Source organism: Perognathus longimembris, chromosome 20, assembly GCF_023159225.1.
Source record: "Perognathus longimembris pacificus isolate PPM17 chromosome 20, ASM2315922v1, whole genome shotgun sequence".
Lineage (NCBI taxonomy): Eukaryota > Metazoa > Chordata > Mammalia > Rodentia > Heteromyidae > Perognathus > Perognathus longimembris.
This window is the reverse complement of record NC_063180.1, coordinates 23,525,140-23,631,019: the sequence shown is the minus strand read 5'-3', so window position 1 is coordinate 23,631,019 and position 105,880 is coordinate 23,525,140. Positions and strand designations below refer to the sequence as shown.

The 105,880-nt window shown below is 55.0% G+C and overlaps 10 protein-coding genes and 1 non-coding gene across 22 annotated transcripts; 5 read left to right on the top strand and 6 right to left on the bottom strand.

The window, feature by feature from the left end:
- Positions 1-610: 610 nt before the first annotated feature.
- Vrk3 (VRK serine/threonine kinase 3) lies at positions 611-16,460 on the top strand. 3 transcript variants are annotated; one of them, XM_048329360.1, is made up of 16 exons: positions 611-673; positions 1,307-1,391; positions 3,938-4,000; positions 4,595-4,734; positions 5,939-6,088; positions 6,883-7,077; positions 7,531-7,601; positions 8,643-8,709; positions 9,350-9,434; positions 10,307-10,412; positions 10,672-10,764; positions 12,692-12,824; positions 12,905-13,025; positions 14,756-14,814; positions 15,792-15,951; positions 16,185-16,460. In XM_048329360.1, the coding sequence occupies exons 4-15, from the start codon at positions 4,596-4,598 to the stop codon at positions 15,938-15,940; spliced, it is 1,368 nt and encodes a 455-aa protein (XP_048185317.1). In that variant the 5' UTR covers positions 611-673; positions 1,307-1,391; positions 3,938-4,000; position 4,595; the 3' UTR covers positions 15,941-15,951; positions 16,185-16,460. The 3 variants fall into 3 exon arrangements, with proteins under 3 accessions (XP_048185317.1, XP_048185316.1, XP_048185319.1); XM_048329359.1 differs by having other exon boundaries at positions 631-816; XM_048329362.1 differs by lacking the exon at positions 3,938-4,000 and having other exon boundaries at positions 631-816.
- Positions 16,461-18,372: 1,912 nt separating this feature from the next.
- On the bottom strand, positions 18,373-23,546 carry LOC125338516 (sialic acid-binding Ig-like lectin 11). Its single transcript, XM_048329357.1, has 10 exons — positions 23,079-23,546; positions 22,648-22,911; positions 22,163-22,210; positions 21,023-21,280; positions 20,796-20,843; positions 20,449-20,706; positions 19,931-20,027; positions 19,572-19,653; positions 18,515-18,725; positions 18,373-18,413 (listed from the first exon to the last, which is right to left on the bottom strand). The coding sequence occupies exons 1-9, from the start codon at positions 23,536-23,538 to the stop codon at positions 18,540-18,542; spliced, it is 1,701 nt and encodes a 566-aa protein (XP_048185314.1). The 5' UTR covers positions 23,539-23,546; the 3' UTR covers positions 18,373-18,413; positions 18,515-18,539.
- Positions 23,547-26,219: 2,673 nt separating this feature from the next.
- Atf5 (activating transcription factor 5) lies at positions 26,220-30,246 on the bottom strand. The gene is made up of 3 exons (XM_048369227.1): positions 30,106-30,246; positions 28,367-28,657; positions 26,220-27,493 (listed from the first exon to the last, which is right to left on the bottom strand). The coding sequence occupies exons 2-3, from the start codon at positions 28,542-28,544 to the stop codon at positions 26,835-26,837; spliced, it is 837 nt and encodes a 278-aa protein (XP_048225184.1). The 5' UTR covers positions 28,545-28,657; positions 30,106-30,246; the 3' UTR covers positions 26,220-26,834.
- On the top strand, positions 30,062-49,050 carry Nup62 (nucleoporin 62). Of its 3 annotated transcripts, none has more exons than XM_048369225.1 (2): positions 30,062-30,196; positions 46,628-49,050. In XM_048369225.1, the coding sequence occupies exon 2, from the start codon at positions 46,693-46,695 to the stop codon at positions 48,250-48,252; it is 1,560 nt and encodes a 519-aa protein (XP_048225182.1). In that variant the 5' UTR covers positions 30,062-30,196; positions 46,628-46,692; the 3' UTR covers positions 48,253-49,050. The 3 variants fall into 3 exon arrangements, with proteins under 3 accessions (XP_048225182.1, XP_048225181.1, XP_048225183.1); XM_048369224.1 differs by having other exon boundaries at positions 30,094-30,186; XM_048369226.1 differs by having other exon boundaries at positions 30,106-30,170; positions 46,627-49,050.
- Positions 49,051-50,042: 992 nt separating this feature from the next.
- Positions 50,043-50,144, bottom strand: LOC125339168. The gene has a single exon (XR_007208456.1). It is a non-coding gene; the product is annotated as a U6 spliceosomal RNA (small nuclear RNA).
- A 4,108-nt stretch (positions 50,145-54,252) lies between these two features.
- Il4i1 (interleukin 4 induced 1) lies at positions 54,253-59,251 on the top strand. Its single transcript, XM_048368960.1, has 8 exons — positions 54,253-54,258; positions 54,577-54,591; positions 54,682-54,920; positions 55,454-55,566; positions 56,025-56,226; positions 57,585-57,653; positions 57,852-57,988; positions 58,144-59,251. The coding sequence occupies exons 2-8, from the start codon at positions 54,579-54,581 to the stop codon at positions 59,249-59,251; spliced, it is 1,881 nt and encodes a 626-aa protein (XP_048224917.1). The 5' UTR covers positions 54,253-54,258; positions 54,577-54,578.
- A 209-nt stretch (positions 59,252-59,460) lies between these two features.
- On the bottom strand, positions 59,461-68,063 carry Tbc1d17 (TBC1 domain family member 17). Its single transcript, XM_048329486.1, has 17 exons — positions 67,959-68,063; positions 67,500-67,598; positions 67,266-67,340; positions 65,677-65,800; positions 64,731-64,938; positions 64,126-64,237; positions 63,877-64,038; positions 63,524-63,652; positions 63,335-63,438; positions 62,743-62,837; positions 62,285-62,401; positions 62,105-62,205; positions 61,577-61,676; positions 60,656-60,753; positions 60,424-60,540; positions 60,172-60,258; positions 59,461-60,076 (listed from the first exon to the last, which is right to left on the bottom strand). The coding sequence occupies exons 1-17, from the start codon at positions 67,977-67,979 to the stop codon at positions 59,879-59,881; spliced, it is 1,947 nt and encodes a 648-aa protein (XP_048185443.1). The 5' UTR covers positions 67,980-68,063; the 3' UTR covers positions 59,461-59,878.
- Positions 68,064-68,334: 271 nt separating this feature from the next.
- Positions 68,335-75,368, top strand: Akt1s1 (AKT1 substrate 1). Of its 5 annotated transcripts, none has more exons than XM_048329495.1 (5): positions 68,335-68,423; positions 72,256-72,641; positions 73,449-73,526; positions 73,623-73,792; positions 74,433-75,368. In XM_048329495.1, exons 2-5 carry the CDS (start codon positions 72,263-72,265, stop codon positions 74,574-74,576), a joined length of 771 nt encoding a protein of 256 aa, XP_048185452.1. In that variant the 5' UTR covers positions 68,335-68,423; positions 72,256-72,262; the 3' UTR covers positions 74,577-75,368. The 5 variants fall into 5 exon arrangements, with proteins under 5 accessions (XP_048185452.1, XP_048185451.1, XP_048185449.1 ...); XM_048329494.1 differs by lacking the exon at positions 68,335-68,423 and adding an exon at positions 68,430-68,625; XM_048329492.1 differs by lacking the exon at positions 68,335-68,423 and adding an exon at positions 68,658-69,053.
- A 1,108-nt stretch (positions 75,369-76,476) lies between these two features.
- LOC125338592 (polynucleotide kinase 3'-phosphatase) lies at positions 76,477-81,654 on the top strand. 3 transcript variants are annotated; one of them, XM_048329487.1, is made up of 16 exons: positions 76,477-76,565; positions 76,787-76,950; positions 77,396-77,442; positions 77,695-78,009; positions 78,821-78,900; positions 79,198-79,255; positions 79,334-79,441; positions 79,605-79,676; positions 80,123-80,171; positions 80,246-80,484; positions 80,595-80,691; positions 80,784-80,845; positions 80,955-81,064; positions 81,145-81,232; positions 81,346-81,407; positions 81,494-81,654. In XM_048329487.1, exons 2-16 carry the CDS (start codon positions 76,800-76,802, stop codon positions 81,609-81,611), a joined length of 1,656 nt encoding a protein of 551 aa, XP_048185444.1. In that variant the 5' UTR covers positions 76,477-76,565; positions 76,787-76,799; the 3' UTR covers positions 81,612-81,654. The 3 variants fall into 3 exon arrangements, 2 of the variants coding, with proteins under 2 accessions (XP_048185444.1, XP_048185445.1); XM_048329488.1 differs by lacking the exon at positions 76,477-76,565 and having other exon boundaries at positions 76,574-76,950; positions 80,246-80,316; positions 80,392-80,484; XR_007208341.1 differs by lacking the exons at positions 76,477-76,565; positions 81,346-81,407; positions 81,494-81,654 and having other exon boundaries at positions 76,572-76,950; positions 80,595-80,663.
- A 528-nt stretch (positions 81,655-82,182) lies between these two features.
- Ptov1 (PTOV1 extended AT-hook containing adaptor protein) lies at positions 82,183-88,059 on the bottom strand. Its single transcript, XM_048329490.1, has 13 exons — positions 87,784-88,059; positions 85,089-85,226; positions 84,926-85,008; positions 84,783-84,840; positions 84,588-84,695; positions 83,970-84,125; positions 83,664-83,753; positions 83,497-83,570; positions 83,368-83,425; positions 83,170-83,274; positions 82,673-82,870; positions 82,522-82,586; positions 82,183-82,309 (listed from the first exon to the last, which is right to left on the bottom strand). The coding sequence occupies exons 1-12, from the start codon at positions 87,952-87,954 to the stop codon at positions 82,575-82,577; spliced, it is 1,251 nt and encodes a 416-aa protein (XP_048185447.1). The 5' UTR covers positions 87,955-88,059; the 3' UTR covers positions 82,183-82,309; positions 82,522-82,574.
- A 2,560-nt stretch (positions 88,060-90,619) lies between these two features.
- Med25 (mediator complex subunit 25) lies at positions 90,620-103,812 on the bottom strand. 2 transcript variants are annotated; one of them, XM_048329482.1, is made up of 18 exons: positions 103,622-103,794; positions 103,485-103,530; positions 102,777-102,901; positions 98,585-98,683; positions 98,169-98,289; positions 97,762-97,924; positions 97,444-97,574; positions 97,111-97,198; positions 96,838-97,031; positions 96,389-96,517; positions 95,905-95,990; positions 95,769-95,826; positions 95,554-95,658; positions 94,642-94,830; positions 94,289-94,360; positions 93,960-94,178; positions 93,606-93,786; positions 90,620-92,119 (listed from the first exon to the last, which is right to left on the bottom strand). In XM_048329482.1, the coding sequence occupies exons 1-18, from the start codon at positions 103,753-103,755 to the stop codon at positions 91,875-91,877; spliced, it is 2,385 nt and encodes a 794-aa protein (XP_048185439.1). In that variant the 5' UTR covers positions 103,756-103,794; the 3' UTR covers positions 90,620-91,874. The 2 variants fall into 2 exon arrangements, with proteins under 2 accessions (XP_048185439.1, XP_048185440.1); XM_048329483.1 differs by lacking the exon at positions 90,620-92,119 and adding an exon at positions 93,155-93,287 and having other exon boundaries at positions 103,622-103,812.
- Between the last annotated feature and the right edge of the window lie 2,068 nt (positions 103,813-105,880).

The following is a 105,880-nucleotide window of genomic DNA, read 5'->3' as shown; positions in this document are numbered from 1 at the left end:
TCCGCCACAGCCTCCGCGAAGCTAAATCGACGCCTTCGCACCTCCACGGGCATGGGCCATGCAAGTCCTCCTCCGAACTACACTACCCAGGGTCCTTCACGCCAAGCACCAAGACTACATTTCCCCGAGGACTGTGCGCCATCCATCGCTTCCCTTCCAATCTCCGCCCTGCTGATCACTCTGAGAAATAGGAGTAGGTGATAGTAAAGTGGTCTGGTTTTTACCCTGTAAAATGACTTTACCTCTTCCAGCCCTTCCCAAAGCTTTTTCCTTGGCTACAGCTGTCAGCTAAAGGATTTCCATGGAAATAAGTGGAGGAAGAGCATTTCTGCGACTGGCAGTTAAGGGGGTGGGGGGGTGTAAGAAATAACATAACCTCTGATTGGTGGAGAGATCTCTGTACTTCATTTCTATTGGCTTTAAGTTGGTACATGCGCAATAGAATTATTAAAAACCTCTCTGTTGAGTGTGAGCGATGAGGAAATAATCCCTCCGCCCTCCCCAGCCTGCTGAGTTAGCTCCTGCCGCAAGGTCGTCTGGGAAATGAAGTTCCCAGGTGAGCCCACCGGGACGCTAGAGGTCAGCTGCACCTGCGCGCCTTCTTCCGGCTTTTGGCGGAGGATGCGCGCGCAGCGCCTCCCGCCCTAGCGGAAGTTTCCGCGGGGCTACTGAGGTGAGTCCTGCGTCTTGATCCCTGGGGCCTAATTAGGTCGCCGAAACCAAGTACCCATCTTTCTCCGCAGGCACGGGGCGGGGAGAGGAGCGGGACGGAGCAGGTGGAAGGACCCGAACCCCTTCTCAGCTACTGGAGGGAGGGTAGAGCGAGGCGGAGCAGCCGGAAGAACCCGAACCCCTCACCACAGTTCGGCCTCGGCTCCCGAGACATCAGCCGGGCCCTCGGTGGGAGGCGGTGCTCCGCGTGCGGGGCACAGGGACAGGACGAACTGAGTTCGCCTTTTTGGTGGGCGTGGCCTGTCGTGGGGGCGTGGCCAGAGAGGCGGGCGGAGATTACTTGTGTCTTCCACGCTGCCCTACGTCGTTTGCGAGCGTTTGCGAGCCCGCTGTCACCTAGGCGACTGTCAGTCCTGAGCTTGAGGCGGGAGCAAATCTCCTTTCGCTGTGCACAGTAGTTGACACCTAGCGGATATCAGGGAGTGTTCTGTTGAAAACATAAACGAGTAATGAAAGACTGGCCTGGGGATCGGAACCTTGGTTTAAGTCCTGAACTGGCAGCGCGACTTTCTGCCTTCAGCTCTCAGAAACCCCTTTCTTCGTCCATACTGATTGGATGTTTTCTGTATATAAGGCTTTGGTGGCTCACGCCTGGAATCCTATCTATTCTGGAGGCAGAGATCAGGAGGAACGTGGTTCAAGACCCGCCTGGGAGAAAGGTTAGCGAAATCCCATTGCAACCAAAAGGCTGAGCGCAGTGTCTCCCAAGAATCCCAATAGGTACAGGAGGCGGTGCAGGAATATCCAGGTTGGAGACTGGTCCCAGGCAATCAGTCAATCAATCAATAAGTGGAGGAAAAAGTAGGGGATGTAACTCAAGGGTTAGAAGCACCTGCTTATCAAATGCAAGCTTCCCTTTTTGTTGTTGCTGCTTTAGTTGTTTTTCAGTTAGGTTTTCGCCTAAGGCAGCCTCAGACCTTATGTAAGGTCACCCAAATGACTGGGGGACATGGCTACCTGCCACCATAGCCACTTTATTTGATTGAGGCCCAGGTTGGCTTTTAAACCTCAATCCTCCTGATCACCTCTCAAATATGTGTAGGTTTACAGTTGAGAACCCAGAACCACTGCACCAGCCGTTATTCTGGAGTTTGAAACACACCCATCCCCAGCTGCTTAGTATAAAGAAATGTGGAGGCTGGGAATGTGGCTTAGCAGTAGAGTGTTTGCCTAGCATGCATGAAGCCCTGGGCTCAGTTCCTCAGAACCACATAAACAGAAAAAGCCAGAGGGGTGCTGTGGCTTGAGGGGTAGAGTGCCAACCTTGAGCAAAAGAAGCCAGGGACAGTGCTCAGGCCCCAGTACCAAGCTCCAGGACTGGCCAAAAAAAAAAAAAAAAAAGAAATGTGAACCCATGTTAGATGTCATTCAATGTTAAAGATGAAGGAAGGAGGACGAGTCCATTGGGTGTAGGGGCTGTACTTTTTATGGGGTAGTCAGGGAAGAACTGTTGAGGTGAGACCTGAAGAATGAAAAGCAAAGCCATAGTGGTTAGAGTGGTTAGAGGGAACCTCAGGTGCAAATGTCCTGGGTTATGAGTTAACTCCTAACTACATGGCTAGAAATGAATGGAGTGGTATCATTAAGATAGTTAATGTAGGGCTGGGGATATAGCCTAGTGGCAAGAGTGCCTGCCTCAGATACACGAGGCCCTAGGTTCGATTCCCCAGCACCACATATACAGAAAACAGCCAGAAGCGGCGCTGTGGCTCAAGTGGCAGAGTGCTAGCCTTGAGCGGGAAGAAGCCAGGGACAGTGCTCAGGCCCTGAGTCCAAGGCCCAGGACTGGCCAAAAAAAAAAAAAAAAAAAAAAAGATAGTTAATGTAGCCAGGCATCAGTGGCTCATGCCTCTAGGAGGCTGAGATCTGAGGATTCTGGTTTGAAGCCAGCCCAGACAGGGAAGTCTGTGAGACTCATCTCCAGTTAACCACCAGAAAAATGGAAGTGATGCTGTGGCTCAAAGTGGCATATCACTAGCCTTGAGCAAAAACACTCAGGGACAGAATCCAGGCTCTGAGTTCAAGCCTCATGACCAACAACAACAAAAAGATGTTTCTTCAGGGGCTGGGAATATGGCCTAGTGGTAGAGTGCTCGTCTTGTATGCATGAAGCCCTGGGTTTGATTCCTCAGCATCACATATACAGAAAAAAGCCAGAAGTCGGGCTGGGAATATGGCCTAATGGCAAGAGAGCTTGCCTCGTATACATGAAGCCCTGGGTTCAATTCCCCAGTACTACATATATGGAAAACAGCCAGAAGTGGCGCTGTGGCTCAAGTGGCAGAGTGCTAGCTTTGAGCAAAAGGAAGCCAGGGACAGTGCTCAGGCCCCAGGACTGGCAAAAAAAGACCATATATATGTATACATATATATATATGTTGAATATATATGGATATATATATGGATATTCCCCCCCCCCAGTGGACCTGATCAGTTAGTTTGCTAGCCTTCAAAACCCAAGATGTAAATGTGATTAGCCTCAGTTTACAAATAGAGAAAAGGTACAGAGGATATAAAATTCCTGTGGGCTGAGAATATTACACAGAAGCAGAGTGCTTGCTTGGCATGTGTGAGGACCTGGGTTTGATCCCCAGACCTGTGAGAAAAACAATTATCCAATAATAATAATTGTCCAGCATCACCCAAGTACATGGCAAAAAACAGATTTAAACCTCAGCAGATTAAATTCCAACCACTATACTGGTGGTTTGAAGCTAGCCTAGGCTAAAAAAAAAAAAGTGACATCCTCTCTCCACCAGTATAAAGCTGGTATGCCAGGTGCTGCTTTCTCACACCTATAATTGTAGCTTCTTGGGAGGCTGGGATGTAAGGGTCATGGTTTAACATCACCCAGTGCAGGAAAGTCTATGAGATTCTTATCTCCAATTAAGTACCCAAGATACCCAAAAGTGGAACTGTGGCTCTAGTGATAGAGCACTAACCCTGAACGCAAAAGCTCAAGGATAGCTCTCAGTACCTGAGTTCAAGCCCTGGCACTGGTTTGTTTGTTTTTTAAGTAATTATTGTTATATGGGAGGAATGCAAAGAGAGATGGATGGAGGAAGAGGAGGAAAGGAGGAGGGAAGGAGAGGATGAGAAAAAGGAAGGATAGCCTTCTTGTCCAGTGTTCAGTAAACACTAACCCTTTCAACTCTGACCTGTGAAGTGAGCCTGCGTCAGTACCTGCTCCTTTGTTCCCTTCCAGGCCATCATCAGGATGGAGTTTCTACTTCATTGAGTGAAAAGACCAGACTGTGGGTCCATAAAGGTACTATCCCCTGGGGCCCATGACCCCTGAGGCCTGCTCATACCCACAGCCCACTCCTGCTGCTGCCACCTCTCTGATTGAACATTGCAGTTCAGGGCAAACCCACTCAAGAATAAGTAGTTTAAGAAACTCCATCTCAACCATGGCTGGATCTAGTCACACATGCTTATCAACTCAGTGACACAGGGAAGCACAATTAAGAGGGTCACAAGGGGTAAAATAAGACCCTACCTCAAAAATAACCAATGGAAGCCAGGTACTGATGGCTCAGGCCTATAGTCCTAGCTGCTCAGGAGGCTGAGATCTGATGGTAATGGTTCAAAGTTAGCCTGGGCAGCCAAGTCGAAGAGATTCTTTTCTCCAATTAATCACCCGAAAGTCAGAAGTGGAGCTGTGCCTCAAGTGACAGAGCACCAGCCTAGAGCACAAAAGCTTAGGAACAGTGCTCAGGCTCTGAGTTCCAGTCTGCAGATAAGATGAAGGTGGGCTTACTGGCTTGGGTCACAGCATGTCATTGTGGGGAACTGGGATGACAGTTCAGTGGCAGGCATGGTGGTGTCAGGTTCCAGTCCCACTCTCCTCTCTGTTTTGTAGCATGATCTCCTTCTGTCCAGACTGTGGCAAAAGTGTTGAAGCAGCATTCAAGTTCTGCCCATACTGTGGGAGCCCTTTGCCTACAGAGGAATATGAAGGGTCAGCGAGCTGTGTCAGCCCACTCCAGTCATCCTTCCAAGGTGAGAATACAGAGGCTTCTATCTGGGCATGCTGGGGCATGCCTGTATATCTTAGGATTCAGCTTGTGGAGGTTGGAGGAAGGATCACAAGTTCAAGGCTAGCTTGGAAAGAAGAGAAGGGGAGGGGAGGGGAGCAGAGGAAGAAAAGAAAGAAGCAAGTTGAGAGCATATTCCTGTAGCATGGGGAGATGCTAGAGCGTGGTGCAAAGCAGACAGATGCCTACCCAGACTATAGTGCAACCTGGGGCTCAGGCCCAGCTGCTCTGTCTGCACACATGGTCCCTCAGCTTCTTACCATCAGGGCTGGGAATCTTTGTTATCTATGCCTGTCGGAAGTATATGACCCTCAAAATCACTTGGCACAGGCTGACTTAAATACAAATGCTTCTGCAAGGCCCACCTACCTGGTTGATCATCTTGTAGGACCCATGAATAACTCTCACACGTATGCCAAGGTCCCTTGACAGAGAAAAGGTCCCTACTCCTTGGCTTGCTGACCCCTGCTGTATATGGACAAGGCATGCCCTCCTGTCTCTTGTCTTATTCTTCCCCTGAACTCGATCCAAACACAGCCAAGGAGATATGTCACCCCTAAGGAGATATGTCACATGTGCATCTTTAAATACGTATATGTGTGCATGCATGTAAATACACACACACACACACTCATTGCAATCAGAAATTCAACGTATGGTTTAAATGGCAGGCTAGATCTAGCTGAAGTGAAAGTTAGTGAATTAGAAGACAATTGAAGCAGTTACCTAGAAGAGGGCACAGAGTTATGAATGGTGGCATTAGGCCCCACAGATGAGAGAATAAATAGAAAAAGGGAATGGTTATTGACACCAATGAAATAAGAAGCAGGAAGCTTGGGGCTCGGAATATGGCCTAGAGGTAAAGTGCACGCTTTGTATACGTGAAGCCCTGGGTTCGATTCCTCAGCACCACATATATAGAAAAAGCTAGAAGTGGCGCTGTGGCTCAAATGGTAGAATGCTAGCCTTGAACAAAAAGAAGCCAGGGACAGTACTCAGGCCTCAGAGCAGAGTTCAAGCCCCAAGACTGGAAGAAAAAAAAAAAAAAAAGATGCAGGAAGCTTGAGAGTCCAAGGGGGAAGAACGTGGCTGAACATGAGTATAGGCTTTCAATTTGCTGAAGCCTAACGGTCCTTCATAACTCCGGTCCATGTCTGTTCTGCCTTTAGGCTCAAGGAAAGAGTTAAACTCCAGTTCTGAAACCTCTCCCAAGAAAGTGAAGTGGTCACATGCTGTCCCCTGTGGCAAACCAACCCTCCTCTCCGATGGTCACAGTTCTGAGTGTGAAGATACCTTGAGTCCCCCTGGGAAACCCAAAGGTAAGAATTAGAAGTCCTCTGACTCTAGATGGATCATCTGACAATGTGTGAGACAAAGCTTCTGTTACCTGGGCCACCCTGCCAGGACCCTCAGATGCCTCCAGTCCCCCTCCTGTCCATCTCCACTACAGCCCCCACTGCTCCTATTATGCACTGCTCTCAGCTGGCTCCCAGATGGCTTGGCCCAGTTCCTGTTGGCCATTGTGTGCCTTGGGGTGAGGGGAGATAATGGGCAGGAGGTGGGTGATATGTCTATTTAGCACATTTCGGGGCCCTCTTTATACTCAGATCAGGGTCAAGTCCTGTTTACATTTACTGTGGAGCCAATATCTGTAATGTCCTTTTCCTTATGGCAAAAAAACTTGTACTCATCCAACAAGACCCAGCTTTAATGTACCCTCCTCCAGGCAGCCTCCCCTGACTTCGTCATTCACCGCTTGTTTCTGGCTCTCGTATCTGTCTGACTGTACATGTTTAGATCGCGCCCTCTCCTCCCACCAGGGGGTCCTGTGGGGAGGCTCCAGGTGATACTGGCCCACTGACTCATCACACAAACATCCTGACCTTTAAGGAAACATTTTTCTGAATGAATGAAAGAATGAGCAAGCAACATGTAATTATTTTGTTCACTGTACAACTTTTCTCTCCAAATATTCCCTGTATTTGCATTTTATTTGTTTGATGGTACTAGGTTTGAATCTCAGATCTCACATCTGCTAGGCAAGTGCTCTACTGCTGAGCCACATCCCAACCCCTAATGCTGCCTTTTCTGTATGGTTTCTGTCTTCCTGCAGCGGGCCGGAGTAGACCCTCAACCCCCAGAAGCAGCCCAAAGTCCCCTAGGCAGAGCCCTCAGACACTGAAGCGGAGCCGAGTGACCACCTCGCTCGAGGCTTTGCCTACAGGGACAGAGCTGACAGACAAGAGTGGGCAGCGCTGGAAGCTGGAGGCCTTCCAGAGCAGGGACGACCAGGGCATTCTCTATGAAGGTACCCAGGCACAGGGCGCTCACCATGGGAGAACGGGGGTGGAACCCTGCACCTCACCGTGGAGATAGGAAGAACACAAGCTGCAGGCTAGCTTGGGCAAAGTTAGTGAAACCCAGTCTCAATAAAACAAAATCAAACATGTGGCTTCAGTAATAGAGCAATTGCCTAGTTTATACAAGGTCCTGGATTCCATTTCCTGTACAAAAAGGAAAAAAAAAAAAGGCAGAAGTGGGTGTTGAACACCAAGAATGCACTTGCCTCATGGAAACCCAGGGGGCTGCTGCTGACTGTTGGGAAGCTTGGGAGCAATGACCCTGACTTTCCCCAGTTAGGACCTTGCTGCTGGGAAGTTTGGAAGCCACAGCCCTGACTTTCCCCCCACCCCCACCCCAGTTAGGACTTTGGCCTTCCCCTGGGTTATGACCTTCTTCCCTCACATCTGTTCCTCCACAGCTGAGCCTGCCTCTGCATTTGCCAGCCAGTCAAGGACCAGGCCTGGGAAACATCGTTTCTCCCTCAAACTGGTGAGTTGGTCCCTGGGCAGTGGGTGGGCAGATCAGCAGGGAAGGACCATTGAGCTCTAAGCACCTCTGCAAGCTGGGAGAGCCTGGCCTGAAACCAGGGTGCCTCTGGCCTGTCGGGAGCAGTGGAGCCCTGGGCAGGACATAGACACAGATAGCTGGGCCAGTCCTTACCAGCAGGGAGCTCCCGAGGGGGGCTGAGGGGGCAGGACAAGTAGCAGGTGTAAGGGTGAATGATGCAAGAGCTAACATCAACATCCTAGCCTTTTTTTTTTTTTTTTTTTTTTGCCAGTCCTGGGGCTTGAACTCGGGGCCTGGGCACTGTCCAGGGCTTCTTTTGCTCAGGGCTAGCACTCTACCACTTGAGCCACAGCACTACTTCCAGCTTTTTCTGTGTATGTGGTACTGAGGAACCCAGGTCTTCATGCATGCTAGGCAAGCACTCTACCACTAAGCCACCTGCCCAGTCTGACATCCTGTCCTTTTAAGGGAATGACCTGAACATTGCTCACATTTCTTGTGTCCATATCTTCCTTGGCTAGAACCTGGATATGTGATTTTTGCATTTTTGCAGAGGAACCTGGGAAATGTAGTTTTAGCTGTAAGCTACTTGTCTAGGGAAATCTTGTGGAACCTATCATAAGAAAATGGGAATGTGGCTTAGCGGTAAAGTGCTTGCCTAGCATGCACAAAGCCCTGGGTTTGATTCCTCTGTATCACATAAACAGAAAAAGCCAGAAGTAGTGCTGTGGCTCAAGAGGTAGAGTGCTAGCCTTGAGCAAAAAGAAGCCAGAGACAGTGCTCAGGCACTGAGTCCAAGCCCCAGGACTGGCAAAAAAAAAAAGAAAATGAGAATGAATGTGAGTACTTGGAATGAGCTCACAGCCTTTGAGACAGGCTCATGTGCAACACTCTGGGCAGTTTAGGCCTCATAGTGAGACACGAAGAACCTGCTCATCCCTGGTACTCCTCTGGGGTAACGGTGGTGACATGAGCCCTTTGTCTGAGAGTTCAGTGTGACATCTACCCTCTGATCCCTACCAGGATGCTAAGGATGGACGCCTGTTCAATGAGCAGAACTTCTTCCAGAGGGCAGCCAAGTCTCTGCAAGGTACTCCACAGGAAAGGGCAGCAGACAGAGTTAGGGCCACTAACTTGCTCACAGCTTCTAGCTCCCCCTCCCACCCCGTTGTATAGATGACCCAGCTTTGCAGCTCTTCCATCCCCACAGCCTTTACTCCTGTCACCCTTGGGCCTCAGAGGACAAATGACTTGGCTCATACCATACTATGGCTTGAACTCAGGGCCTGGGCGTTGTTCCTAAGCTTTTATGCTCAAGGCTGATGCTCTACCATTTGAGTCACAGTTCCATTTCCAGCTTTTTAGTAGTTAATTGGAAATAAGAGTCTTATAGACTTTTCTGCCTAGGCTGGCTTCAAACCTTGATCCTCAGATCTCAGCCTCCTGAGTATCCAGAGCAAATAGCTCTGGGCTCCGTTGTTCTAACCCTTCCATTTGCTCCAGATTTACATGTGCTTTCTCAGAAGTCATCTGTACATGTGGGTTACAAGCCTTCCTGAGTCACTTGGGTGCACCCTTTCCCCACCCACAAAGATTGTGTCTCCAACAAGGAGACCCAGGGTCATCTAAGTTCTGTCACTTTTCACTTCTGTTCTGTCGGTGTGAGGTTTCTGGGCCTGAGGTGGGGGCAGGGTGGGGGTAAGGTGTGACCCTGAGCCCGCCTCCCCCAGTGAGCAAATGGAAGAAGCTGAACTCAACCCCACTGCTCGCCATCCCCACCTGCATCGGTTTTGGTGTTCACCAGGACAAATACAGGTGAGCCATCCACCCCCCCCCCTCCAATCCCACCATTGCCAGTTCCTTCTGCCTGGGCTTGGCTGTTCTCAACCCTTCTTTCCCCCAGGTACAGGGGACTTGCAGTGCCCTGGCCACTGTCTTCCCTTGGGGCCTGCATTCCTCCCTCCCCCACTTGAGTCCTGGGATGCTCATGGAGGCCCAGTTCTAGGGTTCCATGTGAGGTCTGACTGCCCACCTAGCCCAGGCAGGGAAGTTCATGAGACTCACGTCTCCAGTTAACCACGTAAAAGCCACAAGTGGAACTGTGGCTCAAAGGAGAGTGCTAACCTTGAGCAAAAAAGCTAAGGTATAGCACCCAGTCCTTTAGTTCAAGCTTCCGGTGATGACACTAATGTGCTTGTACACACACACACACACACACACACACACACACACACACACACACACACACACCATTTATCCATCCATCCATGTGCTGCTGTTCCAGGAAACTGAGGTGCCCGAAGAGAGAATGTTCAGAGCAAAATGGAGGCAGTGATGGATGCCATGTTTTTGTCCTGCTTTTGGTTCCCTTTGGTCATTTGCAGACCCAAGCAGGGAGCCAGAACTTTCAGCAGAAGCAGCTTCTTTTTTTTTTTTTTTTTTTTTTTTTTTTTGGCCAGTCCTGGGCCTTGGACTCAGGGCCTAAGCACTGTCCCTGGCTTCTTCCCGCTCAAGGCTAGCACTCTGCCACTTGAGCCACAGCGCCGCTTCTGGCCGTTTTCTGTATATGTGGTGCTGGGGAATCGAACCTAGGGCCTCGGGTATACCGAGGCAGGCACTCTTGCCACTAGGCTATATCCCCAGCCCAAGCAGAAGCAGCTTCTAAGTCCCACTCCCCTGTTGTCCAGGTTCTTGGTGTTCCCCAGCCTTGGGCGGAGTCTCCAATCAGCCCTGGATGACAGCTCAAGGCACGTGGTATCAGAGAAGTGTGTGCTCCAGTTGGCCTGCCGCCTGGTAGGTGCCTGAGGCAGGCAGGCTCAGACCTCCTCCCTCAGGCTGTTGATTCTCTGCACTTCTGGGACAGCGCCCCCTTCCTGCCACCTGGAGGCCCTCACCCTGCCGGCGAGTCTAAGACAGGGGACTCCATGTTGCCATAACAAGGCTCACATGCAGTGCTGAATCCCCAGGCCTAACAGGGAGGGTCTCCCACCAACCTTTGCATTAGAGCCTCTCTGTGGCAGGCAGGCCCAACTGATGTGCTCTCTGCTTCCAGCTGGATGCCCTGGAGTTCCTCCATGAAAACGAGTATGTTCATGGAAATCTGACAGCTGCATGTGTCTTTGTGAATCCAGAGGATCTGAGTCAGGTAAGCATCAGCCAGTCCCTGTGATGCTCGGCCCTCACCTACACTCTTCCGAAGGGCTCTGAGCTCAGGATCTCACCTACCCTCAAACCGCCATTGACTTCACAGTGCTTCTTGCAAACAAAGGATTGCCATCCATTACATATAGAGTTCCTTTGACTAAATAAGAAGAGACAAGAATTTACTAGAAAGATGAGCAAAGGATAAAAAGTAGTGCACAGAAAAAGAAATCCACAAGCCAGGCACTGGTAGCTCTCACCTGTATTCTTAACTACTCAGGAGGCTAAGATATGAGGATCATGGTTCAAAAGCAGCCTGGGCAAGAAAGTTCATATGATTCTCCTTGCCAGTTAACCACTAGAAAACTGGAAGTGGAGCTTTGGTTCAAAGTGGTAGAGCCCTAGCCTTGAGCAGAAAAGCTTAGGGACAGTGCCCAGGCCTTGACCAACAAAAATAAAATAAAAAGAAATCTGTAGGTTAAATAAGAAAGATACTCAATCTCCCTAATAGTCAACTAAACAAACTAAACAATACTGAAATAATGCAAACTAAACAATACTGTTCCTGACCCTTGGGTGGAGAAAGTTAAGAATGAGTTAAAGGTAGAAATAACCTTTTTCCCCTTATGGGGACCCGCCAGTTCCTCTTAGAAGATCCTTACCATAGTTCCATGGGACTTTTCAAGATATGTACACAAGATTTTCTGTAAACATTTCTTGTGACACTAAATGGTAAACAGCACGTGCACACACACCCACACACACTTCTAGGCCTGAGGCATTTCCTCTAGAAGCAGCCTTCCCCTTCTCACCCATGCCAGGTGGTGGTTAAGGCTGGCTCAGGGAAAGGTGGAGGTTGGTTTGGGCCCTTTTCCTTTCATATCTTTCTCTCACTTTAACTGTGAGCATGCAATGGTTCTAAAAGTTTTAGAGGGCTGGGAAGGTGGCTTAGTGGTAGAGTGCTTGCCTACATACATGAAGCCCTGGATTCAATTCCTCCATACCACATGAACAGAAAAATCCAGAAGTGGCATTGTGGCTCAAATGGTAGAGTGCTAGCCAAAGCAAAAGAAGCTCCAGGACATCACCCAGGCCCAGAGTTCAAGCCCCAGGGCTGGCAAAAATAAACAAGTAAATAAAAGTTTTAGAAAACGTCACTGTTAGGACTTTGTATGAAGGCCTCCCTAATGGCTCATGTGTGAAGTTTGCTTCTGGAACCTCGGTGTTCGCAGGGGCTGTGGGAGGAGTGTGGCAGCCTGGGAGCTCATCCACAGGGGAGTCCATCTGTGCCATAAAGCGGTGGGGATTCTTGAAGGTGGTGGAAATTAGGAGCTGGGCCCCAGTGGAGGAAATGGCTCATTGGAGACGGGCCTCTTTTTATAATTTTATTTCTGAACTTCAAAAGGTTGTAGAAGGGCTTACAGTTGAAGGTGTCCATCAAAATGTCCTGTGTTTATTGATCCAAGTCACCCCTTCCATTGTTCTCCCCCATCCTGTCTGTTTTCATTCCCTTTTGTGGTGTTTTGAGGTAGGGCCGGAGGGCCTGACTGGCCTCCAACTCATGATCCTCTGCCTCCTGAATAGCAGAATTACAGGCATGAGCCACCACACCCAGCTTTGAGGCCTGCCACTGAAAGGTATGGCTTGTCCCAGCCTTCTGTGGTCTTTCCACTTCCTGACCACCACGAGGTGAGCAGCCTCCTCTCACACATTCCCACTGCCATAATACCCTGCCTTACCTTGGGCCGCAAGCAGCCGACCCTGGACAAAAAGCACTGAAGCCAAGTTAAATCCTTTCTCCTCTCAGATCGCTCAGGTACTGTCACAGCAATGACAATCAGACACAGCTTCTGTAATTGATGGATTGTTTCATGGTTATTTCATGGCCTCAGAGTCTGTTCTAACCTATCTTTGTGCCCCCATGCCCACAGGTCACCCTGGTGGGCTATGGCTTCTCCTTCCGCTATTGCCCAAGTGGCAGACACGTGGCCTACATAGAAGGCAGCAGGAGGCCACACGAGGGGGACCTGGAGTTCATTAGCCTGGATGTGCACCGGGGCTGTGGTAAGGGTACTAGGGCTGAGCACTGGGCGACACTTCCCATGGAAGGGCAGGCACTGCTGAGACCTGCTCCCCTTCCCCAGGGCCCTCCCGCCGCAGCGACCTCCAGACCCTGGGATATTGTATGCTGAAGTGGCTGTATGGGTCCCTGCCGTGGACAAACTGTCTTCCCAACGCCGAGAACATCATGAAGCAGAAACAGAAGTGAGTGTGGGAGCCTGCAGCACCCAGTACCCTTGAACATGGGGGAGCATACGGGCATGCACAGAGCCAGCCATAGGGGCCTACAGCCTCAGGCATGCGCCCTGGGGTCTGATTTAGGGCCCAGTGCTGTGGAGTGCTGGGTTAGCAGCTTGGCTTCTATGAGCCCTGGTGTTTTCTGTGTGTTGGGGTCTGGGAAATACCCATGTCGCAGGCTAGGGAAGGATTTAGGGTGCTAGGCATGACTTCTTCGTGTAGTCATGGCTTGGGGACCAGGGGATGATTCATTCATTCACAGACTGCAGGGGAGACCCAGCACAGACACACTCCCAGAGTCCAGAATCACTGCTTCACCTGTGCATGAGATATCCTCAAGTCCTGCCCCAGCATGCTTAGAATGTTCAGTGCCAAAGGGCTGCCTGAGGGAAGGGGCGGGCCCACAGTTCAGCCCCAGGAGTGTCATGTGCTTTCAGCACCAAGGACAGCGGGGCGCCGGATGTGCCGGCTGGGGCGCGGCTCAGCACCAAGGACAGTGCACAGGTGTGCTAGAGTCCGTTGCGGCTGCAGTTCAGCACCGAAGACAGGGGTGTGCTGGCCCCTGGGCGACCCTGGCGGTGCAGATTTGGAGGGTAGCAGCTGCCCAGGAGTTGTCCAGGAGACAGCTGACCACCTTCCCCTGCAGAAGTGAAAACTGAAGGGAGACCCAGAGCCCAGGGCTTTCCAGAGGGGGTCCGCGCCTCCACCCTGCCATCGATCAGATAGGTCACAGTGCAGGCAGAAGAACTACAGAGCTCCATCCCAAGCCTCTGCTGCGAAGGCTTTCCAAGGAGAGGAAATGGAGGGGAGGCAATGCCCGCCATCCCTAAAGGCCACAGCTCACCCAGAACTGACCTCAATGCAGTAACCAAAAGGACCACGAGGGGGCGGTGCTGCTGCATGCTCATTTCCTGGCACCCTGACCTGGCCCCTTAACAGGACTCACTGGTGTGTGTGGCCAAGCAAGTGTGTACCCACTGCTTGCACATAGTGGTTGTGGGAGGGACATGCATAAAGCAAAGAGCCTCGCTCCCACAAGCTTTCTGGTGTGCAGGCCCTTGCCAGGTGGGATGTAGTCACTGCACAGAGGGCTGAAGGGAGAAGGAAAATGACCATATGGGAGGAAGCTGGAGCTGGGCCCAGAGCTCGGGGCTGAGCATATGAGGCAAAGCATCGAGGAGCAGGAGGACGGAGCTGGGGACTGCCGGTTCGAAGGCAGGAAAGACTGGGGAAGTGTAGGTCATGGGGAGCAGGGCTGACACGAAATTGCAGGCTGGATTTGAGGAATGGATTTTGAGCTTTTCTAAGTGTTTTAAGGAAGAGAAAAAGAGTAAGCAGGTAGTCCATCTGTTGTTTTGGGTTGGGTTGGTTTTTTGAGATGGTACTGAATAGCCCAGAGTGGCCTGGAACTTGCAGTCCTGCCTCAGCCTTCCACATGCTGGGATTACAGATGTGCACTTCTATGTCTGGCTACTGCTAGGTATGGATTGGCTGGTGAAATGCTATAGTCAAAGGGCCCAGGGACCCCACTCTGCTTTCCCCTGGGAGCCATGATTCCGAGTCCACTGACTCAGTGTTCACGGTACCTTGAGAAGCCTCACAGCTTCAAATAACCAGGATGGCCTGTGGGTGCATCTTGAAAGATTGCTCCTCTCTCTTCTCTAAAACACATTTCACCCGAGATTCTGTCCCTCCAGGTATCGCGACAACCCAGAGTCCCTCATGAGGTTGTGTGGCCACTGCGTCAGGCCCTCAGGTACAGCCTGCAAGGGGAGGGCTCAGGTGGGCCTTGCACAGGATCCGGTGGCTAGCTACATCTCGGGATGGGCTTCTTTTAAAAAAATTCAAGGTCTTGATCTGGACACCAGTAGACTCACACCTATAGTCCTAGCTTCTCAGGAGGCTGGGATCTGAGAATCCAGGTTCAAAGCCAGCCCAGGCCAGAAAGTCTTTGACACTCTTCTCTCCATTTAATCACCAAAAAAGCCAAAAGTAGAGCTGTGGCCCAACTGGTAGAGGACTAACCTTGAACAAAAAAGCTCAGGGATAACACCAGGCCCCTTGAGTTCAAGCCCCACAAGTGCAGCGTGTGCGCACGCGCACACGCATACACATACACACACACACACACAATGAAAAGTTCTCATTTCTTTTCAGCCTTCTCCTCGGCCCTCTACCACACATCAATATTTTGCTTTTGAGACAGGGTCTTGCTAATGCTGCCTGGGCCGGCCTAGAACTGGTGATCTTCCTGAATAGCTGTGATTAAAGGCGTGCACCACTACACCAGAAAATTAGCCCACCTTAATCCATTTTGCTCAGTACCCTGTTTTTCTTACTTGATGTTGACATTGGTCTCCCCTGTTCTGACAGGCCTCAGGCCAACAGCAGCTGCATTTAACAGCTGTGCTATATTGGTTTGGCCAATATAAAATGCCAGCACTTATCTCATGGAATTGTTTGATTGGTCAATCAATTACTCAGTTTGGGGGATGCTTCTTATAATTGTAATGTCCCTTTTTGAAGAGCTTCTGTCTCTGTCAGCTGGAGGCAGAAACAGACACAAACAGACATCATGTTCCTTTTCCTTCGCACAGAGTAAACACTGAGCCAAAGTGCTGTTGGCCACACCGGAGCCTGGGTGGGGGGTGGCCTGCGCCTGCCACTGCCTCTGGGCACAGCTCTGGGCCAGGGCACGTCTCAGTCTCTTCCAATACTGGGGTGTTTTAACAGAGACCCTGAAAGAGTACCTGAGGATGGTGATGGACCTCAAGTATGATGAGAAGCCGCCCTATGCCGTGCTGAGGAACAATCTAGAAGCCCTCCTACAGGACCTGCGGGCATCGCCCTACGACCCCCTTGACCTCCACATGGTGCCTTAGGTGGGATCCAGGTGGGGAGTTTGTGCATCTTCATCCCTCCATCTTCTTCTCACCTTTGCCACCCAGGGCTGCAAAGATGGCTTCCCAGAGGCCGCACAGGTGGTGTGCCGGGCCAGCGCCCCATGCACCACAAAGCATCTGACCCTGTCATGGCTGTGCCCCACTACCTGCTAGTGGCCTGACACGATATAAAGGCTCTCTCTGAATGAATATGACACTAATACCCATTTTTATTGTTTTCCAGAACTTTCAACTAAAGAATGAAGTAATGTGACCTGCTGTTTGATCACAGAGAAGCTTCTAGAAAAATCCCATGAATGTGCATTCCAGGCATTTCTTTAGTCCTGTTTAATATCAGTTCACCCAAGTGAGCCTCCTGGTAATGTGAACCTCCCTCCTGCCTCTCCTGTGGTCTCCAACGGCCAGAGGCTATGCGCGGTGAGGACACCAGCCCCCCACTGGCTCCCATGCCTCCCGAACTACTAAGCTTTAGTAATAAATTCTTTTATTGGAGCTTGAAGAGTGCATGTCTAGAAAAGTTCCTTTTTGGGGAAAAGTTTAGCTTTTTTTCCATTCATCTAGTCTCTCAGTCTTCCATCCATCCATTCCAGCTTTCATTCATTGACTCAAAAGTTTTGCCTAGCACAGTGGTACAAACTTGAGACTGTCTTCAAACAAACACATAAGCTGAGGGCTGGTAGCTCACACACCTGTCATCCTAGCTACTCAAAAGCTGAAATCTGAGGATCTCAGTTCAAAGCCAGCCCAGGCAGGAAAGTCTGTGACACACTTATCTCCAGTGAAGCACCAAAAAAGAAGTAGAGCTGTGGAGCAAGTGGTAGAGTACCCTTGAGCAAAAGCACCACAGGGACAGCACTCAAGCCTTGAGTCCGAGCCCTAGCACTAGTAAGGAAAAAAGAAAGCCAAATGCACTGAGAGCCTGGCTTGAGCTGTGAGTGCCTGCTTACATAGGTGCAAGGCCCTGAGTTCAAACTCCAGCACCAAAAGAACAAGCAAAAATTGCAGTGACATTTTTTTTTCCCAATGGCCCCATTATCAGAAGTGGTTGCTGGGGAGACGTAAGATACCATTGAGGGTCAAGGAGCCACTCAGGCCTCCAAGAGTGGAGTGGAGCCAACTGTGCTAGCACACGAACAATACCTGGCCTACTGTGCTTGTGTTGACTGATTTTTCACCAATGGAGAGGCTACAGGAAAACAGGACTGATGAAGCTGGGTGTGGCCATGGAAACAAGCGGTGTGGGGCACAGATACAACTGAAGAACTTCTAGATGTAAATCTACAAAAAGACAATGACACCAGGTGCTGGTGGCTCACACCTGTGATCCTAGCGACTCAGGAGGCTGAGATCTGAGGGTCAAGATTTGAAGCCAGCCCAGGGAGGAAAGTCTGTGAGGCATTTTTTTTGGGGGGGGATGGGTCAGTCGTAGGGCTTGAACTCAGTGCCTGGCTTCTCAAGGCTAGCACTCTACCACTTTGAGCCACAGCACCACTTCTGGTTTTCTGGTGGTTAATTGGAAATAAGTCTCATGGACTTTCTTTTTTTTTTTTTTTTTTTGGCCAGTCCTGGGGCTTGGACTCAGGGCCTGAGCACTGTCCCGGGCTTCTTTTTGCTCAAGGCTAGCACTCTACCACTTGAGCCACAGCGACACTTCTGGCCATTTTCTGTATATGTGGTGCTTGGGAATCGAACCTAGGGCCTCATGTATACGAGGCAAGCACTCTTGCCACTAGGCCAGATCCCCAGCCCTCATGGACTTTCTTGCTTGGGCTGACTTTGAACTGTGATCTTCAGATCTTAGTCTCCTGAATAGTTGGGATTATAAGCATCAACCACCAGCAACCCTGGTTCCTGAGCTCTTTTTTTTTTTTTTTTTTGCTTTGTTTTGTTTTTGCTCAAGGCTAGTGCTCTATCACTTTGAGCCACACAGCCACTTCTGGTTTTCTGGTGGATAATTGGAGATATGAGTCTCAAGCACTTTCCTGCACAGGCTTTGAACCGTGATCCTCAGACCTCAGCCTCCTGAGTAGCTAAGATTATAGATATGAGACACCTGTGCCCAGCCCTTAAGACTATTGTCTTAACCCCCAGAAAAACAGAAGGCTTTAGTGGGAGTGGGGGGGAAAGCTCAAGATGGAGCCCAGGCCCTGAGTTCAAACCCCACAACTGACAAAAAGAAAAAAAATAAAAAGACAAAATGACCAAGAAACTAGAATTTTGAGAAAAATAAGCAATTTACATGCCTAGATTTTTAACTTTGAGGACCAAATAAGAATTGTATGAAGAGCAAGAGACTGGGGGTTTGTAGGGGGATCCAGGGCCCCCCCCCCAGCCATCAACACATGGGGTGTGTAGGGAGCTGTAGGAGACTGTCATCTGAGAGACTCAGGCCATGACGCATGCGCAGCCCTGCAGGGGCCACAATAATCACCTCCTCTGGGCCTCATGAAACCTGCCAGATAGACAGATGGGTTCCTGGTGTCCAGTGTGCAGAGGGGAGGAGACTGATGGTGATGGGAGCCCACCCTCCCCGGGAGCCCACCCTCCCCTCACCTGGGTGCCTTGCACGCCATGCGCTTTATTTGCGGATCTTGATCTCCGCGTATTCAGTGGCGGTGGCGGAGTCATGGGAGTCCCCGGCTTCTGGAAGCCTCAGCCTAGAGAATCTGAGGGAGGCATAATGGAGCTCTAGCTCTTCCTCCTCCACAGTGGGCCTGGCCACCACAGGGGGTGGGATGGCTGGCCTGGATTCCTTCAGGTGACCCTAGTGGGGGAGTCGGGGTGAGAAAAGGATCAAATCTGGTTATGGGGACTGAGGAGAGAGGCAGGATGATCCATAGCTATTAGATTTTCATCTGTTACTTCCCAAACACTAGTTGGGCATTATTCATTCATTCCAAACCTAGCTGAGATTGAATGCCTGCCTCCTGGTAATTGACTAGGTCTCATAAAATCTTCACAGGAGTCCATGGTGGGGGAGGGGGAGAAACCCAGCTATCAGTGGTCAGAGCAAGACTCAAGTCCTAGTCATTCTGACCCCTGGGAACTATTGCCCTGTGGAATGGCTCCAGCTGGCACCCTGCATCACAGAAGAGGGACAAGAAGAGGGAAAGGGGTTGAGATTCAGAGAGAAATGAAGAGACGGCAGTGGGAGGGGCCCTGCCGGGGCAGCCTGAGCTCTGTCAGTGGACAGGAAACCTGGCCAGGAGAGGCCTCCAGCCACCGGGTTGGGGGCTGAGTCCATGGAGGCCCAGTAGCAAAAGTCTAATTGGGAGCCAAGGGCAGGTGTCCATGCAGACTGAGATCTAAGGATTGAAGTTTGAAGCCAGCCCAAACAGACAAATCTGAGAGACTCTTACATCCAATTAACCAGCAGAAGGCTAAAAGTGGAGGAGGTGTGGCTCAAGTGGTAAAGCATGAGCCTTGAGCAAAAAAGCTAAGGGACAGGGCTCAGGCCTTGAGTTCAAGCTCCAGGCCAGCACACACACACACACACACACACACAAACACATAAACACATGGCCTGTCTAGACATGTCATCACTGAATATGGCCATGGGCATCCTGGGAGATGACCAGCCAGTCCAGATGGACACAAGCTCTTCCCTCACCTTCTGGGAGGGTGTTGGGGTGCAGCAGGCAACCTTCGCAGTGGCGGGTGGGCCGGCAGCTTCTTTCCTGCAGGTCCTCACCCTGAAGAGGAGGCCAGGCCCTTTTGGTCCCCCCTGGGCTCAGAGCCCAAGGTGGGACCACAGGACCTAAAGAGCCCGGGGACTGGGACAGTCCTAGCAGATGACCTCCAGGTGACCAGTGGGGACCCTTCCCAGGAGTTAGAGCCAGGGATGGGCACAGACCTGGGCTCGCCTCCTCTGGCCTGAGCCTAGTGTTCACAAGCTGTGCCCTGGCCAGAGCCTCTAGTGAGGCTGGAGTGGGCTATGTCCACCCCCCCGGACCCCCTCACCTCCCTCACCTGCAGAAGACAATGGTGCCACAGAGGAACAGCAAGGCCACCCCGCTGGCTCCACACACAGCCCCCAGTGCAAACAGCCCCACCGGCGCTGCCTTCCCTGCATGGCAGAAGGTTTAGGGGTGACACCTCCCTCCCCCACCCAAACCCCAGAACCCTCACGGTCCTCCATACAACTCTATTTCCTGTTCTTCCTCCTTCAGCCTGCCACAGACCAGGGACTCTGGTGACCAGGGAATCTGGCCACCTGTTCTGACCACTAGCCCTAGCCTGTGTTCCCCCAAAACTTTCTCTCCCCCATAATTCTAAACTGTGCCCCCAGGCTTCCTAACCTTGCAGCTGAGCCGAGGCTGGAGCTGAGCCCCTCCAGAGGGCCCCGGGGCACTGGAGGAACTGGAAGTGACAGTGACTGAGGTGTTGCCACTGGCCCTCTGTCCCCCAGGAGTGGGGGGGGTCTGGGGGAGGACAGGGCCAGCAGGTGTCCCCTGCTCCCAGGCCCGGGTGTCCCCTCCTCCACTCACAGTGCACAGAGAGGCCCAGGGAGATGTGCAGGGCGCCCAGCGGGTTCTGCGCCCGGCAGGTGAATTCTCCTTCATGTTCCACCTGGACCACGGGCAGCTCCAGGACCCCGGGGTCTGTGGGCCAGCGGGGGCTCAGGGTCTGTGAACCCCGGGCCCAGCTCAGCGTGGCGGGGGGGTTGCTGTGGGTGACACAGACCAGGCGCAGGCTTTGGCCCTGCAGGACCAGGAGGGACGAGCCGTTCCTGTGGATTTCCAGCTCTAGGGGAAGGGAGAGAAATTGATGTGGGGCTCCTTCACCTCCATCCTTAAAGGGCAGGAGAGGCCCGGCTTCCTCTGTCCCCTTCCACCTGTCGTGTTTCCTTGAGCAGCGGTCACTCTCAGCTCCTCCGGAGGGTCTGCAATGGAGACACAACGGCCAGGGGTCCCTGTAGCTGTGCTTCAGACACAAACCTAGGCCCTGGGCTCATGGGGCCCCTGGCATCTCTGGGGCCCTGCCCCCTCCCCTATCCCTTCCCATGTCCCCTCTCCTATCCCCTCTCCTGCCCTTTCCTCTGCTCTCCTCTGGTCCACTCACACTGCACGGAGAGGTCCAGGGCGCGATGCCGAGAGCCGAGCCTGTTTTCGGCATGGCAAGTGTAGCGCCCGGCATCTCCCGCCTTCACCCCAGACAGGTCCAGCCCCAGGCTTCCAGGGCCTGTGACATTTGACCTTGACAGGACTCGGTTCCTCAGGACCCAGGTCAGCGTGGGAGGAGGCCGGCCATCAGCAGTGCAGAGCAGCTGCAGGAACTGGCCTTTCTGGGCGTCCACATACATGGTGTTTCCTTGGGACTCTCGGGAGAGAGAGGGGAGCAAGAGGGAAGGTTCTGCAGTGGCAAAATCCTCTGCCTCAAATTTCCCAGGAGAAGGTTAAAGGTGCAGATGCTCATCCTGCCTGGAGCACAACCAGAATGAACACTTCCACAAGGGCCTGAGATGCGTGGCGGCAGGCAGCCTGGGTGTCTCATACCTGTCATTTCGCATGTGGAGGCAGGAGGATGAGGAGTTTGAGGTCAACCTGAGCTATATTATGAGATCCTGTCTCAAAAGTAAGTGCCAAGTGCCAGTGGCTCATGCCTGTAATCCTAGCTACTCAGAAGGCTGAGTTCTGAGGATCACAGTTCAAAGCCAGGCTGGGCAGGAAAGTCCATGAAACACTTATTTCCAGGGCTGGTAATATGGCCTAGTGGTAGAGTGCTTGCCTCGTATACATGAAGCCCTGGGTTCGATTCCTCAGAACCACATATACAGAAAAAGCTGGAAGTGGCACTATGGCTCAAATAGAGTGCTAATCTTGAGCAAAAAGAAGCCAGGGACAGTGCTCAGGCCCTGAGTCCAAGCCCCAGAACTGGCAAAAAAAACCACACACTTATTTCCAATGAATTGTCAAAAAGCCAGAAATAGAACTGTGGCTCAAGTGCTAGAGCATCAGACTTGAGTAGAAAAGCTTAGTGACAGTGCCTAGGCTCTGAGTTCAAGCCCTGGGACACACACACACACACACACACACACACACACACACACACACACACACTCTACCCATTTCCCATTTTCTCCTATCCAGAAGAGACAGACCCCTCCATGTCCCATCTTGACCCACCCACTCCAGTCACGGACAGTCCACTCATGGCTGGCAGGGACCCATCCCGCCCTCCTAGGAGGGACACCCAGCCTACCTGTGTCACCTGCTCCAGTGACGCTGATGGCCACAATCTGAGGAGCATCTGGCAGAGAGACAGAGTGAGGGCTGGGCCCACAGCTGGCCATCCTCCGCACCGCCACTCAGGAACCAGGAACACAAAACAGGAAGCGGACCAGACCTGACCCACGTTCCCCACCTCAGGCTGGGGGGCTGGGAGGCCCTGTGACCCTCAGGACTCAGGCTGAGCCTCTCTCTCAGGGCTTATCAGTGACAGAAACTTGCCCCCTGTTTTTGATCCCATGGTCAAGGCGGTACCTTCTGTCTGTGCTGCTGTGGGTACAGGTGACTCCTGGAGCCTCATCTAGGTATACATGCCCCTTCTTGAGGGCACCCCTCCCCCATGACCTCACCCCCACCTAATGCCATCTCCAATGGGGGGACCCGATTTGAACATGGGAAAGTAGGGCATCAAAATCCCTCCCCACCATGGCACCCCCACCTTCTCTCCCCTGCACTCACAGGACACACTGAGCTGCACGGTCCTTTCTCTGGACTCCCAAATGCTGGGAAAGATCATCCGACAGGTGAGGTTGGAGCCATGATCCTGGGGCCGGGGGATAATCGTGATATTCTGGGAGGTGTAGGCTTTCAAGGCTATCCCACTCCAGGAGATATTAGGGGCCAGGGCCCCCTCACAGGCCCCAGGCATGGAGCACCTCAGGTGGCTGAGGCGGCCGGCCTCCAGGGGTTCTTTGATGTGGATGTCGGGAATCTGTGTCAGCGCTGGTGAGGACAGAAGGAGAAGCCACATGCACAGGGGACCCCCATGAGCCTCTGACACATCTGAACCCTGAACAGCCCAGGCTCTACAGATCACACTTTTCCCCCTTGTCCCTGGCCCATCTGTCCCCTAACTGTTCCTAACTTCCCTCGTGGGGACAGTCTCTTACCCGTCACATTCACCGTGAGGTCATTTTCATAGATGAATTTTTCTCCTCTCTCCAGGTGAAAATAATAGAGTCCACTGTCATTCAACCGGGGTCCTGAGATTCTCAGGGAACAGTCGTTGGCTGCCGGGTCCCCCACAAGGTGGAAAGCAGTAGTTTGGATTTTCTTTGGTATTCTTCTGCTTGGGTTGTTGGTGGCCACGAGAGCGTTTCGGTCTGTGTTCAAACTGGAATTTCTCCTTCTCCGGTACCAGTAGCCATAGGCGGGCACAGACGGGTCCCAGCCCACCCGGGAGTAGAGGATGGAGCAGGACACCAGTGCACACAGGCCCTCCTGCACTGTCACGGACTCCTGCACCCTCAGCTGCTGCCCTGGAGCTTGGGGCAGGACCCCTCCTCGGGGCACCTGCCTGCCCGCCCAGCCCCCCATTGCCAGCAGGAGCAGCAGGAGCAGCCGCTGCATCTCAGGGACTGGGCTGGGATCTCCGTCAAAGAGGAACTGCAGAAATGCTCTCATCTGCACAGATCTTTTTTTCAACTTCTGCTTTCTCAGATGACGCCTAGGACAGGGGACAGAGAGGAATTTGTCCCAGCCAGAAGTTGCTGTCCTGGTCCCCTGCAGGATGGTCAGTGCTCCCAGGGGGACAGGGGAGCAATGGCCACAGATGAGTGAAAGGGGCTCTGTTAATTCGCTCCATTACTCATTCTTCAAACATCTATTCATTCATTTTTTTTGGGGGGGGGGGTCCTGGGACTGGAACTCTGGGCCTGGCTGCTGTCCCTGAGCTCTTCAGCTCAAGGCTAGCACTCTTCCACTTTGAGCCATAGTGCCACTTCCGGTTTTCTGGTGGTTAAGTGGAATTAAGAGTCCCACAGACTTTCCTGCCTGGGCTAGCTTTGAACCGAGATCCTCAGATCTCAGTCTCCTGAGTAGCTAGGATTACAGGAGGGAGCCACTGGTGCCCAGCTCATTTACCCCTTTGTTGAAACATTCATCCATTAGCTTATTCACTTGTTCATTGATTTACTCATATATTCCTTCATTAGTTCACTCATTGGTTTATTTACTCACTCAAGCAATCTACTCCATGTAGTAGGGTGAGAACCTGACACCCCAACTTCTGCCTCACAGGGGCCACTCTCCTGGGACCCCAACCTTTCACTGCATCCCCATCCACCCTCCTGACAGACATTGGCAGACAAACTGTAGGGTACAATTCCACTGGGCTTGCCAGGGTTTTCTTTTCCTTCCTTTTCTTTTTTGCCAGTCCTGGGGCTTGGACTCAGGGCCTGAGCACTGTCCCTGGCTTCTTTTTGCTCAAGGCTAGCACTCTGCCACTTGAGCCACAGCACCACTTCTGGCCGTTTTCTGTGTATGTGGTGCTGGGGAATCAAACCCAGGGCTTCATGCATGCTAGGCAAACATTCTACTGCTAAGCCACATTCCCAGCCCTGTTTCCTTCCTTTTCTTTGTGTTGCTTTTGTTGTGTTGGGGATTGACCCTGTGCACGCCGTGCAAGTGGTATAGGGCTGAGCTAAACAATAGCCCCATGTTTTTGGTTAGATTTTTTTTTGGGGGGGGGGGGTTGACTCATAGCTTTGTGCTTGCTAGGCAGGCCCTTTATTTTATTTATTTATTTTTTTTTATTTTTTTTTTTTGGCCAGTCCTGGGCCTTGGACTCCGGCCCTGAGCACTGTCCCTGGCTTCTTCCCGCTCAAGGCTAGCACTCCGCCACTTGAGCCACAGCGCCGCTTCTGGCCATTTTCTGTATATGTGGTGCTGGGGAATCGAACCTAGGGCCTCGTGTATCCGAGGCAGGCACTCTTGCCACTAGGCTATATCCCCAGCCCCTAGGCAGGCCCTTTATGATTTCAACCCTGCTCCCCTAGCCCTTTTAGCTTTTAGTTATGTTTTGAATCATCTGTTTATGCCTAGTCAGCCTGGACTTGAGATCCTCCTTCTATGTGTCCTGCACAGCTGGGCTGCCAGGCATGCTGCACTGTCCCCTTCTTTATTTAAAATAAGTAAAGGAGGGGCTAGGAATGTGGCTTAGTGGTGGGAGTGCTTGCCTAGCATGCATGAAGCCCTGGGTTTGTTCAATTCCTCAGTACCACATAGGCAGAAAAAGTCATAAGTGGCACTGTGGCTCAAGTGGTAGAGTGCTAGCCTTCAGCAAAGGAAGTTCAGGCCCTGGGTTCAAGCCCCAGGACTGGCCAAAAAAAAAGTTTTGTCAGGGGCTAGTAGCTCATGCCAATAATCCTAGCCACTTAGGAGACTGAGATCTGAGTATAAAGATTTGAAGCCATCTCAGACAGAAAAACCTAACAAAAAGCCAAAAGTGGAGGTGTGACTCAAGTGGTGCTAGCTGAGTGGGAAAGCTGAGGGTGAACAGGAGGCCTTGAGTTTAAGCCCTAGTACTGGCACTAAATAAGGGTTTTGTCAGTCATGGGGCTTGAACTCAGGACCTGGGCACTGTCCCTGAGCTTTTTCACTTAAAGTTATTGCTCTATCACTTTGAGCCACAGCACCATTTCCAGTGTTCTGGTGATTAATTGGAGATAAGAGTCTCACAGATGTTCCTGCCCAGGCAGGCTTTGAACCTTAATCCTCAGAGCTCAGTCTCCCAAGTAGCTAGGCGTGAGTTGCCAGTGCCCAGCTTGAAGGAGTCTCTTATTAGCATACATCAGTTGTATAATGAAGGGGTTTCATTGGGTCATTTCTACACCTTGTGTGTATATGCATGGGCCAGTCCTAGGGCTTGAACTCAGGGCCTGAGCACTGTCGCTAACCGTTTTTTCCCTTCTCAAGGACAGCCCTCTACCACTTTGAGCCACAGCTCCACTTCTGTTTTTCTTGTGATTCATTGGAGCAAGAGTCTCATGGAGTTTCTAACCCAGGCTGGTTTTGAACCATGATCCTCAGATTCAGCGTCCTTAGTCAGGATTACAGGTATAAGCCATGGCCTCCAGCAGTGCCTGCTACTTTTGTCCTTGAGTCTGACATCATCAATTGCCATTGCTCTAGGACTTGAACTCAGGAGCCCAGTGCCACCATTTCAACAGAGGGCCTGCTTGGCCAGTGCCAGGCCCTGGATTCAAGTCCTGGTGCTGCCAAAACAAAGAAATGAAGACAAGACACACCAATCAGAGGAAATTCTGAACTTTATTTCTCTCCTAGCTCCCCCCTACTCTGGACCAGCACCCTCTTCACTTATATGTAGCCCTTCCCAACACCTTCACAAACACTGATTTTCTCCTGAGCTAAAATGATCCTCATTCCCCAGCCACCAGCTACAGCACCCCACTCTTCCCCACTAGCTGGCATGGCCACTGGCCCTGTGGACTGGCTCCCTCCCTCCTAAAGCTGGCCTGCTTCCAAGCTGTATTCTTTTTTCATGGTAGCTTCCTGCTCTCATTTCCCTTTTAACTTGGCCCTGAGGCCCCTCCACCCCACTTGCAAGAAACCACTCACTTGAAATCTCAGAACCTTAGTGGGAAGGGAACAACAGGAGCCATGTACCATGCATGCCCTGGGGTCATCCCCAGCCCCATAAGAAAAAGCAAGGGAACTGAGGAGCCAGAGCTCATAGCTCCCACCCTGAGGGCCACAGTTCCCTGGGACGTGTGTGTGTGTGTGTGTGTGTGTGCGCGCGCGCGCAGATGTTAAACATCTACAAGGGGGAAAAAAATCTAGAAATGGGTGAGGGGGGATGAGGAGGGTAAAGACAGAGGGGGATGTCATTGGGCCCTCAGCCCTGTCTAGCTGTTCCGGGTCCTCTGGCTGCGGGCCTTGTACACCTCAATGAGCAGATCCTTGACATACTGGATCTCCCGCTCCACCGACTCCGCCCTCTCCCTCAGCTCTCGGTTCCTTGCCTCCAGCCCCTGGCACTCGCCCTCCAGGGCCTCGCCCTCTGCCCGCTTTCTCTGGCGGTACCTGAGAGCCGCTGACTTGTTCTGGTCTCTCTTTTTCTGCTTGCGGTCCCCACGGGCGGTAGCAGGATTGGGGTAAGGGGCTGAGCGACAGGATGGTGGCGGTGGAGGAGGAGGGGCCACCTGGGGACCTGGCAGGGATGGCAAGCCCATGTCCCCTGGCCCGGCCTCACTGCGGCAGTAAATGGCTAGCAGGTCCAGGGTATCCAGGGCAGGGGGCTGGGGGAGGTCAAATGTGGGGAGGGGCAGAGGGAGGGCAGGTGCAGATGGCAGGGGTGGGGGTGGAGAAGGTGGTGGGAGGAGAGGGGCATCCAGGAAGAAGTCTTCCATCTGTTCTAGCTCCTTTTTGAGCAAGGATGCCATGGCTTCCAGATCAGGGGGGGCTGGGGAAGGGGGAGGGAGGGCACTGGAAGGCAGTGGGGCTTCCAGAGGGAGGAGAGCTGTGAAGTCAACTCGTTCAGTCATCCAATCAGAGAAGCCATCACCTGAGGATTGGAGAGGGGACAGAAAGTTCCCTGAGCTCTACCGGGTACTCACAAGTGTCTCCCAATTAGGCTTATTTGCTCAGTCCATTCAGGGAAACAACTAACCAGTCAGTTAAGTGTTTTCTTCCTTTTTCTTTTTTTGGCTGGTCCTGGGGCTGGTACTCAGGGACTAGGTGCTGTCTTTGAGCTTCTTTTGCTCAAGGCTATCACTTTATCATTCAGCTTCACTTCTGGCTTTTTTGGGAGTTTGTTGGAGATAAAAGAGTTTTACAGACTTATTTGCCAGGGCTGGCTTCAACCTGTGATTCTCAGATCTCTCTCTTTTTTTGTTGGTCATGGGGCTTGAACTTAAGACACTTGACACTTGAACTTAAGGGGCACTGTCCCTGAGCTCTTTTGCTCAAGGTTAGGGATCTTCCACTTTGAGCTATAGTGCCACTTCTGTTTTTTTGGTGGTTAATTAGAGATGTGTCCAATGAGTCTCACGGACTTTCCTACCTGAGCTGGCATCAAACTGATACTCAGATCTCAACTTCCCAAGTAGCTAAGATTATAGGCATGAGCCACCAGTGCCGGGCCTCAGATTTCTTGAGTAACTAGGATTACAGGTATGCCATTGGTGCCCCAGCTCAGTTAAGCTTTCTACTTAGAAATCATCTTCTGTCTCCTGAGGTCTCCCCACTACACTGTGAGCTCCAGGGGCCAAGAATCAGGTTACTCTTGTCCCTATCTGTGTTCCCAGCACATAAACTAGTGCCTGGCACATTATTAGACTTAAGTATTTATCAAATGAAGAAGTAAATGCATGAACTCTTTTCCCCTGGCCCTAGCCCCCTCCCCCCTTACCCCACATCCATTCTCCACCTGCCTTACCTGCCAGGGGCTCTCCCCCCCCTGGAAGCCCGCCCTCCAGGGCTCCCCCAAGGACCTCATAGGGAGCCAGGGGGGCAGGGGCCAGGGGGAGTTTCCCATAGTCTACAAGCCAGCCCAGGCCGCTAGCTGGGAGCAGGGCCCTGTCCAGCTCCAGCCCCAGGGTTGCCAGGAGTGACATGGCTGCGGCACAGGCGTTGGACACCGATGGCAATGCAGGATGCACCAACTGGGAGGTGGCTCTGGCGGTTGCTCAGCTGGACGAGAATGGGCACCAGGACAAAAGTGGAGGACCTGTATGAGACAAGAGAGGGTGGGGTCAGAGGCCAGCCTCACTGACCAGCAAGGAACTGGGAAATCCGGCCTTGCCCAGTGAGGGGGTGGAGTGGGGTGGTGAGGTATTCCCATCCTTCCAATCATGGCTTCTCAGAATTCTAAAAGTGTTTTTTCCCCTAAAATTTTAAGCTCCAAATCAGAATTCTCCTTTACTAGAGAACGCTCAAGCCCCCACTTTGTCACTTGACACACAAATTTAACCATTTTCCATGGGGAATTACCCTAAGCCCCAAGGGGGAATTACTGTAAGCCCTTTTCCCCTACTTCTTAATATTCCTCTGGAGTGGGCGGGGGGGGGGGTGGTAATTTCAAAATCCTAGGGGAATTTTCTGCAAGCCTCCTTCCACCCCACTTCCTTTTTAAAAAAAAAAAAATTTTTTTTTTGCCAGTCCTGGGGCTTGGACTCAGGGCCTGAGCACTGTCCCTGGCTTCTTTTTGCTCAAGGCTAGCACTCTGCCACTTGAGCCACAGCCCACCTCTGGCCGTTTTCTAGATATGTGGTGCTGGGGAATCGAACCCAGGGCTTCACGAATGGAGGAATGGAGGAGTCAAGCACTGTTGCCACTAGGCCATATTCCCAGCCCCGCGGCATTCCTTTCCGAGATCTCAATTGAAAGTAGTTCCCTTGGGAACTCCCCCACACTCAGGCTCTCAGTGCCATCCACTCAAATCCTGCTTTTCCCTTTAAACTTTCCGGTGACCAAACTGTCCTCCGGTGTCTCCAAGCCCCGCCCCTCACGGCCTAGCCCCGCCCTCACGCTCCGCAGAGGCCCCGCCTCCTCCCCTCGAGCCTCGGGCTCCCCTAAGCTCTCCGCGGCTACGGTTCACGTAAGCCTCGCCTTCTGCTGTCAATCTAAGATAATTCCCGCCCATACAGGTGGCTGAATGGAATGCAGCAAAACTTTGGTGTGTAAGCCCCAGCTTCGGCCGGTGGGGCCAGGCGGAGAATTCCTTCCCAGCCCCCACCCTTCCGCGCGGCTCTCGCGGAGAGCGCCAAAGCGTATGCTCCAACCGTGGGGCCATTGTGCCCCAGCTGCCACTCTCTGGGGGATTAGTGCGCAACTGCAACCCTACACAGACTTCCCTCCGTACGGAACAGGGCGGGACTAAAATGCAGCAGCTCCCAGGTCACTCGGCCTGGCTAGTGCGCACGCGCAATAGCACGAGGGCGGCCTTAAACAGCCAACACGCCGGGAAAAACTTCCCCTCCCCCCCTCCGTCCCTTAGGCAGAGTACGCATGCTCGGCCGCGTGCTGAGGGCCCATTTCCTCCCTCCTCCTGCGCCTGCGCGACCGTGATTCCCCGCTCGCGTTGCCCCCCCTTCCCCCAAGGCTTAGCGGTGAACGCCGCGAGCTGCGAAAGGGCGGGAAAGGCGGTTGGAGAGGGAGGGGCGAGCGGTTACTTACTCCATGGCTGCCGAAAAGAGAGGCGGCGGCGGTGGCGGCCTCGGCTGAAGAAAGAAGGTGGGAGCGAAGAGCGCAGGCGCGGTGAGCGCGGGTACGGGTCAGGGGGATCGACGGTGTCGCGGCTACAGAGCCATGGCTGGGGGGCGGCGCAGGCGGAGGCGGCGTGGCGGCGGCGTTGGGAGAAGTCGTGGTCTGAAGACGGGGAATGAGGCGGCCCCGGGGACCGGGGATAGATATACTCGGGGCGGCGCGGCTCGCCCGGATCCTTCCGCGCCCCGCCCCGCCTCTCCGCACCCCCACCCCCCCGGGAGGCCTCCCGCACCCTCTGTCGGGGAGCCGAGCCCTTCCTAACGGCCTGGGGTTCGCCCTGCGGCCCACCCCGCCGCCCGACCGCCTGGTCCGCGGGCCCTGGTTCCGGGTCTGGGCCCGGCGCGACCCCGCTGAGGTGACTTGAGAATCCGACCCCATCCTCCCCTTAGGCCCGCACCAGCCTCTCCTCTTCTCCCTCAGCTTCACGAACTTTCTGCCAACCCCTCTTTGGACTTCATCTTCCCCGCCGACCACGCTCCCCGAGAGAGCCCGCGTGGGTTAGATGGGCGTGAGTCATACCCATACCGCGCGGCATTCAAACCAGCGGACTGGCCTTGGGCTGATAACTCGAGGGCTTTGGCCTCGGTAGAAAAATCTACCGTGGTGACAGCCTGTAATCCCAGCACTGGAGGTCTTGGGAATCAAGGGTTAAAGATCAGGTACATAGCAAGTTCCAGTCCAGCTTGGGTTAGACTACAAAATAAAAACCAAACTGGACCTAGACAAGGAAGCACTGATCTTAGAAGTCTTAACTCTTTTTTGCCAGTCCTGGGGCTTGAACTCAGGTCCTGGACACTGTCCCTGAGCTTCTTTTGCTCAAGGTTATAGTGCTCTACTATTTGGGTCACAGCCATTTCTGTTTTTTTTTTTCCTGTTCATGTAGTGCTGAGGAATCAAACCCAGGGTTTCATGCATGCTAGGCAAGCACTCTACTGCTAAGCCACATTCCCAGCCCTCTTAAATCCTTTTTTAAAAAAGTTTTAATTTTATCTTACTTGTTTGGCAGTGCTGGGGATTGAACCTAGCGCCTCACAGGAGCTATTCAAATACTCTAGCACTTGAGTCACACTCCCACTCCTTTTGATTGTATTGGCTTTTTTTTTTTAACCTTTGGCCAATCCTGGGGCTTGAACTCAGGACCTGAGCACTGTCCCTGAGCTTCTTTTGCTCAAAGCGAGCACTCTACCACTTGAGCCACAGTACCACTTCCTGCCTTTTCTGTGTATGTGGTACTGAGGAATGGAACCCAGGGCTTCATGCATACTAGGCAAGCACTGTACCACTAAACCACAGTCCCAGCCCTGTATTGACTTTTTGAGATAGGGTTCTAGGTAGGGTGGCTGGGATTGTTTGTATGTATCACTGCACTCTCTGCATTCAGCTCTCCACCAGCCTGGGTGGTGTGTTTTTTCTTCTCCTGTGGTTATTTACCCCTTCCTTCCCCCACACTACCCCTGTTCCTATCAGGTCATCCCTTGTGGAGTTCAGCCTTTCACCCATGGCAGTTAAGAGACTTGAGTCAAGATCCAGAGAAAGCAGGAGTCCTGTGGTCTTGAGAGTTAAGTGCCTGCTGCTTCAGCCCCCTTCCCTGTCCCATTTAGGAAGTCCTTCTTGGGATCTGACTACCTTCCCATAGAGCACATCCTATCCATTCCACTGAGCATTTGCACTCTATTGTCTTAGCTGATAGGGACTAAATCTAGGCAGTAGACAGAACAAAATTTAAAAGCACAGATCCTGGAGCCAGATTATTTGGGCTCTAAACTGCACTGCACCCCTCTTAGCTGTATGACGCTGGCAGTTTCCCTTCCTTGTCAGAAGTGACATTCATAGTGTGCTTGGTATACAGTAGGTGCTGCTATATCAAAAGGGTTCTTACTAGTATTGACATATGTTCTGACTGTTGCTGATTAGTAAGTGCTCTAAAAGTGCTCTTCCACCTTATCAGGGGAGACATAGGAACCCACTTCTACTTACTAGAGGAGGAGCTGGAGGGACAGCTGGGGTTGGGGCTAGGCCTGCTCGGGGCAGTGAGTGGGCACAGTCCCCCAGAGTCAGCCTCTGAGAAAGGTCCTGGGGGTTGCTTGTTTTGAGATAGGGGTATCACTTTGCTGCCCAAGGTGGTAGTCTCAAGTGATCCTCTTTACTTCAGACTTTGCAAGTAACAGGGACTACAGATAACAATACCTCCTCATTTAGCCCCCTGCCTTTGCTGGGGATGGAGCTCAGGCCTCAAGCATGGTAGGCAAGCATTCTACCTCTGATACATCTTAAGCCTGCATGTATTTTTAGGTATTTTTTACTAGACAGGACTGGAGATAATGGCTTCAGTGCTAAGAGCACTTGCCTCGCAAGCAGAAAGTTTGCGTTCCAAGTTTTAAATGCCAAAATAAATTTTGTAAAAATTTAGGGGCTGGGGATATAGCCTAGTGGCAAGAGTGCCTGCCTCGGATACACGAGGCCCTAGGTTCGATTCCCCAGCACCACATATACAGAAAACGGCCAGAAGCGGCGCTGTGGCTCAAGTGGCAGAGTGCTAGCCTTGAGCGGGAAGAAGCCAGGGACAGTGCTCAGGCCCTGAGTCCAAGCCCCAGGACTGGCAAAAAAAAAAAAAAAATTTAGGTTTACACTAAAGTAGCAAAGAGGGGAATATGGCCTAGTGGCAAGAGTGCTTGCCTCGTATACATGAGGCCCTGGGTTCGATTCCCCAGCACCACATATACAGAAAATGGCCAGAAGTGGCACTGTGGCTCAAGTGGCAGAGTGCTAGCCTTGAGTAAGAAGAAGCCAGGGACAGTGCTCAGGCCCTGAGTCCAAGCCCCAGGACTGGCCAAAAAAAAAAAAAAATAATAATAAATAAATAAATAAATGAATAAAATAAAGTAGCAAAGATAGTGAGGAGTTTCTGTCTGTTCCTCACCCTTGTTTTCCTGTCATTAGTGAACTACTTTGGTGCGTTTGTCTCAACCAAGGAATCTGCTTACTGAATTTCACACTTGCGATTTCACTAGTTATTTCAATGCCCATTCTCTGTCTTAGGAGATATCCAGAACTCCCCACTAGTCAGCTATTGTATCTCCTTAGCTGCCTTGAGGCCTTTTTCCTTCATGACTTTGATAGTCCTGATGAATTCTGGATGGGTGTTCATAGATGTTTTTCTGTTTGGTTTTGTCTCAGGCTTGGGTTACATTTTTTTGTTTGTTTTTTCCTAGTACTGGAGCTCTGGATCTCATGCTTGCTCAGTTTGCTTGCACTCTACCACTTGAGCCATGACTCTGGCTTAGCCTTTTGCTTGTTATTTTTCTGCCTGGCTTTGAATTGTGATCTTCTGGATCTCAGCCTCTTGAATAGCTAGGATTACAGGTATGAGCTACTGGCACCTGTCTCTTGATTTGTTTTGCTTTTTGGTTGGTTGTGGGGCTTGAACCCTGGGTCTGGGACCTGTCCCTGAGCGCTTCAGCTCAAGGCTAGCACTCTACCACTTGAGCCATAGCGCCACTTCTGGTTTTCTGGTGGTTAATTGGAAATAAGAGTCTCATTGACTTTCCTGTGTGTGCTGACTTTGAATGTATTCCTCAGATATCAGCCTCCTGAGTAGCTAGGATTATAGGTGTGAACCATCGGCACCCACTTGTTGCTGTTTGCCAGTCCTGGGGCTTGAACTCAGGGCCTGGGTACTGTCCATGAGTTTCTTTTGCTGAAGGCTAACACTCTACCTCTTGAGTCACAGCTCCACTTCTGGCTTTTTTCTGTTTATATGGTACTGAGGATTGGAACCCAGGGTTTCATGAATGCTATGTAAGCACTCTATCACTAAGCCACATTCCCAGCCCTAAGACTATATAGCCCAGGATGGCCCACTGTACCCCTGCAGCCAGCATGATAGGCTTCTCTTTGGTCTTTGCAAGTTTTGAGGCTTAAACTCAGGGCCTGGGCGCTGTCCCTGAGCCTCTTTGTGCTCAATGCTAGTGCTCTACCACTTGAGCCACAGCAGCACTTCCAGCTTTTTTCTGAGTGGTTTTTTGTTTTTTTTGTTTTTTTTTTTTTTTTTGGCCAGTCCTAGGCCGTGAACTCGGGGCCTGAGCACTGTCCCTGGCTTCGTTTTTGCTCAAGGCTAGCACTCTGCCACTTGAGCCACAGCGCCACTTCTGGCCATTTTCTGTATATGTGGTACTGAGGAATCGAACCCAGGGCCTCATGTATACGAGGCAAGCACTCTTGCCACTAGGCCATATTCCCTGCCCCTGAGTGGTTTTTTGGAGATGAGTCACATGGGGAAAAAAAAGTCACCTGGACTTTTCTGCTCAGGCTGGCTTTAAACCTTAATCCTCAGCTCTCAGCCTCCTGAGTAGCTAGGATTATAGGCATGCGCCACCTGGGCCCAGCTAGTAGGTTTTTCTTGTTCTTTCTTTCTTTTTTGCCCCTCCTGGAGCTTGGACTCAGGGCTTGAGCACTGTCCCTGGCTTCTTTTTGTTCAAGGCTAGCACTCTGCCAATTGAGCCATAGCACCACTTCTAGCTGTTTTCTATATGTGTGGTGCTGGGGAATCGAACCCAGGGCTGCATGTATATGAGGCAAGCACTCTTGCCACTAGGCCATATTCCTAGCCCTAGTAGGTTTTTCTTTTCTTTTTTGCCAGTCCTGGGGCTTGAACTTGGCATGGGTACTCTCTGAGCTTCTTTTTGCTCAAGACTAGCACACTACCACTTGAGCCACAGTACCACTTCTGGCTTTTTCTGTATATGTGGTACAGAGGAATCAAACCCAGGGCTTTGTGCCTGCTAGGCACTCTACCACTAAGCCACAATCCCAGCCCAATAGGGTATTTTTAATAACTGGAATGAATTTGTGTAGGAGAATGCTGTCACTGGTTGCATGTGGCATGTGCTGAATGAGGAGGCATCAGTGGGCTTCTGGCTCCTGGTATCATCTCTTGGGCCCTTTTCTCTCCTTATCTGTTGGGTCTCAGTACTGCTGAATAGATGCTGGTCTGCACAACTTAGTTGCCCTTCCCAGCAGGTTCCAGATATGAGGCATCCATGGCTGCCTGCCACTTAGGTCTTGGCACCCTGAGCCTTAGCCAGTGCCCAGTCCTGATCCAGAATTCAAACGCCTCAGTCTTCCCTCTGCCTCTGGGTTCCAGTTGCACCGCCTCTTCAATCAGATGGGGTGGTGGGGGGGGAGGGCTGCTGGGAACTCTTTTACAGTGCAGTGCGGAGGGACTTGGCTTGGGAGTGAGGTGGTTATTGCAAGCAGGTTGCATCAGCCCTGGTTCTCTGGTGGGGAGGGAAATGAAAGAATTCTTTGGAGACCGCTATTGCTTGGCAACACCTGGGTCGCAGAGCTCTGGATGATAGGTCCCAGCACAGGAAGGAGGTGGGGTATGGAGGGAGCACCAGGAAGGAAGGAGGCCAACCACACTATGCAGGACCTTAAAAGTCTGGGACATACCTAAAAGGGACATCATATCACAGGGGCTTCAGCTTGGCTTGCAGGAGACAAGATTGAGGCCTCTGGTAATGATAAAAAGCACAGAAACTGCATAACAGGAAGGCCACAGACTTCAAGACAGGGTAGGGTACCTTCAAGCCTGGACCTTCAAAGCTAAGTCTGCTCTTACTGATCAGTTGCCAAATTCTGTTGGCTTCTGACCTACTGCTCACCATCCATTCCCCCTCTGCCCTAGAGGACACCCCTCACCTGTTTCCCAATCAAGGCAGAACCTGGCATGATGGAAAATCCTACAGTTTTGCATCAGATTCTGGACCCCGCCTCTCTCCCTCCCCTCACGTAGTCCTGGGGCGGGGGAGCGGGGTATACAGGAAAGGGCCATGGCTTTCTGCAGACTGTTGTCTGTACGTGACTGTTTCCATGAGCACATAGACAAAGGTGAAGGCCTTTCTGGGTCCCAGAACTGTCTGACACCACCACCACCTCCACCTGGCCCCCAGGCATCAGCAGGGGTGGAGGGATTTGTCTCGTGGTCCCCAGCTGCACTGGGAAGATAATTGGGTCACAAGGCTAGGGTGTCAGGTTTGAAGGTAGGTGTCCTGGCAAACAAGAGCAGGAAGGCCAAGGCCAGCTCATCTGGGGAAAGGGCAGTGTGGGGCAGGGGGCTGGGCAGGTCAAGCACAGAATGCCACGTGGCTCAGGGGCTCAGAGTCCTCCAGAGCCCCTCCTCTGTCCTCAGGCCACCTTGTCTGTCTCTCCCCCCCCACCCCCTTGGAAGCACTTAACAGCTGTCTGAGCTGCTCCTGTGTGTCACCTTCCCTACTAGTCTCCTCTTCCATCTGCACAGCCCTGCTTCCCTGGTCTCACTGTCTTTTGTGAAGGCCCTTGCAGTTGCATTTAGGGGCCACCTTCAATCTAGAATAATGTCTGCCTCAGAAGATGTTTAATATACCCACAGATAGATACCATTTCGCCATGTAAAGTAATGTGCACTGGTGCTGCTGGTTAGAGTGGGACAACTCTGGGATGGTTATTTTCCAGCCTGCCACGTTTCTTTCAGATCCTCAGGTAAATTACAGGGCCACCCATGGGTGGTTCTCACATACCCCCAGGGACTGGACACAACCCTGCAAGGACAGGGTGACTGGTGGTGGACAGTAGTGTCCTCAGGCTGTTGTCACTTATCACCATGTGTGCCTTCACCCCAAGTTGTTTTCCTCAGTAGGAAAACGGTCAGCGTGCCAGAGGGAATGGTAGGCCCTCCCAGAAGACACAGGTGCTTCTCCAGGGTAGCCTGTTGGGTTGGGCAGTGGTGCCAGCCTGGCAGTGCAGAGCTGCTGGCTTTACAAGGCAAGTGGAAATCTATTCTGTTTTTTTTGTTTTGTTTTGTTTTTTTTGGCCAGTCCTGGGACCTGGCTTCTTTTTGCTCAAGGCTAACACTCTGCCACTTGAGCCACAGCGCCCCTTCTGGCCATTTTCTGTATATGTGGTGCTGGGGAATTGAACCCAGGGTCTCATGTATACGAGGCAAGCACTCTTGCCACTAGGCCATATCCCCAGCCCAAATCTATTCTTTTCTGAGGTTCAAGTTTTGAAAGTTAGTGAGTAACTCACAAATTTGGAAACACCCCCAATGAAGCATGTATGTCTAGGACTCTGGCTGTGGGACCACAGGACCTTTGCCAAATCTGTGATACTCTCTGACCATGCCATAGAGCATGAGGTCTTCCTGTGCACCCCAAGCTGGTCCTGAACTCATGATTTTCCTGCCTCGGCCTCTCCAAGTGCTAGGATTGCAGGAGTGTGTTTCTAGCCCAGCCTACCAGGAGCACATGGGCATAAGAGAGTAGCTGAACCCAGCTTGCCTTCCTGAGATCCTTAATGCCCCCGCATCAAGTGTGTGGGCACTGCCCTGTGGAGAGTGTTAAAGGCCCATGACTGTGCTAAGCTTCAACGCCGAGATCCAGAGTCCTGGGCAAGTGAGGGAGGGCTGCCTTCTGTCTTCATGCTGGGTAAGCTCCACAGGGTATGGTGCTGAGTTGGATTCACGAGTGCAAAAACTGATTTGGAAGGTCATGGACATGGCCTAGGGTATCCTCAGAGATGAGACATGGTGGATGGTGATAGCAGGAAGTAAAAAAGCACCATGTAAGAGACTCAGGATTAGCTAGAGGATTGGCTGGAAGCCTGGGTCAGAGTCCTGTGTGGCTTTGGGCAAATTATATAAGAGTTCTGGACTTCAGTTTGCTCGTTTGTAAACGGGGGGTATTGGTATTAGATCCCCCTTATGAAATGGCTGGGGAAAATGAGTCAGTTCAGATGAAGCCCTGAAAGCAGAGCCTGGCACGTGAGGTGTGGTTGTGGGGTGATGCTTTGTTCCTCTACCTGTAGCTGGCTGCTCCCACAGAAGCTTTTCTCAAAGAAACCTCCTACATTGACAGCCATCGCCATCACAGCCCAGTGTGGAACCCTTTCCCCTTCCCCCTCAAATCACTGTCTCTTCTGGGAAGCCCTTGTTGACAGAGAAGAGGCCCAGAGGGAGCAACTCTGTGCATCTCCCCACTTTGCTCATCCACCTGCTGCCTGCTTGGGGCCCAGGGCTTTCCCCATACCAGCTGTGCTGCCCATGGAGCTCCCATGACCTGCACAGGCAGCCTGAGCATGTCAGCTCCTTTCTTTCAGCCCATCGTCAACCACCATGACCAGCTCCCCCTGCCCAAAGCCTGGTCCTGCCTTTCCACACATTTCCCTTCCTAGCACAGCACCATTGTTACTTTGCTGGTTAGTTTAATGTCTTTGTCACATTCACTTACCAAAGTGGACATCCAGAGTTATGCAGCAACTGCCAGTCTCAGAATGTTTTCATCCACTCCCGCCCCCCACCCTTGGCCATTGTCTCAGTTCCTGTGCCCAGTCCTTGGCAGCACTCGGTTTCCTGTCTGGTTGCTTGTCTTGGACATTGCACTCCACAGATACATGCATGGTAGGCTATTCTGTGCCTCGCTTCAATCAGCTTTGTGTTTTCATATATGTCAGTGCTTTGCTTCTTTTTTGTTGTTGTTGTTGTTGTTGTTTTTGGCCAGTCCTGGGCCTTGGACTCAGGGCCTGAGCACTGTCCCTGGCTTCTTCCCACTCAAGGCTAGCACTCCGCCACTTGAGCCACAGCGCCACTTCTGGCCGTTTTTCCGTATATGTGGTGCTGGGGAATCGAACCTAGGGCCTCGTGTATCTGAGGCAGGCACTCTTGCCACTAGGCTATCTCCCCAGCCCTGTTGTTGTTGTTTTTGCCAGTTGTGGAGCTTGAACTCAGGGCCTGAGCACTGTCCCTGGCTTCTTCCCGCTCAAGGCTAGCACTCTGCCACTTGAGCCACAGCACCACTTCTGGCTTTTTCTGTTTTATGTGGTGCTGTGGAATCGAACCCGGGGCTTCATGCATACGAGGCCAAGTACTCTACCACTAGGCCATATTCCCAGCCCAGTGCTTTGCTTCTTATCTTATGAAGACTGGATTTGTATGTCATTGTGTGGGTGAGCCACACTGCACTTAGCACTTAATGGGCTTCCACCAATGCACATTTGGATTGTTGGTCTTAGGAACAATGTTGCTGTCCTGTGAACATGCTTATGTTAGTGGATACTTTGGGTACTTGGGTTCTCTTGGGTAGCTCTGTTCATGTGATACTGAGGAATCAAACCCAGGGCTTCATGCATACTAGGCAAGCACTCTATCACTAAGCCACATTCCCAGCCCTCAGTTGTTTTTTGTGTTCATGGTTTGGTTTTTTTTTGCCAGTCCTGGGCCTTGGACTCAGGGCCTGAGCACTGTCCCTGGCTTCTTCCCGCTCAAGGCTAGCACTCTGCCACTTGAGCCACAGTGCCACTTCTGGCCATTTTCTGTATATGTGGTGTGGGGAATTGAACCCAGGGCCTCATGTATACGAGGCAAGCACTCTTGCCACTAGGCCATATCCCCAGCCCCTCATGTTTTTTTTTGTGTGTGTTGTGGCTTTTTGCTGCTTAATTGGAGATAAGAGTCTCATCACCGATTTTTCTGTCCAGGCTTGCCTCAAATCATGATCCTCAAATCTTGCCTGCTAAATAGCTAGGGTTACAGGCATGAGCCACAAGCACCAAGCTTTATATGCATGTGTTTTGTATAAAACCTCTTTTCAGTCTGATAGGCTTTCCTTGATCACATAGAAAATAGGGCAAGGCCTTGAGTTCAGACGGTAGAACAACCTCTCCTCTGCCATTTAGCAGAGGGGACAGTTTTTTCAATACAAGGGGGGAAAGGGGGTGGGGTTTGTTTGTTTGGTTGGTTGGTTGGTTTTTAACAAGTATAGGGATGTTGGGTGCCAGAAGAGTCTTCAGATTGTTTGTCTTTTTCCTGTTAAGAGAGTGGTGTTTTAGAATCCTTGGGAGCCAGACACGGTGGCATATATGCCTTGTAGTCCCAGCTACCGGGAGGCTGAGTGGCAGGAGGATCACCTTGGGGAAAGCTGCTGTTTGTCCCTTCACCTGAGCTCCTGGGTGTGGCTGGGCCTCTGGAGTGCTGAAGTGAAGGTAATTGCTCATTAGTTGTGAGGTGATTTATTGGGGGTTCAGTATGTTTTTCCAGTGAAAGAAGAGGAGGAAGCTGAACACCTAAGTAGGGATCTAGGAGTCACTTAGGTGTCACACTGTGGGAGGAGGGCAGAAGCAGGGTTTGGAACCTCTTTGAAAGTCTTGGTTTCCCCATCCACTTCCTCACAGTGATTTCTTTTTTTTTCTTTTTTGCCAGGCCTGGGCCTTGGACTCAGGCCTGGGCCTGAGCACTGTCCCTGGGTTCTTTTTGCTCAAGGCTAGCCACCTGAGCCACAGTGCCATTTCTGGCCGTTTTCTATATATGTGGTGCTGGGGAATTGAACCCAAGGCCTCCTGTGTACGAGGCAAGCACTCTTGCCACTAGGCCATATTCCCAGCCCCCTCAAAGTGATTTCTAAGATGCAGTAAAAGCCAAACGGTACAGAGCTGTGTGCATTCTGCCTCTCTGTATAGACAATACAAGGTGCATAAGTGCCTATGCACAGGGAGCATTTAGGAACAGCCAGTCTCCTGGGACAAGAACTGGTAGCAAGGGATGGGGGCCATACTGTGCCCTTTGTCCTTTTCAGTGGAGAACCATATGCATATGGTGTCTGCACAGGCAGTAAAGCTTTCTGCCTGCCACTGGGCAGCCTCATGAACCCCTCTCTGAGGAGGCATCGGTACCCCAGCGTGCCTCCTGTCCTTCTGTGTATCCATCTGGGAGGTGGAGGCATTTAGGACCAGAGTCCAGGTGCCAAGGGGGTGAGAGAAGGCCTGTGCTCCTCCCACATGGGGCCCACCGATACTCTCTGCTACAGTTTTACTTGGAAAAACAGCTCTTTGCCTGTGTCTGGTTTCCTATAAATCTGGGGTGAGGTGGGATTCCTCAGGCAGGTAGCTGTGTAAGAACTGAGCAGAACAGCCAATGGCACCCACGGAGGCCCTGACTGCCCCACTCTGGTGGGGCCATACCAGCCTCTTCCAGGAGCACTGGCGCTTCTACCTCACCTGAGGGCTGCCAGATACAGTGATTGTATACCTGTATGCTAGTGCTGGGGCTTGAACTCAAGACCTCAGGCTCTTAATTGGCTTTTTTTTAATCCCATAGCTGGCTCTCTACCACTATGCCATGCCTCCAGTTCGAGAGATAAGAATTTCTCAAACTTTCCTACCTGGTCTGGCTTCAAACTGTGAGTCCCAGATCTCAGCCTCCTGAGTAGCTAGGATTAGAAATATGAGCCCCTTGTGCCCAGTCTGGATTTCCAGTCTGAAAGCCAGCCCTGAGCTGATCTGTTGTTCCCTGAGGTTTTCTTTGGCATGAAGGAGAGGGAAACTGTTTGAAGAGATGCTTAAGGCAGTTTAGGGTTGGGACAAGCTGTGTGTGACAGGGCAGGAGGGTAAGAGAGAAGTGGGGCCCAGGAGAGGAGGGTGTTTGAACCCCATTGCGGGGGGGATCAGATTCCTCTGAGCTCAGCCCACTGGTTTCTCATGTCCGTCTTCCTTCTCTTATCTCTGTGCCCTCACTCTTCAGGTCCCACGGCTCATCTGTAATTTCTTCCTTAGTTGTACAAAGGTGTTTCCTTGTGATATTTCCATATGTGCGTGCAGACCACATATGTGTATCCAGATCAAACTTGCCTCCATCTGTCTTCCGTGCCCTCTTTAAAATATTTTCAGCAGGTTCCATATGTGCAGATAAACTACTATGACCATACTCATCCTGTCACCCTCTCCTCTCCCTTCAACAGTCTGTCCTATTTTTCTGTCACTGGGTTTTCTTTGTGTTGTTTGTCATGTATATGAATTGTACTGAGGAGTTTCAGGCATGTGTATATACATTGATGAGAATAACTCTCTCTTGCTTCTCTGTGGTGCTAGGTATGGAGCATGCACATGCCAGGCACATGTTTCCCAGGGGCCCCCACCTTGTCTTGCCCAGGCTGGCCTTCAGCCTGTGATCTTCCTGCCTTCACCTCTTTTTTTTTTTTTTTGTGCCAGTCCTAGCACTCTACCATTTGAGCCACAGCACCACTTCCGGCTTTTTCTGTGTATGTGGTACCAAGGATTTGAACCCAAGGCTTCATGCATGCTAGGCAAGCACTCTACCACTAGGCCAAACTCCTGGCCTTGTCTTCACCTCTTGATCCTCCTGCCTCTGCCTTCTGAGTAGCTGGGGTTGAAGATATATGCTACCACACCCACCCTCTCCCTGAAATGTTCAATTAGCTAATTCCATGGGATGTGTGTGTGTGTGTGTGTGTGTGTGTGTGTGTGTGTGTGTGTGTGTGTGTGTGTGTGTGTGTGTGTGATGCAGGTAGCTGGCCTTGTCCTTCCTAGACCTACTGACTCTGCACAGTCACAGCACCACCAGGTGGTGGCCGACTGCACACCAGCAGCGGAACTTGGCTTATGAGCAGTTAACCTACCACTTTCTAAACACTGTCCAGAAATGAGATTATCTCATCTTTGCATTCTTGTGCTTTCAGGTGGGGAAACTGAGGCATGGGGTGATCGTAGAATATTTGATCCCAGGGCTTGAAGTGGAGGTGCTGGGCCTCTTGTGCCACACACTGGCCCTTGCTCAGCATTAATGTAGGGGAGAGGGTCACACTGGGGGTGCTGGTTTGGGTAGAGTGAAGTTCAGAGTGCTGTTTCTATGAATTCCAGCCCCTTTCTGATCTGAGTGACACTGAGAATCCTAAGACAGGGGCCATCTATAGTGCTAAGCCAGTCCATAGATGAGTGTTGGCATTGATTCTGTCACAGTTTCAGGCAGAGATAAACCAAGAGTGTCTTACCTGGGTTTAGATTCTATTTAGGATGTGCAGGGTCAGGACAGCCCGATTGCCTGGTTACTTGTTGCTGTGTGCTACCCCAAACCCTTTTGCAACTCAACACTCCTGATGCTTCTACCTCTTCCTTTGCCTGTGGCCCTCCTTCATCCAGAACTTCTCTGTCCCCAGGCTGGCCCTGACTCACCTGTTCTCTTCACCACCTCACTTCTCCCTGTTGACATGGCTTCTGCTTTGGCCCTGTTCACCTGTGGTCTGCTCCTGAGCTCACCCAGCCTTGCTCAGAAGATCTGACCCATTGTGTGTCTTCAGGGGTGCGTGCTAATCACAGGTGCATGGAACGGGGCTGAGGACCTGGGTGGCATCTATGCTGATGGCATATAGCCAGCCAGGCCTCCACCCAGGGCAGCTTCTATGCGCTTTAAATAGTGTGCAAAGAGGTTTTTTAAAGTGCTCTTCTGCATGTTTTTAGCTGCAAGTTACTAATAGCAGAAGCTCTGCAGCTGAGTTGAGTTCATGATGTGTAGGTGTAGTTGTTCCATGACGTAAACAGCCCGGCTCCAGGTGTCTCCACTGTGTTCTGTCACACAAGAGTGTGTGGGGGTGCCAGGTAGGGGCCCTGAGGTTCCGTGGCTTCAGCCGACTGCATTGCTGGGGTAGTGCTGGGGCGAGGGGAGGGCACTCTCAGGAGAACTGGCAGGGAGGAGGACTAGAACCAGACCTCGTGGGACCTCTGCAGGCCAGGCCCTTGACTTCTCAGCTATGGCCTTATTTGTTCTTCACAGAGATAGAGACTGTACTTATAGCCAGGGAAACTGAGGCATGGAGTTCCTCTGGACTGATTTGCCCAGGGACCTACAGAGGCAGAATTGAAACGGTGTCTTCAAGGTGTGAGGAGTGGCTTGTGCCTTGCAAGACGCTTGCTGGCTTTTAAAGGAAAGGGAAGATGGTGAGGGCTTTGTGTGAGCCACCTGGGTGACAGAGTTATGTACCCTGTGAACCATGCAGTGGAGTAGAATAGAGGGTTTGTAGCAGGGGGACCACACAGTCTGGCCCCCTCCTGAGAGCGTGGGCAAAGATGGGAGTGTCACGCAGTGCTGGCCATGCAGTGCCGGCCACATGGTTCTTAAGAATGGGTTAGATGCCCCAAATCTCTACATTAGAATTACCACAAGAACCCAGATTGGGATCAGCATACTGACTGAGTTCACACTAAATTTTAGGCCAACCACATACCACATCCGGTCTTACTTGGAGCTTCCTAGCCTTTGCCCTCCTTTGTGTGTGTGTCTGTGTGTGTCATGGGGTGGGGGTGGGGGTGGGGATGGGGGAGGTCCCTGCTCTGGGGCTTGAATGTGTTCTTGCTTGGCTTTTTAGCTCATGGCTGCTGTTCTACCACTTGACCCACACCTCCTGTTCCAGCTCTTTACTGGTTAATTGTCTGCCCAGACTGGCCTTGAGCTGGGATCCTTAGATCTCAGCTTCCTGATTACCTGATGATGAAGATAGGTGTGAGCCACTGGTGCATGGCTTTTTTTTTTTTTTTTTTTTTTACAAGATCTGACTATATGGCTTAGGCTAACCTCAAATTTAAGATCTTTCTGCCCTCATGTTCCCAGTTCTAGGATTGCAGAGGTGTGCAACCTCTCCTGGTCCCAGCTCCCTTAGTATGAAAATGCTCTAGCCACAGAACGAGAGTGAAGGAGAGGCCAGGTCCCATTGCAGATCTGTCAGGCAGTTTCTGCTTCATGTCTGTATGCTCCTGCTCTGCTCACAAATCACTGTAAATTTAGTGGCCTAAGACAACACAAAACCTCTCAGCTCTTCTAGAAGTTAGAAGTCAAGGTGCCATCAGGGCTCCACCTTCTGCAGGCCCCAGGAAGGATTGCTTCCTTTTCTTTCCAACCTTGTACTTTCCAGTTTCCTTGGCTTGTGGCCCCTTCTCCCATCCTCATCCTTGGATGCATTGCTGATCCCTTACACCAGTCATCACATGGCTTCTGCCTCAGTTGTATCTGCAGTTCCTTCTACCACATAAGGCCATAGATGCTCTGGTGAGGGACTGGGCCATGGACGTTGTTGGGGGTGCTATACTGCTGTGCTGACCCCACTGGAAATGTTAGGGTTGTCCATTCCTGCCAGGGCACAGCTACTGGACAGGGCTGGGTGACACTAACTTCCCTCCAGCCAGCTGTGGTCAAACCTGGCCCTGGGTACCCTTCCTTTGCCACCTTTGAGACAAAACAAAGTTTGACAGCTTAGGAGCCTTACTCAACTCATAACTTTTTTTTTTTTTTGCCAGTCCTGGGGCTTGAACTCAGGGCCTGAGCACTGTCCCTGGCTTTGTTTTTGCTCAAGGCTAGCACACTACTACTTGAACAGTACCACTTCTGACTTTTGTCTTTATATGTGGTGCTGAAGGTTGAACTCAGGGCTTCAAGTATATGAGGCAAGCACTCTACCACTAGGCCATATTCTCAGCCCTTCCGCTCATAACTTTCGCAAATCTCACTTGCATTGTCCAAGCTGGCTGTGTAGCCCAGGATGGTGTCACAGACCTGCTGTTTAGCACCTGGGATGCAGAGGGATGATGAGCGAGAGTTCTAGCCTGGCTCCACAGTAAGACCCTGTGTGGGAGGGGTTGGCCTGACATCTCGTTGTGTGGCCACAGTTGAGTGCTTTGTGCTGTGAGGCCCTCTTTCCCTCTATGAGGCACCTGTGTGGGTGCATCTGTCCTGTCAGGGTGTAGGAAGTGCTGTGCCTTGTGAGGAGGCTGGCTTATGAATGGGACCAGTGGCCGGCAGTGGCGGCAGTCCCACACCAGGCTCAGCTTCTGGCTTACTGCTTGCTAGCGTGTGGCCCTGGGATGCCATCACAGCCCCCTGGGTACTGAAGGAGTCTTGAGCCTTCGCCTTGCCCATCCCAGCACTGTCTTCCCCCTTCCTTGCTAGGTAGCTTCAATTTTCCACCCATACCGTGGTGTGCCTTGGGCTCATCACAGATTACAGAAGGCCACTGGGAAGTGGGCTGAAGTTGAATAGATGTGGGAAGAAGGCCAGGGAAAAGGCCAGGTGCATATTTGTCTTCAGGCTCCATTTCTGCCATATCTTAGCTTATCCTTGAGCCAATTGCTACAGCCAGAGGCATCTAGCACCCTGACTGAGGATCAGGCTTTCCAGGGCCCATCTTGCTGTGTCAGATGCAGCATAGCCATCTGACAGCATGTATCAGGCCTGCTCCCCCCGCCCCCCCCCACACACAAAGCAGGCCCTGGGGGAGCAGGGCCCCGGGCTGGTTTGTGCCCCACTCACTGCCTCCTTCAGGCCTCCCTGGGCTGGTCCAGGCTGTCTCCTGCCTTCCTGGCAGTGGGAAGTTTCCACTGTGCTGACAGTTACATAGCTGGAGCCCACAGCTCCTAGTGTCTGACCCTGGGTGTGGGCATGGGCTTGGGCCTCTAGAACCTTTGCTAATTTGGCAGAGCATAGTTCAGGTTACACTGAAAGAAAGGTGCTGCTGTTCTAATCCAGCCCTGCAATGACCACACCACGTATGTTCCATCATGCTTCTGCGGTGGCCTTCCAAACTGATCATGTCCCTTCCTCTGCTTTAAAAATCTTCCCAAGGTTGCAGACGCTGAAGGATTGGCTTGGGAGCTCCGGAGTAGCTGCTGTCACCAGAGTCTGGAGCCATGAGCGGGTTTAATTTTGGAGGCACTGGGGCCTCTACAAGTGGGTTCACATTTGGCACCGCAAAGACATCAACGACCACGCCCTCCACAGGGTTTTCTTTCTCTGCTTCGGGCACTGGATTGTTTAATTTTGGGACTGCCTCTCAGCCAGCTACAACCACCCCTACCACCAGCCTATTCTCACTCACGACCCAGGCTCCAACCACACAGACCACAGGGTTCACTTTTGGAACAACTCCTGCTTCTGGAGGAAGTGGCTTTTCCTTAGCTCCAAAGCTAAACCTGACCAACACAGCTACCACCCCTGCCCCAGCAAACACAGGTGGCTTTGGGCTTGGCAGCAGCACGCTCACCAATGCCATATCAAGTGCCAGCACCTCCAGCCAGGGAGCTGCATCCTCTAGCTTTGTGTTTGGCTCCACCACCACCACCACCACTACCACCACCACCTCCACGGCCCCAACTACCACGTCTGGAGGGTTTTTGTTCACCAGTGGAGGTGCAGCCCAGCCTGGGGCCTCTGCTTTCAACATTGGCTCCTTGGGTGGTTTGGCCCAACCCACTGCCCTTCCCGGGTTACCCTTCAGTGCCGGCACTCCAGCGAGCACTGGGGCTGGGGCCAGCACCACCCCAGCTTCCACCACCACCACCACCAGCACGGGGCCCACCCTCTTTGCTTCCATAGCTGCTGCTGCCCCCACCTCGTCCACCGCCACAGGGCTCTCCCTCTCGGCCCCAGCAACTACGGCTGGGGCCCCCGGAGCTGGGACGCTGGGCTTCAGCCTAAAGCCCCCCGGAGCAGCTTCTGGCACTTCCACTGGCGCACCCACAGCCACCACCACCACCACCAGTAGCAGCTTTGCCTTGAGTTTAAAACCACTTGTGCCAACGGGGATCCCCAGCAACACAGCAGCTGCTGTGACCATTCCACCAGGCAGCAGCACCACAGCCGGGACTGCTGCCTGCCCCGTGATGACCTACGGGCAGCTGGAGAGCCTCATCAACAAGTGGAGCCTGGAGCTAGAGGACCAGGAGCGCCACTTCCTGCAGCAGGCCACCCAGGTGAACGCCTGGGATCGCACGCTCATTGAGAATGGGGAGAAGATCACCACCCTGCACCGTGAGGTGGAGAAGGTAAAGCTGGACCAGAAGAGGCTGGACCAGGAGCTCGACTTCATCCTGTCACAGCAGAAGGAGCTGGAGGACCTGCTGAGCCCGCTGGAGGAGTTGGTGAAGGAGCAGAGCGGCACCATCTACCTGCAGCATGCTGACGAGGAGCGCGAGAAGACCTACAAGCTGGCGGAGAACATCGATGCACAGCTGAAGCGCATGGCCCAGGACCTCAAGGACATCATCGAGCATCTGAACACGTCAGGCGGCCCCGCTGACACGAGTGACCCACTGCAGCAGATCTGCAAGATCCTCAATGCGCACATGGACTCGCTACAGTGGATCGACCAGAACTCCGCCCTGCTGCAGCGCAAGGTGGATGAGGTGGCCAGGGTCTGTGAGGGGCGCCGCAAGGAGCAGGAACGCAGCTTCCGGATCACCTTTGACTGAAGCTGCATAGGCTGGCTGTCTCATGTTCTAATTCTTACTTTCAGATGATTGTGCTGTTGAGAGAAGTGTTGTGTGCTTTGATTTCTTGTTAGCAAATGGGAGCTGTTTGGAGCCTTCTGGTCCAGGCAGAAACCTAGTGAGTGCTTTTGTGTTTACGCTTGCGTCCTGGCCCCTTCTCTCCTCATCCTTTCCCCCAGCCAAGGGACAGAGAAGTGCTGGTTTACCTTAGGAATATTCCCTGGCACTGCGGTCACCCTGTCCAGTGCACTCATAGGTGCAGGGCAAAAAAGACGCTGTGGCAAGGAAGCTGTCCTCAATAGGAGATGGCAGCTTGGTCTCAGAGTACAGGATGTCTGCTGTGACAACCAGAACCAAGGGCGGCTGTGACCTGGACAGACAGCGGCTAATGGCAGAGGAGCAGCCAGCTAAGGGACCTGCACAAGGGTGGGGGCAGGAAAGGATTGGGGCACAGAGGCCTCCTCTGCTACCTCGTTCATTCTCCAGGAAGCCAGCTGCTGCCCCGCATCTGTGTGTTGTGCTTTCCTATGTCCCAGCCCCGTTCCTGTGATGGAGAAACTGGTGATCAGACCTGCCACGGCAGCAGTCCACAGAATCATCTTCCACAGCAGCCTCCCTTGCCCTGGCCCCGAGCTTCCCAGTGCCAAAGTTGAGTAGTCACTATAAGATCTACGAAGAAGCCAGCTGTGTTCAGGTGTCTATTTTCACTCTGCTTTGCTGCACTACCTGCAATGCCTATGGTTGTATGTTGCTTTCCTAAATAAAGTAAGAATTGTGACCTGAATTGCTGTCAGTCTGCATACATGTTAGACTGGGTATATGGCTCAGGCCAACACCATTGTTCTGGAAGACCAGAAGGAGCCACACAGCAGTGTGGGAGAGGGGGTGACATGACTCCAGCTGTGCCCTCCCTGTGTGGAGGCTTGTCCCAAAGGCATTACCCTAATGGGGACAGGTGGTGTCTGTCACTGGGGCTGGCTGGAGGATTCCTCTGTGCTTCAGAAGGGTGCAGGTCTGTGTAGGAGGGTGACTTCCAGATACTGGCCCCACATTGTGCCTAGGGCCCTCAGGCCATGTGGGCTCACCTGAAGCTTTCACTCCACAGGTGGGGAGGCTGGCCCTTCAGCCTCCCTCCTATTCCACACAGTTTGCAGATTCAGGACCCTGTTTCTACAAGTCTTACAAAGCCAAAACGGTAGGCAGTCATTTCCTTGAGCCATTTTGGCCTCTGGAGGACAGAGTTTTGAAGGTTTGGGTGGGCTTTGTTTTGCCAGTCCTGGGGCTTGGGACTCGGCTTGAGCACTGTCCCTGGCTTCTTTTTGCTCAAGGCTAGCACTCTACCACTTGAGCCAGAGCACCACTTCTGTTGTGTTTTTGTTTTTGTTGTTTGTTTTTTTCTGTTTATGTGGTGGTGAGGAATGGAACCCAGGCTTCATGCATGCTAGGCAAGCACTCTACCTTTGAGCCACATTCCTAGCCCCTTGTTTTGTTTTTTGTAGGTTGTGGGCCTTGAACTCAGGGTCTGGATGCTGTTCTTGAGCTCTTTTTGCTACCTCTTTTAGGCTAGCACTCTACTACTTTGAGCCACAGCACCACTTCTGGTTTTCTGGTAGTTAATTGGAGATTAGAGTTTCACAGGGACTTTCCTGCCCAGGCTGGCTTTAAATTGAAATCCCCAGATCTCAGCCTCTTGAGTAACTAGGATTATAGGTGGGAGCCCCTGGCACCCAGCTTGGTGTTTTTTTGGTGGGGGGGGGTGCATTAACAGGGTATAAAGTATGGAATAGTTCACAAATTTCCATGTCATCCTTGTGCAGGGGCCATGCTAATCTGTATTGTCCAGTTTTTACAATAAGTGCTGCCAAAGTGAGCACAGAACATGATTTTTGAGTAGAGGATGTAAGGGTGTGGGAGAATGAAGAGAAGACGACCCCACCCCCACTGTGGTAATCTTCAGCCCTTGGGCCTCAACCCCTGACTGCCTACTCTGAGGCATTGGTTTGCTGAGACTGCTATCCTGTATTGCAAAAATGAATTGGAGTAAAATACCCACTTGTACAGAGGATCTTGGGCACTCCACTCTGAAGAACACAAGTTCTTCCCATAAATCAGTAGAATCACCATGTATAGTCCCAGAAGGCTACTGGGGCAGTTAGGGAGGGGTCCCCTAGGTTACCACAGAATGGGCAGTCTGCGGGGTGCCACCCTGTGGACGTCCGCTTCCTTATAACTGTAGTTTACCTTTCCAGGAAGAAAACAGGCCGATCGTTGTAAGTTCTTCATTCACTAACATGAAGAAAATGTGACTGAATTTGGACTCAGAGGCTTTTAAAGGTGACTCTCCTTTAGTAAGCGCTTACCAAATTCCCTTTCCACGTTAACGTTAAGCATACCCGTGTACACCTGTAATCCTGACATCCTGGTAATCCTAACATGCAGGAGGTCGAGGTTGCCAAGGTTTCAGTAAACCCCAAGTTTGGGCACTGTAAAAGGCAGTCGGGTAGCTGTAATCCCAGCTACTTGAGAGGCAGATGTCAGAAAGATAGAAGCAAAAAGTTGGCAAGACTCCATCTCAACCCAGATACACAGGGATCATTAAAGCGGAATTGTGGTCCAGATCAGCCTGGGCACAAATGCAGGAGCTAGAGGCATGGCTTAAGTGGTACAGCCCTGTCTAGCAAGTACACGGCCCCAAGTTTGAATCCCAGTACTACAAAAAACAAATCTGCTACCACCAGTTTTTCTTTTTTCTTTCTTTCTTTTTTCTTTTTTTTTTTTTAACTTTCAAGATCCCCAGATGGCCTCATTAGTTAGGATTACAGGCATGGGTCACATGCCATCACCAGGATTCAGGCCTTGCCCACAGCCCACCAGCACTTCACACTGAGTCCCTTCCCCAAGTGTCCTTGGCCCATCTCACCTCCGGACACCATCCAGCTCAGCATGAATACCAGATTTTCCTGCTGGGTGACTTCGACTGGACTTCACTTGGGGGCTTGGCTGGGGTCACAGCTGACCCCCTACACCTAAGGGGATAGTCCCCTCCCCCCAAATCCACAAAACTAGAAGCAACAAGCCCAAGGCTAGCACTCAAATACAATGTGGAATCTCAATTTGAGTCTTGATTTAAAAGAACTTAAAACTTTGGAGACAAAGTGGCACTGTGGCTCAAGTGGTAGAGTGCTAGCCTTGAGCTGAAGAGTTCAGGGACAGCACTCAGGCTGAGCATTCAAGCCCCACTACTGACAAAAAGAAAACTTTGGAGACAATCCAGAAAATGTAAATTTGATGGTATTACTTATTATTGCCATTTTACAATGTGAGGATGATATTGTAGTTTTATTTCTTTAAATGAGTTCTTTTATGGAACAGTGTGGCAAACTATGAGCCTGTGTTCTGTTGTTGTCAATAAAGCTTTATTGGAATATGGCCACACCCTAATTTGCATATTGTGGATGGCTGCCTGGAGACAAACCACAAAACCTGTAAAGCTACTATTTCTGGGAAAGTTTGTAGTAGAAAACTATTAACCTACAAAACAATAGGATGTGGATGAAAGAACGGAGGCTGTGGAGTAACAGGCACACTGGCATCTGTTTCTGTGTGTGTTAGACAGTGTCCATAGTAGCACACTGTGGAGACAGGAAGTCCTGCCTGCTGCACCGCCCCAGTTGCTCTGACCCTACCTCAGGACCTGGCCAGCACCATTCGCCTGGTTCTGCACACACCCAACGATGACTTCTGTCCCTGGCTAAGCGGAAAGGCCATGGGCACTAAACGCGCCCCCCTGAGCCAGCTATGCAGTGAGTGCCCTTCACCTGGGGTCTAGGGTGTTCTGGAAACTGGGGAAGGAGGGCTCTGGGAAGGAGACCCCTGCTTGGGGGTCAGGGCAAAGATCAGGGCCTCAGGTAAGCGTGTGGTGTGCTCCATCCCATCCGGGCCTGGTTCCCCGGCAGCTCTGCCCCCTGACTGGGGGGGCAGTTTCCAGGCATACCCAGTAGGATCTGGGGTGCCTAGGGCTCCCCAGATCTGGCTGCTGTGCACATATCTTAAACCCTAGAACTGTCACCATCTGTATCATCATGGGTCTGGCTTGAATTAACCAAACCTGGCAGGGTCTTTCCACCATTTCTCCCTGGAAGATTTCACTTGTTTCCTAGAAGCTCTTACCAGAGAAGCAGAATTTCCCCAAACAAACTGAAGCAAACAGGCATTTGGTGTGGCTTCCTCACCCCGCCCTTCTCCACCTTTGTCCTACGACTGGCACTTTGGCTCAGGCTTTCCTGGCCCCACCTCACCTAGCCCAGCATGGTCTCCAACATAACTAGGAAGGTGTGGTTCTTAAGCTTGGTGTCGGTGGCTCATGCCTATCCTAGCTACCTATGAGGCTGAGACCTGAGGATTATAGTTCAAAGCCAGATGAGACGTGTCTCCAAAAAGCCAGAAGTGGAGCTATGGCTCAAGTGGTAGAGTGCCAGCTTTGAGCAGAAAAAGCTCAGGGATAGCTCCCAAGTCTTAGTTCAAGACCCAGGATCATATGTGATTGCACATGTGACACACACACAAATTGTTCGCGCTGAATGAAGCCAACAATAAGACAAAAGCAATTCCCAGATGACCCATGGCCTTACCCTAAACCAAAGCACATGGGTGTAGGGAGGAAACCAATGCCCTTTGGGAGGAGGGGAGTTGCTAAGCAGCTTGACTTACTGCTTTCCCAGCTGTCAGGCCATAAGGGCAATTCTTTGCAATTACTCCCAATGTTGGGCCAGCGCCCCCTTCCCCCAGTGTCTGAAAGGCCACTTTGTCCCCCCTTATCACTCACCAGGGGACATCTGGTAGTATCTGAAGATGACTTGGGTGTCTCCATGGGGTAAGGAGGGTGCTATAGTGACAAGTGGGCAGAGACTAGGGGTGTTGACCATCCGTGTCCCCATGATGGCTCTGTAAAACCTACCAGGCTGGGCTGGGCAGAGCGGTGAGCAGCAGGCCCAGGCCACTCCCCCACACCAGGCCCTAGATACCCTATTCCTTTATGGGTCTAGGTCCCCCTGCATGTTGAGGGGGTCCCAGCTTGAAGCTGGGCCTCCAGGTAGGGGCCAGGCTGCCGTTTGCAGATGTGAACCAGCTGTGCTCTGTTTCTGCTGTGGCTCTCCCAGCCTCACCCCTCCCAGCAATCTGCAACCATCAGCATGCTATGGGGGTTTCCAGCTCATTCCCAGCAGCACCCCACCCTTCCCTTCCTCTGCTTCCCTCCTTCCAGACTCCAAGGAGCCCTCCCCCTGCTGCACCCTGGGGGCTGCCCTGGGTGGCCAGGGGCATGGGGCACAGGCTCCTGCAGGCCCAGACTGTTTCTCTGAGGGGTCACCCCACAGCCTAGCCTGCCTTGAGTGCCACAGTAAGTTCTCAAGTCAGAGACAGAAGGCAGGGCAAGTGGCCGCCTGCCAGGGGTGCTCCGGACCCTTCCTCCAGGCCTCCTGCAGCCTCGGACACTGCTCCAGACCCTGCTGCCTGGCTATAATGACCCCTGAGAAACAACAGACACAAGCACTGCTGCCCCACCACTGTGTCTATTTCACAGAAGTGGAGAATGAGTCTCAGTGATGTGGGAAGGAGTGGAGCCAGAGGGACTCGGGAGAAATGGGCCCAGTCCAGGCCCATGCGGTCTGGAGTTCGGGGAGCAGAGACTGCCCAGAGACCTCATGACCAAGGACAGGGCTAGTCCCCTCCCTCATCAGTTACCAAAATATTTATTTCTGACTTCCCAACTGCCCCCAAACTATATGGGGCAAGAGGAAGAAAAGAGACTGTCATTTTCCCCAGACCATTCACCCCCTCCCCCAGCCTCCGCCTCCAGCAAGGCAGTTTCATTTCCCATTTCCCCTGAGCCCAGCTCCCAGGGGAGGAGGAGGTGGGGCTGGCCAATTTAAGGAGGGCAGGTCCCCGTGTGCAGAGGGCACTGGCACCCACGTCTCTGAAGGGCTCAAGGTAGGGCCTTGGGGAGGCCCTGGCAGGGGACAGAGATGAGAACTCAGAGGCCAGGACTGACAGAGAAGGGGGGGGGGGGAGAAATAGATGGGGCAGCAGAGAAAGAAAAAAGGCCCTGAGATTGGCAGAGACAGAAGTAAGGCGCTAAGGGGAGGGCAGACAGGGTGGGGGAGCACTCCGAGGGACTCTGAAGCATCCAGGTAGGGGGGCACGGGAAGAGCCCTATGACAGCCTCTGGGGAGACAGACTGGGAGTCCCTGGTCATAGTGACTGACCCCTGCCTCTCCCCCACCCCAGACACCACCTCCCACCCCAAAGGCATGGCCCAGCTGGGTAAGTAGATGGATGGTTGGGAGCTCTGGGGTGAGGGGCAGAGTCTCCTTGTGTCCAGGGCCTGTGCTGACACTGTCTTCCTCTCCCCAGCCCTGTACCTCTTCACCCTTACCCCCATCCTCCTCAGCCTGGCAGCATCCCTGGACTGGAAGGGGGCCTCCAGCCAGGAGCCCTTTGAGAGATGTATGCATGACCCTGACTACGATCTGCTGCTCAAGGTGGTGACCTTAGGCCTCAACCGGACCTTGAAGCCCCAGAAGGTGATTGTGGTTGGTGCTGGTGTGGCCGGGCTGGTGGCTGCCAAAGTGCTCAGCGATGCTGGACACAAGGTGAGAAGCACTGCTTGTGGTCTGCCTTGAGTCCTTCCTGCTGCAGGATGGGAGTTCTGAGAAGGGGCTGCCTATTCCTGCTAGATAGAGGGGGACAGCAGAGCTGGAGGGAGGTGGAGAGAGGGAGCTAACCTTTCCCTCTGTCTCCCCACCCATCTTGGAGGGAAATTTCACTCAAAGTCTGAGTATCAGCTGGGAGTGAGAATGGGGATTTGGGGGGGGGTGGGGGTGGACAGAAATTCCACCCAAGGGAAGTGCACCCTGAAGTCTCCCTCACTACAATCTGAAAATGACAATGGGCCAGCTTGGGGAAACTCTCCCCACTCCTGTGAGTTGGGAAGTCCCTTTGCAGTCTAGCTGGTGGCCCTCTTGCTGAAGTCTGAAAAGGCTCACTTTCCATTTTTACACCACCCTTATAAAAGGGGTCCTTTAGCCCAGGTTGGTGCTGCTGTGGAGAAGGAGGCAAGCGGGGGCAGGCATGGGGGCGCAGAGAAGAGCTGATGGTCTCTGCTTGCCCTGCACCCCATCCTCAGGTCACAATCCTGGAGGCAGATAACAGGATTGGAGGCCGCATCTTCACCTTCCGGGACCGGAAGACAGGCTGGATTGCGGAACTGGGAGCCATGCGCATGCCCAGCTCCCACAGGTGAGGCCTGAACTGCTACTCCCATGCCCCTCAGTACTCAGACTGCGCTGAAATCCTGAGTCTACCTTGCACATGCTAGGCAAGTGCTCCACCACAGAACTGCTCTCCCAACCCTGTGCAAACACCTGACCTGCAAACCTCCCCCCTCTATCCTCACCATGGTCCCAAACTTGGTCTCCCTAGCACCAGCCCTGCTCCAGCACAAACCAACTCCACTCCATCCCCAATGCCCTCAGAACCCCAAGCCTTGCCCTTTCCTAACCTCCAGCCACCATCCTGAATCATCTCATTCCAGCGAAGCCAATCCAGTTCCTCTTTCTGTCCCCCAACTTGTCCCATAGCCTCAATCTCCGACCCATCCCTGTGGCCCATGTCCAAGCAGCCCTAGGAATGGGGCCCACCCTCTTCTGCCTCAGCTCCAGACCTCCCCCTACCCTCCCTCCCCCTCCCGCCCCTAGGATCCTCCATGAGCTCTGCAAGAGCCTGGGCCTCAACCTGACCAAGTTTACCCAGTATGATGAGAACACATGGACGGAAGTGAACGACATAAAGCTGCGCAACTACGTGGTAGAGAAGATGCCCGAGAAGCTGGGCTACGCCCTGAGCATGGCAGAGAAGGGCCACTCGCCAGAGGACATCTACCAGATGGCTCTCAACAGGGTGGGTGCTGCTGTGTGCATGCCGCTGGCTGTGCATCTGGCTTTAGCTTCCCTGGGGCACTCCTCAAGCCCAAGCTCTACAGGTTTGGGTCTCTTTCCCTTCTTCACACTGCCCTGGTCATCTTGCCTTTTTGTTGTATATGTGTGCGGGTGTGCGGGAGTGCGTACGCGTGCACACTCGCCTGTACTAGGCCTTAAACTTTTGGTACTGCCTCAGCTTTTTCACTCAAGGCTGGCACTTTATCACTTAAACCACAGCACCACTTTTGGCTTTCTGGTGGTAAACTGGAGATAAGAATATCATGGACTTTCACGCCCAGGCTACCTTTGAACCCCAGTCCTCAAGATTCAGGTCCCAGCCTGGAATGCTCTCACTTCTACCCCTCCAGCTTCTTCAGGAAAGTCTCCCTTGTTGTCCAGATGCACCCAGCTATCAGTTCTCTGAAACTCACTGAGCTCACCCATCACTTCTGGCCATGTCCCCACCTGGAGTGCCTTCCCCACCCAGGAGCTCCTGCTTGACCTCGCGGAGCTAGCTCTCATCCCTACTTCCAGAGGGCCTCCCTTGTGGCTTCAAGGAAGAGCTGGCCACAGCTAACTCTGAGAACCCTGTACTTGTCCAACTCTTTCTGGGGACCAGGATGGGTGACCAGGCCAGGTTGGTTCTGCTCCTGACACTGAAATCTGGGAGCTCAGGGAAACAGAACTACATGGTGAGTGAGGGACACATCCTTCTGGCACAAAGGAGAGGGCAGAGACCCAGTGAGGCAGAGAAGCCCTGAGGAGGGGACAAACCTTGAGACAAATGTTGAAGGAAGATTCCCATGTGCCAAGAAAAGCCCTAACAGGAGAGCCACGGGGCAGCTTAGCACTTGACATAGTTTTGTAGAACCCAAGCTGTTGTGAGAAAGGGCGACCCAGGGCCTGCAGGCACGCGGGATAGCTACACCTCTGTGGCTTTTGGTGCTGGAGAGCCTGGGAGAGCTGTGTGTGAGGGAGAGCAGGGCCGCTGGAGCCCCCAGAAGTCATACCCTGAGGGTGTGGGGCACCGCCTCTGCTGTGCCCATGATGGGCTCCAGGACCTATCATGATGGAAAGGCCATCCCTGCCTCTATGGAGATGGAAGGGCAGCACAGAAATAGGGCTGAGCTGTGGAGATGGGGCAGGCTGGGCACAGCTGTGATGATGGGTGTGAGGGAATCACACCCAGGAGTGACACCTGAGCTGAAGAAGAGGCCACAGCATGGGAAAAGCCCCGGGCCTTGAAAAGGGGTAGCAGATAGCTGGCCAAGCAGAAGCAGGCGGGAGAGCCTGCCCCCACCTCGAGGCAGCCCAGCACCATCTGCTGTTCCTTTGCAGGCCGTCAAAGATCTCAGGATTCTGGGCTGCAGAAAGACGATGCAAAAGTATGAACGGCTCACGCTCCTGGTGAGTCTGGCCTCAGCCTTGCTGTCTGAGAAAGGCCAGACAGACACGAGGAACCCAGCCTCCCCCCTCCTCGCACCCCCCCCTCACCGCCCCTGGAGTTGTGCGTAGCCGTGATGACCCGCCGGGGAGGGGCCTTCACTAGAGAGGGCGGAGCTGGCCGGGGAACCCCCAGTGACCAGGGCCACGCCCACCCCTCAGGAATACCTGCTTGGGGAGGGCAACCTGAGCCAGGCGGCCGTGCAGCTTCTGGGAGACGTCATGTCCAAGGACGGCTTCTTCTACCTCAGCTTCGCCGAGGCTTTGAGGTCCCACAGCTGCCTCAGCGACCGGCTCCGGTAAGGGGCCTGACAAGGCTCAGGCGGGTCCCAGACCCGCAACTGGGGTGGGCGGGACCAGCGGGACCAGGCGGATCCCAATAGGATGAGCCACCGGAGTGGGCGGGGCCCCGGGGCGGGACGGAGCCCAGGTCACGCCGTGGTCTGGCCCGCAGGTACAACCGCATCGTGGGCGGCTGGGACCTGCTGCCGCGCGCCCTGCTGAGCTCGCTGTCGGGGCCCGTGCTGCTGAACGCGCCCGTCATGGCAGTGTCTCAGGGGTCGCACGAAGTGCGCGTGCACATCGCGACTTCGCGCCAGTCGCGGAGCCTGAAGGAGCTGACCTCCGACGTGGTGCTGCTGACGACGACCGGGCCGGCGCTGCAGCGCATCTCCTTCTCGCCGCCGCTGTCCCGCAAGCGACAGGAGGCGCTGCGCGCGCTGCACTACGTGCCGGCCACCAAGGTGTTCCTGAGCTTCCGCCGGCCCTTCTGGCACAGCGAGCACATCGAAGGCGGCCACTCGAACACGGACCGCGCGTCCCGCCTGATATTCTACCCGCCGCCGGGGGAGGGCGCGCTGCTGCTGGCCTCGTACACGTGGTCGGACGCCGCCGCGCCGTTCGCGGGCCTGGGCCTGAGCGAGACGCTGCACTTGGTGCTCAAGGACGTGGCGGCGCTGCACGGGCCCGTGGTGTACCGGCTCTGGGACGGCACCGGCGTCGTCAAACGCTGGGGTGAGGACCCGCACAGCCAGGGCGGCTTCGTGATGCAGCCGCCTTTGCTCTGGCCGACGGACACAAACGGGCCGCTCTACGACTGGGCCGTGCCCTATGGCCGCGTCTACTTCGCTGGTGAGCACACGACCTACCCACACGGCTGGGTAGAGACATCCGTCAAGTCGGCGCTGCGCGCCGCCATGAAGATCAACAGCCGGGAGTGGTTTGGGCACACGGTGGCCACGAAGGAGGGGCATGAGTTGTTTGGGCACACGGTGGCCACGAAGGAGGGGCTTGAGTCTGGGCACCCGGAGCCCAACCGGGAGGGCAACGTACCTGGACACTCAGACGTCAACCAGGAGAGCCACGGACTCGAGCACTTACAGGAAATGGGCGACCTGGGGGAGTTCCCCGGGAGTGGAGACCACATGGAGCCCTCGAACCCGGAAGCCGGCCACTCCTCATGCAGAGGATCTAAGGAAGACGATGCCCATCCTGACATCCGTCCTGCCCCCCCGCGCTTCCTGTCCCTCCCCCGCACCACCCACAGGAAGCGCCTACAATGAAGTATTTTCTCTAAAAGCCTCATGGTCCATCCCTCCCTGGCTCAGTTTGCCCCCCACTTCCAACAGCTGTGTCCACCCTGCAGCCCTTCCCAGGAGGGGGGTGGAATGACACTGCGGTCACTCAGCACAGTTCCGAAGGCCCTGACCCGAGGAAGCTGGCATGGGGGACCCTGCCTCAGTAAAACACTAATGGACACAGCAGGCCTGAGTGCAAGCGGGTTAAACACAAGTTTATTTTTTCACATAAGCAGCAGCTGGGAGGCCAGGCTCCAGTGGTGGTTGTGAGACTCAACAGGGCCCTCATGCCACTGTCCGGCACCCCCGAAGCAATCACCAAGAGGCAACAGGGCCCCCCCCAACACAGGTCTTCACACCTCCGGGAGCCACGCCCCACCACGTCACAGGGCCCTCCTCTCGTGCTTCATTGGCCATACTCGGGGCACGTGGTCACACCTGGCTCCACAGTCCCGGTCCCCCTCAGGTGGGAGTCCACGCACACTTCCTTTCCCTCTCCAACACTAGGCCAACGGGCGGCAAAAGTGCCAGTTTACTGAGAGCAGCCAATCAGGAGCCGCCGCCCTCACAGGTCCCGCGGGGGCGGGGCCCAGGCCCGAGCGGCCCAGCCCTCTAGGCATCAGCGCTGTCCTCCTCCTCGGGCAGGATCTCCAGGCTGCTGTCGGGCTGCGGGGCAGCCTCGGAGGGAGCCGGCGGGCCTTGCGGGACCCGCCCAGGCGATAGAGGCAGCGGGGAGGCCGGGGGCGAAGGGCTGTGGGGCTCCGAGGGTGGCACGAGACCCAGGACCTCCTGCACATTGTGGGGCAGCTCCTGAGGGGGGCGGGGGGGGGGGAGAGAAGTCAGAGGCTTTGGGGAAGAGGAGAGGTGAGGAGGGGAAGGGAGGGGAGGGGCGCAGTGGGACTCACTGGGCAGGCAGTGAGCTGCCGGTACAGGGCCTCGGCCCGAGTCAGCACGTCCTCCACGCTCAGCTTCATGGTTAGCTCGTTGATGTGCTGCAGGAGGGGGTGGTCAGCCCTGCCGCTGCCCCTACTGCCAACCCCACAGGTACCCTGCCCTCCCCCAATGTCCCCACAGGTACCCTGCTCACCCCCCAGTCCCGCTTCCCCTACTTTACCCCCACACTGGCTGCCCCACAGGAGGCTGGGGGACCCCCTCACCTTAAGGATCTCATTTGAGCCAAAACCAGACAGCATGAGAGTGTCCCTTTCCATGTCCAGGATGGCACAAGCCACCAGCAGGTGCAGATTGGGACCAGGAAGTCCTGTCCACAGCACCTGAGGTGGGGGTGGAGCAGAAGGAGCTTCTGTCTGGGGTCCCTCTTAGGTCTGCCTCTCCCCCCCCCCAGCTCCTCCCCTTCTTCCTCCAGCCCTTCGATGCAAGCTCACCCACCTCCCATAGCCGCAGGATGTCAGGAAAAGGGAACTCTCTCTTGAACCAGATGAGCAGCCAACGGAAGCAGAAGCAGAGAGAGCCAGAATCCTGGGAGTCTGCAGAGAACAGAGATTTTCTAGGCCACATGAGACAGGGAGTGGCAGCGATTTCCACCCCTGCCCCCATTCCAGGTCAGCAGGTCCAGCCACTGAGAAGTGACCCAGGCTGTCCCAGCCTCCCCAGGGCAGGTAACAAGTATGGTCACACACCAGACCTTTCCCACCCTGCTTGTCACATTCACTCAGGTCTCAGGAGGATCCCAAGACCCTCAGACTTCAGCCTGCCGAGGAGCTAGGATTACAGGTGTGAGCCAGCCCAGCACCCAGCTCAACACTGTGTCTTTGCTGGTTAGTAAATGGAGGAATACACCTCTCCCCCACAGGGGTCCTGAAGCATCCTTGAGGAAATGTCCATACACAAGTTTTCCTTAGTTTTGTTATCGGGGTTTCTAGCACTTTTCACAAGCAAGAGATGAGGAAGGAATTTTCTGGCCAGATTGTGGAGCCTGAGAAGCAGCTTCAGAGCTGGCCCAGGTGAGCCAGAGCTGAGTGAGAAAAGCAGGACACCTCCACGTGGGGGGACCTTATTTCTGAAAAGTACCAGCACAGCCTAGGTCACAGTTGGTACAACTCAGGATGTAGGTGAGTGTGGGCTGGCACGCTGGGTGCCAGGTATGCCAGGGGAACATAATCTCTGCTTGAGGCTCTGCTCGCAGTGCCAGGCTACTCCTACCCATAAGCCTTAGGTTCTGGGTTATATGGGATGTTTCTCTTGTTTTGATCAAGTCCAAGTGTTCCAGACTCCCCTGTCCTCTGAAAGAGAAGTTCTGGCCAGGTCATGTGGTCCCATGCCCACCCATCTGCCACCCTAGAGACATACCGAGGAAGTCGCAAAGTGGCTGGTCCAGTACCCTCAGGAGCAGCAGAAGGTGACTGAGCTGCCGCTTCATGGTCTCCTGGCTCTCCTCAAAGTTCCCCTGCTGTGGGGGAAGCAGGGGACGGTGTGGAGGTCTAGAAGCTGTTTTTTTGTTTTTGTTTTCTGTCAAGGCAGGCTTTGAACTACAATCTTTAGAGATCTCAGCCTCCTGCACAACTAAGATTACAGGTGTGAACACTGACATCTGGCTCTTTTTGATTTTGCTATTTTGCAGTAGGGTCTCAGTGTTTATAACTGGGCAGATGTGGACTTATACTTCCTGGACTAGCTGGGATGAATTGGTGCACACCTCTATGCCCAAATATAGGCTAGGAAGGGAGTCTTAAGAACTTTTTTTCCCAGGTTGACCTCAAACCTAGATCCTCCAATCCCAGGCTCCTGAGAAGTTAGAATTATAGGTATGAGTCATTATCCTCCTCTGGGAGCCCTGACCCTACAGGGCTTGCCACCCAGCCCCTCCCTGAGCCTTACCACAAGCTCCATGAAGCCACAGAAACACCAGAAGGCATCCACCTCGTTCTGAAGGACGTAGAGGATGGGGGATAGGAGGTCACTCATGCCCTGGACATAACCTGGCAGAACAAATGGTCAGGGGACAGCCTGGGCCCTCACTGTCCCAGGGGCTTTGCCCCCACCATGCGGGTGCCTCACCGAGGTCGAAGTGGTACATGCAGTAGGTGAGGAGGATGTCATTGAGCAGGCCAAGCCCTGGGTTCTCGGGGCCCTCATAGAATTTGTTGGTCCTGTCCGTGCGGCTCACGTCTCTCTCTGCAGGGGCCCGGTACAGAAGCAAACACAAGACAGGTGAGCTGACTCATCCTTGCTGGCCGCCCATCCTTCCCGTGGGTGCTTGTCCACCCCCCCCCCCACTCAGAACCCCCAGCTATCCGTAGCTGACTTCATATGGGGAGACCAAGACCCAGATAGGCAAAATCAGGATCTGCAGGTGGGAGCTGACACGACCCCTAGCCCCCTCCCATGTCCTGTCCCTGGCCCATGTGCCAACATTGCCGTCAATGCCATGTCCCTCTCCCTCCCAGATGAGCCCCTCTTCCCTTGCCCTCCCCACTGGACAGGACCCACCTCTCCCTCCCCCATGTGGGACCCACCGATAAGGCTGCGGTAGCCGTGCAAGAGTGAGTTTCTCCGCTCCTGTTCGGGGCTCACTGACTTCCACTGTAACTTCATTCGGAAGTACTCATCCCTGAGGGGTGGGTGGGAGATGACAGACTGTGGAACCCCACCCCACCCCAGGCCCCTTCCCCCAGCCCTCCGCTGCCAACTAAGGTCCCGGCACACTTGCCACCACCCCTCCCTCTTCTGGTAGCCCACCTCAAGGAACACCCTTGGGGAGCTTGGGGGAGGCTGGCACCTCTACAGTAAGAGTAGGGCATGGCTGTACCCACAGGGCCCAGCAAAGGGCTGGACACAGCCAGTATATGACACACACAAGGAATGAGGTGAGAAGGGCCCTACAGGGGACACCAAACACACTGCAAAGCTGTGACTACTAAAGCAGTATATGGCACAGGGATGAAAACAGCATGGAGAAAGAGGTGGGAGGGGTCTGGCTGGTTCACCACTGTGCCTAGCAAGCGTGTGGCAAGCTTGACACCTGGCCTATTCGCTTCTCATGGTGTCCCCTCAGCTCAAGGCCGAGCCTGATGGGACATGAAGGCATGTGGTTGCTTTCCCACTCACGTTTTCTTGCGCACGTGGGCCTTGTGTTCCTCAGCTGAGTCCTCCCAGCTGAAGTAGCCCAAGAGGAACTTCCAGGCCTCTCGCCGCAGGCTGGGGCTCAGTCCCTGGGGGTGAAGTGGGAGAGTTTAGGGGGACCTCTTCCTAGCCTCCCACCAGCCCAGGCCTATCTCCCCATCTCCCCATGCTCACCCCAGAGAAGATCCGGTTCTTCAACTCAGGCACCTGCTGCAGGCGGCCGTCGGGGCTCATGTGGCGGGCCCACTCCTCCTCTGTGACGGGAGGAGCCCGCTCCACAGTGGGTCGGGGCCCCAGCTCCACCTGCAGAGCCCAAGATAGCTGAGTCCCCACCCCGTCCCCATCCAGGTAGCACTGAACCCTCATCCGAACAAAGTCTCAAGGCAGGGAAGGAAGCCCCAGGACTCCTCTGTGCCCGGCTCACCCGCAGGCTTGCTAGCAAGTTACTCCCCAGGAGGAAACTGAGGCCCAGAGGAAGGAAGTCACCTGACAGCCTGAATGCCAGGAAGGTTCCTGCCGATACTTACGCAGGAGATGACCTCGAACCCAGGCTCGGCCTCATCATCAGGAGGCAGAGGGAGGTCAGGAGAGGAGGCCCCCTCCGGGTGTGGCTGGAGGGCTCCCCGGAAGAAGTTGGTCACCCGGGAGAAGCTGCTGAAGGTGGTAGAGTATGGGTCCTGCAGGAAGCGCTGGAGATAAGGAGGAAAGTTGTCACTGCTCCCGTGCAGGCCTCGCCCCGCCCGCACCCTGCCAGGCGCAGTGGCAAGGACACTCACAGACACCACATTTGAACTGTCCTGGTCGAAGAGCTGCAGGTGGTGGAAGGAGTTGGAGAGGGCGGAGGAGTCATGGGGGAAGACAAGGTAGAGGCGGGAGTCCTGCGGGGAGCTGGGAGGTGGGAAGGAGGCACAGGTGACACGGTGGAAAGCCCAGTGTCCCTGGCTGTCCATACCTGCACTTGTTCCAGTGTCCTAGCTACCCTTGAGGATGCCTCATCTCATGTATGTCATTGCATTGCAGGGAGAGGGATCAGAGCAGGAACTCAGTGGGTCCCGCATGATCCAGGGCTATCCAATGGGGCCTTCCATTTCCCTGGCCAGGATAACTGATTCAGGGAGGAGCCAATAAGAGGCAGGGGATTTTGTTGCACAGGGGCAAAAGAGATGTTTTCTATCCACTGAGATTGCTAACTCAGGGCCTCTGGAACTCAGAGAGAAAGGGCAACTCTTGGTCCTGCCTGAAATGAATACTTCTCAGTGACATGAGTCAATTCCTTTGTCTTCCTTGAAGTCAATCTGAACTATGGTGTTTTACCACACAGCCCTGAGGGTAGGGGCTGCAGCTTTGGAGGGACAGAGAGTCTGGCCCTCAAGTGGCTCACCTGGCCAACAGCAGGTAGCGGCTGAGGACACGGAGCAGGGCGCGGGTGCCCCCACGGTGGAAGTGTAGAGCAGGCAGGGAGCCTCCGGCCTGGGTCACCAGGACCAGATAGGCCCAGCTGAGGCCTGGCTTGGAGCGGCGGATGGACTTAAGCTCCCCCAGACTCACTGAGAAGGCCCAGGGGCCCCGGGGAGAGCTGGGCTCTGTACCTGGAGAAAGGTGGGGGGGGGGGGCGGGGGAGAGACAGCACTCTGCTGGGTACACAGCAAAAGAGGCCGGGGGGCAGAGCAAGGCCATGTCCGTCAGACCCGCCATCTCCTGAACCTTGGCCTCGGGGAATTCTGGCCTCCCTCACATTTTCTGGGAGTAAAATGGGCAGGAAGCCTGGTCAGCATGTGCCTGCTCCAGAACCTTCCTAGGTTCCCCACAACCTTCAGTCCAAAGACCATATCCCTCAGTCTGGCAATTCAGCCCACTCAAGTCTGTGGGCCCCTGCCTGTCTAACCTACTCCTCACCCCACAACTGAGCCACAATAGAGGAGCCCAATATATTCCAAATATTCCCCAAATATTCCCCTTTTGTTTCTGGCCTGACAGAGCATCTCTTTGAAATAGGAGAGAAAACTTCCCAATGTCTCTCAGAGCCAAGCTCTGAAATTGCCTCTCCCCAAATAGCCTCACCTCTCCTCTAATGAAGAGGATAACTGGGTACACCCTTGTGTGAACTACCCTCTGGCTAGCTGCATCTGCTTGCCCTCACCAGCCTGGCAACCTTTGGGGTTGGGAACTATGAAGGTGCCCGTGTCAATTCACTTCACTCTCCTAGACTAGGAAAGCCCAGGTAGCCATCTTTACTTTGGGCAGAGAGCCCACATTGGAACCATGAGTACTGAGGGCAGGATATGTCCCATTGCCCAGGTGGTGGCAGTGAGGATTGATCAGCATACCTCTCTTGGGCTCTGAATGGTGGGGCTGTGGCCTCACGGTGCTGATGACGGCCCAATCAGGTTCATAGCCTGGGTCAAAGGTTGGTTCCTCCTCAGAGGTACCAGACTCAGCCCCACTAGAATCCTTGGGGGAAGAAGACAGAAAGAGAGGCTGTGGACTCAGGTTCCAGATCAGAGCCTCAAGGTCAGGCTAGAAGGCAGGAGTAGAGTGCTGGCCTAACTACATGCAGAGTCCAGGGACAGGGCCTCAGCTTGGGGAGGAGAGAGAAAAACACAAAGCCACAGGCAAATGAGCACCAGCAGCAGAATTCTGCTAACAGGTAAAAGGCATAAGAAACCCAAGCACCCACCAAACGAATAAGTGAAAACTGTCAACATGGCACATCCTTTAAATGCGAAAGGGGTTAGAGGTGTGTGTGGTTCAGGTGATAGAATGATACCCAGTGAGAAAAAGCATCAAAAACTAAGTTTGAGTCTTAGGCTCAGAAGAAAATAAAAAAGATGAAAATATTAAAGGTAGCTGGGTGATGGTGGTTCATGCTGTGATCCTAGCTACTCAAGAGGCTGAGATCTGAGCATTGCAGTCTGAAGCCAGCCCCTAGCAGGATAGTCTGAGAGACTCCAATTAACCATTGAAAAGCCAGAAGTAAAGGTGTAGCTCAAGTGATTGAACACCAGCTAAGGGAGAGCACAAGGCCCTGAGTTCAAGCCCCTAATTTTGGCCCAAAAAAAGTGAAAGCAGAATACTATTCAACTTTAAAAAGAAACAAAGTAGAAACACATGCTATACAACAGAAATCTTGAAAATACCATAAAAGATGGTTAGGGAGGCACAAGGAGGATGCCCCAAGTTCAAAATCCCAACTAAAGGCGGCTGACTAGTGGCAAGAGTGCTTGCTCCTATACATGAAGCCCTGGGTTCAATTCCCCAGCACCGCATATACAGAAAACGGCCAGAAGTGGTGCTGTGGCTCAAGTGGCAGAGTGCTAGCCTTGAGCAAAAAGAAGCCAGGGACAGTGCTCAGACCCTGAGTCCAAGGCCCAGGACTGGCCAAAAAAAAAAAAAAAAAAAAAAGGAGGCTGAACAATCTTGCAAATACATTGAGCCATAGTGCACTTACTATATTTCCGTAGTAGCAGTATGGGAACTAATACTAGGTTGAAGGGACTGCTGGGCAGACTCTAGGAAATCTGCAGATGAGAGCTGTGTTGAGAGCTGAGTTAGTGCTAGGGACAGCCCATGAAGGAGGGAAGAAAAGAAGGATTGTGGCAGATGGAGCAAGTGATGAGAGCCTCAGGTGGGCCTGGCCTCTGAAATTGATGGCATACTGCACCAGGAAAATGCCACACTACAAGCAACTGGAGTTGAAGCAGAGTTGCCCCTTCCATCCCGCCAGGACTCCCTCAAGGAATACAGAAGGAGGGGAATCTCCCTCTGCTTTTCCACAGAAGAGGAAACGGGCAAAAAGGACCCAGTTTCCAGCCACACTGCTGTGCCCCACAGCTATGTCTGGAATGGAATGTCTCACTGAATGCCTTCCACCATTAGAGCCAGAAAGGTAAGTAGAAGGGGAAAGCTGGAAGCCCACCTTCTTGGAGAAGAGGATCTGCGTGGAATCTCCAGCCTCATCCACCGGAGCCCAGTGCAGGAGGACGTCATTGTCCTGAGGGAAGTGAGGGGAATTAGGGGGTCTCCCACTCCAAAGTTTCCGCTGTCCACAACCAAACCTCATTCTAGTTCCCACCCCACTCTTCCGAAGATCTCTCCAGGCTGACTTCCATCCCGTCTGGGGCCCGCCCAGCCCAGATCCCTTCGAGCCCACCTTCTCCACGACACGGATGACGCCCGCGATGAGGGAACCCGGGTCCTGGTGTCTCTTGGCGCTGGTGTGTAGGTACACACCTCCCTTCTCAAACACCACCTGCGGGAGGGACCCAGTAACGCCAGGCCAGTGGGAACCAATAGGAACGGCTCGGGGGAGGAACTAATGCAGAGAAGGCGGGGCCAGGGACGCAGTGGGCGGCGTGGGAGGCGTGGCCAAACCCGGAGACCCGCCCAGCGTTGGCGTCAGTGCGCATTCCAAAGGGGCGGGGCTAAGAGATGTTGTCTCCCTCCGGACTGTGGAGGGGAGGGTGACGGCTCGTTCGTTTATAGCGGGACTGTGTTTGTCGAAGCTGTCCCTAGTCATCAGAGTCCCCACACGGCACGAGAGAGAAGCACATTGCCAGACGGGGGTGTTTCGTATAGTCGCAAGCCAGGGAGTGGGGGTCAGAGTACTTACCCTGTAGCCGGATTCTTCCATACCCGCCGCTGAGGCCCCACTGTCCCGGCCAGCTCCTTTTCCGGGTCAACGTGTTGTCACATCCGGAGAGAGCACTCCCCTCAAAGCTAGCCAAGTGGTAACACCCCTACCCTTCTGGAGCCGGAGAGGACGAAACCACCTGTCAGAATGGGGGTGACTAGCAAGACAAGAATTTTAGTCACTTGACTGACGGCGTAGGTGGAGCCTGCCACTGATCAAACTCGCGCCACGAAGTAAACAAGTGGGTGGATCCAAGAGCACCACGCCTCTGGCCTGCTCCCGCTCCCCCCCGGAAACGCCCACTTTCTCCATATTGTGTACTGGCATCGAGGCTTAGCAGGTGCCATTTTGCTCGAGGGCACAGCCCTAGCCAGTCAGCCGCGGCCATGTTAGTGCGGGGCACCGCAGCGAGGCGGTGGGAAAGAGGAACAGATGAGGGGAAGGGTGAGAGGAGCGGTACAACCTCCGAGGCGCTGAGGGACTCAGGATAACTGGACGAAGCCGTCAACGTGCCCAGAGACGAAGCCGTCCCCGATGAGTTCCTGAGTCCCTGCGGAAAGCGGGCTGAGCGCCATTTTGAAGCTGGGCAAACCGAAGCAAGAAATGCTGCCATATTGGATCTTTGCCAGCTTGGTGCTGAAGGGGGGTAGGTTGGGGGGGAGGGAGAGTCCATGTACATTATGGGCAGGTGAAATCCGACTGACCGCCAAGAGGAGGACGGACAGCGTTTCCCTCCGTGTCTATCCAGGAAACTGCCAGTGAAGGATGGATGGTGGTTTCCCTTGGCTTATTGTTGTCTTGTGTGAACATGTGTGGACAGCCATCTTTTTTGGGGGCAAATCGAACCGGTCTAGGCTAGTTTCTGCATCAGGTGATACTTTTCGCCATCTTCCTTATGGGCACTTTGCTTTTTGTTATTATCCACTGATCCTAATGAAGCCTCCGTGTCCGCCATATTTGTTTTGGGCGGCCCCGGAAAGGGGGTGGGGACTGGCTAGCGGAAGTGACGTAGGGCACCGCCATACCTTTTGAGGGCGGTGACGGCGCCCGGCCATCCATGCTGGCTCCGGGCACGTGAGTGGAGGCGGCGTTGTGGACCCGGGTATGGGAAGGCTTTGGCTGTACTGAGGCCGAAAGGCTCTGGGAGAGCGAGCGGCTCACGGGAGGGGTACGGCTGGCATTGATTAGAGGTCAGCTCGCCCAGCGACCCTCGGTTGAGGGCTGGAAGTGTCCCACGGGGACCTTTCGTGTCTGCCTCGAGGCAAGTCCTAGACAGCCTCGTCTTCCAGGGCTCCGATCCACAGAGGTGCTTGGCCCTGGGCGTGGGCAGTGTACACGGCTTTGTGGGGTCGTTCGGCGGGGGGGTGGCGGTGTTCTGGGCGCCCCTCACCCGGCCAAAGGCGGGACTTCCGGTCCTGGCCCCCTGCCTGGGCGGGATTTCCTGTTTTCTTCCTAGAGCAGTAGTTCTTGGCTGGTTCCCGGGCGTGGTGGGGTGCCGAACTCGACACTCACCTCGCCCCAGCATCCATGCCTTCACTCCCAACCTGACGGGGTGCCCCTCTAGCGACCCTCGGCCACTGGGGGACATTCCTCTGTCTCTGCCTCTTAAGAGGCCTGTCACCGGCCGCCCTCCTCCTTGGAGGGTGGACAGCACGTCTCCTGCCCATCTCTCTCCAGGCCTCTGCTCCTAGGAGGCAACAGGATTTCTTCCTGGAGGGAGGGCCAGGAGACTGCCACCATTTGTCTGCTTTCCTATCGGGTTACGGTCCCGAGCCCCCAGCCTTCTCAGAGAGGTCCATGTAAGTCACCCCCTTCCTTTTTGCCTCTGGCTCCTCTCTGAAATGAGGGTACAGTCACAAGCCATTCACTGTGTTTCACCTCAAGATCTAGTGCAGAAAGGACTGGGTCCTGTTGTCCTTTTCCTGGTGTTATTTTAATGGAAGCCTCTGTGTTTAGTAGGGACTGGAAAGTGAGAGCCCAGGCTGGTGTGTCCTTGGATGAGTCACTTCCCTGCCCTGAGCCTCTTTTTCTTCCTTCGATGAAAGGGATGTGTGTTGTGTTTTTTGAGACTGAGCACATGCCAGGGCTGTGAGATTTGGGGGTCACACAGACATGGGCCTGCCGCCCACCCCTCTTTTGCCTTGTTATAGTTGTGTGCCTACTGGCCAGTGTGGCAGGTTATCTACGCCCTACTTTTCCCACCTAGAGGAGAAGATTGTAACTTCTAAGGCAGCCAAGATGTCAGGTGGCATTAAGAACAGGATTTGGAGCCACATGCCTCCTGGTAGCTCACACTTGTAACCCTGGCTAATCAGGAGGCTGAGATTGAGATCAAGGTTTATAGTCAACCCAGGCAGAAAAGCCAATTAACCAGCAAAAACCAGAGCTGGAGATGTGGCTCAAGTAGTAGAGCATTAGCTGTGACTAAAAAGCTAAGAGCCAGAGGCCCTGAGTTCAAGCCCCAATACTGGCACCAAAGACAAGAACAGGCGCTGAGTCTAAGCTGTCCAAGTCTGTAGGGTGATGATTGCAGTACTCATAAGGGAGGGCTCATCTAGGGGCCTTGCCTGGCCACATGCTGGATTAGCCTTCCTCTTGTCTGGTTAGCAGCGTCCATCTTGGTGAGTGAGCTAGGACGTGAGAGGTATGGAGTCCTTGAAAAAGTTAAGTTTTCAGCAAACTGGCTCCCATGACTGACACTGATGAAGGCCTACACAGTGAGCACTGTGGCCCTTGAAGGGCTTGAACTCCTCCACTGCATTCACTACCTCTTCAAGGAGGCTCCCTGCTGTCTGCTAGTCCTGTCTCAACTGCTTTGGTTAATGGGTGAAGAAAGAGGCACAGAGAGAACCAGTAAGTGAGCCAAGGGCATACAGCAGTTTTCAGTCAGAGTTCAAGTTGAAACCCAGCATTCTGCCTCTTGGTTTTCTCACTGTTGTAGTCTGCCTGGGGCAGGCCAATCCAGAGAGGCACAACTCTCTGACAGGGAGGAGTCCACTGACTGATGGAGGAGGCAGGCAGTGGTCAGGCTGTCACTAGCTTGGATGACAGGAACTGGAGTGAAGGGAATTGAGGTATCTGGAGAAGTGTTGCAGGAAGAAAGGAGGCCTTGTGTGGACGCACACCATTCTCCATCATCTCCTACCCCAGTCCACCCAGTTTATGGGGAGCAGACAGGGAATGGATTGTAACACGTCATTCAGATACTGTGGATAGCAGCCTGGAGTGAGGACTAGCCCTCTTTGCAGGGCCAGGTGGGCCAGTGTCAGCCTCAGCACAAGAGGACAGTGGGCTGGAGCCAAGGCACATTGTCTTTTAGCATTATCTACAGCTGTAAGAGGAAACAACTGGGATCCATTGTAGCCAGCTATTCTCTGTAGCCAGCAGGTCTCAAATGTCACATTTTGACATGGAGTCAGTGGTAGGCACATTGCTACCAACAACTTTTCCTCCCACTTATTTGCATAAGCAGCCTTGTTGCTTGGAGCTGCCACAGTCTGAGACCTTCAGAGTCAAGTGGCTAATAGATCCTGTGAGGGACAGGACAGAGCCAAGAAGGGACCTGGCTGGGATCTGGTGACACAGGGTAGATGGCAGCTGATGGGGAAGTAGGAAGTTTGGATTTTGCAAACCGCCAGAATGGCGGTGGAGAGCAAGAGCAATGATGGAGACCGGACTGTGGAACCGGTTTTTGGGGTACCAGAGGACCTGCTGCATACCCTCAGCAACAGATCCTGAGAATAAAAGGCTTCCTGAGAACAGGGCTTTTATTCAACATCAAATAGGAGAATACATGCAAAAAAACAAGGTAGCAGTCTCGTTGAAATTACCAGAATGGGGGAAACAATCCTAGGATTGGAGACTTCCTGAAAAGAGTGGTGGCAGTGGTGGCGGTGGTGGTGGCCGTGGCCGTGGTGGCCGTGGTTGTGAAGAAGGTGAAGGTGAGCAGTAAACACCACCATTTGGTTAGGCTCCTGGGAGGCTCCAAGAGCTGAGGAAGTAAGGAAGCTGGGTAGTTTACACCTAAGGGAGAATCCGTGGCCTTTGTAATGCTAAGGGCAAGAGATCTTTCTCAGGCAGCTGTCAGCCTTCAGAGAATGGCATTCCAGTTGTCTTTGGCAGACCTCCTGGCTTGCACTTACAGGTTCCCACATTTGGAAAAGGCACCACACTCAGCTGGGACAAGCAGGGTGCCATTGGTGCACAGGGGACACTGGCTGTGTGAGGGCGATAGGAGCATCAGGCCTCAGTTGCTCTATCCTGCTCTGGCCTACAGGGCGCGGATGGCGTCGGGGCGGCCCGAGGAGCTGTGGGAGGCTGTGGTGGGGGCTGCTGAGCGCTTCCGAGCCCGGACTGGCACAGAGCTGGTGCTGCTGACTGCTGCACCCCCACCTCCACCCCGCCCAGGGCCTTGCACCTACACTGCCCATGGCCGCGGGGCCCTGGCTGAGGCCGCCCGCCGCTGCCTCCACGACATTGCTCAGGCTCACAAGGCAGCTGCTGCTGCCCGGCCCCCCGGGCCCCCACCAGCCCCACAGCCACCCAGTCCTGTTCCCAGCCCACCCAGGCCCTCGCTGGCCCGAGAGGAGGAGGAGGAAGATGAGGATGAGCCCACAGAGACAGAGACTTCTGGAGAGCGGCTGGGCGGCAGTGACAATGGAGGTGAGAGGGCTCTGGGTGGGGGGGAGGGGGCTTAGTGGCCTTGTCCTGGTCAGCTCTCCAAGCTGGACTCCCCTGGGAGGAACACTGTTGATGCCATTCATGCTGCAGTCCCAAGATCCTCCAAGGAGACTGGCTTAGAATGAGCTGTGTGTCCTTCAGCCACTCAGTTACCCTCTCTGAGCCTGGTATCCATTTCCGAAAGTTATGTTTTTGTTGAGGCTCTTGGGATTCCAACTTTTTCCAGTGAAAATCAGGGCTCAGAGCTAGCAGTCTCGCCTTCCAGAAGAGCCATTGGCCAGGGAACAGCCAGGTGGGTTTTGTTTTGTTTTGTTCAGGGAGGTGGGGGAGGAATTTGGAAGTTGGATGCTTCCCAGAGGCTGCATTGAAATGCTAGGGCTTCGAGGAGTGAGTAGTTCTTCATTTGTTATTACTCATGGCCAGCCTCCTCTCCATGGCTGAGAAAACCCAGAGTGTGAAGGGCACGGACTAGAGGGCAGTATCCCCAGTTCCAATCCTCCTGGTGATGCCACTTTTTTAAGCTGTGAGCCTTCAGACAGGTGACATAACCCACATCCTCCTTGGTCCATCCTCCTCTCAGCCAGGGTTTTGAGTCACACCATCCCAGACATGTTAGAGGTGTCATGGTCATGCTCCGTGTTGGCTCCCAAGGGGCAGCAGGTGGACAGAAATGATTCTGCTGCTGGCGAGGCGGATACTGGGGACAGCAGAGGCCTCCAGAGGCAGTGGCAGGCTGCAGGCGGGGCATGCCATGTGTGCAGCCTGACTTCGGGCCTGCACCATCCACAGGGCTCTTCGTGATGGACGAGGATGCCACCCTCCAGGACCTGCCCCCATTCTGTGAGTCAGACCCTGAGAGCACAGATGGTGAGCATCCTCTGCCCGGGCCTCTCCTTGCACCCCCACCCCCAGGGCCTGGGACCTGAGCAGAGACAGAAGCAGAAGTTGGCCATTGTCTTGCAGATGGAAGCCTAAGTGAAGAGACCCCAGCTGGCTCCACCACCTACTCCGTGCCCCCTGCCTCCGCACTGCCCACCCAGCAGTATGCCAAGTCCTTGCCTGTGTCCGTGCCTGTCTGGGCCTTCAAGGAGAAGAGGGCAGAGGCACGGTCCTCGGATGAGGAGAATGGGCCGGTGAGGGCAACAGGGACTGGGTGGAGGGGGCTGGGTCCAAGCGACTGCCTCCAGGAAGGCCTTGCTAGTGCCGGTATGCACTATCAGCTCCTGGATGGGACTGTGTGGTCTCACCAAAGCCCCCTGGCTCTGTGCCCTGGTTCCTTGTAGGGAGCTGCTCCAGTTATAGAACACTTGGGCCCACAAGGCCTGCCACTTCAGTGGTTAGCAGGGCCTCTAGCTACCAGGCTCTGGCTATTCTTGGCTCAGGACCAGCGGGTTTGGTGGATGTGGGACTAGGCTGCCCGTGTGGTGGTGGCCCTGTGTTGTCCCCGAGCTGTCATTGCATCTGAGCCCTTGCTAGCCCTGTGTTTCCAGGGGAGACTGAGGCCTAGGGAGGTTCACTGCTGGTGGGTGGTGGAGGTTTTATTGCGACTTGATGGCCTCCAGCCTGAATCCTGAGACCAGGCGTGTGCATGGCCTGATGGACGGCTGCCGTGGTGGCACACAGAGTGGGGTCAGCAAAGGACAAAGGGGTTGGGAAGGCTTCCTGGAGGAGGTGGTGTCAGCGTGGGTACAGCAGCTCCTATCCGGAGCAGAGGGAGGGTGGCCCTGGGCCCGGAGTGCAGGTGCTGATCCCGAGCGGTCTTCTTTTCCGCAGCCTTCCTCGCCCGACTTGGACCGCATCGCGGCCAGCATGCGCGCACTGGTGCTGCGGGAGGCCGAGGACACCCAGGTCTTTGGGGACCTGCCGCGGCCACGCCTCAACACCAGCGACTTCCAGAAGCTGAAGCGGAAGTACTGAGGCCCGGGGAGCGAGGTTCCCGGGCAGCGACCGCCCCGCCTCACACTACGCCCCCGCCCCGCCCCCGAGGCCCGCCAATCGCAGTGGGTCCCGGCCCGGCATTGGGTTGGCCCAGCCAATCCCCGATTCCCTTCCGGCTCACCGCCTCCGCGGGAGGGGCGGGACCGCACTGTTTCCTGATTGGTTTGTCGGCCCCTTTTCTGCCCAGCGACAGCGTTTTCCCGCGGTGGGGTTGGCTCACTCCTCGTGGGCGTGGCTAGTGCTGAGGCGCTGTCGTTCTTACGAGCCAAGTTTCAAAACCAAGTCGCACGACCGCGGCTCCCAACCCCGAAAACGCCCGGCTGAGCCCCAGGATTGGCTAGTGGCGTCCACGGCCTGGTGACTGGGCAGCTCTTCCACGCGATTGGCGCGCGGAGGCGTGGCCAAGTATCCCCCCTCCCTCCCCTTGAGCCCGAATCCACTAATTCACACTACTGGGGTTGGGTCATTGTTTTGCCCGTCCTGACAATTGTACCCCTATCTCTCAGGGATGGCCCATCCTGTCCCTGGGTCTCATTGGTCTCGTCCCACAACAGCCTGCCAAACAATCTCGTCCTTGCATTCAGGACAGTACCAGCTCTCTCTCGCTCCCCCTACCCCCACAGGTGCCTTAAAGGGCCCTCGTCCACCCTAGGTGGGGGGCAGGGGCTTCACTCTCCTGCCCTGTCGTGGGGAAGAGAGTGGGGGTGGGATTCGGGAGTTGGGAGGGGCGCTCTAAGATTAAAGTTTTACCTCTGAATAAACGAGTGTCAGGTGTAGAATGTTTAATGTTTTCTAAAGCCAGAGAACACTAATTAATGAGCCACGGGGTTGGGAGAACAGTCCTGTGTTCATAGGTGGGATCCACATCTTCAGGGGGCAGTGTTAGAGCCGGAGCCTTTGAGGACTGAAGCTGACGAATTCCCCAGCAAAGACAGGGAATTCCTACTGGGCCTTGCCTAGGCTGCTGGAGGGTAGACAGCTAGTGGAACTTGGTTAGACATTAGGGCTGGCAGAACTTAAGATGAATATCAAGACATTATGGGTATTTAACAAAGAATATATATATATATATATATATATTTTCCCAGTCCTGGGCCTTGAGCTCAGGGCCTGAGCACTGTTCCTGGCTTCTTTCTGCTCAAGGATAGCACTCTGCCCTTTGAGCCACAGTGCCACTTCTGGCCGCTTTCTATATATGTGGTGCTGAGGAATCGAACCCAGGGCTTCATATATATGAGGCAATCAGTCTTGCACTAGGCAATACTCCCAGCCCCAAGAATATATATTCTTTATCTTCTGTTGGTCACATAATTGTTAGCAACAGAAGACTTTTTCGGCCTTGTTATAGTTTGCTCTGTATAAAGTCCCTCTTTCTCTTCCTCTATAACAGAAATCCAGAGCTATCTGGACTTAGTCTCTTGAACTGAAGTTTCTAAGCCCCCAAATACCCTATTAAACTATTTTTTAAGGAAGAAAATAATTAAGGGCTGGGAGACTGAATCCGCGTCTCCCATTAGAACCCCACTTGAGGAGCGCAAACAATGCAGATGTTACACTGGGCTTTCTCTCATCCACACATTCGTTCTTGAGGTATCGGCGGGAAGTGAGTATCTTCACTGAGAAAACTGCAGGAACGAGGGCAAAGCGGAACGTCGAGCTGTGACCTGCGCGGCCGTGGGGTGGGGGCCAGGGTTTCTCCCACAGACTTCCATCTACTCGGGCAACGAGGACGAGGAGTCGGCCGGTGGGGGCCCCACGCGCCCGCTACGGGCCGGATTCCCCCGGGGCAGGCGAAGCGCCGAGGGGGCGGAGCCGCCCGGGAGCCTCGGAGCGGCGGGGGGACGGTCCAAGGGCCCAGACTCGAGAGGGGCGGGGCCGCGGCACCGCCTCCGTGCGTCACTTCCGTCCACCGAGAAGTGGAGCGGCGTGCTGCCGGCGGAGCCTCTCGGGTCGCTACCGACTTCACGGGTGAGTTCCGGGAAACGTGTGAGCAAGCCGGAGAGATGGGCACCCTCATCTCCGCGCCTCCAGGGTTGGAGAGGTGTTGTTGCCTGGGAGACGGCCGGGACCTGAGTCCCGAGTCCCGGTAGCCGAAAGGGGAAGTTCCCGGTGACCTGGTGAAGGAGGCGGGACTCGCTATTACCACCCGGGCCACTCGTCACCCGCCCTGGGTGCCTTCTCACTCCTAGGCCGGCACCCACGATGGCCGAGGGGGAGGCCCGAGGCCGCCTGTGGCTGGAGAGCCCCCCAGGGGGGGCGCCCCCCATCTTCCTGCCCTCGGATGGGCAAGCTCTGGTGCTAGGCCGCGGACCCCTGACCCAGGTTACAGACCGGAAGTGCTCCCGAAACCAAGGTGGGTGGGGCCTGCCCCGGGGGCAGGAACCGGTACTCGCGAAAGCGGGGCCCCACCGTTATCCCAGAGAAGGGGTGCGTGTCGGCTAGCAAGCTTTCCTGAAGTTGACAGGTGCTCCTAGGAAGCTCGGGAAGTGAAGGGCTGTGCCCGACCAGGAACCAGCCAGGGGAGGGGAGGATGGGGCGAATCCGAGAGAATTATTCTGGGCACGGGAGGTGCAGAGGGTGTCTAGAAGCCTGAAACGGGCCACCGCCCTACTGACCTCGTGGAGAAACGTAAATATCCCTGGTCATAAGTGTCTTTACTTGGGTGACTCTCCCTCACAGAAGCCCCGTCTCCCACTTCCTGGGTGCGGGGAGGGCGGTGGCGGGATGGATGCTGTAGCCCCCTGCTGCTGCTTCTGAGGCCTGGGAGCAAACCCTAACATGGCCCCCTCAACCCCCAGTGGAGCTGCTTGCAGACCTGGAGACTCGGACGGTGGCGGTGAAACAGGTACCCCGGCTTCAGCAAGGGGGCAGCAAGGGCTGGGGGCTGAATACAGGGCGGACTCCCACCATGGTAGAGACCTTTTTAAATTGGACAAAAATGGAGGCTTATAACCTTTCCAACGTCCTGATTGGTTATCTGTACCTAGGCAGTGGGGCTGGAAGCTTTGATTGGTAATTGAGAAAGTTGAGCCTCTTTAGTTGGAAGAGGCTCTTGCAGTAGAGTTATTGTTCCCAGCTATTCCCTTTTTCTCTGCAGCTGGGTGTTAACCCTACAACTGTCGGAACCCAAGAACTGAGGCCAGGGTTGGAGGAATCTCTTGGGCTGGGGGACACACTATATTTGGTCAATGGCCTCCACCCCCTGACCCTGCGCTGGGAAGATACCCACATACCAGGTCTCCAACCAGACACTCCACCTGGAACCCCACCGGTGACCCCTCACAGGGAAGAGGAGGAGAGGGAGGAGGAGGTCAAACAGCAGAAAAAGCGGATGCGGATAACATCCCCAGGCTGGCAGAACCTGGAGAAGCTGCTGGTGTTCACGGCACCTGGAGTGAAGCCCCGAGACAGGGTAAGGGTCACAACGGACCAGAGAGCAGTGGGAACTGTACTGGAAGACCCAGTGGAGAGGCTGAGGATGAACCAGGGGCAGCTGTATATCAGCTGCTGTATATCAGACCCACAGGGACTGGGCTTCAGCAATGACCAGCCTGGTCCAGCATTTCTCTCTCTTTTTTTTTTTTTTTTTTTTTTTTTTTTATCATGGGGCTTGAACTCTGGGGCCTGGGTGTTGTCCCTGAGCTCTTCACTGCAAGGTTAGTGCTCTACTGCTTGAGCTACAACACTACTTCCAGTTTTCTGGTGGTTAATTGGAGATGTCTCAGGAACTTTCCTGCCCCAGTTGCCTTTGAAAGGGGATCCTCAGATCTCAGCCACCTGAATAGCTAGGATTACAGGCGTACTCAGACTGGTCTAGCATTTCTGACATTCAGTCATGGTCTTTTTCTCAACCCTATATGTCACTGCTGAAATGAACTCCTGAAACACAGTGGCCTGATGGCTTGTCAGTGCCCTGTATAAGCCTTGCTCTGGTTTTGACCTTCATAGTTATTCACACACTCAAGCAGATCAGCCTGGGGATGACAGTGGGTGGATGTATTGGTGCGCATCTGCACGAGTGGGGATGGCAACACAGGATTGACAGGAGACAGTGCAGGCCAGGCTCTGCGCTGCATTCCTCCCGTGCCTGGTCCTTGCATGTGACATTCAGGCCTCATGCCTCTGTGTCCTCGCCTCTGAGACAGGTGGGCCTGACTGAGAGGGCAGGAGGTGGCCTGGGTGAGGCCCGGAGAATGTGACTGTCCCATTCTTGGTGTTCCCAGGTGGCTGCCTTTGATCTGGATGGGACCCTTATCTGCACTCGTTCTGGAAAGGTCTTTCCCACTGGCCCCAGTGACTGGAGGTGAGAAGGGACCAGAGAAGGGACAGAGTGATGCCTAGAACCCCTGGCCCCTGCTCACCAACTGCTTCTTTTTTTTTTTGGCCAGTCCTGTGCCTTGGACTCAGGGCCTGAGCACTGTCCCTGGCTTCTTCCTGCTCAAGGCTAGCACTCTGCCACCTGAGCCACAGCGCCCCTTCTGGCCATTTTCCATATATGTGGTGCTGGGGAATCGAACCAAGAGCTTCATGTGTAGGAGGCAAGCACTCTTGCCACTAGGCCATATTCCCAGCCCCACCAACTGCTTCTTGTCCGCTTTAGGGTCTTGTACCCAGAGATTCCTCAGAAGCTCCGGGAGCTGCATGCTGAGGGCTACAAGGTGTGTGCACATGTGCACCCTGCAGGTCAGTGGGGAGCCTTGGTGAGGGGCCTCCCGGTGACACCATCTGCTCCTCAGCTGGTGATCTTCACCAACCAGATGGGCATTGGACGAGGGAAGCTGCCAGCAGAGGACTTCAAGGCCAAGGTGGAGGCTGTCTTAGAGAAGCTGGGGGCTCCCTTCCAGGTATGGCTAGGGGAAGGCTGAGGGAAAGTGGAAAGAAAGAGGCCTTGCCAGGAGGATGGGGACCCAGAAAGAGCCAGCCCCATGTGATACCTGGGAATGGGGTGGAGCACAACCAGTGTGCACTAGAGGAACAAGGATGCCTAGATCTCTGCCACACCCATAGGTGCTGGTGGCCACACACGCAGGGCTGTACCGGAAGCCAGTGACAGGCATGTGGGACCACCTGCAGAAACAGGTGAGCTGCCCCTCCCTCCACCCACCAGACCCCACTCCTTGGGACCTCGCTTCTTTTCCTCTGCCACCCTTGGTCCTTGCCATCTGTGTTTAGCTGTCCCATCCTGGGAGTGGCCAGAGTCCGGTGCTCTTTAGCCATGAAAACCAGAATGGCTGAGGGACATCGGTGCAGGCCACTCATCGTGCTCCAGGACCAGGGTGGCTGTGGCCTGGATGGGGCCGGCGGGGCTAAGGTAGGACTGGGTGTGGGCATAGCACCCCCTAGTGGCCGCTGGGGGCAGAGGCAGGGGAGCTAGGCACCAAGAAGACCCTAGGTCCTGGACCCAGGGCACAGTGGCTGATGGGAAGGGACATGATGTATGGGGTTCTGGTGCAGGGGGCAGTGGAGTATGGGGCCGCTATTCTTCCATGCGGGGTATTGGGGTGCTCAGTGCCCGTCTCTCCCAGGCCAACGAGGATGTGCCCATCTCCATCACCGACAGCGTGTTCATAGGCGGTAAGGCCCGGTCCGCATGGGTGGTTGGTACCCCAAGTCCCAGCTGGGTGGTGGACAGGTGCCCTGTGTTTCAGATGCAGCAGGTCGCCCCGCCAACTGGGCCCCAGGGCGGAAGAAGAAGGACTTCTCCTGTGCAGACCGCCTGGTAAGCCCAGCCCTGCGCCCCTGCTTCCCAGGCCGCCGGCCCTGCCTCACCTCTGCCCACCTCTGCCCTCCCCAGTTTGCCCTCAACCTTGGCTTGCCCTTCTCCACACCAGAGGAGTTCTTCCTCCGGTGGCCTACAGCCCACTTCGAGCTCCCGGCCTTTGACCCAGTGAGTTCGGGGGGCAGGTGGGGCTGGAGTAGTAGGGCACCAACCCTACGTCCCCCTCTGACCCCCATGTCAGACCCTCATGCCTCCTTTGTCTTGTCCAACCCTCCCAGAGGACCGTCCCAGGGTCCGGGCCCCTCTGCCTGCCAGAGTCCGCTGCCCTCCTGAGCTCCAGCCCTGAGGTGGTTGTCGCCGTGGGATTCCCCGGGGGTGAGATGCCCTGACATCACCCTCCAGGGGGCTGGCCGCCCTCGGGGTCGCGCCCTCCCCGGCCCCACACTGACCTAATCATGCCCCTCCAGCTGGGAAGTCCACCTTCCTCCAGGAGCACCTGGTGTCTGCCGGATATGTCCACGTCAACAGGGTGCGACCCTGGGCCGCCTGCCCCCCACGCATGGCGCACTGGGCCATGCTGCCCACCAGTGACCTGTGGTCGTTCCCTCCCCCCTCCGTCCCCCATCCCCCGTCCCCAGGATACATTGGGCTCCTGGCAGCGCTGTGTGAGCGCCTGTGAGGCGGCACTGAAGCAAAAGAAGCAGGTTGTGATTGACAACACAAACCCAGATGCCCTGAGCAGAGCCAGGTACGAAGGGCCTGCGGGAGGCCCGGGTGCCACGGAGGGGCCTGGGCCTGGCGACAGCCCACACCCTGCTGCCCTCACAGGTACATCCAGTGCGCCCGGGACGCCGGCGTACCCTGCCGCTGCTTCCTCTTCCCTGTCACTCTGGACCAGGCCCGCCACAACAACCGGGTGGGTCCAAAGCCCCGCCCATCTGCGGCATAGCCCCACCCGAGTCCTGACCCTTGCCCCAATTCCTCTGGGTCCTGGCCACTCGAGGTAACCCCCACGGGGTCCCTCCACAGTTCCGGGAGATGACCAGCTCTTCGCACGCACCCGTGTCTGACATGGTCATGTTCGGATACAGGTACCTTGCCTGGGCTGGGAGGGGCCTGCTGGGGGGGTGGCCCCCTGCCCCCCCCCCCCCCGCCTCACTGCCCTGTCCACCCTCAGGAAGCAGTTTGAGGCCCCCACGCTGGCTGAAGGCTTCTGTGCCATCCTGGAGATCCCATTTCGGCTGCGGCTGGAGCCGCAGCTTGAGCGACTGTACCGCCAGTTCTCGGAGGGCTGAGCTGTGGCCTGTACCCCAAAATAAATGTCTATTTTTGTTCCAAGCCTGGGTGGCCTTTGCTGGGCGGTGCGCCGCTGCTGTCCTGGGGCTGCACCAGGGAGAATACACGTCCGCCCTCCGCCTTCCAGCGCTCAGGGGGCCCAGGTCTTCAGCACCAGGCGGCTCTGGGCTGGCCAGGCCCCAGGTTCGCCTGCCCGCCCTGGCTGGCTCAGCTCATGGTTCAGAACCAGACCTAAGCCTGCCAGCACCTGCCTTCAGTGATGGCTGGGCACACAGCCTGGGCTCAGGTGACCCGACCTCCTGCCGCAGGGGCCACGGCAGCCCTGGGAGCCCCCAGGAGCAGCTGTCTGGGCCAGGGGAACTGCCCAGGGTGCCAAGAAGGTTCCAGAGGCTAAGGTCACCAGCCGTCATTCTGGGCCTGTGGCAGCTGGCACTCACTACCTGTGCCAAGTGAGCTGGTGACGGATCATCTGCAGCCTCCCCCCCCCCCCAGCACCCCAATGGCCCTTGAGCCTCTGGTGTGAGCGAGGCACAGCCTGCGCCCCTCCTGCGCAGGAAGCAGTGATGGGGGTGGGGGTTAAAAGACTTTATTAGGGAACAGCACAGGGGACAGGACCATCCTCGGTGACCAGGGGATGCTGTCGTCATGGTGCTGGGCAGGCACAGTCCCTGGGGACCCCTGCTCAGAAGCATGTAACCTGGGGGGACACAATGCAGGGACTGGCGTACCCCTCACTTGGCCTACAGCCTGCAGAGAGGGTGGGGCAGGCCTGTTACCCCAGCTCCTGTGGGTGGGACCTCAGGCTGAGGAAGATGAGGCCACCTAAGACCTAAGCCCCCTGCTTCTTCCGAGACCCGCCCCCAGCCCACAAGTCCTGGGGTACATTGGCATTCAAAGTGGGCTACTCACCAGTCTTCGCGGGTTTTTGTCTGGGACTCCTAAAGGCCCAGCCAGGGGCGGCACTACCCCCCCATCTGCGAAAGGAGACAGTGGTGAGGATGGGGGTAGGAGGGATGAGGTGGGGGGGTGGGGGGTGGGGTGGAGAAGGCAGGAGCCTCACCCCGCGCTGCTGCTGCTCCTGCTCCAGGTTCCGCTGCAGCACCTGCTGCTGGTTGGCAATGACGCGCCGGATGCCGTTGACAAAGTTGCTCTGGTCGTGCGGGATGAGGCCAATGAAGATCTTCTTCTCCGAGGAGTAGAGCAGCATGAGCACACGGATCTCACACGACGCCTTGTAGGAGAAGTGCACGCAGCCAGCCTGGGGGCACGGGGCGGGTTACCCACGGGACGGGAGCGCCCTGAGATGGCAGGAAGGGGAGGCCAGGCTGCCAGGGACGGAGCCACCGCAGCAGCAGCACTGGCAGGCTCGGGAGCAGCTGTGTAGCCAGTGATGGGCACCGCTGGGCTCACAAGGCGCATGTGTCTTCACAGAAGTGCTGGGGCAGTGGGGCTGGTGGGCCCTGTCCGAGCCTTCCCAGTGCCCACAGCCTGGGAGGGGGCGGTGGGGGCTTGGGGCTCCAGGCTTTATGGAACCAGCGCCCACCCGGCCCCACTCACAAAGCCATTGTCCATGATGCGGCAGAGGCTCTTGAGCGTCTCCAGGTCCTTGGTGAAGTGGAACTGCACCAGGCGCGAGTTGCGGAAGAGCGGCACGAGCGTGGTCTGCGGATGGGGTGTCAGGCTGAGTGGAGGAAGCCCCGCCTGGCTGCCCTACCCGCACCACACTGCACCACACGGGCGCCACCCTGCACTCACCAGCAGCTGCTGCGGGATGAGCTGCATGCACAGCTTCCGCGGCCACTGCTCCGTCCTCCTGCAGACACGTGGGGCGTCAGGTGCGGGGCGCCAGCGCAGGCTCCCCACACGCCCCGGCCCCGCACTCACAGGATCTCCCCCTGGTTCACATAGACGTGGGATGGCAGCCACCTCTTGGACCGGCTGTTGGGCTCAGGCCTGGGCTTTGGGACAGAGCAAGAGGGCATCTCAGACCAGGCCCGGGCCCTGCGGCCCCCCCCATATCCCCCCGCAGCCCCCAGGCCGGGCTGGCTCACCTCCTGCCACTCCATCACGCCACTCCACGCCAGGAACTTGTTGTTGACAATCTGCACAGGCCCCGAGTGTACGCCGCCTGGGCCCACCGCCTGCGGGGGAGGTGGGGTGGGATGCGCCCTGGAGACCCCCCAAAACCCCCACTCCCTGCCTGGATGCCCTTCCCACCACACACTGCCTTGCCCAGTACTCAGGTGCAGCTGTGCCATCTCTTGCCCTCCTGAGGATCCCCAGCTGCCAGTGCCCCTTCCACCCCTCATCCCGGTGGGGCTGGCGGCCATCACACCCCCGGGTGGACAAAGGCCTACCTGCTTGCGGGTGGTGATGACCTGGCGGATGGCGTTGACGAAGCCACTCTGGTCGTAGGGGATGAGGCCCATGAAGATCTTCTTCTTGGACGAGTACAGCAGCATGAGCACGCGCACCTCGCACGGGGAAATATGGGGGAAGAGCATGCAGCCCGCCTGGGGAGGGGCAGACAAGCTGGTCAGGGCCGGGGTGCACTCACTGATGAGTGTGCACCCCATCCAGCTGCTCAACACCACCACTGCCCTGCGGCCTGGCACAGGAAGTGCTGCATGGCTGCTCATTAAATGAGGTGCCAGCCAGCAGTACTACTTCTGGGGCAGAATGAGCGTCTGATAAGAGCCTGCTCACGTGGTGTCTGGACAATGGGGCCCCTGCTATCTCCTAGTCATCCCCCAAATACTCCATTTTGCCAGCCTAATTTCCCTTTGCCCTGGGCTGTGGGTAGCTGCAGGCTGAGGGTAGTCCGGCGTCAATTCCTCAGGGCCCCTGATCTTGCCCCAGCACCCCCACATTGCCAGTGGGTTTACTGTTCCTCCTGGCAGGGCAGAAGTAGCCTGGGCAGGGTGGGGATTCCTCCACTAAGGTCATGGCCCACTCCGGGCGGCCGCCCAACTCACGAAGCCGTTGCCCATGACTCGGCAGAGGCCCTTGAGTGAGTCGCAGTCTCTGTTGGTGAAGTGGAACTGGGCCAGCTGGGAGTTGCGGAACAGGGGACCCAGTGTGGTCTGGGGGTGACATGGAACAGCAGGTCAGCAGGGGTGTGGGGCCTGGGGGTGATGGGGACAGCGTGTCAGAAGTGGGGGGGCTCTCACCAGCAGCTGCTGTGGAATCAGCTGCATGATTAGCTTCTGCGGCCACTGGTCTGTCTCTCTGCAAGGAGGGGAGAAGGGGGGGGTCGGGAGTGAGGCAGGGAAGGGGGTTGGGGGGGTGAGGCCGCGCGTGCGTGGGCACTCACAGGTTCTCGCCCCGGTTCACGTAGGCCTGGCACGGCAGCATCCGCTTGAGCTTCGCAGTGGAGTCCGAGTAGGGCCTGCGCTTCTGTGGGGCAGGAAGGGTCACGGCTTCGTCCGGGGCCTCTGGGACCTGTGCCCCCCACCCCACCCACCCCAGGGACTCACCTCCTGCCACTCCAGGACCCCGCTCCAGGCCAGTAGCTTGTTGCTGAGCCGGTGCTCGTTCACCGCCAGGCCCCCCAGGGTCAACCCTGGTGAAGAGGGCCCGATGGGACCCAGGGCCCCGAAGACCCGAGCGCCTTCCTGCAGCAGAGAGGGAAACTGAGGCTGGGGCCAGGCAAAGGCACAGTTCCCACACACTCCATGGGGGGGTGGGGGTGGCGGGGAACATCCCAAATCCTAAGGGGAGAGCAGGAAGGGCTCCGCTCCTATTTCTCCCCATCTGAACCCAGCCACACTAAAATCCCCACTAAAAGATGAATGGAAAAACTTTACCCCCAGGCTCTGTCCAAAGCCTTGTGCCCTAGCAGCCACAACCTGGCAAAGCTGCCCCCACGCCATCTTCCTGCTGCAGCTCCCAGGGCGCTGATCAGATGGGGTGCTGCCAGCCTCCCACCCTCCCATGGACTGGGCCAGCCCAACTCAAGACGGACACCTGGGAGCTTCCTGTGCCCACTGTGGGGCCTTGGCACAGCTGCCCTGTGCAACAAGCTGGCCAGGCTACCAGCCTGGCACATGGCTGGCCCTGTCCCCCAGAACTTCTGAGGTTCCCAATACCCTCAATAGAAAGCCCTGAATCCACATGCAGTCGGTTACAGGCCCAAAGTGCCTTCCTCCCAGAGGAGCGGAGTCAGCCAGGAGACAGCGCGTGGAGTGTCTCATGCCAGAACACGCAAGCCACAAAGTCACACTCAGCAGTAGGTGACTCCACATGAAAATATCCTACATGTTACTACTGTCACCTTTTTTTTTTTTTTGGTCAGTCATGTGGCTTGAACTCTGGGCTTGGCCGTTGCCCCTGAGCACCTTTGCTCAAGGCCAGCATTCTCCCACAGTGGAGCCACAGCACCACTTCCAGTTTTCTGATGGCTCATTGGAGATAACTCTCAGAGGCTTTTCTGCCCAAGCTGGCTTTGAACCAGGATCCTCAGATTCCAGGATCCTCAGATTCCAGTCTCCTGAGTAGCTAGGATGACAGGCGTGAGCTGCCAGTACTCAGCAGGACTTGTGTGTAACTGGGTACCCAACCCGGAGTCTTGTACATACCAGGCTCGGCCACTTGAGGCACACCTCTATCCCTTTGCTTTTAGTTTTTGACAGGGTCACAGTAACTTTGCCCTAGTTGGCCCTGGACAGAGGGAGGATCTTCCCTCCAGCTCCTGAGTAGCTGGGATTACAAGCATGTACCACCACACCGGCTTTAAGTTTTCATTTTTGTGGGGCTCATGATGAATAAAAACAATGAGCATGTGTGCCAACAGGCCAGGTGACTTGGGGGTGTGTCCATCAGATCAGGAGGAAAGCTGAAGCTTGTTACAGTGAGGAAGTGTTGGGGTGAAGACAGACAGGAGGATGCCCAAGGCAGAGAACGCAAGGTCCTGAAGCCTGGAGCTCTGGACACACAGCATCAGATGTCTGGGTGCTGGAGTGTGAAGCGTAAATGTAGTGAGAGCAGCTAGCTGCAGGGGCCTCACGAGACCCACGCCTCCCTGCTGTGTGTGGACCTGAGCTGTGTGCACTGCACACGTGCTTGGGGGCTACGTGGACACATGGCAGTGTTTACTGCCATAAGGACAGGCCCAGATCAGTATCAAGCAAGCACCATTAGAGGCCCAACATCACTTCCAGCTTTTTGGATGGTGATTCCCCAGCCCGCCCCAGCCTCTGAGATTATGGGCAGGTGCCCACTGGCCCAGCTCTTCCCAACTCCTAGTGCAAGCGGGGATCATGAGCACGTGGGGTAGGAGCTGACACAATCGGGATCTGGAACCATGGGCAGAAGGACCTGGATGCTTGCCTTCCCCGCGCACCCCTGCACGCCTGCCATGGAGGGGGCGGCCCAGAAGCGGGCTGCACTGAGGGCCACGAATGGAAGGTGTATCCCGCCTGGGCGAACGCACAGGGCTTGCTGTCACGCATGGCAAAAGTCTTTAACTCAACAGGGGGGCGCCAGAGGCCAGGGGCCTGTCCAACTCCAATCAGACTCCGGTCCTCCCAAGCCGGAGCAGAGCTGCCGAGGCGACACGGGGCCCCACCGGGAGAGGCTCCCCCACACCTGGGCAAGCACATGCACGGCTTGTCTGCGCGTGCACCGGCGCGGTGGGCAGTTCGAACCCATCCTCGCCCACAAGTAGCCCCCGACGTGTATTATGTGTGCGGGGGTCCGAGGCGCGCGGGGCAACTCTCTGGACTCACACCAACCTGTGAGCCCGAGCGATGTCCAGCGGGCCGGGGCACCGGACACCCGCCAAGGCGGCCCGCTTCTGGGTGCAAATTCTAGGTGCGCAGCGCACCGACGCCGTCCGCGCTTAACGCCGGGACCCCCGCGCTCTGCGCCCGTCCCACACCCCCTCCTCGATTGCCACACGACAACTTTGCGCCCCGGGCCTTCCTGCACCCCTCGCCCGCGCTCCCGTCCGGCGCGGAGTCGGCGGTAACCGGAGCGCGCCCCGCCCCCGGGCCCCGCACACCCCCGCCCCGGCCCGAACGCGTAACAAAGGGGAGCTCGGCGCGGGGCCGCAGGACTGGGGGCTGGACCCCACTTCGGGACCTCCAGGACGCGGGGGGGGGGGGGGGCGCGGACAAAGGCGGGCGCCGGGGGTGGGGCCGCGAAGGCTCTGGAAAAGGGCGGGGGGCTCACCATCGGAGGGGCCGAGCGGGCCCGGATCCGTGGCGGCTGCGGGCCTCGAGGCCCCGCCGGCCAGGAGCGGGAACGGCCGGCCCGGACGACGAGGGGCCGCGGGGGACGACCGCGACCCCCGAGCGGGCCCCAGGCGCCGGAGCGGTGCGGGGCGCGGCGCGGACGGACCATGGCGGGCGCGGGCCGAGGGGCAGGGCAGGAACGGCCGCGAGTCCGGCGCAGAGCAGCGGGCGGCACCGACACTGAGGGGCGCGGGCTAGCGGGGCCGGAGGAGACGGACCGGGCCGGGCTGTACCAAGCGCGGGGGCCGCCGCGGCCGAACCACTGCGGAGAGGGGGGCCCCCGGCGCGTACCAACCGCGTCCGCGAGGGGGTGTGGCCGGAGCGTACCAAAAAAGGCCGGCCGAGCCTCGGAGAGGGAGGATTGGCCGTGGCGTGGCGGTGGGTCGTCCCGGTGAGGGGGCGGAGCTGCGAGGACGTGCGGCCGAGGAGCGGCCTCGAGGGGGGTGTGGCGGCCGCGAGACCGCGGTGGGCGGTGGGGAAGAAAGTAGACGATACCAAGTCGGCCACGGTGTGTGTGTGGGGGGGGGGGGTGACACAGGGAGGGCTCACCCAAGTCCCGAGAGACTACACCAAGGGCCCGGGGGAAGACGGGAGGCCGGAGGAGTGGGCCAGGGGACCTCGGAAAGTACTCCGAGGCCTGGGGCTGTGGGTCGCACCTCACTCGAGGGGAGGGCTTTTGTAGGCGGTGACGTGGCTAGGTGGTAGGGGACTACAACTCCCAGAGTGTCATGCGAGCTCTGGGCGGGACCGGAGGCCCCTGGAGACCCCACTGGCCTTATCTGCTCGCCCATTGGCTCCCGTGCCAAGGCTCCGCCCACCTCTTGCACCTCCAAGCTTCTAGATTGCTCTGGTCTCACTATTCCTTGACTCACTCTTTCGCTCGACTACCTTAAATGCCCGCGTAGTCACTAGTTGTGTGCGACTGTTTTCCGTTTGTAGCAACAGCGAGGAGAAAGAGGAGCTCTGGGACGTGGGCAGGCAGCTAGGGCCAGAATCACCCCCAGAAGGCTGGTAGGATGAGGGAAGATGGGGCGTGGATTGCTTTCTGTTTTGCAGAACTGGGGATGGAATTCAGGACCCCCCTATATGCTAGGCTTGGCCTCGACCACTGAACCACGCCCCCAACCTTTTTGTGCATATGACAGTGTGGGGTTTGAACTCAGGGCCTCAGTTTGCTGGTCTGGCCCACTCTGCCATTTTAGGCACCAGCCCTGCTTCTTATTTTGGAAATGGAGCCTACTGAACTTGGCTGCCCCAGCTGGCTTTCAATCATGATCCTCAGGGTCTCAGCCTCAGGAATAGCTAAAATTACAGGGTGCACAACCAGCACCTGGCTGTAGTTTGAGATAGCATTTTCACTCACCCCAAATAGGCTTGCAATGATGTTTTGTTTGTCCCATGTCCTCGGAAACTTTACAGTTGTCTTTCACTGCTATTGCTATTAGAAACTTTGATAATATAAGCCAGACACTAGTGACTCACTGTAATCCTAGCTATTCAGGAGGCTGAGAGCTGAGGACAATGGTTCAACATCAGCCTGAGCAGGAAAGTCTATATGAGACTCTTCAATTAGCAATCAAACAAACTGGAGGTGTGGTAGAGTGCCAGCCTTGAGCAGAAAAGGCCATGGAACAGTGCTCAGTACACACACACACACACACACACACACACACACAGAGCATGCATTCCATCCGGTCTCCAGTCATAGTCGCACTTGCCAAAGGCAAAAGGATCAGACTGTTTCCAGCTACCCACTCACTTCTCCCCTCCAAAGGCAAGTTAATGTTTATACACTGGGGTGCTTTTATTTTCTGGCAGCAAGAGGAAAGCTTTCTCTGGAGGTTGGCTCTGTCAGTACTGGCTCGCTCTCAAGCCTTCCCCTCACCTGTGCTGGGGGTTCTGCCTCTCCAGCTGCTCTCTCTGGGTGTTCCTCTACTTTGTGCGTGTACAGCCTGGTCAGGTCACAACAGTGCCCGTGTCTCACCTAACTGGGTGTGACAATCCAGAGAACCCTGGCTGGCCACAGATGACCAAACATGGCTGGCATGGCAACATGTCTCTCTTCTCTCATCTTTCTGAGTCTGTTTTGGAGTCAAAGCCTGATTTCCTGCCTGGCATGACCACCCAATGGAGCACACCCAGGCCACTTCCAGCCCTGCTCCCCCCACCCCCAAAGCAGCCTCTGACAGAAACTACTTCCTCCAACAAAACAGAACACCGCTTCCGTGGCACCACGCTTGCCTGGCTCCCCACCCACCCCTCACAGTGTGGATCCTCCTCAGGGCACTCTCCGTGTTCTGGAATCTTCTCCTTCCAGAGATCACAAAAGAACAGCAGCTCGGTGGCCTCATGAGACACACAGGCAGATTTCGTTTGGTCTTCACAGAGTTTCTGTTTTTTAATTTGCAGGCCATTAGGTGAGGCAAGCACTCCAAATTCGCCACAGTCCCCATCATTCCCTGTCTTACACCCGTCCGCTTCACACATTTTCATCTCCTGCCTGGTCCCCTGAAGTCATCTGAGTTTTCAAAAACCCCTGCTACAGGGATGCCCTCGCACCTTCTGCTGCCATTTGAGTCCCCTACCCCATCTTCACATGCCTGAGAATCTTCTAGAGCACTTGCTGCAAAGGTGGATTGCCAGCCTCCTCCCAGCCCCGGACTTGGTCCAAAAGTTCCAGGGCAGGGACCAGAAACTCAAATGCCAACAGGGGCCAGGAGGGTCACACAAATGAGTGAACTTAGTCAGGTATAAGAAAAGTCCAGGGCCACAAATAAAATCAAATTGGATCTTTACTCAACTACGGTGAAGGCACGGAACAGAATACAAACATGTATGATACTGTTGTCTTATGCTTTAAATTCAAAATTGAAAAAATACAAATTGAAAAATAGAAATATTTTAATTATTAAAATTTCGCTCTGTCATAATTCTCTTGCTCCTCTGAGCTGCGGCTGGAGGGCTGGGGTGAAGCCGGCCGTGGATGGCGGTGGGGTGGGCCATGGGTACTGAACCAGCCTCTAGTCCTTCAACTGGAGCCGTATTTGAGTCAGAGTTGTAACGGAAAACAGCTGCTGGACCCGCGCGGGTACCCCCAAACGTGGACAGAGCTGAAAAATCTCACAGTCTTCCAAAAGAACAGTGTTTAAGAACCAGCGCCCTACCGCCACAATCTGCGGTCTGGACTCACACAGTAGGCCACGGCCGACAAGGCAAAGGGCCCACATTGGCTCGTTCTGGGAGGGGTGTCGGGGAGCCTGGGGGTGGGGGGGCTGGTGTGGGACCCACAGTGTGGGAGACAGTAGCCTTTCACAGTCAGAAAGCAACTACAGCAAAGGAAGAGCCCCATTATGAATGCCTTTCAATGGCTCCCGGAGCGGGCAGGGTTGGGGCCCACATGGCCATGTTCAAGGAGCAATTTGTGCAGAGCCCCGCAGAGGCAGTGGGGGCACAGGGGGGCTGCAGTGCAGCTTTTGCGTGATCTGAAATGGCCCCAGGTTCAACCGCTGGGATTTCTGTCACAAGCAGAGCTTGGAGCTTCACTGGCCTGTGGCTGGACCACAGCTCTGTGGCAAAGGTTTCGGTGCCGGGAGGGCGGCGAGGGCCTGGCCTCTGTCCTGAGCAGGTGCTGCAGGGTGACGGATCCTGGGGTCGCCACCGCTGCCTGCAGTTGTGCTTACGAAGCCTGCTGCGCATGAGGACGCCGGCTTGTCTCAAGACCCAAGGAAGCCGGTTCCAGCGGAGGGCCTGCCTGGCACCACGGACACATTTTTTCGGTCACCTCAAGATTCTCAACACCACCAATAAATAAAGCTAAGTGGTTGGACATAGTTTAGGAGCAGCGTAGAGAAGGCCACGTGCTGGGACTCTGCCAGGTGCCGGGGCCTGCAAGCCCCTGGTGATCGGAACTCAAGGCGCCATGCCAACGCCAGGGACACTCAACTGGCCTCACAGTCGTGCATTCCAACTCCTCTCCACATTCGTGGGGTGCTCATGCCTGGGGTTCTCTTCCCATCACTCCTTCCGCTCCTACTGACACTTGAGCCCCTTCTTGAGCTCGCTGAGGATGGCGGCGCGTGTCTGCTCCGTGTACTGGCTGTAGCTCTTACTGTGCTGCGATTCATAGTGGCGCTTCAGGTTGTACTCTTTCAACACAGACACGATTTTTTTGCATATTAAACACGTAGGCATGTTCTTCACTTCCACAAAGAAATAGTCTCGCTCCCATCTTTCTCGAAACACGCGGCCCTCTCCTTCTCTCTTTCGTTTGGCCACTTTTGAGAGACATGGGTATAAGAAAGGTTTCACTTTTCTCCGAATGCTACCAGACAACAACACAGTGCCAGCCCCGAGTGCGCCCTCCGCCCGCGGGCGCGGCAGGGAGTGCTGGGGACTGCGGCGAAGCAGGGGGCGTGCCGGCCCGCTGCTGCCAGGTGCAAGGGTGGCCCGGGGGTGCCAGGTCTTCTGATTGGTTAAGAGCAGCTGTGTGTGTGTGTGTGTGTGTGTGTGTGTGTGTGTGAATCGTCCTGATTTTTACAACTAACTCATAAGAAAAAAGTGCCACATATGCTTACCCAGGGAAGGCCAAACAAAACCTGGCTGCGCGTGGCCACAGGCCACCAGACTGCCACCTCCCCTGGGACGGGCCAGGAACCCACATGCCAGCCAGTGAGCCACGTGTGGTCCACATGGGGACCACGCTGACCAACACTACCCTACAGTCTGACAAGACAGCCACTCTGCCTCCAGGAAACCCCTGCACCCTGCTACCCCTGGCCTTGAGCCTCGCCTCACCTGTGCCAGGCCTGCCCTGCTATGCCTGTGCTTCCGCCACACTGCCCCCTGGCACCACTGAGCTCCTACCACTGCACCTGTGCCACTTCAGCCCGCCGGGGGCTGCTGGCACTCTCCACACCCCTCTTGGCCCCCTGCCCAGCCAAGGGGTCATCCTGACACCAGAGCCAGCCACACCTGCCTCCTATCACTGTGTCCCCAAAATAACCCTCACTGCCCAGCTTGGGCTCTGAGCCTTTCACCACCTGGCGCCTGCGCAGCTCTCGGCCCTGCCCGGGGAGGCGTCCCCCTCACTGTCCTCTGTGCCCCGGGCCCTGACCTCCTGACTGTGCTGCTCTCTGCAGATACGGGGAGCCCCAGCGGGTCAGATGCTCTCCAGGACTCCCCGCAAGGCCCGTGACACACGGGACCCTGGGTGCTTCCTGCCTGGCTGGCATCACTGCCGGCTGAAGCACCAGGACATGGCCCCGGGTCTCCTGCCCACAACTGGGGGACGTCAGTGACGGGAGCCGGGGTGTGTGTTCAAAGGAACTTTATTGGGTGTTGGGGTTCAGATGAGATCCATGAGGATGTCGTCCTCCATGACGCTGGGCTGCAGGCCCGGCTGGGGGACCGGGCCCCGGGGACCCCCGCTCAGCAGCATCTGACCTGGGGGGCAGGGGAAGGGACTGCATCTCCCAGAAGGCCCCGGGCCTGCGTCCTCCCTCCTCCTCTGGAGCCCAAGGCACTCCTTTTCCCAGGAAGATTTGGCGACCCAATGGTGGCACCTTCTGATCCCGCGTGCTGGCAGTTTCCCATGAGCCTCTCTGACCCTAAGACCGTTTCCAGCACCCATGGGAGAGGATCATGGAGAGACTGTGCCCACAGGTTGGCCTTCCCATCGCCCTCAAAGCCTCCGAGGAGCCTGGGCTCGGTCCCCTCGCCTGGGCGCCGTGCAGAACCCTGCCCTCCTCTGCAGCCCCTTACCTGGAAGCGGAGCCCGAGGGGGGAGCTGTGCAGGCCAGGACTGCGCAGGCGGTGGGTGCAGGAGAGGGGGCCCCAGTTGGGGCTGCCCCAGGCTCTGGTGTGGTGGGGGCAGTAGTGCCGGAGCCCCTGGTGGCTGCAGGTGGTGGAGGGAGGCCTGGGGCAGGGGCACCCCAGTCTGGGGCTAGAGGAACAAGAGGGAGGCTTAGAGGCCCCTGGAGAGGCGTCCCCCACCCATCCTGCCTCTGGTTTGGAGGTGCTGGCCGGGGCCCGTGGAGGACCCCAGCGGAGTCTGCCTAGACTCACCCCCACAGGAGCCAGGGGCCACTGCTCCCGCCACCCCACCCCAAATCTCACCGGTGGGGGATTGAGGAGGAGGCTCCGAAGCTGGGGGTTGGCCCCGGGGTTCTGAGGCCGAAGAGTGGGTCCTGGAGGGGGTGGGCCAGGGGCAGCTCCAGGGGGGCCCTGGGGTGCACCTGGAGGAGCCTGGGTAGTACCTTGAGGCTGGGGTTGCCCTGCAGCCCCAGAGGCCCCCACAGTGGCCTGAGGCTGGGGCTGTGGTGCACGGAGCTGGAGCTGGTGGAGAGAGATGGAGATGAGAAGGGCAGGGCCCCCAGACCCCTTCATCTGAGAGCCAGTGAGGACAACAGGCGCTGTGCAGTCCTGACCCCTAGTTGTGTCCTCACCAGATTCTGTGGGGGCCTTGCTTGATCCTCCAGAATGGGGCCCAGGCCTGGAGGTGCCTGCTGTCCCCCCATCTGCAAGGAGAGGAAAGGAGTGGAGAGGAGAGGAGAGGAGAGGAGAGGAGAGGAGAGCGGGGACCATGAGGATCTGGACACAGGGGGCTGGAACACTTTCTTGGGGGCCAAGCAGGCTTGGGAGGACAAATCACACAGACAAGTCCCCATGATGGAGGCACTGAGGAGGGAGAGAAAGGCCATCAGGAACTAGGGGGATGGACAGAACTTGGGGGGCCATGATGAGAGCCTGGAGATGGTGCAGGCCAGCTGAGCCCAGCTGAGCCTGGGGTGGTGCTCACCCCGCGCTGCTGCTCCAGCTTCTGCTGCTGGACCTGTTTGTGGTTGGTGATGACCTGGCGGATACCATTGACGAAGCCACTCTGGTCGTAGGGGATGAGGCCCATGAAGATCTTCTTCTTGGACGAGTACAGCAGCATGAGCACGCGCACCTCGCATGGGGCCGTGTGGGGGAAGTGAACGCAGCCCGCCTGGGGATAGAGGCTCTAGATCCTTCTCCACCCTGGAGGTGTCCTGCCAGCCCTTGACCGCCCCATTCTAGGTTTCAGAAGCCCAGAGGTGGCACCACCCCACTGTGCGGGGCTGAGCAGAGCCCTCGTGATCTGCACGTGCTCTGGGAGGAGTTGGGGTTCTGGCTGGTTTGGAGCAGGATCAGCCTGGGGTGTGGGTGTAGCTTGGAAGTGGAGACAGGAGAGGCAGCAACGTTGCACAGCGGCTGGGGCTGGACGCTCGAGGTGCTAGCTCTAGGCCCCGGTTTTGCTATTTGCCCAGCCCAGCAGTCTTCCACACAGCAGGCCCAGGCCCAGGGCGCTGCCTGGGGCCTCCCATGTCAAACCTCGTCCAGGCACACAGGGCACCTGGAGCCCTGAGGAAGGGGGCCCAACCCCCAAGACTGGCTCCCAAGTCCCAAGTGTGAAATTGAGCCCACAACTCCACTTCCAGAGGCCTGTCTGTGTAACAAACACCTGCTCTGGCAACCTGGCTCAGACCCCTGGCATACGCACCATGGGCATGTCTCTCTGTGAGGGGGCAGGCGAGGGGGCACCTCCGCCCAGTCACCACAGAGGGACACGCCCACTGTGCCCCGTGGACCCCACCCAGTTTCCTTCGGTTGGGCTGAGATTCAGGGAATCCTGAGCAGGGTCAGGAGAAGGGAGGACAGAAGAGCGGGTGCCAGGCCATCCCACACTCACAAAGCCATTGCCCATGATGCGGTAGAGGCCCTTGAGGGACTCCTGGTCCTTGTTGAAGTGGAACTGGACCATCCTCGAGTTCCGGAACAAAGGGCCCAGGGTGGTCTGCGGACACAGGCAGCCGTGATGAGAGGAGCCGGGGAAGGGGGAAAGGGAGGGGGGAAGGAAGGGAGGGAAGGGGGTGGGGAGGGAGGAGGAGGGGGTGAGGGTCTCACCAGCAGCTGCTGGGGGATGAGCTGCATGATGAGCTTCTGCGGCCACTGCTCTGTCTTCCTGGAGGTGGGGCAGGAGTGGGGTCAGCAGGGCGGGACTCTGGAACCCCAGCCCCCCCACCCTCAGGCCACCACCTACAGGTTCTCTCCATGGTTCACGTAGACCTGACAGGGCAGTGACCGGGTCAGCTTGGTGCTGGCGTCCACCGAGGCTGGCTTAGGTTTCTGAGGGGGGAAAAGCATGAGTCTCAGTTAGAAGGGCTCCCCAGTCCCTCCAGCCCCACCTTGGTAGCCCCAAAGCTCAGGATACCCCCAATCTGAGGCCTCACTTCCTTCTCCACCAATCCACATTCCTCTAGTCTCTCAAGTCCCCAAACTTGGGGGCTCGCCTAGTCCTAAGTCCCATAGGCCACTGTCTCTAGGGCCTAGGGTCTGAGGTCCTCACTACCCTGTCTGATATGGGACCTTGGATTACAGGAGGAAGCCCCCTACTGCTCAGCTCAATGCAACTCTTCAATCGCTTTCAGTCCTAAAACCTGGGCTGCAAACCCCATGGATCCTTGGGGCTCATCTCTGGACCACAAGTCTCACACCTCGGAGGGGCCCCAGCCTGGCCCACTCACCTCTTGCCATTCTAGAACCCCACTCCACGCCAGGAGCTTGTTGGGGACTGACTGCTGCCCACCGAGTGCTGGGGCCCCAAGCTGGGCGGGGGAAGGGCCGCTGACCCCGCCAGGGGCCACGGAGCCGGCCTGAAGAGGAAGAGGAGGAGGAGGAGGAAGAGGAGGAGGAGGAGGAGGAGGAGGGGTCAGATTCCCCTGGGGAAAAGCCATAATTCAAGAACAGAACAGAGCCCACTCCCCTCACCTCCCAACAACGCCCTGGCCACCCCAAACACAAGGACGGGGGAGTCTGTATGGCCTCAACTCATACCTCCAAGGTCCCATGGTCCCCCAGCTCTGCCTGGCTCTGCCACGGCCCAAGATTCTGCCCAGAACACCAGGCCAGGGAGCTGGGGAGTTTATCAGGAAGTCTTAGAATGGGGGGTGGAGGGAGGCACCCCAGAACATACCATAGACGGGGCCCCGGGCTGTGCAGGAGGGGCCAGGCCCGGGCCAGACGCTACAGTGGACACCAGACTGGACTGGGATGAAGGAGGTGGCTTGGGGGCACCAGGGGGCCCTGGTGGCAGTGTAGATGCTGGGGCCTGGCTGAAGGGGGGACCCACTCCTGAGGCGGCTTGCTGGAGGGGGTTGATGGGCGAGACTGCAGGAGAGAGCAGGGCACAGGTGAGTGCACAGTGTGGGAAGAGCCCAGCGCCCACCCGTCCTCAGTCCTGACTCACAGCGTGGGCCCAGCCCAGCCTTCTGGTTCTTGGCAGCCTCCACCGCATTCTGGGCAGCCACCTGAGCAGCGCTCAGGTTCCCAGGGACCTGGGACAGAGGCGAGGGGGGCTGGTGAGGACAGGGCACTCTATGCCTTTGCGTCACACTGAAGACACCCCCTCACACTCAGGAGAATGCAATTTGCATCACCAATGCCACGGCTCCTCTGGAACCCTCCTCCCTTCCAACACCCAGAGGGGACCCCTTCCCCTCCTACGTCCCCCCCCACCAGGGCTCATTCAGGTCTTCCCAGGAGGCCATGGCTCCTGCAGGCCCAAGAGTCACATGCATACCTGGTACTGCGGTGGGCCAGGGGGTAGAGCTTGCTGGGGGGCTGCAGAGAGGGCGGCACCCGAGGCTGGGGCAGGAGGCAAGGGAACCGGCTGCTTGGGCTGGAGCGGGCCCGGGGCTGAACTACCCCCAACTGGAGCAGGACAGACCACCAAGGCCCCCAAGAAGGGGTTGGAGGTGAAGAGACAGAAAAATCCAAAATCAGGTCAGAGGGCGTGAGGGCATGGAGACAACAGCAGGCCCACCCCAAGGGGAGAAAAACCCCCAATCAGGTCAGAGAGCTTGGGGAGATAGCAGCCGGGCCAGAGTGCACGGCTCACCTGGCAGCACCAGCCCCCGCACCAGCACCATGTGCCGTGGGTCCTGGCTCACATCCGTGGGGGCCTGCAGTGGCTCCAGCAGGGCAGGGGGTGCCGCCTTCTCAAACAGAAGGCGGAGGGCAGGCAGCTTCCGTGGAGACACGATGGAGAAGTGGATCCCCCGCTGCGAGGCAGGGGACTAACCGTCAGAACAAGCTCCACCCCCCCAATCTGCCACCCACCGCACCAGTGACTGGACAGCCAGGGCTCTAAAACCACAACTCCCATCAGGCAGTGGGGCCAAAGATAGTGAGAGCTGGATCTAGAACCCACACCAAGGAGAGGTGTCAGGGGTCGGCCTGCGTCTACCACTGCTCTGACAAAGATGTCCACCCCACAGCCCTCCTCCCTCAGACTGGGGCCCTCACCTCTCCAATCTTCTGCACAAGACTCTCAGTGGTACACCCCGAGTACGTGGTACTCTCCACAGCTGGCAGTAGGTATGGGGGCGAGTTGCAGATCAGCAGACAGACTCGGTGTGTCTGGCCGCTGGGGAGTTGGGGGGAACGAGGAAGATATGGAGCAGGCACCCTGGGGGCTCGGAGGTGCGTACATTCCACCCACCCAAAACCGTGTGTAGAGCTTCCTTTATGAATCAGTGCTGAGGCAACCTGGTTTAGTGACTTGCTATGGGCCATCAGCTACTAAAGTGGGCTGGAAGGAGCCCCACCTGCTTCTCAGACAGGTCATGCATGGCGGGGCAGGAGGGAGGAGATGGGGCAGGAGGGAGGAGAAGGGGCAGGGGGAGACCAGGGCCGAAGGAGCTCGAGAGCCAGGGACTCACATCTGCTCCCGCATCTTCTTGAAGTCATCAAACAGCTGCAGGGCGGTGCTCAGGCCCTCGGCAATGAGGCTGCAGCTCTCCCCGCCCCCGCCCATGAACCTGCAGGGAGCCAGGCAGTCAGTCAGAAACAGGGGGTGCCACTGTTCCAGCCCCATGCCATGCCTAGACAGCCTGTCCCCCAACTGCCTCCCAGTGAGCTCCTTGCTCTTCCCGTGGCACCAGTGCATCAGGCCTCGAAGCCAGGGGACACCTGTCTTAACCATGGGGCCTGGAACAGCATCCTCAGAACAGGGGAAGGATGGAGAAGGCGCCTGGAAGCAAGCACAGGCCCCTGTACCGTCCATCTCCTGCTCCTTCCTCTCTTCCAGGCCATCTGCTCCATCTTTTCTGGGTTTTTTTTTTTTCATTTGCTAGTCCTGAGACTTGAACTCAGGGCTCAGGCACTATCCCTTAGCTTTTTTTGCTCAAACCACAGCTCTACTTCCAGCTTTTTGCAGACTAACTGGAGATAAGAGTCTCATGGACTTTCTGCTCAAGTTTAGAAGGCTTGGGAGGGGGGGGAAGAGAGAGAGAAACTCTAACCTTGAGACCCCAAAACTTGCTTTTTTCACTGAAAATTGTCACCAGCTCCTAGCAAGATATATCACAGCCAATACGACCAAACCAATGAGAAAAACTTAATGAAGAACAAAATGTGGTCTGAATACTACCAAGTTTGTGCTGAACCATATCCCCAAATAAACCCAAAGATAAAATCATATAGTGTACTGGGTGTACTACTGGCCTTTTTTCTCCCCAGTGCTGGCTCAAACTCAAGGCCTGATGGATGCTCAGCAAGCACTCTGCCACCGAGCCCCCAGCACCCCCACTGTCTGTCCGTAACCAGGCCCTATAGGCTTCGGTGCCAGATGCCCAAGAAGGCAATGATCAAAATGAACCAACAGGAGCAGCAGCCATCTTGGATGCAGGGCAGTCACATAAGGGCTGAACCCTGCCTCCCTCTGCCCGCTGACAATTCCTCTAGTCTTTTGGGCTAGAAACTTTTGCTGACAAATTTAACTGCCATCATGCAACGGGGGACCCCGGGTCTGTCTTCCTTCCACCACTCCTCTCTGTTGAGGTCATTAGCCTTGTAAGAAAAGACAAAAGACATGAGAAGCAGCTTTCCCAAGGAAGGCCTTCCCTGCCCCCCACACTCTGGATGTACCCGGGGAGATAAGATTTCCCCAAGTATGAACAAAACTTGTTGTTACTGCCCCAGGAATGTCACGGACACTGAGTGCAGATGGTTACAAATGAGTAGATCCAAACCGTGAGAAAACGCCTGACAATGCTTATCTGCAGGACATTTGTCTTTGGCTCTGGGAACAGCACATTCTGAGTTAAGGGCCCAGGGACACTGAGCTCAAGGTGTTCCCATCACAGCCTGCTCTTATCTCCCAGAGATTTCTCCCATGGGGAGGGCTGCTTTTCCCAAAACAGCCTCTCTGCCATTACCTTCCTTCGTGTGGTATTGCGCCCCACAAGAGGCAAACAAGAGAAAGACAAGACTCCAAAACTCACAGGACAGTGAGGTGACCAGCAGAAGATCATGGGACAGAAGCAGCAGCAACTGGCTGCTCTGAGAAACGAAGAAAGATGTTCCACATAGGAAGACGTTTGAGTTGATGGAGTTTTCTGGGGGCAATCAGGATGAAGTACATGCTAAACACTCATTCATTCATTCATTCATTCACTCGTTCATCAACGTGTTCCTGGGGCCTGCTTTAGGTATGGGGGGACTAGTGACTTGAGATGCATCTGACTTTACGGGGTGAGTAATCTTGCCACTAGGCCTATTCCCAGCCCTGCATCTGACTTTAAATTCAAGAGATCCTATTGTATAAGTTATTCATAAGCTAGCCAAGTGGTTCTCCATTGGGGTGGATTTTGTCATCACCCCCCCCCCCCGCCGGACATTAATTCCTAGAGACATTTTTGGTTGCTATATCTTTTTTTTGGGGGGGGGAGGGTAGTGCTACAGGCATCTACTGGGTAGAAGGCAGGATGCTAGGGGTGAAGCTCAATGGTAGAGCATTTGCCCAGCAGGTACTGGGTGGAATCCAAACACTGCAAAATCCCCAACATCCTGTGACAACTGACAGTGAGGAAGTACTGAGTCCAAAGTCCACTGTACCCAAGTTGAGGAACTGTGCTCCACACTGAATGTTACTCAGAAAAATGGCCTCAAAAGGCACTGGGGGGGGGGGGGGGCGCTGGGAATGTGGCAGACCATCAGAGTGCTTACCTAGCATGCATGAAGCCCTGGGTTCCATTCCTCAAGCACCAAATACATAGAAAAAGCTGGAAGTGGTGCTGTGGCTGAAGTGGTAGAGTGCTAGCCTTGAACAAAAGGAAGCTCAGGGACAGTGCTCAGGCCCTGAGTTCAAGCCCCAGGAATGACCAAAAAAAAAAAAAAAGGCACTAAGGAGAGGGGCTGGGATTGTGGCTTAGTGGTAGAGTGCTTGCCTAGCATGCATGAAGCCCTGGGATCCATTCCTCAGTACCATATAAACAGAAAAAGCCAGAAGCAGTGCTGTAACTCAAGTGGTAGAGTGCTAGCCTTAGCAAAAGAAGCTCAAGGATGGTGCTCAGGCTGAGTTCAAACCCCAGGACTGGCAAGAGGGGAAAAAAAGGCACTAAAGGAGCCTAGGATTGTGGCTTAGTGGTAGAGTATTTGCCTAGCATGCATGAGACCCTAAGTTCAATCCCTCCTTACTGCACCAAAATAAATAAATAAATTTTTAAAGAAGGCACGAGGATAGACACCGTGGCTTGCAGCAGTGGCAGCTTCTGATAGTGCATCTCTGTTCGTGCTCTCAGCACCCTGCACACAGGCACACATCTGGGACATAGACACTCTGGCTACAAGAAGCCCAGCAGCTTCCTCATCGGAAAACCAGCGCCATGTATGGCGCCACACAGCCAGCTAGGAAGAGGTCTCAGACAAGGGCCACAGAGTGGGACCCCTTGGAAATGGCTCTTCTAGGCCACCCTTGAGTGACTGCAACCCTGAGACCAGGACTGAAGCTTCTAGCTAAGTTTTAAGTCTCACATTCCAGACCCACAGACAGTACACAAGATAATTATTTGTTTAAGAAAGGGGGAAGTGGGCTGGGAATGTGGCTTAGTGGTAGAGTGCTTACCTAGCACACAGGAAGCCCTGGGTTTGATTCCTCAGTATCACATAAACAGAAAAAGCCAGAAATGGTGCTGTGGCTCAAGTGATCAGTGCTAGACTTGAGCCAAAAAAAAAAAACACAAAAAAAAGCTTAGGGACGGTGCTGAAGCCCTGAGTTCAAGCCCCAGAACTGGCCAAAAAAAGGAGGGGGGGTAATAGGGGGCTAGGGAGCAAATAGAGGGGGAAATTATATATGCTTATGGAGCTATCACAATGAAACCCTGTATGATAAACATTAATAAAAAAAAATTACTGGACAGGGTAGTATATGCCTATAATCCCAGCAATCAAAGAGACAGTGGTAGGTGGATCTCAAGTTCAAGGCTAACTTAAGGTACATAGTGAATTCCAGGCTTATCTGGGCTAAGAGATTCTGTCTTGAAAAAACTCCTTGTAGTTATCAACCTCTAAGCTATTGCAGGGGAAACTTCATTATATAGCAACAGGTTAACATAATAATGCACAAATACACCATGACTGGCAGGTCAGGAAATGAGCCACAGGCACACAGGAGCCAGGGACTCTGGGGGCAGTGGTTCTGCTGAAATTTTACACATGAATGGACAGGTTAGACAGAAACAACCTGACTATACAACTATCTGAGGATAATATTCAGAGAGAAAAAAATAAAAGAAGATTCTACAGGGACAGAGCTGTAATTCAACCCAGGCCACTAGACTCCAGTTCTAAATGTGAAGTAGAAAGACCTGACCCAAACCACACAGCAGGGTCTCCTAGCCCAGCCCAGCCCCTGGACTCTGTCTTAAACATACCCATCCGAAAGGCCAGGACACAGGGCAGAAGGGACAGAGGGGAGGGTCACACACAGTACATGGAGCAGGATGCGCCCTGCTGAGCACAGAATCCTTCCCAAGTGACAAAGGTGGTCCGTTCAGCCACCCAAAGGGAGGGAGCTCCAGCCCCAGCCACCACTGTCACAGTCCCCCACCCACTCCAAGGGGGAGTGCTCACTTAATGCCATCGAGCCAGGTGACAAACTCATAGGCGCTGCTGGTGGGAGCATGGCATTGTACGTAGGACTCCGGAGCGCAGTCCACCGTGTTGAAGACCACAAGACTATACTGGGTTCCCCCATACTGAAAGCGAGAGACAGAGACTTTTTATCTGGGAGGCAAGATCCAGTGAATGCCGAAACAGGAGGAACCAGGGCTCCCAGTTTCTAGTTACTTCCCACACAGAAACCCTTATCCCACACTTCCTTCACACTCCGCAGGTGTCCAAGCCCCAGCCTCCGCCCTCAGAGCTCCAGGCCTCAGCCCTCCTCCCTAAGACCCAAGAGTCCAGGCCCAAACTACTCCCTCGGACCCAGGGGTCCAAACCCACGCTCCTTCCTCAAAACCAGGAGACCAAGTCCAGCCCTCAGTCGGGCCCCAGCCCTTGTTCCTCAGATCCACAGGTCCAGTCCAAACTTCGTCCCTTAGACCCGGGGGCTCAGGCCCAGTCTCCTCTCTTACACTTGGGGTCTAGGCCCCACCCTCCTCTCTCAGCTCCAGGAGTCTAGACCAGGAGTCTAGACCTCAGCCTCCACCACTCAAACACCACGGTCCCCAGGCCTCAGCCCTCTTCCCTCAGACCCAGAGGTCCAGACGACCCTCCTCCCTCAGGCCTAGGGGTCCGGGTCCCAGCCTCCGCCCTCAGACCAGGCTTGCCAAGACTCACGTCTCCCCCGAAGTCCGTCTCGGCAGGAGGCCCACCATTGAAATACCTGCGGGGACCGGAGGAAGGCAAAGGTGGGGTGAGGAACGCGGCGGGAAGCGCCGGTGGGGGCGGGGCTGGGGCGCGGGAGCCGCACTCACTCGATTGCGGGGAGCAGGTAGTGCTTGCGGAGCCCCTCGAAGTAGGGACCCAAGTTGGCGGTGCCCTCAATCACAAACACCACGTCGGCCACCAGGCCCCCGGCGCGGGCCGGGCCCTCGGACCCGGGGACCATACCCCGCGCCGCCCCCGCCGCCGCCACCGCCGCGGTCGCCGCCGAAGAGCGGAAGTGCCCCTCTCTCGCGCGTGCGCTCTTGCGGGTCCGCTGCTTGCGGCGCGCACGCGCGCCGCCATGCTTGTGCGGGGCAGACCGGGCAGGTTTTTTCCCTAATTTCATCCCCATTCACACACACGACACGAACGTCTCCGACGGGGTTTACGGGGCCCCAGGAGGATGGCTGAAGTATTGTGTGAACTCTGGAGAGAGAACTGCAAGTCGTGGAACGGCAAGGCCGTTCGCCATGTTTAAGCGGGGCACCTGTTTTCCCGGGACGGAGGGGGGCGGGGTCAGGAGGCCTGGTTGCTACGCAACGCGTCCACGGCCCTTGTTTCCTCACAGAGAGATCGAGTTTCTGGTTGGCTTCTTTGGGGGGGGGGGGCGGGGGGAGGAGCGAACGCGTGCAGCGTTCACTCAAGTGGCCTGAAGCGCGGTTACTAGGCAACGCGTACGAGTGGCAGCCCGCTTGGAACTTGGTGCGAGCTGTTTCCCTCCAATAAAAGAAGCCTAGTCCAACCCGAGTGAACGTTGCTAGGCAACACCTGATAGTTGTTTTCTGGGAAGAAAGCCAGAAACTGACCCAGAACATAAATACATTCCAAGCGGATTAAAAATGTGAATGCAACAAATGAAACCCCAAAAAAGTATCTGAAGGGAAAATATATTGTAGAATCCTGAAAACTGGACCTGACTCTCAAAGACACAAAACATGAAATCTTGGTCAGTTTACCCATCGAAGACTGCATAAAATATGTTGAAAAATACACAATAAAGTGGAAAAATCTTTGTAACACGTTTGGATAGAAATTTGTTATGCAAATTCATCTTCCTGGTAACAGTTTAGAAAAAATACTTATAAGAAGATAAGAAGGAAGCTAAGCAAGCCTATTCCTTACAATTAAAAAAAAAAAAGTTCATTTTGTAATCCCAGCTATTTGGAAGTGGAGGCAGAAGAGTGCCAGTTCCAGGCCAGCTTGGGCAGAGTCAAGAGACCCTGTTTCGGGCTGGAAATATGGCCTAGTGGCAGAGTGCTTGCCTCACATACATGAAGCCCTGGGTTCGATTCCCCAGCACCACATATATAGAAAACGGCCAGAAGTGGCGCTGTGGCTCAAGTGGCAGAGTGCTAGCCTTGAGCAAAAAGAAGCCAGGGACAGTGCTCAGGCCCTAAGTCCAAGCCCCAGGACTGGCCAAAAAAAAAAAACCCAAAAAAACCAACAACAACAAAAAAAAGAGACCCTGTCTCATAAACAAAATACAAAGGAATGAACTGAAGGAAGGAGGTGTGGTCTCAGTGGGTTAAAGCCTCTGTGCCACAAAAAAAGGAAAAAGTTAAATGAGGATTTTGAATGTTCTTACCAGAAATGATGAATTAGCCAATAGATACATCAATTATCCTGATTTGATCTATCTACATTTTATGAATTGAAAGGCTACACCATTCCTCTGGGATATATACAATTCAGTATCCATCAGAAAAAATATATATATATAGCAGAATTTAGATCTAAGATGATGATGATGAGGAGGAGGAGGAGGAACTATAGGAAGAGGGCTGTGGGAAAAGCAGGAGGGAATGAGGGGAAAGGGTAGAGTACTTGAGAGTAAAGAGAATTAATGTTACATATATGAAGATAGCAAGATGAAAGTCACCGTGTGTGTGTGTGTGTGTGTGTGTGTGTGTGCCAGTCCTGGCGTGTAAACTCAAGGCCTAAGCACTATCCCTGAGTTTCTTTGATAAAGGCTAGTGCTGTACCACTTGAATTGCAGCTCCACTTCCAGTTTTAATTGAAGATGAGAGTCTGAAGATAAGAGTCTCAGGGACTTTTCTGCCCAGGCTAGCTTTGAACACTGATCTTCACGTGTCAGCCTCTTGAGCAGCAAGGATTAGAGGCATAAGCCATCCATGCCTAGCTTGGCAGCATTTTGTTCGTGGTGGCGGTCATTGGGGCTTGAACAAAGGGTCAGGGCACAGTCCCTGGGCTTTTTTGCTCAAGGCTAGCATTCTACCACTTTGAGCCACAGCTCTGCTTCCAATTTTCTGGTGGTTAATTGGAGTTATAAGTCTTACAAACTTTCCTAC

Bases quoted from the DNA above. Each gene is read 5' to 3' on its own strand.
- Vrk3 (XM_048329360.1), top strand. From the start codon at position 4,596: ATGATCTCCTTCTGTCCAGACTGTGGCAAAAGTGTTGAAGCAGCATTC. The intron at 6,089-6,882 runs GTAAGAATTAGA...GTCTTCCTGCAG, and splicing joins TCCCCCTGGGAAACCCAAAG to CGGGCCGGAGTAGACCCTCA. The intron at 13,026-14,755 runs GTGAGTGTGGGA...CTGTCCCTCCAG, and splicing joins ATCATGAAGCAGAAACAGAA to GTATCGCGACAACCCAGAGT.
- LOC125338516 (XM_048329357.1), bottom strand. From the start codon at position 23,538: ATGCAGCGGCTGCTCCTGCTGCTCCTGCTGGCAATGGGGGGCTGGGCG. The intron at 21,281-22,162 runs GTAGGCTGGGTG...CTCTCTCCCGAG, and splicing joins CACTGGAGCAGGTGACACAG to AGTCCCAAGGAAACACCATG. The intron at 20,028-20,448 runs GTGAGTGGAGGA...TCTGCCATGCAG, and splicing joins CCTGGGCCTCTCTGTGCACT to GGAAGGCAGCGCCGGTGGGG.
- Atf5 (XM_048369227.1), bottom strand. From the start codon at position 28,544: ATGTCACTCCTGGCAACCCTGGGGCTGGAGCTGGACAGGGCCCTGCTC. The intron at 27,494-28,366 runs GTAAGGCAGGTG...TCCAATCCTCAG, and splicing joins GGGGGGAGAGCCCCTGGCAG to GTGATGGCTTCTCTGATTGG.
- Nup62 (XM_048369225.1), top strand. From the start codon at position 46,693: ATGAGCGGGTTTAATTTTGGAGGCACTGGGGCCTCTACAAGTGGGTTC.
- Il4i1 (XM_048368960.1), top strand. The intron at 57,654-57,851 runs GTGAGTCTGGCC...CCCACCCCTCAG, and splicing joins ATGAACGGCTCACGCTCCTG to GAATACCTGCTTGGGGAGGG. The intron at 57,989-58,143 runs GTAAGGGGCCTG...TCTGGCCCGCAG, and splicing joins TGCCTCAGCGACCGGCTCCG to GTACAACCGCATCGTGGGCG.
- Tbc1d17 (XM_048329486.1), bottom strand. From the start codon at position 67,979: ATGGAAGAATCCGGCTACAGG. The intron at 67,341-67,499 runs GTGGGCTCGAAG...CACTTCCCTCAG, and splicing joins TCATCCGTGTCGTGGAGAAG to GACAATGACGTCCTCCTGCA. The intron at 61,677-62,104 runs GTAAGGCTCAGG...CTTCCCCCACAG, and splicing joins GTGGCTTCATGGAGCTTGTG to CAGGGGAACTTTGAGGAGAG.
- Akt1s1 (XM_048329491.1), top strand. From the start codon at position 72,029: ATGCTAAGGGCAAGAGATCTTTCTCAGGCAGCTGTCAGCCTTCAGAGA. The intron at 72,642-73,448 runs GTGAGAGGGCTC...CACCATCCACAG, and splicing joins GGGCGGCAGTGACAATGGAG to GGCTCTTCGTGATGGACGAG. The intron at 73,527-73,622 runs GTGAGCATCCTC...ATTGTCTTGCAG, and splicing joins AGACCCTGAGAGCACAGATG to ATGGAAGCCTAAGTGAAGAG.
- LOC125338592 (XM_048329487.1), top strand. From the start codon at position 76,800: ATGGCCGAGGGGGAGGCCCGAGGCCGCCTGTGGCTGGAGAGCCCCCCA. The intron at 80,692-80,783 runs GTGAGATGCCCT...ATGCCCCTCCAG, and splicing joins CGCCGTGGGATTCCCCGGGG to CTGGGAAGTCCACCTTCCTC. The intron at 81,233-81,345 runs GTGGGTCCAAAG...GTCCCTCCACAG, and splicing joins AGGCCCGCCACAACAACCGG to TTCCGGGAGATGACCAGCTC.
- Ptov1 (XM_048329490.1), bottom strand. From the start codon at position 87,954: ATGGTCCGTCCGCGCCGCGCCCCGCACCGCTCCGGCGCCTGGGGCCCG. The intron at 84,696-84,782 runs GTGAGAGCCCCC...TGTCACCCCCAG, and splicing joins TGATTCCACAGCAGCTGCTG to ACCACACTGGGTCCCCTGTT. The intron at 83,275-83,367 runs GTGAGTGCAGGG...CCCCATCCGCAG, and splicing joins TCATCCCGCAGCAGCTGCTG to ACCACGCTCGTGCCGCTCTT.
- Med25 (XM_048329482.1), bottom strand. From the start codon at position 103,755: ATGGTCCCCGGGTCCGAGGGCCCGGCCCGCGCCGGGGGCCTGGTGGCC. The intron at 98,684-102,776 runs GTGAGCACTCCC...GGCTCCCTGCAG, and splicing joins ACCTGGCTCGATGGCATTAA to GTTCATGGGCGGGGGCGGGG. The intron at 92,120-93,605 runs GTAAGGGGCTGC...GTCTCTCAAAAG, and splicing joins CCCTCGGGCTCCGCTTCCAG to TGGCCAAACGAAAGAGAGAA.